The sequence below is a fragment of the Strigops habroptila genome, chromosome 2, assembly GCF_004027225.2.
Source record: "Strigops habroptila isolate Jane chromosome 2, bStrHab1.2.pri, whole genome shotgun sequence".
In the NCBI taxonomy this organism is placed as follows: domain Eukaryota; kingdom Metazoa; phylum Chordata; class Aves; order Psittaciformes; family Psittacidae; genus Strigops; species Strigops habroptila.
Window position 1 is genome coordinate 3,544,123 of NC_044278.2, and position 140,965 is coordinate 3,685,087.

General features: G+C 49.5%; 3 protein-coding genes across 3 annotated transcripts in view; 2 read left to right on the top strand and 1 right to left on the bottom strand.

The window, feature by feature from the left end:
• The first annotated feature begins 3,241 nt into the window (after positions 1–3,241).
• Positions 3,242–99,139, top strand: IGSF3 (immunoglobulin superfamily member 3). The gene is given in 11 exon segments (XM_030471925.1): positions 3,242–3,691; positions 31,849–32,126; positions 32,128–32,224; positions 65,122–65,532; positions 66,264–66,653; positions 68,312–68,713; positions 72,286–72,690; positions 90,404–90,814; positions 92,567–92,974; positions 94,934–95,365; positions 96,155–99,139. Coding segments are annotated over 11 exon segments (3,528 nt in total). The 5' UTR covers positions 3,242–3,648; the 3' UTR covers positions 96,406–99,139.
• Positions 99,140–99,408: 269 nt separating this feature from the next.
• Positions 99,409–108,076, bottom strand: ADPRH (ADP-ribosylarginine hydrolase). Its single transcript, XM_030471927.1, has 4 exons — positions 107,951–108,076; positions 107,014–107,360; positions 101,542–101,902; positions 99,409–100,834 (listed from the first exon to the last, which is right to left on the bottom strand). Exons 1-4 carry the CDS (start codon positions 108,022–108,024, stop codon positions 100,447–100,449), a joined length of 1,170 nt encoding a protein of 389 aa, XP_030327787.1. The 5' UTR covers positions 108,025–108,076; the 3' UTR covers positions 99,409–100,446.
• Positions 108,077–124,479: 16,403 nt separating this feature from the next.
• CD80 (CD80 molecule) overlaps positions 124,480–140,965 on the top strand; it is a 20,313-nt gene continuing 3,827 nt past the window's right edge. The window contains exons 1-4 of the mRNA XM_030472026.1: positions 124,480–124,634; positions 124,778–124,878; positions 136,597–136,944; positions 139,612–139,893. Coding sequence (XP_030327886.1) covers positions 124,480–124,634; positions 124,778–124,878; positions 136,597–136,944; positions 139,612–139,893 — 886 coding nt within the window. The remainder of the gene's footprint in view (positions 124,635–124,777; positions 124,879–136,596; positions 136,945–139,611; positions 139,894–140,965) is intronic.

Here is a 140,965-nt window from a genome sequence, read left to right on the forward strand (position 1 = left end):
CTTTTCTCTGAGGGCCAGACAATCATCTGACTTCACTCTTCGTCTGTGGTTCATGGGAAGCCTGTTCACATTGGGGATCAGCAGATTTGGAGTCTGGATGTTGACATCACTTTGATTTCCTAGGGCAAAGGATGTAGCTCTCACTCACAGCTGTTGTATTACAGCAGCCTCTGGCAGCCCAGAGGTTTGGGAGACATCTACCCTGGCCCTTGGCCGCACAGCAGCCGCCCAGCCTTGCCTCTTGCTCAGGCTCCAGGCACCCGTTGTTTGTGCTTCTCCTGCTGGAAAAAGCAAGGCCAACAGGAGTCACCGGTGACTTGGTATGAGCATGGAGCAGCTCAGCAAATGACAGCATAGGGAATCATTTTCTCTTTGCCCTGAAAGCAAGCTCCCACTGTCCAGCCTCTACCCGTGCCTGCTGAGGCGAGCAATGGGGAAGCAAGCCCGAGCACACTTCTGGCAGCGATGGAGCAACAAGAAAGACAATGGTGTGGGTTGCGACCTAATGTGTATATCATCAGCATTGCTTGAGTCACACCCTTCTGCCTCCAGCTATTGCAGCGATCCCAGTGCCAAAGAGCAACCGCATGGCCTGACCAAAATGATCCAGCTGCTGCTGAGGACGGCGCTGCTGAATGACTCAGTTTTGTGCTGGGAGGACAAGGCAGCCCAGATCTGTCTTCCTGGAAAGCTGCTTTGCAGTAACCATGTGCTTGAAAAGGTTTTGTCTTTGAGGTGACTGTGGTGTTCGTTCCTGTTCAACCATGTGAATAAGCCATGCAGACAGAGAGACATCCATTGGGAGCCAGAGCCCCACCTTGAGAGCTCAAAACGCTGGAGGCAAGCCCAAGGGAGGCCTGGCTGCCTCTTTAGGTTTAGAAAAGCCACCCTGCCCAAGCCTCAGTTTCCCCACTGATGCAGGCGTGAGGCCAATGTTTTCCCCAAAAGAGTGTTTGTGAAGTCCTCTGAAGAAGGGCGCTCTCATAAATGCCACACTATTTTTATTATTGGGGTCAGGAAGGAGAACATGCGTAAAGGTGATGAAGCTTTTGAAACACAGGTTCCCATTAATAGTCTTTAGGAGTTCTTATTATAATCTAATTTTACTGGAATTGGATTAATCTTATAATGCTATAATGTCATTTCCATGGTCTTTTTATATTTTTATTGTTATTATGCATTAATGCAATAGCCTGCCAGAGCTCTGAGAAGAGGGTGTGAGTTTAGTGAATTGCTGATAACATTTTTGCAGGGCATTTTTATTGCTCCTGTTTGACTCGTACACTGTAAAGTCACACAGTGCCTGGAAATAGCAGGAACACCCCCAAAGTCATCTTGAATTATGTTGTAACAGGCTCCACCGGTGAAAGCAATGTATTCAGAGCCAAGACACCAGGGGTCTGCTTCTGGCTTGTCCCTGACCTGTGCCAGGAGCTCACCTGAACCATGCCAGTGTTTTCCCCCCCCTCTTCAGCTGGAAGTGGAAATAATTTGCCCATATAAGAATGTAGTGAGTGGGTCTGTGGTCTATATCCCTGACCATCTAGAAAAGCTGTCTTGTATTGTCAAGCTTTAATGCTTCCTTTTTATTGAGATTATCCCGGAAAAAAAATGCTTTTTCCTGCCAGTGTCCTGTATTTCTTAATTTGTCTTTTGTTTTTATTTGCTAGTATTTATTTCTCTAGTTAAGCATCTTTTGAAGCGCTGAATTGTCTTTATCCTGCATCCATTTAAAGACGCTGAAAGTTTTTATTTCAAAGTAGCCCCATGGTGCTTGCTCTGAACATTCATGGGCTTGTCCATGAGGACTTGGAAAGGAGACTGCACGTGAACAATATTAAGCAAGCTGAGCAATCTTTCAGTGGATGACGTTTCAGCCCTCAAATCACCTAAGAGAAAAGGCAAATAGACTGGTATTTCCTATCAGCTCTTATCATCACCTCTGTTCCTTTTCCAAGTCTTACTTGAAGGTGGTCTTGATGTAATTAAAGCTTAAGGGCCAAAGCGTGAGTTTCATTTTCAGCACAAACACAATGCTAACCCTTTCTCTCCCATATGTCCTCTGGTTATTCTCCTCCAAAGCTCCTCCCATTCAAAGAGCATTGACAAAGATGCAAATTAAACCTCCTACTCTGCAAATGGCACAGCTTAACATTATTAGCCCGGAGAAAACAGAATCTGCTGGGTCACTTGGGAGCTGGTTACCAGCGCATCTGCCAGCCAGCCACATTGGGAGGCAAGTCCATATGGTGAGACAGCCAGTTTCTGACTTCTGCTGGCTTCAGCTTCTAAGGACTTGGCATCTTTTATTAGATGGCTTGGAACTGTGCTGGTTTCTGCCTTTCTGTGGAACAGGAGGGTTGGGGTTCCTGCATTTGATACCAAGGGAATGCACTAGGACTCCATGTGTGACACAAGGGTCTCCTACCAAGGCCCCTTGCAGAAGTGGAGCACTAGAAGAAAGTGCTATTGCTGTCACTCCTGGCCTCTTATGTTTGTGAGCAAACAAGCAACTGGGGGTTTTGTTTGCAAGGATATTGGAACATCTGCGCCATGGAGAAGGACTTTCTCATTCCTCTGTAATAACAGGTTATTACAAATACAAACAGCATAAACCCCAGTCCCCACTGTTGCATATTTATACATTCCAGTGTTTCCTGGATGCACTTTGAATGCATTTCTGCCGCGGACACGCTGTAGTGTTGGCTGCCTCGGCAGCATCCCAAGCGGCAGGCAGTGCCTGCACACGGGGAGGGCTCACATCTGGCAACCGGGCATTAACACCAGCCCTGGATTCGGGTTTCGGTAACAGCGCATCGCAGCGGGACGGTCACGACTTGGTTGAAACTTGCAAAGCCCGGCTGTTATTTTTTGTTTGCACGGGAACAAAGGAGAGCATTTATGCCATTTTCCCAAGAAGCCGGGTTTCCGAGGAGCGCCCGAGGACTCTCTTTTTCCCCTTAAAACAAAGGAACCCACTTTACCCCCGCGCTCTTTCCCGACCCCGGCTCCACCGCCCCACGCCACAGCCTGTCACAACCACGCTCCGCCACCCCTCTTCACTCCCCCCATCCCAGCGGAGCCGCCGGAGAAGGAGCATCCCCGACCCGCTACCCGCCTCCCTCGCCCGCCGCCCGGGGTAAGGGAGGGGGGAGCGGTCGGTGGCGGCGGGGCGGGCCGGGGGAGGAGTTAGTCGGCGCGGAGGAAGCGCCGGGCACCCCGCGGCGGCGGCAGCGCTGGGCGGGCGGTTGGCGGGGCAGGTGAGGGCGGCGGGCCGGGGGCGCAGCGCCCGCTTATTGTTATAACTTTTCGGGGTGGGGTCTTTTTGTTGTTTGCTCTGTGCGCACAACCCCCCCCTTTTATCCCCGTATTTATTGTTTTCCGGACGAGACGCGCTTTCTCCCCCTTCCCTCCCGCCTCTCCCCCGGGAAGCCGTCGGGCGCGGAGCGGCGGAGCGGGGAGGGGAGGCGCGGCGGCCGCCCCGCTGTGGGGGCGATGCCCCCGCCTGCCTTGGCGCCTCCCGTGCCGGCCCCGCCGCCTTCCCTTTGTGCCGCCGGGCCCGGCGCGACGCCTGCCCCGGGAGCCGGCGCCCCGCGGCGCCTCCGCGGCGGGAGGTAAGGGCGGCTGCCGCCCCGCGCCCCGGCAGCCATGCGGACCCTGCGGCCGCAGCTGGCCTCCCTCCTCCTGCTCGGTAAGTGGCGGGCGGCGGCGGGGATGGGATGGGACGGGACTGGACGGGACGGGGGTCCCCCGCGGTCGGGCGGGTGTCTTACCCCGCAGGGCTTCCGGGAGGGTCACCCATGCCGAAAATACCCAGCGCCTTCCCCCGGGAGTTGGTCACTGCCCGCGCTGTTCCTGCAGTCGGAGGGAGGAGGGGGAATGAATAAATGCATTCTATATAAATATATACATAAAAATAAATCGGTGTTTCCGCTCCACCTGCGATACCCCGGTGAACCATCCCCCGCGAGCCCCGGGGCGCGGTGCGGGCTCCGGCCGGAGCGGGTGGCCGGGCCGTGGGAGCGCGCGGGGCCGGGCAAGGGCGCCGCCACCGCTCCGGGCTCCGGCATCAACTTAGGACGCCGAGCGGCCACCGGGGCTGCTCCGTGCGGGGGTCAGGGACCGGCGGCTCGGAAGGGCACGGTGAGGGTAGGGAGTCCCGGTTCGGTCTTGAGCTGGCACAGTGAAGGCAGAGGCGATGCCTGGGGGTAAGGTAGGCTGCGGACACAAAGTCCTCGGCTCTCGAAGAGTACGTGGAAATGTCGAGGGAAGGCAGTCCTGCTGTCGTAAAATGCAGTTTTGATTGCTTTGTGCTGTCTCGCCGAACTCCTCCTGCAGTTCCTTCTCTTCTGCCTGCGTTTTGTACCCTGTGAACCGTTAAACGTGTGTCTTTGTCCCATCCCATAAGTGCCTGCCCAGGGGGGACTGCAGAGAGTTCTGTGAAGTCCTCTGGAGGGACCCTGCTGCTGGGTGAGAAGTGGCAAGTAGCAATGCAAGATCCCTTCCTAACAAATTTGTGAAAAGCAGAATACAAGGCAATTAAAATGCTTCTTAAAATCTCCTTGCGGCAGCCCGTGTGCCTGGTTTAGTATTAAGGAGTTGATAGAAACGTTTGTGGTACATACAATACAGCACCATCACACTGCTTTTCTGTCTGTGCATGTGCAGAGCAGCCTCGGAGTTGTTTTGATTTTGCGTTTTCATTGGTAAGGTTTTCTGCTGGCTATTGAGGGAGGAAGCAGCAAGGCTGCTGCTGTACTGTCTTGAGAATTGTCACATACCTTCTCTGCCAATTGGGAAGCAACATCTTCACTTGAATGCAGCGTGCTTCCACGTCTCTAATTTATGTGTGTGGTTTTTCATGCTCTCTATCTGTCTTTAGGAAAGAGAGAGAGAGAGATGACTCTTTGAAATGGTTTTGGAGAAGGTTTCAAACTTCCCTTAACCAGTAGCTTTCTTCCTTGGCTTCCCTCAAAAAAGCCATCTGAAAGCTAAGTTTATCCAGGGTGATTTGGCTCCATGAGTACAAGCAGTCTGTTGTAGCCCGCAAGATGGGTGTAGACGAATGGGAGTCGCTTGCTGCCTTGGCTTTGGTGTGCTCAATCTCTCCTGTTGAAGAAACAATTATATCGTTCTGGATTAAGTCTTCCTAATATGGAACGACATGAGCGAGCTGCCGGTTGCCTGCACGCTGCTACGAAGCTGATGCAGCAGCATAGCAGCAGAGGGCATCCATCGTCCTGCCGAAGGCTTCCCGCGGCGGTGCAGAAGTGGGACTCGCCAGGCCTGGCTGGACACCCTGTGTCAGTGCTAACCCCGCTGCCCTGACCAGCTGCCAAGGCCGCCCCGACTTGCTGCGTGCAGGAACTGGCTTTCTGGGTTTGCCCTAAAGCTGGCTCTGGCGGTGTGCCTTCACCCCCCCTGGGTTGGGGGTGAGCTGCGAGGTGTCTTCTGTCACTTGGAGAATTGGTATCCCCAAATCCCATGGACATTTCTAGTTCATAGAAGCATTGTGCTGGCCTCCTTGTGTTTAAACGTGGGTTGTTGTTAACAGTAGGAAGGTACCACGTGCATGTTTGGAGTTAGTTTTTCTATGGTTTTTCAGCTGGGGTTTCCTCAGACAGTTGCTCATTTGCCCAGCTGCTAGTGTTAGCAAAACCAGGGATGTGCGACCGTGCCTCAAAGCCTCAAGGGGCACAGAAGTGCTTGAGGTTGCTGTTTGTAAAACTGAGACATCGTTTCACTTGATGGGGAAGAGGCTGGAGTAAAAGGCCTTATTTTGTAACATAAATCTCTGACTGGCTAGAAGAGGACTGTTGCTTTCCAAACAAATAATGTTGGTGCTAGAATATATGCATAACTACGGGTTGAGCATGCAGAAAAAGAAATACAACTCAATTTTTCCTTATCCTTTTGCAAACTCATTAGAATCACTGAAAGAGGAATTGTGGTTGTGGAAAGAGCCAGTGGATGATTTAATATAATATATCAGGTATTAACTAGCTACAAGAATCCAAGTAACTGCAAAACCAGGGTTTGAAAACCCACATCTGGCATGTGGGTGTAACATTTGTAGATCTCTGCTGGTTTTTCCCCTCTTGCTGCAGTGTTTGTTACAGGGTTCTTTAAACAAGTGGCACTTCATCACAGCAAGTACAAAATGGGAAAATAGAGCAAGTGCTGTAAATAATCCTCATGCAGCGATGAGACCATTAATACTTGTGCCAGCCAGTGCTAATCCTATGTGTAGTTTCAAGATTTTACCTTCTTCTTTTGCAAGGATGCAAAGTATGATACATCCTCATATTTATAGTGTAATATATAGGAAACACAATAGGCTTCTGGGGACATGCTGAATTCAATTCATGTCAGTGACTAGTTTAATGAATAGGTTCTGCCTTTTGAGTCTCCTGCAGTCTCCAGTATACCACCTGTGAATGCAAATTTAACAGCTCTTTGTGTTCAAACATTGCATATGTATATATGTACATAAAACTCATTTACCCTCTTCCTCTCTCTATGCATAGTAATTGGTGATTTATTTGTGATTCCTAGAGGGCATAGGGCCTGCCGTAAGGTCTTGAAACTGCAGCTCACTTGTAAGTGGCATGTTGGAGTGAAATAATGATACAGAAGCGACCCTTGAAGAAAGAAGGGAATGATCTTGAAGGCCTGTCTCCCGGAGGGGAAGGGGTGCTGGCTGGGAAGCAGTTGACTGCTGCTCAAGTGTTTCGCTGTCAAGTGGTTCACTGTCGCAGCCTCCTGCTCTTCTACTGCCTGCGCGGGCACAGGCACTGACGGGGGTCCCTACGAGGCTGACACACAAGCCTAGGTGCTCTAGAGCTGAAGGCTGCTTGCAGGAGGGGTAAAGGCAAAGAGAACGACAGAGTGGGTAGTTGCAGACCTGGTCTTTGGGGTTGGTTTTGTTCACCAAAGCTAGCAGCCCAGGAATGTTGCTGGTGCCTCATCTGCTCCTCCATGCATTGTTAGCAACAGTGCCAGATCACGCTTTCTCCATCTGCGTCTGCCCAAGCCCTCCACTGCAAGCTTTGTTTTGCAAGCCATGGTGCCACCCTCAACCCCTGTGTTTGGTGCCTCTAGGTCACTGTGTGGTGCCGGACCTGGACTGATCCCAAGAGTGACAGGGTGGCCTGTGGCTCTGCTTCTTTTGGGGAAACATGTTGGATGGGGTAGGCCCTGGCTGCTGCCTCATTTCTGCATGCGGTTCAGCCGGCTCTCTGGGTTTCCTGAGTGCAGCCGTCGGTGCCAGGGCTGGCAGGCTCCACTCTTATGCATCCCCAAATGTAATTCTTCATGGGGAGACTCGCTCCCTGCGTCTTGGCCAGACTGCCTGACATCCTGAGGCTCCTGCAAATCCTGTTTATTTACACAGGAGGTTTTGGTTTATGCGAATTGTCGTCTTTTAGTTGACCTTCCGTCAAGTTAGATGTCTTTATTAAAGCAGTTTTTATTTGTAAATCGAATGTGTGCTTGGAACACTTTTACCAGACCCATTATATAAAGTAAAAGGCAGAATTCAACAGTGCTGCAGGCCGCAGGGAGGCGGGTGAAAGAAAGAGGGTCATAAGCAGGAAGCATTGCTTCTGTGTTGGGAGGCTTACTGAATTTTTTGGACCAGGAAACTGCTTTTTCTTTAAAACTTTTCAAGTTCTTCCTTTTGTCTTTCTTGGCTTCTTTCTTACCCCTACAAAATCAGTCATGGATTCAGCTATTGACCTAAAGGTTGTGCAGTCTAGTATGAAGCCAGAGATATTTTAGTTGGTTTAACTTGGATGAATCAGAGTGCTATAAGCTGAAAGAGTGCTCCTTATTGTCGATTGTTAGTGATCTGCAGACCCTGTCCAGAAACTTAGAGCTTTTCAAGCAGAATGGGATTTCGTCTTGTTGCTAGGGTTCTACTCTCATGAATTGAGTTGTCTGTTGATATCAAGAGACATTTAGGCCCTCCAGCCAGTGTCTGGAAAACTGCAGTATTGAGATTTGCCTCTGGCTTTCAAGTTGCTAAATACTCCTTAATGATAACCCACTAAATTGGTTTCGACTCCATTTTTATATTGGCATCTCTTTCCTAGACATATAAAATCCTCTTAAGGAATAGTTCTCTGGTTAAATGTTAGGAGACATTTAGCATCTGTTTCTTATCAACTATGGAGAGGCTAAAATGGAGCCTTTCCTGACAAAGTAGGGTTTGATCAAATTGCAAGGCAAAGAAATTGGGTACTGCAGCTGCCTTCAGTGAGTATTAGGATGTCTGCATGCCATATATGTTATTTCCATCTCTAAACCTGTTGCTCACCCTGTGTCTATCAGCACGCAAAGAACATGTTTCCAGTGATGTATGTTAGTAAGCTTTTTGTCATTAGGAGGTTTAATTAGCAAATGGCAATGAGACAAGAGGAAATCTTGCCTTTCTAGCGCTGCTGAAGTCACATTTAAGTAAAATAATTGAACATAAGCAAAAAACAAGAAGATCTCAGCTAAGTGATGGGAAGCTTTTCTCCAAAAGGGAGAGGCTGGTATCACTCAGACTTGCACTGTTGCTGCACAAACGCTTGCACAATGCTAAAAAGCAGGGCAGACTCCTGAAAGGACTGGTCCCAGTCTGGTTCTGGCTGCGTGGGGAGGGAAGGATGCAGGCCAGGATGTTCATGTGAGGAATGGGTTGAAGGACTTGCTTGGTTTGAAAACTTAATTTGGCAAAAACCAGAAAATACACAGAGGGATTGTGGGGGGCTCGTCTGACTTGAAAGTAGTTGTTTTTTGCATGGTCCTGCAGATGTTTATGGGTGTCCAAGGGAAGGGGGGCTGCTGGGGAGGCAGGTGGCTGGAGGGGACAGCGAATTGATTTGGCTGGGTTACCCTGGTTTGCTGTTCATGCACCAGGGCCTCGGTACCACGGGTCCGGAGTGTGTCACCAGTTGCTCAGCTCTACCAAACAAATGACACGAGTCCAGAGTTTGACTGCAGCCACTCTCTTAACTGCTGCTGGCTCCTGACAGAGGCTGCCTGCTCTGCCCTGCATAGTGTTCAGTCTGCAGCTTCTGGCTGAAGCCACTGCCTGCACCCTCCTGTGGCTCCTTCTTTCTGATTTTACCACTGCTGATAGTTCCTTAGTGGTTCCAGGTCTGTTTCCTCCTCTCGCTGGGTGCTGTGAAGTGGGGAAAAGATGAGCCAAGGGAAAGCACTAGGAGGAGAAGGAAGGTGAAGAACCTAACTGGTAAGATAGATAGGTGAGAACAGGCTCAGGAGGATGGATCTTACCGAATGCTGGGCCTTCCACAACACTCATAGGTTTTAAAGCGTCAAAGATTCAAGAGCACAGAAGAAGCGAGGATCATCTGTATTTGTTATCTTATTCCTGAGTGGTGTACTTACCACCCTCTTGGCTGACTTCTCCTTTCCTACCAAGGTATTGATTCCATTTGGGACTTGAAAAACCATCTAGCGCTTCTCCCTGTCTTTTCTGATCTTGACGGCTGTAAGCCATTGCCAGCCAGGAAGGGCTGAGGCTGCTGCTGAAGTGAGGGAGAGATCCCTGTGCAGTTCATGGCCTCAAAGCTGTCCCCATTGGGATAGCAGAAACGATTGGTATCCAGAGCGTATGCCATGGGGCAGCTGCCCAGCAATTAGCAAAGCTGAGCGTTACACTAATACCGGTTGTTTGGTTTGGAATTCTGGGTTTGGTTTTTCTGGCCCTTGCAAAACAGCTCATCAGGGTCTGACATGAGTGGAGGTGATTTTGACTGCTTAGTTTTGTTTTGCTTTAACTAGTGGCAGGAGTCTGGAATCGGTGTTGTTTGCCTGGTGTTCCCTACTCCACACACAAAAGCGAATAGCTTTGCTTCACAGCAAATACATTCCCTTCTGGAGTTGTCATGATTACAAGGAGAAGAGCAGGGAATGAATGGGTGATGCATCTGGGTTTTTGGAGGATTTTTTTTGTTTGTTTGTTTGTTTGTTTGTTTGCTTTCTTGGTGGTTGTTTTTCCCCTCCTGCTGCATCCCTGATCTGTCTGCCTGAGGCACATTGGCACTTCTATGGCTTTTGGGCTTTGTATGGAAGTTGGTAAGCTTGTTAAAGGGAGCTGGGAGCACAGGGTGAGATAGATGTGTTTTTCTATGGACTCTGTATTGCTAAATATGTGTTTGAGAAGAGCTCAGTATTGACCCACACTGCTGTGTGAAATGGATTGTTTCGGAAACCTTTAGAGAAATGGAGGCTTGAAGATGAGATACCAAGCTCAAAAAAGCAAGAGTTTTTGCTTGCCTCTCAGGGCAAGAAGGGCTCTGATCCCTTGTTACAGCATAGATATCAAGCTTTGGCTACTTAGATAAATTGTGATTTTTGACTTCTTGGATGAATCTTTCTGTTTCCATTCAACATCATCACCAGGGATGTAGGAACCTGCCCAGGTTCCTCCAAATCTCTCTGAAAGCAGAGCTGGACCTTGAGTAAGAGCTGCAGAAGGTGGCAGGTACTTGTTGCCAGAAGTCATCTAGAGGCTCTTTACTCCAGAAGACTGTACTGCTGGAATCTGGCACTTATTAACTCAAGTTACCCAGCACCTAGCATTTAGCCAAAGGGCTGTGGCTGGCTGCCAGGCTGAAATTACCAACCTGGGTGTCAAACCTTGTTGGTTCCTTCTTGCTGACTTAAAATAGGAGCTCCCAACGAGCATGTGTGCCAGCCCTTCTTCTAGTTATGATTCTTCTTACAGCTTTATAAAGTGTTCAAGGTAATTATAGTACTTACTAATATTTATTCCCTTCTAAGCAATTATCTGAATGCGTTTATGTCCGGTGTGCTTTCAAAGTACTCTGCCCCCTCTCACCATATCATTTTATCTCGGTGGCTCAGTGCTTTCTCACACAATCATAGAAAGTCTGAGGGCAGACATATTGGCTGTGCATGTATTTGACAGAGCATGTAAACATATTACTGTTTGGGGGGGCAGATAGGGAAATCCTAGGCAAAACTACAGCTCCATCCCTAGACTCTACTCCAATTAGCAAAAAGCAACAGTCTCTCCCTTTACTCCTTTCATTTTTTGTGGTCCTCAGCTTCTTCCGCCTCCTGAATACTCTGTCAAGCTTTGCTTTTCCTCTCCTGGAGGCTCTCGTATCCCGTGTTCCTGCTCTGCTGTCTAATCCCATTATAGAGGACGGATATTTGCTCTGTCTTGCAGGGGCCGACTGCTTAACCGCCCTGCCAGGTACTAAGGCGCTTTGTGATGAAGGGCATGGATACCAAGAGAAACTGGGCTGGCATTGTGCCATCTCCCAGCTTTCTGCTGGCTGCCTGTGGCCTGCAGACAGTATCTTAAGAGCTCCTGCTGAAGGGTTTGACCTTTATGCCTGCAGCGTTATCTGGCACCTACAGCAGGAGTCACAGCATGCAAATTCCAGTGCTTTTTTCTCACTGGTGATGTAATTGTAGGCAAGTTGCTCTGTCTCTGCTCTCGCCTTCTTGAAGTAGAGAGAGTGGTTTAAAAGGTATCATGGGTGGTGGTTTTTTTCTTTTTGGAGAAGTGCAGTGTTAGGGCTGAGGTTTTGCCTGCTGCCATTAAGCAAGCAGGCTGCTTTTTGCTTACATATGTTGGGAGCGTAGCGTGGGAGAGATTGTTATGCCCTGATTGATTTCACTCTTGGTGTTAGGAAAGGAAGAAAATTGATTTTTTACTTTGAGCTCTGTGGTGTTACTTACCTGCGCAAGCTCTCTTGCTTATCCTACATGAATGGGACCAGCCGCTCCTTGCCACCCCATTACATTCGTGAGGCATAACCCACGTGAATGTAACTTGGAACTGCTGTGATTCGTTCCAGCCATCAGTGTTACAGCGGCACAGTTAATCTATGGGTCACTGGCATGTAAGGAGCTGTTACATTTAATCAGCCCCATGCCATGAGCTAGCTGGCAGTTAAATCTAATCCAGAGTGTGTAGCTGCCAAATGCTTTAAGTCACCACGCACTTGCTCCTTTCTGCTGTAAATAAGGCAGACTTGAACAAGATCAGCTTCGGGTGCCCTGCCTGTGAGTGCGGATGAGAGATCAGCCTTGGGTGGCTGTGCTGCAGAGGGTTAGAGGTTGTCCAGAGTCTGAAGGGCTGCAAGGTGGATCTATAAATCTATCTGCTCATCTTTATGTGTACATATCAAAACACCTTCTTTTTTCTCACCTCACGTCGCTCTTTCTCCCACCTCCTTCCCCTTGCCTAGATGTAAGGAGCGGTGTGTTCAGAGGTGGCCTCACATGTACTGCTGTCATCATTAGGGTAGAGAGGAACCATGCCTGCATTCTTGCGTGTGTTTAAGTCTTTCCTGACATGCCTAGTTTTGTTTTGTTCTTTCCTTGCTTATACTGATCTTACACCCATCCACTCCTCTTGAGTTTTCACTTGTACCTGCGGTGTCCCTCTGCAGCTGCAGGTTAACCTCTTGCCCCTCCGTAGCAAGAGCTCTCCAATGATGTCCTTGAAATCAAGTACACGTCTAAAGGTGGGAGAGGTGAAGCTAAAATCTTGCAGCTTCCTCTGCCTTTGTGGGGCAAGTCATGGGAGATCATCCTGTTTAAATGGAATAACTTTGCAAAAGTAATGGATGAAGCCTGCCAGTTGCCATGCACACAGGCTTGCCCTTGGTTTACTTTGGCTTGGGTGCTCCCAGGGAGCTTGGCAGGGGACCCTTGCTGCCCTGCAGCCACCGTGTGAAGAAAGGACAGTGCTTACTGCAGCAGTTATTTGGCTACTGCAAATATTTAAAACAGATATTTACTGAGGCAGCTTGGCCCTGGTGCTCAGGCTGACTTTTTTTCCCAGCCTTTGCAGGTTAGAAAGTGGCAGCAAATGCGTGGTTGGTTTTTTAACTGGCAGAGGTGGTGAGGCCACCCGAGACACCCCTGAGGTGTTGGTGGGCAAGGAGTTAGTCTTGGAGAGGTCTGTCATCTCTTCTCAGAGGGTTGCCCATGCTGGGCTAGTGCTGCCCTACTTCTGGCTCTCATCTGGAGCACAAAGCTGCGTAGTTTAGTCTGTCCCTGTCTTCTGGCTGGCTTGTTTTGGGGAAGGATGTAGGGATGGATGAGAGGGCTGAGCATGAGGGAAGATTTACTGTGTATCAAACACCTAATAGCTGCTCTAGCAGATCCACTGGGATACGTTACTAAAAGCATCCTAATGATCTCAAGGTAATGGGTTTGAGCCTTGGAAACCTGTTTGCTGGGAAGGGCAGCCCAGGGCTTTATGCTCGGCTCCTGGAGGAGGAGGGCTGGGTTCCTGGCAGGGATTGGAGCAGGAGTTGGCTTTTTGGGGTGCTGGCAGGTACCCGTCCCTGTGTGAGAAGGAGCTGGAGGGGAGCCATGCGCAGGGCTTTGGCATGGCAAGGGAATGACTTGAGAGGCTTGGCCAAGCACCAACTACTGCTGTTACCTCAGAAATGTAGATTACCAGTGATTGCAGCTGTGTGGAGGCCAGCTAAGTCCCTGAAGAGATGTAAGCTGAGGAAAGGGTAATTTGCTTCGCAGACATCTGGGTGTTGGTGGAAGAGAGGGAGAAGCACAGGGTAACGTGATGGTAACTGAGACCAGCAGCCTCTAAGCCTGGCTGCTTGCAGCACATGAGGGAGAGGTGCTATGGGATGTGGCTCCCACCCCAGCTGCAGGAGCAGGACCTGGCTCTGCTGCTTCCATTTCTTCTCACCGCTGCTGTTCCTGAGATGGCAATATCTATCCTCCTCCTCTGGGAACTGGGGGTGGCCTGGAAAAGAGGTGGGCCGTTTCTCAGCTGCAAAGATGACAGGAGCAAGGGTTGGGTGAGAAGGGAGGGTTCATTAGGTCTAGAAGTTGCCAGTGGAGCCATGAAGACCCCCGAGATAGGTGGGGGTGATGAGGAAGGGGCAGAAATGAGGATGGATAGTTGTAATGCATGTACATGATCCTGAAAGTGCTGCGTTAGAGGTTCTCTGTCGTTACTGGGGTGATCAGCATCAGTTTCTACATCGTCCTCCGTATGTGGATGCGAGTCTTGAGTGTGGGTAGGGTGAAGCGAGGCTTCTGGGGAAGTGTGCTAGCAGGAGGCCAAAAATAAATGATCAAAAGCAAGAATTGAGAAATTAACAAAACTAAACGGATGTATACAGCTCTAAGAAAAGGGTGTCGTAGTTGAAAGCATATTTTTGAAAATCCATTTGCTTAGTCATCCTACAGATAACTTCGCTATTTTTACCTTCTTTGCTCTGATGACACTTTGCTGTCTATAATGGGTTTAGCATCCGCATTCTTTTCTAGTGTAAAGGGAAAATGTATCTGCTAATTTTGAGTTGGCATTGTAGAACTGCTATACCTCTTGGCTGTGAAATAATTAAAATACTGTTCTTAAAACTGCTTGAAAGGACTATAGCTGGCATTACTTCCCCTTCTAGCCCTTTTTTTGAACGCATCTCCCATGTCTGCAATCAAATTTGAATAGAGAATATATTCCCCTGCCATTTCAAATGTAGTAAGGAGTGTGCCCTCAACTCCCCCAGACAGAATAGTAGTGATGTTTGGGTTCAGCACAGTAATCTACTGGGAAATGAATGCAAGATCAAGGGCATTTGCAGATTTTTATCTCTTTGTGCTCGCAGGGGCTGTGGCATTGCTAGCAGGTTGCTCACAAATGGTGGCTTAGATTACCTCTCTTGCAGGCAGCAAGATTTGCATCTTGGCATTCCTGTTTGATCTGCAAGTAGTGATGAGAGCTGTATACTTGAATTCAGATTTTCTGAGTAGCAGTCTGCAGTCATTAGGGCAATGCTTAGACCCGAGGCTTTCTCCATGTTTTCATCCTGTTTCAGTAACTGTGTCTCTTGTTATCTTGTTCCTAAATATTTTCTCTTGTAAGAGGAGACTGTTTGTTGCAGTTGTTAAACCTCAAATGTCTTGAGTCTCCCTTAGGGAAGAGGAGGAAGAGTTCCTGAGGTTTCTGCTTAAGCGGAATATAGAAATACCTACGTGTCTTTCCCAAGTATACAGCCAGGAGCTATTACTGGTGCTGTCCTAACCAGCTGATGGATTCTGGCTGGTTCAGCCTGTGATTCCTCCCTCTTGCTCACTTGATGTGTTGAAGTGGTTTAGTAAGGGAGCTGGAGTTTCTGTTTTCTTTGGTATATAATGGTACGGGATGCCTCTGGTTGCCTTTGTCAGAGCAGTGTAGCTAGGAGGTGTCAAAGGAAATTATGGGTGTTTGTTCGGTCTCCTGGCTGGGTATAACCATGAGGATTTTAGTGAAATGTGCATTGAATAAACATTGGGTAAATCTCCTAGGATGAGCACTGCCTGGAAGCCGCGGTTGGGAGCTGTGCAGGATTTAAAACATTTGGATGTGAAGAGTTTTGTACCCTGTGTTTGGTTCCTATCGGTTCAGTGATTTATAGTGTTCCTCCTTATGCTCTCTTCAAAGCCAGCCGGCCACCCTTAGGAGAGGATTATCTGAGTAGAATTCTCTCTGATGTATTGCCATCAGAGCTCCTTCTTTCCTGCTCTTTTGCAGTGCTGGTGTGACCCATTGCCATGTAATGTGCTGGGATCAACCCCTGGCCTTGCTGGAGCCCCTCGGTCCTGCCTCAGGAGACAGTTTGGGTCCTGCTCGTGCAGCATGGCCGGGAGCTATGCTGGGAGTCACCCGGGCACCTCACGGACAGCTCTGTGCCCAGTGGACACAGCTTGGTGCCTTCCCCCTCGTGGCCTGGCCTGAGATGGAAAACTGAGGAGATGTGTGCCACGGTCCCCTTGGGCTTCCCTCCCTCCTCACAGGGAGACCCAGGGGATGCCATGGTGGCAAGCGCCAGGTTCCCTAGAGCCTGGTGGGGAGGAGGCACTTGGGGACACCTCCCCAGCCCAGCATGGCCATGGCTTTGGGCGCTGGGGGTGGCTTTTGTGTGCTTTGGGACATCTACCAGGAGCAGCCACGCACCAGCATTGCCCTGGCATTGCCTTGCGAGCCTGTGCAGGGCATTTAATTTTGCCTCCCTGTGTGGAGGTGGTATTTCGTAGCTGCTGCGGGTAGGTACTCACCAAGCCATGCTGGTGGGTGCTTAAATGCAATCTGTGTCAGCCCTCACATGCAGTCTGCTGCAGTAAACTGAGGAGGGGGATGGCATCAGCAGCTCTGTTGGGCTTGCTCTTCCCAGCTTCCTGGCCCTCCCTCTCTCCTTCCCTTCTCCCTGTCTTTGGTCTCCCGCTGGTCTCCTCCAGCTCTGTCGGTCCCCAACAGGTCCAGACCTGCGCATGTGGTGTTTTGGTGTCACTGCTGTATCTGTTCAGCTTCTATCAGTCAGTCGCTGTTAAGGCTTATAATCAGTCTAAAATCTCTGGAGTGCAGCTATTTACAGAAAAAAAACCCCCACCCTTCCAGACTTGCATCAAACAAGAGTTTTATTCTCATTAATTGAATTCCTGCAGAGTCTGATAACTTGGGCATGCTGAAATCAGATAAATAAAAAGCCTCCCTCCCTGGTAGCTATGTAAGCCTTTCCTTAACTCCCTGATCAGAGGGGACTAGGCTCTGCTAAGTAAGTAGCTGAAGATCAAAACTGCTGCACTGGGGAGCACAGGCAGGAGGACACTCAGTGTGGTGTATCGGCTGAGGAAGCGTTTACCTCCACCTTCCCTCCCCGCTTCCTTTTCTCAGTTGATTTTTTGTTTAGTGACAAATGCTGTTTAGTCACCCTCAGACACACTAATATCTGTGTAGAAACTGGGACTCTGCTTTCTTTCAGACCTCCTGGTAAACCTGCAGCCCTAGAAGGGGCAAGTCTGCTCTTGCTGAAGTTGGGGTGTATTGCCTTTGGAGCATCTCTTGGGTGCTGAGATGTGTTGCTCTGGGAGGCAGGAGGGCGTTTGGACTTGTGCCCAAGGTGTGGTGTTGCTGAGCTGATGCTGTAATCCTGAAAAAATCCAACTTGCAGCTTTTTCCACACTCCATACATCAAGTGAGACTGCGGTCATTGAGGTCATGTCCCCTTCTCCATTGCATCTCTAGTTCTTGTCTTGGTGCCAGCAGCTGGGGCCTCTCTCATTCAGCAAATGCTGTTGGTTAGTCCAGGATCCTTCTTCCCTGTGCCTAAATCACACATGCCATAGCGAGGTTCCTTGCTTGCCAGCCAGGCTTTTGCTTATCTTGGTTTTCAGCCAACACCTCTTTCCGGCTTCAGGGTCTTTCTGCTGTCCCCCTCCCCTGCCATCCCTGTTGCCACCTTTCTTCTTGCACCCTGGACTTGGATTTCCCTCCACCCCTCTCCTTTTGTCAATATTTGTGTCCCATATCTGTTTACACCTCTGGCACAGTGGCATCTGCCCGCACCCCCCCCCGGGACACTTTTTCCACCATCTCTCCCATCTCCCGGCCCCACCATCTGCTGTCTCTGCTCCTGCTGTCATGCAGCGGCGTGAAGCCGGCATGAGTCCCCTGACCGCACCGAGCTCCCTGTCTCTGGGAGCACTTGGCTCCTTTCCTCTGCTTTGTCCTCATAAACGCTTTAACTTCTCCTGCCTTCTTGAATGTCACTAATGGTACTGGTATCCCCTAGCCTGGATAGCCCCTTCTCCACTATCTGATTTGCTCCTTAAACCTTACCAACTTTACAAAGAGGACTGGCATGCAAATAAGATCTTGCCTTTACCTGGGGGTTTGCTCCATACTCCTCTTTTTCTCCATGCTTTTCACAAGGGTAGATTTTCTAACCCTTTTACTTGCTTTAAGGGTCCCAGCTCATTTTCCCTTGTCTCTGTCATTTGCTTTGATATGTGTAGCCTCTCAGCCTCAGCGCAAAGCTGCTTTATCCCCTCCTCCTTCAGCAGCTGCTCTATCCTCTGCAAGCCCCATGGGATACTCTGTCTGGAGCTCTTGCCTCCCAGCTCTCTGCCAGTTTAGTCTGTGTCTGTGATTTATTTTGCAAGGGTTTTCTTAATAGCCCCCACTGCTCTACATCTCGGTCGTGATCCAGTGTTACCTTCCTTGACTTAGAAATTGCCCTTGTGATAACCAGTTTTGGTCTCTTTCTAGAATGGTTTCCTGCAAGCCCTGTTGTCTTTGCCTCTCTGACAGAGCTTTTCCTACATCCTCATGAATATAGCCTGTCCAGCTTGAGGGTTTGCTTTTTTTGAGATGCTGACTCTTCCTGCAGTCCCTGCCACTTGGTAATTTTATCCACTAATAAAAATTGGACTGGCCTCTCTCTGCTGATGCTACAAGTTCATATTTCTGTTCAAATTAAAATCTTGACCTCTGTCTCTGGTACTTACTTATATGCATGTGCATGCACCTGAATCTCTGCTTAAGAAGCATAAGCTGCAGCACTTCCTATCCATCTCTGTCTCTGAAATTTGTTAAGGTTTCTTAATGCCTGCTTGTTCCACTGAACTCTCAAATTAGTTCCTTCTCTTCTGCCCTGCCAAATGCAAGATGCTTGTCTTCCCTTTAAAAACCCTTCTTAGCCTTATTCTACCTTGTCTTTTCTAGCGCTTCTTCCCTCTGTGTGGTTTTCCCAGCCTCTGCCTCTGGTTGGGTTTCCTCAGGCTGGGTTCTCAGAGAAAGATGGCTTATCTGATGGTGCTGCCTTGTCTGCCACCCCTTCCCGGATAACCTGACAGCCCTTTGGCCAATTTCACACGAATGTGATGGGAGTAGGGAGCTTGGAGACAAACGAGTTCCTGCAAGTCTTGTGAAGAGTACGAAGCTGAGTCGAGGGGGGGGTGGCAGGGGGCTGAAGGAGCCTATTCAAGTGCTCTAGCAGTGCCTCCAAATGACTGTGGCAGCTGTAGGAGAAGCTCCAGCTGAAGCTTGCAGTCAAATCATTAGTCTCAGAGACAGCCTCCTGCCTCCTTCCTGAAGGCATAGGAAGCTAGGCTTCATTAAGTCTCCTGCTCTTAGGGTTGTTTGTTAAAAATGGTGGCTTGGAGCAACGTCTATTCCTGTGTGTGACTGGGAGTAACCTGCAGCACTGCTTCACCTGATGTCTTGCCACAAGGCTTGTTAAAAACCTGCCATCCAAGTCTCCCAACAGAAAGAGACTGCAGCACTTCCTCACATCCTGCCTTGCTTTCTCCTGCTCCCCAGCCTCTCTTGACCCATCTGCTGCCTGTCTGAAGGTGCTGTTTCGCAGTACGGCTGAGCTGGTGATATATCCCAGCTGCTAATGAAAAGGGTTGTTTGCCCCTGTTCCTGAACACCAAAGAAAAAAGTGTGTGTGCAGTCTTAGTGGAAACAACTCTTTCCTTGGGTCATTCTTCTTTCAGCATATATGGGGGCCAAACGTGGGGAGAGGAGTGCATGTGTTGCTGGGAATAAAGCGGATGGGAAAGCAAGACTGATGCTTTTTTCCATGGCAGCTGGTACATACATCAGCTTAACTGCATTGTGAAACCACATTTCTAAACTGAATTTCCTGGGATGAAGGTGTTTCTGTCGCTGTTTTCTCTGTAGTGGAGCTGGCACAGTGAGGCTGCTCTGAGTAGGTGCTTGGTGCTGAGCTAAGGTAAGTCGGAGCTGACAGCAGCAGTGAATGCAATCCTGTCGGAGTGTCCTTCATGGAATTGTGGAAGTTGGAAGGGACCTCTGGAGGTCATCTGCTCCAAGCCCCCTGCTCAAGCAGGACTATTTAGAGCTTGTTGGTTAGGGTCATCTCCAGACAGCTTTTGAGTGTTTCCAGGGATGGAGATTCCGTAACCTCTTTGGGCATCCTCTATCAGCACTCAGTGTTTTCTTGTGCTTTCCAGCTGGTCGCTCCCCCCGGTACATGGGGTTGTTCCTCCTTACTCATTGGTAATAGTGCTGTGTTATGAATGTGTGTAAAGGGAATGATTGTCTCTTTCTTCTTCCCAGACTGGAAACAGTAGTAACGTAATGCTTCTGCATCTTTTTGTTTTCCATTCCAAATACCAGAAAGCACCTGTCCTCCCATTTGAAATGGGAGCCTTGGTAAGTTGGTGACAACTGCTGATAGGTTGACATGCTACAGAGACTAATAAATTACAGTGTAAGGAGACGAAGAGTTCTAACATCCTAATTAGCAATAAGAGGTAGCAGGTAGCTGAAGAATCTCCCTAGATCTGTCTCTCTTTTCAGGGTTGGTGTCTAATGAATCACAGAACTTTTGAGACGCAGCATCTTGCTGGTGTTTTGTGAACAGGGAATAAACCAGAAGAACTTGGGGAGGGCATGGAAACTGCCATTGAACAGCTGTGCTTTGTATTCTTGTGACCCTTTATGGTGGGGTGGGAAAATTGGTTTAGAGAAATGCATGCTTTTTGCCAATACGATTGACTTTGGGGATAACTGAATTTGCTGTTTACCTGAAAGCTCTTTCTGCTGAAGAAGAGGTACAAGATGGCAGCTTTGCCTTGCAAATTGGATGTTCTCTCATGCTAATGGCCATGGCTGAGGGGCACAAATGTTTCTTTCGCATGCCAGAAGGAAGCGGGAGAGATTGCTCGTGGCTGCATTCATTTCTAGATATTACACTTCATAACTTCTTGCAGTGCCATTTCTGCAGAACTGTGTGCTCAAAAGGAGGTGGGAGCAGGTACAGAGCCCATACTTAAGGATACAGCTGGAGTGCTGGAGGGACAGTGTGCTTTGGGAGGTAAGGAGGGATGCGTAGCAGGGCAGTTTGTCATCAGCTCGTCAAACCTGTCAATATCTAAGATTATTGTTAAGTGTCTCTCCTTAGAAAGCAAATGAGTTGGGGTTAAGCAGTTCATATCTGAGGCTGTTTGAGGGTGCTGTTTGAGGGTGCTGGAGGTTTGAAAAGGAGATGCTCTGGCCCAGCCCAGGACAAGCAAGCACGTAAAGGTCCCAGAGATAGTCAATGTGCTGAACTCCTAAATGTTATCCGTACTAAAGTAAGAGAAAACCTGGAGTCACTCAGAGCAAGGGGAGAGGAAGGAAGCCAAATAAGCAACTTCCAGGAGTATGGAAAGATGGGCCAAAACACTAGAGTTTCTCTTGGAGGTGAAGGGAGGCATCTGTGTGTGCTCCCTTCCTCCATTTGTTTCAAATGAAGAGAGCAAGAAGCTTTGCTTTTCTTAAGGAAAAACAAATTTGAGGGAAGGTAAGGAACCAGGCTCTTTGGGGAAGTATTTTGAGAGACCTCCTCATGAAAAAGAGGGAATTCCTTTAATGAAAGGCTGGGTAGTAAGTGCTGTTTCCTTTTGGCAAGGATGATGTGAAGGTGAGATTTGGGACTCTACACTCTTTCCTGGGAGAGTATTTTAAGCATCTGGGATGTTACGAGGTGAATTACAGCAATAACAGGAGCATTCAGTTGTTTAATATTGGGAGGGATTGCAGAGCACGCAGGAAAATGAAAGAAAGGAGTGACATTAAAACATTATTGACTGTGAAACAAAATGAAGTTTCTTGCTGTCTGAGAGCGAGCGATCGCACGGGGAATAACGTTTGACAGTTCTGAGAGTGACCCTGGCTGTTGAACATGTAGGACCTGAAGACTAAAGAACCGTAATAAAAAGAAATATAGAGGCTGCAGGGCATAATGAACTATGTCAGAAATTTCCTGCCTAGCTTCGTCGCTCGAACAATTTCATTTTCCCCACTGCTCTTGATAGGCTGGGAGCGCATACCAGCTAAAGAGTTCAGTAGTCTGAAATAAGTGTTGATGCTTTCATACTAGCACGACAATGCTGACTCTTTTAGAGGTCTGGGAGTGGTACTACAGATGCCAGGGTAAATTATGTGTCCTTATATGTATTTTAAGAGCTAAGAGAACAGAAGAAAAAACATACATAGGAATCTTGGGAGACTTCGCTTTTTGTGCAGGTCTACACTAAATCTCACAGTGAGCACCTGTGGTTACAGATTCAAAGCTCAGGCCGGGAAGGCAGTAATGAAGTCATCATTGCTTTTCATTGGAAAATATATAAGTAGGCATTGCCTTGGGCATTCCAGCAGGCCGCTATAAATGCTGCTGTGTATTGTGCTTAGCCAGACCTGGAACTGGCAGTAGTGATGTGAGTCGCTAGGGCATGCATTCAGAGGGCTGTAGGAAAGAAGAAACTCCTGAGGATAAGACACAAGGAGCAGTTTGAGTTAGAAGTAGTGCGTGGGTAAACCAACACTTCCTGCCTGCACATTCCCAATATAGGTATAATCTGCCAAGGAGCTTCTGCTTGCATGTTTTTCCCGTAATAAGAGTAATGATGGTATGGTATATGAAGAGCATACTGATCTGAGAGTTGAAAAAGGGCTGGGAAGGTTCTGTTCTGACCTTGGAGGAAGAGAAATAGTTGATCAAGTAGATTCACAGGATGGGCTCTACCTTAAGTGCAGAAAAGAGCCTATAGCACTACTGGAACTCTCTGCTGGTTTGTGGGGTTAGTCAAACTGGTATCCCCTTCAGGGAGTACAAAGATTGCAGATTATAAGGGACCTTTTTCTCAGCAGCTTTGCAGGAAAATAGTCAAACTGTAAGAAGCAGTAGGTGTGTTACACAAATATAGTCGTTTGCCATTACGAATCTGAACCAGCACTACAGTCAGCTCAGTCTTTCCTTCATACATTAGCATATATTGTTATTCACCTTTTACATCAGATATACCTTGATCCACCAGCTTCTTCAAAGACTGTGTGAAGTAAAGAGGCTGAGCATCATGAGGTTCCGAGCTCAGGGAGCTGTGTGCAGCTGCCCTGGCATCCTCCTTACTTTTGTTAATATGGGTCTCTGACCACAAGCGTGGCTGGCTTCTGGACTCTTGGCTCTGTAACTTTTCAAAGTAAAGCTGTACTAGATTAAAGAGGAGTTTCAGACTTTAGTGCAGCCAGGTAACTTTAAATCTACTTTCTGATGGGATGATTGAGAACAGTAGAACTGTAAAAGCAGGGAGATCTTGTGTCGTGCATCCTCTGGGGCAGGTTCATTTCCACCTGCGATGTTCCTGAAGAAGGTAAAGGTCTGTCAGAGGGAACTGTAGTGCGAGAGGCTTCGGTCTCACAAAGCAGTCTCTCTGATGCCTCATGTTCCTTGCTTCTGGGAAGCTAAAAATACACCTAGCCCCCATGTCAAACCTGCATCTCTGCTGTTCAAGTACAAGCCTATTGTTTCTTGTCTTCTCAGTGTCCAACATAGCTAATGAATTATAACTTCCTCCTTCCACCATTTTTAGAAGTTTTAAAGATGGTAGTAATAGAGATGATCTGTGGCTCAAGAATACGCCATTCTACGGCAATGTTAAAACTGGCATATGTAACGTGCCTAATTGCAGACACAGAGAAGAAGCAGTTAGAGGAATGTGACATCCATATAGTATGAGGTTTGCTTAAAAAAAAAAATCACAAGGGCAGATCACATTTAACGCTGTGCGACTGTAGAATACCAATGCTGTACTGGGGAAAGTAAGGGAGTCGTCTGTCAATATAAGGACCAGATCTGAGAAGAACCCAAGAGTGAAAAATGGCTCTGATCTTGGCAAGGGGTTTGGATGTCTGACTGGATGCATAATTATAGCAGAGGTAGAAGACCTCTGTTGCAGTCAGAACTTGGGAAGCCAGTCACAGGCCACAACAATCTATGGTGATTAAAAGAAATGTCACCTCTTTCATATTTATTGAAAACATTTTCCTTAAGAGACAGTAAACATCTGCTGTGGAAGTGAGTGGCTGTGTGACGGAGCAGCTAGGAGAGATGAGTGAAGGCAGTTGTGTTGGAAGAACAAAGAGCTTCACTGGCTGCTCCTGTCTCGTTTGCCCGTGCTTTGATATTTCCCTGCTGATTGTGATATTTCCATACCAATTATTGTATAAATTGTTCCTGGCTGACCTGTCTACTTAGCCATCCTTAGTTGGCTCAGCAGTGGGAGGAATTTGAATGAGGAATGAGTAGCTTTTCGAATCGGTTCAGGAAGGACAGTTCATGTGCTGGGAGTGGTGGGATGGTGGCAGGAGTGGAAGAGGAGGAAGGATAGGGGATCAGACACTCTTGGTAGCACGATTTAAACATCAAAGCAAAGGGTGAAGAATAGGGACAGAGCTGTTCTGCAGGTGGCTCCAGCCAGCCTTTCAGAACGCTGAACTCTGTTGGCATGACAAAAAATACAACAAACAAAATACTGTATTTTCCCAGAATGAGGCTTTACAGTAATAAGGGGGGGGGGAAGGAGGATTACCACATGTTTTCTTCTGATAGCATGGTTGTTTTCCATCTGGCAGCAGGTTGCAGTGTACAGAGATTGTCCCTGCTGTGACTCATTTGTGCAAAAATTAGGCTTGAACCTGATTTTTATTTGTGCATTAACAGGAGACTTCACGCAATAGCAGGTGCGTGTTGCCAGAAGATAGTCTCTGTTTTGGTGTTGCCTCTTGGGACAGAGTCTCCCATAGAAATTACGTTAGTCTTCAGCTGATGAAAAGTAAGACAGCTGCTTGGGGAAGTGTTCTCGGTGGCTGGACAATGGTGAGCTTGGAAGAGCCTTCTGAAACAAAACACTGTTTTGTGCACATCAGTCCCTGCTTTTTCTCTGGACTCCGCAGCAGAGCTAAGTAACGGGCTGGTCTTGGCAAGAGCCATTTGTGCCTTCCCTGAGAGACAGAAGGAAGAAAGGAAGGGCCATCCCCTGGGAAGCATTATGCCCAAGGGAGACTGAGAAATTAAGCTGAATTGAGACGGAACGTGAGACGAGAGGATATTGACTGTCCTTAAACAACTCGCTGGAAGCAAAGGCCTGTGCAGGGCACAATGCTCCTGGTTTGGGGTAGGGGGATAGAAACACTGAAGAGGAGCAAGTTGCAGGGGAGCCCTGCTTGCTGGGGTACAGCTAGCTGTGTGCGCCCTGTTAGCTTGTGAAAGCAGCCAACGCGTGAACTCCTGCAGTTCAAAGGATGCTCTGACAGGCTGAGAGAGTTGTGCTGGTTCAGCCTGGAGAAGAGAAGGTTCCAGGGAGACCTTAGAGCAGCTCCAGTACCTAAAAAGGGCCTATAAGAAATCTGGAGAATGACTTTTTACCAGGGCATGCAATGGTAGGACAAGGGGGAATGGCTTTAAACTACAAGAGGGGAGATGTAGATTAGATATAAGGAAGAAATCCTTTACTATGAGTGTGGTGAGACACTGGCACAGGGTTCCCAGAGAAGCTGTGGCTGCCCCATCCCTGGCAGTGTTCAAGGCCAGATTGAATGGGGCTATGAGCAACCTGTGGAAGGTGTCCCTGCCGCTGGCAGGGGGTTGGAACTAGATGAGCTTAAAGGTCCCTTTCTTTGGTCCAACTTGGGTCTTTCTTGGGTCCAACCCAAATCATTCTGTGATTCTATGCTTCTGCCTGCCCTGCTGTTCCCTACTGCCCACTGCCTGTGAGCCACTGGCTGTGGCATTGCCCCACAGTGCTGCTGTCCTTGTTTGTGGTGGGTTATGAGTGTATGGGAGGCAGGGGGAAGCCGCAAATTAACATCACTGGCTAATAAAGCAACAGCACCCTTGGGCTGGATGAAAACCATTGCCTTGTTGTGGGCACAGTCTCCTTTCCTCGCCCCACGGTCAGAGCGGGGTGCAGGAATGCCTGCTGCCTCCTATGGCATTGGGCCAGGGCCGAAGGCGCTGAGCGCAGCCGGAGGAAGAGTGTGCTGGCACTTGCCTCACCTCAAACCGTGCCATGCTGTGAGCTGGAGAGCAAGGGCCAGCCGGGTGGCGAGCCTGGCTCCTGAGCGAGCCACGGACCTGCAGGAGGTCAGCAGTTGCCATGGCTTGTGATGCTCTTGGTGCTTGCACCTGCTCTTGGGTTGTGGATGCCCAGAGCGCATCTCAAGCTAGGAAGTAGACACTTTAGCGTAACTGCTCTTTAGCACTTGTGTCTGAATCGTCTTCATTACTGGAGACTTTCTGCCAGGTCCTGTGGTCTGCTGCAGATGCTAATTTGTCACAGCCAAATAGGATTTATGCACGCTCTCCTTCCCTTCCCTGCATATGGGTACTGGCTCCCGCTTCAGTTCTGGGGGTGTTTTGAAGGAATCAGTTCAGCTGGGCATGTTCAGAACAGAGAAAAAGCTGTAATGGTGTCTTTTTTCTTTTTTTAACCTTCTATTGTAGTATAGCCAATGCATATGTATGGCTGAAGAATATGGTCTGCCATGACACAGGTTATGTAGGGCATGAGGACAGCTGTACCGGTTCAGACCAAGTGTCCTCTACCTAGCTCAGTATCACGTCTCAAAAAGCTGTGGGCAGACAGCTGTGCAATTATAGGTTGCTCTGGGAGCCTCCCAAACCAGATTTGATCTATCTGTTTACTACTCCTCTTTCAGGGTCTTGTCCCACATGTTTTGACCCATGTAAACTTTACATATCCACAGCATCTGTCAGCAAGGACATCCCCAGGTCTGCTATGTGCAGCTGCAAGAACTGCCTTACTTGTAAAACTGAATCTGACCAGTTTTGGTTGATGGCCGTTAGGTTTTGAAATAGAAGAGATAGTAAATGGTCAATTCTTGTCCATCTTCTCCATGGCGTACATATTTGTGTAGACCGTTACCAGATCCTCTTAAAGTCACGGTTTTTCCAGGCCAGAGTCCTCACCTGCTCCATTACTTCTTACGTAGAAGTAATTCCCTTGTGTTCTGTCATTGTTCTTGCTCTTTTCCAACACTTTCTCAGGAGCACCTATAAATGAAACAAACACTAGTGGCAACAAAAGACCCCAAATATGTGCTGTGTATTTGTGCAAGGGACAGGGAGAGGGATCTCTTTGGAAATGTTTTCTGCCAAAAAAAGGGACAAAGTAATTTTTAAAGGAAACTTAGGATTAGTATTATCAGTTATTGACAAATGCCGCTTTAGAGCTAAGTGAAGGAAAACTGCTGCAGAGCAGCAGGGGTAGAAACATTCCCTAAGGCTGTGTAATCCATTTGGTGTTCAGCACTGTGAGCCCTGTGCTTCTGGAAGATACGGGAAAACAGACTTTTCTTAATTGCTCTCTGCTGATTAAAGACCCAGGATAATACTCCTTCTAAGAGTTCAAGTTTCTCTTTTAGATTAAAGGTCTACTGGCAGTGATTATTGATATCTGAGATACCTTGATGTGACTTGCTCTGGTGCTTCTGGGTGTGGTGCAGGCATAACTCACACCGTCAGAGATGGGAGAACGTTTGTGCAAGAGGTTCCTCGTCGTTCTGTCCCTGATTCTTATTTATTCTTTTGGTGTGTCAATGCTGTGGCAGAGTTTCTGTGTGCAGGGCCATCCCTTCTTTCATTACACTCACCTAAGCCATAAGTCTTGAATCAATGTTCTTTGATACAATTCTGCATGCCTATTTTTTCAGAACGACCTGAAGGTCCACCTCCTTCCCAAAGAGTTAGTGTCTGAAGTGTGGCATCTGCAAAGTATTTCAGATCGGGCACATGAAATGACCAGTCGTGTATGGAAAACCTGAGTTCTGAGGTCTCGTGTCTCCCCATGGAAAGGTCAGATCTTGCCACAGTCAGCTGATGTTGCTGGGAGCGTGTGGGTTTTGCAAAGACAAAAGAGTACTCAGAAGCTGAGCTACAGCACTTCTGGGTGAGATGCCTGGCTGGCAGGGATACTCAATGCTCCTTTCGTGCCTGTAGATTAAATGGAGAAGTACTGAAGTTCTGTCTGTGATGTGACAAGGGAGACACAAATGGCCAGGTGACTCTGACAGTGCATTTCTCCTTACAGAGCTGCTTCACATGACATTAACCTAGGCACTGGAGCCTGCTGGGCGGGCTGGCGAAGGGGAGGTGCAGGGACCAGGCATCTGCTGGTGCCTGGGTCCTGCATGGTCCTCTTGCTGCATGGCCCAGCAGCACCATCCCCTCTTGCCACTGCCACCTCCTCTTTCCCCCATGCACCTCCTGTCTCCCAAACGAGGCCTTTGAGGTAGATAAGCCAGCGGAAGCAATGAGAGCTGCCTTGCTCTTAGCTCAGAAGCCTGGGACAATAGCCCTCATCTGTAGGGGATAAAGATCGGGGAGCGCTTCCTCCTTATTGCAGGGGATTTTTTCCCTTTCGAAAAAAAACAACCCAACAGATGCACAAGCCTATCATTTCTTATTAATTTTAAAGTAGCTCTTTGCTTGCTACCTCCTCCGTATCGGCCCTTGCATTGTCAGTAAATTATATTGGATTTGCAATTAAAAGCCAGCTGTGCCAGTGCAGTACCAGCCAAATGCCACCATAACTGTCTCCTGGGTGTCCTAGGGGAGGTGTGGAGCACACAGCTCCTCCTCCAGTGAGCTCTTCACTCACTTTGAGAGGGAAAGATAAGAGTTGAAAATGGGATCTCAGGCACATTATTTTTGTTAATCAGAATGCTTGCTTGTTAAGAAATGCAGTTCTTTTATTGATACTGCGTGTTTGTGGGTACAGCAATTCCCAGAGCTTGAAAACTGCCAAATACCCTTCACTGTGAAAGTTAACTGTTTGAGGGGAAAACTTGTCGTGGTGGATGTTTGTCTCGGGCTGATTGTTTTTCTTCTTCCTTTTCTCAGTCAAAATGATTTAATGGAGAAGTATCTCTGCTTCTGCTGTGTGGGCTTTTATAAGTGTTGAAAAGCATTTGTGCCCATCTGTGTTGGAGCAGGAGTTTGCAGCCAGGCAGGGGGAAGAGCATTGTGGATGTGCTGCTCCCTGCCCCTCTGGAGATCCAGCCCATGTCTGGCCTTTCAGAGGCTGAACAGCAACTTGCTGCAAGTTGAAGCAAAACCCCGACTGCTTTGTCTTCCTTCCTCGCTGGAGCTGGGCAGGGCTTTATCTGGGCTGGCTTCTTTTGTCCCTCAGCTGCCTGGGCTCCTGGAGCCAGACAGGAAGCAAGGAGTTCTTTGGCTGTTGCCTCTCACTTTTGGATGGATCCGGAAGGTTCAGCAATCCAGCGCAAGAGGGAATAGGAGAGAAGGAAAGTGAGTCTCTTCTGAACTTGGAGCAGGGCTCCAGGCTGTAACATTACATACAGGCAAGGTCCCCTAGACCACCGGCAATGGAAGAAGGAAGCCCCGCATAGTGCTAGCCATGAGGGTGGTGGGATTTGACATCTACCAAAAGGCTGCATGCATCAGAGATCTGCGCTGTGGGTCCTCGAGGTTGTGATCTTGGCAGCGAGCTTTGGAAGGTCCAATACATGCCTCTGCTGAAATTACGATTTTCAACTGGATAATTGGAAAACTCCTCAAAGAATTCCTATGTAAAAGGCATTAAAAGCCTGCAAAACAAGGTTGTGTGCTCAGCCGAGAAATGCCTGAATGGGTGTTACGTACAACTTTAGATTCCTACTGCTGCATGCTTGCCTTGCGGTGCAATTTTAATTGTGCCATTGTATGCACGGTGTTTGTATGCTGTAGCAAGGCTACATGTGCATACAAGAACTGCATTACAAGCTCTATTTAGGTGTGCAATAAAGATCTTGCCCTTCCTGCTGCTTTAAAAACAATTCACTTCAAAGGCTGTAGTATTTGCTTTGTCCTTTGGCCTTTACTGGGTGAGAGAAAAGCCTGTCTGCACCTTAAATGTGTTGGTTGTTGTTGTGGTTTGAGCCCAGCCGGTAACTCAGAACCACGCAGCCGCTTGCTAACTCCTCCCCCTTTCTTCCCCCCCATCTCCCAGAGGGATGGGGAGGAGAATCAGAAGAATGTAACTCCCCTGGGCTGAGGTAAGAGCAGCCCAGTAACTAAGGTATAATACAAACCCACCACTGCTACCACCAATAACAATAACGATAAGAGAAAGAACAAGGGGAGAGAATACAATTGCTCACCACCCGCCGACTGATACCCAGCCCGCCCCGAGCAGCAATCTGGGCATTCTGGATAGCTCCCCCCAGTTTCTATACTGGGCATGACGTGCTGTGGGATGGAATACCCCTTTGGCTAGTTTGGGTCAGGTGTCCTGGCTCTGCTTCCTCCCGGCTTCCCGTGCCCCTCCTCACTCGCAGAGCATGAGGCTGAAAAGTCCTTGATCGGAGTAAACATTACTGAGCAACAGCTATAAACATCGGTGTGTTATCAGCGTTGTTCTCAGGCTAAAGTTGAAAACACAGCACTGCACCAGCTACTAAGAAGGAGAAAAATACAGCTGAACCCAGGACAGTTGTCTCTAGTAGTATCTTTCCCCAGGAAAAAGAGATTGGTACAGCAAACAGTGGGGGAGTGTTTGCCTCTGTTGTTCCTCTCCCTGTTTGTTTCGAACATGCTAGGTTTCCTCCCTTAAATCAGATTATTTCATAAAGAGTAAAAAGAAACATAATTTGGAGCAGCAGCAAGCTGAGCCCAAGTTAATAGTTTGAATTGCACTCCATCTGTTCAGCTGCATGGCCTGATGGATGTGCTGAGCCCATTTTTCACGATTTGTTTTAAGCTGGTAAGAACCATCTCTCCTGGCTCTGGTCCAGGCTGGCTGGGGAGAAAAACTTCCTATCTGGACATCCATGTCCAGAGTGGGGGATTGAGTCAGTAATTCCCGATGCCAGGCTACCTCTTCTACCTGCAAGTTGCTAGTTTTTGAAAGGTTAATTTTGTCTCTGGACTTGAACATTGTTGTCAAAAACTAAAGAGGGGGGAACCTCCATACAGACATCCCCCCCCCCCCCCCCCCCCCCCATGTGTGCAAGCACAGAGGAGGAAATTTGCAAACATGATTATGCAGGACACGCTTTAATCGGCTTATTGCTGTTTTATGATGGCAAGCAAGCAGTCACAGAAGCCAGGGTGATTGGCCTTGCCATGTGCGCATGCTGCTGGTAACTCAATAACCGATGACACCACCCGTGGTCTCCAGACCTCGAGCCTTTGATGTAGCAACAAACAAGATAGATTGCTGTAATTTATCTGGCCCCTGGAGGGCTGTGCTGGTAATGTGATGAGCCCAAGGGCCAGCCATCCCGTAATCTGTGCAAAAATACAGTGGATCGCAGTCGCCGTGTGCGGGTTGTCTTTGTTCTGTGCTGCGCGAGTTTGCGTGTGTACAATGGCTGGTACTGGTCTCGATTTCCAGCAGCCAGGGGCGGTAAGTGTTATTTGATATGCCGGTCCCTCCATTAACTTTAATTGGTTTGTTATATAGTAAATATACTCCTTTCAAATAGATTGAGGACGGCAGCGCTGGAAGCGTTATATTTCCCTGTATGCGTTTACAAGTGTAACTGAGCGACTGGGGAAGATGTGCTGGGTTTCGGGGGAAAAAAGAATTGGATTTTGGACCCAGCCAAGCCTCCAGTGGGTTTGCTGATGGAGGGCAAATGCTCATGGCGTTGCAGTCGGGTAGCCTGGAAACCCAAGGAGAAGGATGTGCGGCCTCCTGGCTTGCACGTGGGCCTCTCTCCTGCTAGAAGACAGCCTGGCTGGGCTGTGCCAAGAGAAGAGGGAGTCGCTGCTGGATTGGGGAGCCCCAGCAGCATCTCCCCAGCCACCCGTATGCACCAGGGTGCTGCAGAGCATCCGTGTGCCGCCACCAGTGCCCTTCTGCAGCAACCCCATTCCTGGGATCTCGGGGTCATAGGGTTGGAAAATCAGAGTAGTATTGAAAACAAAGCCTTGCCAGCTTGAGTTTCTGGTTTGCTGCCATGTGGTGGGGTATCTTTTGTTCCTGGATTCTTACTGCTACCAAAGAAGGATTTTATGTCACCTCAACTCTGCTTCTTTCAGAGGGGTACCTTAAAAAACATTCCCCTTGAATCAGCAAGGAAGTTGCAGCATAGCTGGGAGGGTGCTGGGCTAGAGCCCAATGTGCCAGCTTTATAACGGGGTATGAGGGCTTGCCTTGCTGAGCACAGCTGCCAAAGGGGTAGGACGGGTACATCCAGGAGGAAGCGCTGTTGGGAAGTAACGCTGGGCTCCTCCTTTCCCACAGGTATGGCCTTGGCCCAGCGGCAAGTGGCGGTGCAGGAAGGGCCCCTTTACCGCACGGAGGGGTCCCACATCACGCTGTGGTGCAAGGTGAGCGGCTACCAGGGCCCGTCGGAGCAGAACTTCCAGTGGTCCATCTACCTGCCCTCGGCCCCTGAGCGGGAGGTGCAGATCGTCAGCACCGTCGACCCGTCCTTCCCCTACGCCATCTACACCCAGCGCGTGCGCAGCCGCGGGATCTACGTGGAGCGGGTGCAGGGGGACGCCGTCCTGCGCACTATCCACCGACCTGCAGGACCGGGGACGCCGGCGAGTACCGAGTGCCAACGCCACACGACGAGAGGTACTCGGGAGCTACAGCGCCAAGATGAACCTCGTGGGTAAGCCGTCCTGATAGCAGCGTGGCTGGGGCAAGGGGGCATCTCCCAGCCAACATGCAGCACGAACCCATGAACCCCTCCATGTGAAGTGTAGTCCAGATAAGGTGTCAGCAAAAACACCAGTGAGAAGACTAAGCAGAGAGGCAGGCAGCATGGGTAGTGTGAGTTGCAGGAAATCACCATATAGAGGCACAGGAGATATCAAGCTTTTTGTAGTAATAAGGCCCTTGTAAAGAAGAGATGCCAGGCAGCATAGCTGGGGAGAGGAACATTTGAAGCTCTGGCTGAAAGCAAAAGGAATGTGGAAATGATTTATGTAGGAGAAAGCTGCCCCAGATGGCACAAGCTGCAGAGGAGAGAGCTGAGTGTGCCAAAAGGTAGTGAATAGTGGAGTGGGGAAGAGAGCAGATGTAACAAGCAGCATATAAAGGGAACAAGAGAGGTCACAGAATCAACTACATTGGAAAAGACCTTAAGGTCAACAAGTCCAACCATTACCCCAAGACTGCCAAGTCCACCACTAAACCGTGTCACTAAGGCCTCATCTACATGTTTTTGAACACTTCCATCTTCAGGCTCTTATCAGAGGATAATGCTGAACGCATCCTGAAAATACCACACCGATTGAATTGAGTTGTCTGTAGATGAAACGTGGGGGGAGTTGGTTTGGGGTTTGTTTGGTTGTTTTGTTGTGTTAAAAAATTGAAAACAGGTTCTTTAAAATCTGGAAGTAATTTCCACAGCAACCTCTCAGACTAAGCCGACTTGACCTTTTCAAGCTTCAGCTTGCTTTCTTGTGTCTCAAAATGGGATTGGATTTGAAGTCTCTAACTCAGCTAACAAAAGTCAAATAGATTCCATCAAACTCTTTGCTGAAGGACTCCTAAAGAACTCCTCTGCAAGCAGAGACCACCCCTCTAGCAAATTTAAGCCCACAGACAGCAGGCTTGCTTTCCTTGGAAGACTTCTGTGGGCCTGCAGGTTCTCTGTTTGGAAACCACTTTGGTATTATCCAGACTAGCTAGTCAGGGTGTTGGCTGTTCAGGCCCTGTTGACACAGGAAACCCATTGTGAAAGGAGTAAAGGTGTGAAGTTTAAATCCAATAGACCTCCTTTGGGTTGTGGCTTCTTGCCCTCAGCTTGCATGTACTTTGGCTTCTTCCCTTCAGAGGTGCAGCCCAGCCACTCTCCCAGGTGAAGCCCCGTGCTTGGGTGCATGTTCGTACTTGGGTGCCATCTGATGTCCGTGAGGAAGTTGGGGAGGTAGATGCCTGTATACCCTTTTCTGTTGGTGGGTTTGGTTTGTTTGTTTGTAGTTCTGTGATGTGCTTCAGGTGCCCGGGTTTGTGGTTGGCCCCTTTAGTTGAACAGGACTGAGTCAGCACTGCTGCTGTAAAAGTCACCTCAGGGAGTGAAAGCCCATTGAAAACCAACACCCAGTGGGGAAAAATGTGCCTGGGGGCAGGCTGGTTTGGGGCTCGGGTTGCTCTGCCAGTGAGCTGCACCCTGTGGGCTCTTGCAGGAAAGCTGTTGAAAACAAGTGAGAGTACCCGTGTTAGCTGCTGGTGGTGCACAGATGGGATGGGGGATGCGGGTTGAGCATAGCCAGTGTGAGTGATGGCTATAGGGCACTGGGAATGGAGAAGCCAGCACCCTCCTGGTTGATTTGGTGGCCGGCCCAGGGCTTGCTGCTTGGTTGCTTTTTCTCTGTCCTAACACTTGCACAAGTACAAGGCGTGTAAGATCTGGGATTCCGTAGACACCATGAATAGCGTTTTGAGGATATTGGCTTCAGGGCTTAATGTGCATCAGGGATGTTAAAGAAGATAGATCTAAAGTACTTTTAGTGGGATTAGTTAAATCACATATGCCCCTTCATGGATGCTTGCGGCTCACAATTTGGGGCCCTAATTTGGTTTAGCTTAATTCATTTCCGGAAATTCACTTCAGAAGTTGGCTTAAGGTCACTTGTGTTTTGAACGTGTGTATCTGTGTAGGTGTTTTCTGTGGTTTAACCAAACTCTTGACGGAAACTGACTTTTCCAGAGTGCCCCCTTGTGATGAGCTGTAGGACAACAAGCCCATTCATGTGAGCGGTGTTGACTTGAACCCTGTTGGACCTTGAAGTCCTGCTGGGGAAATGGGGCTCTTCTCTGCAGGCTGGGCAGAGCACGCAACCTTTTTATCCCCTGACATTTCAGCTCTCAGCTACAGGTCATGGGTTTTTCAGGCTGGCTTTGTTGGCTGTAGACAATAAGCGAGAAGAGGTACACAAGAGCTAAATGAGAGTTATTGTTCTCATTTTCTCAGAAACAGAAACAAAACTTTTTTTATTTTTTTTCTTTCATCCAGTTATGAATTTTTAATTGACTCATTAGATTGAATGGCTCTTTTTTGGCAACAAGCAAAAGCCTGCAGGGAGGCAGGTTTGTAAGCATCTCCACTCTCTCCGTTTATGTGTGAAATGGATGTGTTTGGAACAGTGTTGATTCTAGACTTGCTGCTCTGAGAAGCTTTGAGTTGTGTGTCCTGTGTTTAAGGGAAGAGATGAAGGAAAAGTTCTTCCTTCTCACCCAGGCAATACAACCACGTGTTAGGGGAGCTGGATGGGACACTGGTGCAGCAGCACATGGGGCTGCTATCTGCATCGGGACAGACTGGCAGCGAAGCAACCAGTATGTGCCTCTGCTCCTGTCATCTGGGCAGCATCAAGGGCTATACATCCAGATTTTTCAGCTGCTAAAACATGTCTCATCATCTTCAAAGATGTGCTGGTTGGGCTTGAAAGTACAGTTCTATCCACCTCACAAACAGCAAGCATGGCTAGTGTCTCCAATTGAGGTTCCTTTTTATTCACTGAGATTTTGGCCAGGAGCTAGTACCACTCCAAGGACCTGATGTCTCTGGCCTGGACTAAGAAGTGCTCCTCAGGCACTTCATGGGATTCTTATCTGGATTTAGGCATGCAGTGCAAGTGTTAATCTCTCTGAAGCTAGGAATGAGTCCAGTAACGTGGTTCAGAGGCCTTCTGCCATGGGAAGAAATGTGTATCAAGGCTTAAACTTTTTCATCAGTCTTCAATTTCCTTCAGTTGCTTCAAAAATTAGTCTTTCTATCTTACTACCCATATTCTCATCTCCTTCTGAGCTGTATCCTTGGGAAGGAGGAGTTATACCTGGGCTGCAAGATGTGTTAGGAGGAAGAATTTAGGACAACTCAGATGGAATTGCTTGTGCTGAGGGAGGTGGCAAAAGGGGAAAAAGTAATGGGTGCAGCCTTTCAGGATGTTGTAGAACTGTGGTTGATTATGAGAAAGGATTATCCCACATACAAAGTCTGCTGGCTGTGAGAAGTACATGGGCTGCTCATTGCTTTATGAAGAAGTTAAGGACAGCAAGGAATTTTCAGGTGAAAGAAAGCAGCATCCCGGTAACATAGCATCACCACTGGCAGGGCAGCAGTATTTTCCAGATTGTCATTGGAATTATTCCTCGTCTTAATAACACTTGAAATATGGACAAAGAGATCTCTGTGCAGTAATTTAGGTGGTGAAGCTGCAGGGATGCTGTGCAATCCGAGGTGCCGGTTTGTGCTTCTCAACTTACGTTAATGGGTAAATAAACTTGTGTTTGCTGTGGGGTAGAAGTGAGCTCGCAGCAGTTACTTCAGAGTTCGTGAGTCACTGCAAATTTGTACTCCACTATATCTCTGCAACGAGTTGTTAGTGTGCCTGTACCCTTACAGCCTGTACCTGATAACAGCAAAGAGGCCCAGGTATAACCTCTTCAGAAGCTTCAGGCTTTTATCTCGGTGTTATTTTATCTATGCTCCCACAAATGTTGAGCTCTTTTTCAGAGTACGTGATTTGATGGAAGAAATGAAGCTTTGAGGTTTTTCTTGAACAGGCAGTGACAGAGCAGGAGGAAAGGTTTCAAAGCACTTGAGGAGGTGGCAGCTCTTGTACTTTTTATTTTGTGGGAAACAGCTGTACAGCATCAATCCTAAACAAGTTAAAGCAAAGCAAATGAAAGGGTTTTGGATGGGGTGGGCTGAGGGAGGGACCACAACCTCCATGGTACCGCTGAGTGAGAAGGAGCAATTTCGGTGCAGAGTTGAGAAACAAGCAGCACTCGGGCTCCGCTGTCTTGGAGGAGGGCAGGAGCTGCTGTGGAGCTGGTAGTGCCTGCAGGGACGATCACTGACATCTCCTTCCTTCCTGCCAGGCTTAGGTGAAAGGGGGGCAGAGAGGATCTGCACTAGCGTGGTGGTATTCAGTGGCTCCCTTGTTCACCCTCTCAGCCTGGCCACACTTCTGCTCTCTGCTAGGTCTCACCCTGCCCAGGTAGGCTGGTGCCTTGATGTCTGCCCTGCTCCCCTGGGTCCTGTCTGGCTGTGATGGCTCCCAGGAGCTGGGTGTGTGTTCTTTTGGCTGGCAGCCCCATTGTGGTGAAGTTTTGACTTGGGAGCGGTGGTGGGTGAGGACACTGGTGGTATGAAGAGCCGGCTGCCTCTCTGCCTCATGTCAGAGCTGGCTGCAGCTCTGCTTGGAGGAGTCCTGTCTCCAAATGCTGAGCTGCCCGAGTCTGCAGATCAGAACTCAGCCCATGGGTAGTTTAACCATGTCTTTAAGATTGTGTCTGGTAGGAGTCCACTGTGGCATGTGACTGTGTGGCCAGCTGCAAGCCCATGGCAAGAAGGATAACTGTAGGGTGCATCTGAGAGGCTTTAGCAACACGGGAGGCGGAAGAAAGACTTAAGGTTGGTGCTGGAAGGGAGGGAGCTGCATAGGTCTCAGACGAGCATTGAAGAAAAGAAATCAGGTCTCTCTTGTTGACCTTGCAACCGAGAATCTCCAGAATGTTGGTGGAAAGCTAAAGGGCATGGAGCAGGCAAAAAAGACAAAAAAATGTGAAATTTATTAGCTTGTACCAGCTGTTGCTGCTTGTTACCAGCAGCTTCTCCTCTTCTTTGTGAAGTGCTGCCATATGTGATCTGCGTGTGCGCAGAGCAGAGCGGGGAAGTCATGTCACAGATTTGCCATGGGAGAGCACTGCCTGCTCCTGGGAACCTGGGGGGACCCAACGCAAGTGTAGTCACCTCTGCTCACGTGAGGAGCATGGACCTTGGTGGCTGCTGGTTTATTCCAGCTGTCAGATGGGCAGAAGGTGGCTTTGCTTGAGGGAGGTGTCAGAGAGAGGTGGTAGTCTTGCGGACAAGGATCTGCTGGTTTTGATAGAAGTCTTTGGGAGTCTTCTTTCTATGCTGCCATTTTCTCTTCCTCCTGAGAGACGAGGGGAAGTGTTTGTCACTGGACGTGTGTCCTGGGGGGACCAGGCTTTTTGCAGATGAGCAACAGCAGGCAGAAATGGAAGCGAGCAGTTCAGACTGCCCTGAGAGGGTTGCACAGGCTCCGTCTCTGGCGCATTTCAAGACCTAACAGGATCAAACCCTTAGCAGCATGGTCTGACCTTATAGTTGACCCTGCTTGACCTATAGTTGTGCTACAGACCTCATCCCCTCCCCGAGGTCCTTTCCATCCTGAATTGTCCTATGATCCCATAATGAATCGTATCGGGCTGCTGTGCAGTAGGAACCACTGTTGGGCAGCAGTTTGGAGAGAGGGTATTTAAGGAAAGGTATAAAACAGTATATAGTGGGGATGTCAGTGCTAAATAATGGCATAACATTGGTGATCTCAACCAGGTGAGAACAGCAAGGACCTATTGTACATCCCCAAATTCTTTTTTCTTTCTGGCACATTTTTTGTATTTCATATTTCTTTAGAGACATTGCAGGAGTTTATCTATTGCTGTCATCTGGTCTATGAAAGGAGAATTTGAGATCCTAGTGCAGATGTCCTAATCTCTCTGAGGCCATCACAGTGACTTTGCTACCTCAATGAAGCATGTGTATGCTTTATTTGGCCAAGCCATCAGTTAACCAAAGCGAGTTCCGGGATTGGTGGTGTTCAAATTCCTGCTTTATGAGTTACATTCATCTTTGCCTGTTTGGGCTGTGCTTGTTGCAGTAATTAGCTCCCCAGAGGAGTAAAATGTCCTTCACTTTCAAATTACCCTTTAGCTGACATTAAAAAAAAAATTAAAGAAAAAGTAAAATCAAATACCTTCTCCTAGGTGGTCCTTTGCAGCTAGACACTAGGGTATTTTGTTCTTAGTGTCCTTCTCTACATGCCTAAAGCTCTTTGTAGTAGCCTTGGAAGAGAAAATTTGACCTATGCTGCTCTGCTTTTTGTTTCTGTTCCTGCTGTGGATGGAAAGGGAGTGTTTGTCTGTTAATGGGGGAGGAATGAGGAGGGGTAAACATATTTCACCTCTGGCGGTTCCTATGGGTACAGCCTGAGAATTGCACCAGCAAACCCGAGTACCCCGTTTCTGATGCTACGGAGCAGTGGGGGGCTGCAGGCATTGGGTCCTACCATGCTGCCGACTCACTGCGTGTCCCTGGGTACGGCGCGCTCCGTCTCCCTCACCATATTCCAGCTGGTAAAATTAGCATACAAGCCTTTCATAAAATCTAAGCTAAATAACTGTGAAGTGCTTCGAGCTCCTCAGATAGCGGGAGTTAGAAACAAAGGCTTCTCTTTCAGCTCTGCCTGGTAATGATGCTGAATAGGATTCATCTCCAGTCCTGCTTATCCATTTCTGATGTCTTGGAAGTATCGCTGCTTAAGCTCACTCAGTTTTGCCCTTGCAGAAGCAGTGAGGCTAATCGGCACTGCCAGGCTGAGGAGGCTGGTGGTCTGGTGGTGCAGGCAACCCTGTGGCCAGCAGCTCCAGAGCTGGCACGAGGGGCTGCTTCCTTACAGCCTCCTGGGCACGGGTGTGCATGAAGCCAGTCCAGAGGCTCCATGCCTCTTCCAGATGTAACAGTCCTGATGGCAAGAGGAAGGCACCAAGACCTATTTGAATTTCCAGTCTTTGTCTCTTTTTTCGAATCTTGGCTTTAGTCATATATAATCTGGCAATGAATTGCATGGGCTTAGTTATTCCTTGTGCTCTCTAAAACACTTTTTTGTTGATACCATTCATGTTACAGCTGAAAGCTTATAACAGAAATCTCTGTATGTGTCCTCGCATTGCTAGACAAGGTTCACTCATTATTTTATGTATCTTTATCTCATCCCCGGTTAGTATATTTTCCTGCTAAACACTTCAAATTATGACAATTTTGTTGCAGTACACCATGTCCCATTCTTTCCGGTTGGAATTGCTTGCCTAATTTTTACTTATTGTTGCATTAAATGACATCGCTTCTGCACCTCTATCTGCACAGGAGATGTGGAACAAATTTTAGGCAGACCTGCCTGAAAAAATGGGTAATCCATTGTATCTACTCTCCCCCTTCTTTGCTGTTGAGTTTTTTCCCCTCCCTCGCCTTCGTGCCCTGTCCCTCAAAACCACAGGCTTCTTGGTGGTGTGACATGCTTTGTGGGGAAGGCTCTCCATTGTGGAAGTGTTTCTTTCTTTCCCCCCTCCTGTCCACCTACCCATTTCTCAAAGCCCTGGTGTTAGACACATTTGGGGCACATCACCATATTCCATATGTTTTTTTCCCTACATTGTCCCTTTTGAGGTAGAGGTACTTTTTTAAATTTAGCTAGCACGTGGAGGAGAATTACAATAAGAATACACGTCCCTTTTTATGCATGTCTGTACTCTTGTACCTCTGCATTGTAAGAAAAAATGTGTTCTAAAATGCATTTCTAAAAATGTAAATGAATGCAGCCACAGGCGATTGCACAGCCCTCTGCTCGCAGATCTAGGCTGGTCTTTAAAACGAGCCCTCTCGCTTCCAGGCTATCTATGTCCCTTACTTGTCAGGAAGGGAGGCGCAGGAGCCCAAATGCTGGCTTGCCTTCAGACTGTGAAGAGCTGCAGCGTTTTGCATGGGTAGGTTTCTGTGTAGCGCTGAACCTGAATAGCAAAATCAGTCCAGTCAGTTGAAATGATCTTTGAAGACTAAAGCAGTCTTTCCTGCAAAAGCCTCTTTTCTGAAGACTCGGAGTCTTGCCCTCTCGTCTGCTCCAGGCATGCTTGGCTCCACTCAGGCATGCGTGTCTCACGTTGATGGGACCGTGGCACTGGCTGTTCCACCAAGCCCTTTGCCTCTTCAGTGTTGGTGAGGCTGGAGGCTGCAAGGCTTGGGGTCCTCTGCTGCCCTGGAAGGAGCTGCTGCAAAAGCAACACTCAGCCCATGTGCCCCTTTCACTTGTTCTGATGACTCTTCCAATATACTCTGCCAGTTCCTGGTAAAATGAGGCATTTGGTCATCCTAAATGTCGTCTTGATTTATAGGATGCCTCTTAGAATATCTCTCTGAGAAGAGGTCAGTGCTGTAAGGCTGTTTGTATATATTGCCATCATGTCTGTGTGTTACGTGCTGATATGAGGTAAAGGATACAAAGGTTTTTAACTAGGATGGAAAAAATCTTTGGCCAGAGATCCCATTGCATTTGAAGACCAACTCTACCTCAAGTGTTCAGAAAACGTGTAGATGTGGCCTTGAGTGACATGGTTTAGTGCTGGGCTTGGCAGTCCTGAGGTAAAGGTTGGACTTGATGGCCTTAAGCTCTTTTCAACCTAATTGATTCTATGATTTTAAGTGGGCTACTCAGGACCCGAGGTTCAAATCTTGGGCTCTCCATCTTTTTCAGGAAAGTAAACCTGATGTGAGGGGACTCTTTCAGGTCAGGCTCTGCATGCTTATCATGGGAAGCAAAAGGTCATCTAGTGTTAGTAGATGTTTACTAGTTAGTAGTATTTCCACCCAGTGTGTTCTGGGCAGCTCCCATCCTCTTTTTTTTCCCCAGAATGATTACTCTCTCACTACATGCAGAGGAGAGAGAAGCTCTGGGAGATGCAAAGCAAGCCAGAGCACAAAAGGAGAGCCAGAAGGAGCTGGTCTTAGTTGGGCGAGCAGGTGGTGGAGCCAGCGGGCTGTAATGTGGGATGGGCAGAGCTTGGTACCTGCCTCCTGCGTGCTCAGCAGCTTGCCAGGGGTTGCCTCCGGCTGTATCGACCACCACGCTGGAGGGTGTTTGAGGGGCACCCATCTCTTCTGCCTCCCCCCTTGTGATGGGTACCAGCAGGGCTGAGGGGCCAGGACAGCCTGGTGGCTCCCTGGCATTGGACCTGCTCCTGGCCTTGCTGGCACAGCCTGCTGGCATTCCTGGCAGTGTTACCGGAATACCGGGTGGCAAGGGAGAGGCGTGAAGTGTGCAGGTTTCTCTGCTTCTGTGCCTCCAAACAGGCTCTCAGCATTAAATGGGGAAAGCGATAACTGTGAGCGCAGCTGGTAACATATGGCACCCGTCCCCTGCCTTAGCAATTGCTCAGTGAACTCTGAAAGTGGAATACGGTCCCCATGGCTCCAGCCAGCTGCAGCACTGAGAAATCCTGCAGTGGAGCGGCCCGTTACTCGATTCCTGGTGGAAACGTCACGTTCCATGTTGCCTGTTTTTCATGCTGCCTCTCTGGGGAGGTTTGTGCTACACTTACTCCTTCCTCCTCCTCTTATTTTTATTTTTTATTTTTTTATAATTCATTTCCCCTGGAGGATTGCTTTATTTGTTCTTTAGTTCCAGCCCCTTAGACTTGGCTGCTCTGCATTTCTGCCAGTCTGCTGCCCTGAGAGGCAGGGGCAGCTGTTTCTGCTGTTGATGCTGATGCTTTTCTCACGTTGCCTGTGGTGTTGCTGCACTAGGTGTGGTGGCGAATGGTTGAGTCCCCATGTAGTGCAGTGCCTGTTGCTGAGCCAGCCCGCTTCTGTGGCACAAAGCTCTGTGCTCGTTGTGGTGTGGGTGCGTGAAATTTTGCTGAAAAATGACAAAACAAGCAAAACGAAGTCAAAGTGGGGGCCAGTGCTCGGGCAAACCGCAGAGAAGCAACAAACCCAAAAGCTCCTAGCAGCATTACCAGTGGTACATCAGATCCTTTTTGTCCTATCAGATAGGATAGCGCAAAAGCTGAAAGGAAAGCCTACTACTTCTGTCTCACCCTCATGAGGGCTCAGAAGACTAAGTGAGACCCCTCTGATTCAGGCTCATTACCTGCTAATTTGGAGGTGTTACTAGTGAGCATCCTGGGGGAGAGATTTATTGTGGTTTAAAACATCAGAAGGTCTCTGCCCTGCTTCGGCTGCCTGCTGCGGGTGGGTGGGAAAGGGAGAGCAACGCTTTAGTGCTTCAGAGGTAGGCTTTTGGTCCCAAGGCAGCCTATCCCCTCACCTCCTCCAGCCAAAAGCCCTGGCAGGGCTGGCCTTTCCCACTCCCTCCAGCTCCTCCCAGGTAGTGCAGGGGTTTGCTTCACGTGCTGAGCAGGAAGCCTGACCTGCCCTGGGACAGAGGTGCCCCTCAGTAGGGAGAAGCTTGGAGGAGACATTTTCCATCTTGGTTCTGTGTCTGCCCTGTCGGTTTAGCTGTATAACAGTTTTACAATCTTTATCTGATATAGGTTTAAGAGGATTTCCCTAGGCGCAGTGGGATTATTATAAGTCGGAGTGCAGTCTCCAGCTGATACTCCTTCAGCAAGTATTTATTTTAAGTGGGTTTAACAGTATTTAATTTAAAATTTTTACTTTTTTTTTTTTTGCATGGGTTATAAGTAAATTGTTTACGCTATCAGAGAAGCAGAGCCTGGATAAAATGAAGGAATGTATTGCTGCTTTCCAGGCTGGGGATGGTGGAAAGAAAGCAGCAGCTGGAGGTGGGAAGGAAAGAAGATAAAATAGTAATGTTGAGGGAAATGTAACGTTATTCCAAGTGGCACTGATTAGTAATACTGCCAAACAGCTGTTTCTAAAAAGGAGATGTAATGGGAAGGAGAGCTGGAAGGAACATGAGAGTGATGCAGGCAGCGCTGGCTCATCGTTTGAGCAGGGGGTAGCTGCTATCAACCCTGTATCTGTCCCATGCGGTACCAGAGACTGTGCTGCTGCAGCCCCCTGGAGCTCAGGGGGCTGGGGTGTCCCATGTACCCTCCCAGCCCTCATGGGGTGGCACTTGGTCAGGTTTCCACTTGAAGTGTTCCCTCCATTTTAAGGTTTTCTGCCACCATCTGAAAAAGAGCAGCAGTGGCACCCCTTGCCATTGGGAAGGCTGCGTCTGCAGGGGAAAAGTCTCCTCTCGAGCCATGTGCAGGCTGTTTCTTTATCTTCTCCCTCCCTCCAGCAGGCTTTATTGATGGCAGAGGGCTGTGGGGCTGGATGTGTGTGTGCACAGCCTGAAGTCCTGCTGGGTTAGCAAGAGCTGCCTTCTGGCCACCTGCACCTGGACAGTGTCCATAGTCCTTTGAGTATTTCAGAGGATGCTAATGGGATGGGATTAGCCGCCCCACTTGCCCTTGCCATCAACAAGAGACATTTCTAGAGAGCCTACAAAGAAGGGCAAAGCCAGAACTAACTTGAACAAAGGTGCTTTTGAATGCGGAAGGAAGCGTGATTTTACCCTCTGGCCTTATGGAGGGAAGAGGTGGGGCTGCTCTGTTCCCCATTTGATATCTGAATGAGCCTCTGCCTTAAGGGATAGTTGTTGGCTGAGTTAGTACTAATGGGCTGGATGCCCTTCAGTGTCCCTGTTCTGTCCTGCTCTGCTTCTCTGACACTGTGTTTCAACATACTGTGCCCTTTGTTCCTTACTGGGTACTAGTTAAAATGGTAGCTTAGGGCTCTGCAAAGAAATGTGGTAGCTAGGGATGCCTGCCTTAGAGCAGTGCGTCATGGCAGGCAGGGCTTTCCAGACAGGGATGCCTCTGTGCTGGGCGTGATGTGCTCTGAGCACTTCACTTTCTCAGACCCTGTCATTCTTCATTTTTAAGCTGCCTGTTCAAGAGTCCAAGATTTTCATAAAGCTGTTCCTTACCAGAAGCATTTCCCAACTGTAACTCGTAATGCCAAACTTACTGAGGGCGAGAAGATTTAGAGAGACCAGTTTTTTATGGCATTATGCTGTTGCATGGAAACAAAGAGAAGAGATCCCAAAGCAGCAGGTTACTTATTAGAGGGCTCACGTTAGGCTCTTTTGAGCCTTGTCCTCTGAAGAGTTGCATCATCATGCCACAGATGACCGCAGGCGCTCCGGCAGTCTGGTGTCACCTTTGGAGCTCTCTCAGGTGTACTGATGCCACCTGTCCGCAGGTAGGACTCCTTCCAAAACTGCAGGTGATGGTTGCATGTGATGGATGGTCCACATGGCACCGCGGCTAGAAGGCGGGAGCGCTGGCACAGCAATGCTGACCAACAGGGAAGGAAAAGCTGGTGGGGAGGTGGGGTTGGCAGAGGCATGAGCCATTTGTTTGGAGAGACTTCGTGCCTTGGAGGAGCTCCCTGGCTGCAGGGGCAGCCGCTCTGGGACAGCACAGAGATGCGCTATGGCTACAGGGATGCTTCCCCTTTGCATGAAGGGTTCCTTCCTCCAAGCTGGGTCCTGAGGTACAGGGTAAGCCGAGCCAAAGATGGAGCCCTTTGGCTGTGGTGTGGTCAGGAGGAATCAAGGGGCTCCTGCTTTTGCTGGAGAAAGGGAAGGTTGTGGAAATCCCAGAGCTGGACTGGGCAATGCGAAGGGGAGCAAATGGAGGCGTGAAAGGCAGAGAGTGAGTGGGCTGAGAGAGACTGAAAGTGAGGGAGTTAAAAACAGGGAAAAGGTGGAAGGAAAAAAGAAAGAGATCTGAAAAGGGAGCAGGAAGGAAAGCAGGAAGTGCTTTCTTGGGAAGGCAAGAAAAGGAAGGAGTGTGGAAGTGGCAGGTGGAAGACTTTGGGTGAGAGTTTTTGTGTTGTGAAGAACAGCGTGGCGGGTGGCAGGGTGGAATCCTGGAGGCACTGGAGCAGGGAGAGCAGCACGTGGGGGTGACCGGTGGGTGAGGGACTGTGCCTGAAGCAGAGGGAGCATCCTTGCTGCGTCCTGCGATGGGAGGAGGCCCCAGGGCTGCCAGAGACATGGGTCCCGGCCTCTCCGACTGGTCCCCTTCTGCAGGAGCCCTGTGGGACTCTTCCCCTGCCCTTTCCATGCATGCTTCAAGTGCCCTAATGCTGTTTCAGACTCTTGACTACTGAGCAAGCAAAGGGGGTGTCAGTGCTGTCTTCCATCAGGGCTGTCGGGATGCAGTAATTACCTTTGTGCTGCCACCTCCTACCCTTTCTTCCTCTTCCCCTGTGACTGGGTAGTCAGAGGCAGTGATGATGCTTTGAGGAGCTCTTTTTAAAGTGACTTTGTGAGTCATAAGGGGTTGGAGAGCGGTGGGGAATGAGATGCTGGCGCCCAGCACTCTCAGATCGTTTCAACTCCCTTGCCTCTGTGGCCAGAGCAGCATGTGCTTCGTGCCCATCCTCAGAGACACTGGTTTCCTTAGATCTCATCTATTTTGACAGGCTCCTATTGAGGGTATGATGTGAATGGAGGGAAGAGGAGAGGAGGAACCAGGACACCAGAGGTGGGCTGGGCTGGGCAGCAGTGCAGTGGCTTTTGATCATCGTGTCCATTGGCTTAGCCAGAGCCTGTTGCTGTAGATAAGCACAGTGCTGGCTCGGGGTCCTGAGTGAGTGCTGAGCTGCTCTGTGGCAGCAGTTGGATGCGTTTCTGCAGACTGCCCTGTTGCAGACCATTGCTACGAGAAGATGGACTTATCATCTCCTGTGGTACGTTCAAGCCACAGGATGCTCTGGTGGAGTAACCGAAGCTGGATAACTGTGGACAGTTTGCACTAATAAGATGTTTTAGGTGACATGTGCCCCAGGGGCCTCCCCAGGACCCTCTGCTCCTTGGACCTCTCCCTGAAAGGCTCGGAGGTGCTTTCTATCACTGCTAAACTCTAATGAGTTAGAGACAGCCACCACAGCCGCAGTCCTATTACTGGTCCACTGAGCTGATGCCCAAGGGGCCACCCATCCTGTCCCTTATTTGCTGATTGAAGTTGTCAAGACCAAAATGCAGATCCTCCTGTTGTGCTAGGATGTAGCACTGCTGTTGAGTGTTCAGGGACGCTGTCTGGGGCAGCAGGACAGCTATCCTGACAGTGAAACCCCTGTACTGCAGCCAGAGCAGAGCCTGATTAAGCTTATGAAACCTGACAAGATCACAGCCCAAGGTGGTATCGCTGGAGGCTGCTTGACTGGGAACCGTGTTCCTGCTGCAGCAGGACGAGCGTTAGGGATGTGTCATTTGAAGCCTGTCACGATATACATCTAGCAGTTGAGTAGGAAGCATGTGAAAGTCTCTTGCAGTTATTAGGCTGCCAGAAGAGCCTCCTCCCAAAACACACACTGGCTGCTGCTGTCTGCAAATGCGGAGCAGCCTGTTGTTCTGCACCAGGTGATGCCCCATCTCAGCTTTTAATAAGTGGTCCCCTGGACAAGCATACACTGGCCAGGACACAGCCCCTCCATCTCTGCAGGCACAGCGGCCCCTCCAGCTTGGCTGCTGTGTGTGTCCCCCAGGATAACCAGGCTCGACGACCTGCAAAGGACATCCCTATAGCCCCGCTGCTCCATCAGTAGCCTGTGTCTCTTTGACCCCAAGCAAGGTTTGTCATTTGTCAAGGTATGGCAATTGGCACCCAGGGGCACTGCGTGCTGCCCTGCTGTAGGTCTGGCAGCCAGCAGAGCAGGGGCTGGTGCGTGGGGACCTGTGGCCTGCTCACCGTCAGCTAAAATAAACTCTAAAGCAGTGCATGCCATGGTATGACCTGGGTAGGAGCCTACCTGGCTCACCACTTCTGCTGTAATAGCTATTGCAGGGATCTTTGTGCTGCTTGTTGTGGATCTGCATAAAATCAGAGGCTTATATTTCCTAGCAATCAGTATTTCTCACCCAGGCACTGCCCGCATTCCTGCTGGTCAGATTTGGGTTCATCTGGGAGAGGCAGCAGCTTCTTAAACAGACCAGCTCTTATGCCTTTGTTTCGTTCAGTCCCACAGGGTTAATCTCCTTCTTGGCACCTGATTATTTGCCGCTGTGGGGAACACACATGGGCTTGCCGGATGTGTGTTTGGAATTCTGGCTTTAATCCCTGTGTGGGAGCTGTGGCCAGGTCCCAGGGGCAGGTTAATACTTGAGCCCCCGCGGGAACCCTCTCCCGAGCTGCTTCTCGCCTCTGCCTCTCCCTGTGGCTGCTGGTTCTGGAGTATCTCTGAGGGAGGTGCTGTAGTGAACAGACCACTTCCCAAACATTTATTAAGCATTCTGTGTTCCTTGGAGGCCAGTGAGCATCGATGTTGCCAGCTTAGCAGCAGGCCAGCTAAAAGACAGGGATTGGGGCTTGCAGGGCTGCTTCCCTATGCCTGCTCCTGCATGAGCTTCTCTCCTCCACCTCTGAAACATGCCAGGCACAACTGGCACAAACATCACTATACTGCACCGAGCCACCAGCTTCTCTCCCCCTCCTGCAACTCCAGCTCTTTGCCCAGCACTTGCAGGAAAGAGTCCCCAAAACTTTTCAGGCCAGTTCTCCATGTCGCTGCTGTCTCCTTCTCCTGGTAATGCCTGCAATTGCTCTTGCAGCATTCCTCTGCCACCTTATTGCACTGCTGCCTGGGCAGTGCTGTTCCCTTCCCCTCTTCCAGCACCCTTGCTGCTGTGGGTTAAGACCATTCCTAATAGAGCTCAGAGGATTCTCTGTCTGTACCCCTATGCATTACCCCTTTTCCTCCTTGTGGGAAGCAGGTCTGGTCTTCCTAGCTCCTGCTGCCCCTGTAAGTTATCCATTGTTTCTTTAGGATGCTCGGTGTCTTGTCTTTGTGATTTCCCCCTCCTCCAGGTGATTTTGTTGGTGTATAATTAGTTGGCACAGCACCGAGGCATGGATCCCTGGAGTGCTCCCTCACTGACATTAGCAGCAGACGGTGACTAAAACGGAGACACACTTGTATGTCTTGTACTCCTCACTGCTGTTGGGAGCTCAGAAGGGATCGCAGATGTGGAATAAACGGGAGCACTTTGAACAAGTGGCACTGTAATCCCTCCCTGCCCCCGCCCCTCTACCCCCCTTTTTGCAGACATTAGTTTGATTAAAATTGCATGAACCCACACACGGGTGTATTTTGTTTTGTTTATTTATTTCCTCCCAGCAAGAGGCTGGTTTGAGGTCTGCCCTGTGGGAAAGCCACGGAATTTGGGGTGATTTCAGTAACTTTCCCTCTGTGGAGCTTTCAGCTGGTTGCTGTGGGGCTGGTCCTACCAGCGGGACCTGCTTTTCCTGTGGGATGCTGAACATGAGCACCCTCTGACGTGCTTGCTGGTGGTGCCTGGGTGTGCGTCAGGCAGGCAGGCGCCCCTTCCAGCAACAACATCTGGAAGGGAGTGCTAGGCTTGCTCTAGCAAATCTTCACCCAAGGCTTTCCAGGTTACTGAGGTGGGTGTAAGCAGCTGGTTTAAAACCTAGGTGACCGTGTGGGAATTAAATCAAAGTATTGATAAAAATAGACACCTTTTGGGGTTTTTTTCAGCCAGGTTTGTGCACCTGGGTTGGCAAGAAGTGAAGACTTCACTGCCATTTGCAGCAGCCTTCTGTCTCTTCTAGAAACAGCAAGATGTAGAGATAGGACAAGGGGTTTGAACTTAAACAGGGGAAGTTCAGGTTGGATATAAAGAAGTAGTTCCTTACTGTGAGGGTGCTGAGGCGCTGGCACAGGGTGCCCAAAGAAGTGGTAAATGCTCCATCCCTGGCAGTGTTCAAGGCCAGATTGGGCAGAGCCTTGGGCGACATGGTCTAGTGTGAGGTGTCCCTGCCCATGGCAGGGGTTTGGAACTGGATGATCTTAAGGTCCTTTCCAGCCCAAACCGTTCTGTGATTCTATGGCATGGAGAGTAAGATTACTTTGTACCACAGTTCTATTCCATTCTGCAAACACTGTGTCAAAACTGTCATACTCCTTGGTGGGCATTTATAGCATGGGCTCTTACATACCTCATCCAGGGGCATGTGCGATTCAGTTGTTGCATGTTTTCTCCTGTTTTGGAAAAGGAAGATGCTATTTACTTCCTTTCAGGAGGGATTACTTTCAATGAAACATTTGCAAGGTACAGCATGACCCTCCAGCAAGGGCTCTGTTGTGTGCCAAATGTGGTTTTGTTGTCCCCATCCTTGCTGTACCTTCCTTGTGCCTCTGCATTTTTGGCCAGGAGGAGCAGCGAAAGGGGCTGGGAGCTCCTGCATGTCCTTATCCCAGGGCACCGTGTGGGTTTAAGCTTTCTTCTCAGACACCAGCGTGTGGCACAGGGCTCTGGGGAGTTGGGCCAGGGGGAGCTGGCATCCCAGGCACGGCTCTTCCAAAGGTGAAAATCTGGTGGGAGCTGTACCTTGCCAGCAGGAGACAGCTTCCTCTCCTCCTCCCTATCCCCAGGGGTAGAACGGTTGCTTGTACTCTTTGGAGCATAGCAAGGCTGCGTGCAATAGAAGTGCAAGACCCCGGTGAGTGCTCTGTGCAAGGGATTCAAAGCTGTGGTGGGTTCCTCCCATGCTAAGGCAAGAGGAGCCATCGCCTGGTATCCCCTGGCACTGAGGCTGGCCTTTAGTGACACCCCCATATATACCTGCCTTGGGGAGCAGTGCCAGTCCCTCTTCAGGCAGGTCTTGCTGCAGCACACAGTGTCCCGGATTTGATGGGATTTTGATGGGGGTGCGGCTGCTCGCCTGTGTTCACCATGGACTGGAAATTTTAGGCCAGCCAGAAGAGGTTAGCATAACAAAGTGGCAGGTGAAACGGAGGCATTGAATTTCAATAAACCAGCAACCGGGGAATGAAATCTCCTTGCTTATGAATTCAAGCTCCTGGCTCAGGCGTCCCTCTCACTTACCTTGGAGCAAATCTGCTGTAATGCATAGGAAACAGCTCAGCAACTGCAATCCTGGCTGCCGATGAGGTGGAGGCTGAGGTTTATTAAAGACCTGCAGAGCTCTATGAAAGGAAAAATGTTGTTAGCTTCTTGGACTTAGTCATTACAAGTCAAATATTCGAATAGGTAGGGGCAAGCATTTTGCTGAAATTGGATGATCTCTTTCATATTTATGCTTGGTTACGCTTACTCCGCATGTATTTGGATGCTTGGCCAGGGGCGAGAGAGAGGTAAGGGATGAAAGGGGCTTAGTATGGAGGGGGAAAGCATGAGCAAGGAGAGATTAGACCGGAGAAGAAAGCAAAGGAAACTACGGAAGGTTAAAAATAGTAACAACAATTATGCTGGGGGGGACAAAGAAGAGGCAGAAAAATAGTGCAGGGCCTTTGAAGAAAAAGGGTATAGACAATGAAGCCTCTTATGAAAATGTAAATGGCTGAGTGTGAAGATAAATGAGGAGCCTGCAAAGAAACAATGAAAATAATGAAAATAAAAAAAAAAAAAAAAAAGTGGAAGACAAAAAGGAGGGAAATATTTAGAAGGAAAATGACAGGTTTTCGCAGGTGTGTGCTGTTGAGCATGTCAGCAGAGACACTCCGTAATCTCCTCTAATAACGTGATGGGTGCTGGGGGCTTCGTAAAAACAACCAAAGCTCAAATTTTGCAATTATTTCCTCATTGAAGTGCAGTTTCCTGAGCGTGTAAAGCTGATGGTGTCCTCCTTCTGCGGGGCTCCCAGCTGCGGGTTATGGTCCAGCCTTTCCTTCCTGGAGCCTACACACCAGGAGCTGCTGCTGCCGACAGTAAGCTCAGTGTCTCCCAGGGCACCACAGTGTCTCCCAGGGCACCACTGGCTTTTGCTCTGGATGTGGGGAGGCTTTGGAGGGCTCTTTGTCATGGTTTGGTCTGTTTTGCTGTGTCCCCGTCGAGGTGGTTGGGGGTTTTGGGAAAGAGGGGATGTGGTGCCCTGCTTGCTAAGCAGGAGCCAACCTCCCATTGGGCTACTGGGAGAATTTGTAAGATGGTCACTCTTTTGTCACTGGTTAGGTCCTTGGCACCATGGGGAGTTTCTTGGCTTGGTGGGATGCAGCTCTGATAGATGAAGACGTCAGATGATGCTCTGGAGAGGTGTGATGTTGCTTGCATTTGTGGTTGGTCATGCCTAACACATAGGCAGGCAGATAGAAGAGTATGGTTGCTCCAAGCCTGCCTGGCATCTTTAGTGGTGACTGACTCCATGAGGAGCTGGGCACAGCAAAATGGGGAAAGGACTGAGTTCACTGACCTTGCCATTCCTCCTCTCCTAGTGAAGGAGTTTCTTTATGGTGCACCTCACTCTCACCAGGGACGGCCTTGCTGCCATCCATGCTGTGCCCGCATGGATGGGGCTGCATGTCTCAGTCCCTCCATGGAGATAATGTTTTCAGGAGGGAGACAGTGCTGCATAGTTTAGTGGAAAGTCCTGTCACAAAAACCTATCTGGACAGTCTGTTAGTGCCCAGGATGAGACCATAGCAGTTGCTGTGAACATTAGAGGTGGAAAGCGAATAGATGACTCTTTTCCTTAAAGAAAAAAGGTTGAATCACAGGGACCTAAATGACCACAGCTTAAAATACAAAATAAAAAGGAAGTAGGAGACTGGTGGGGATGAAACTCGGCAAGCCAGTCATCACCGTTAGCCCCTGCCAGGCTGCACATCCATCCCCACCAGCCCCCACTGCTGTGCTCAGGATGAGCATGGTACATTGGTCAGGGATGCGACTGCCTTTTCCCCACTCTCAGCCTGTGTTTCCAGGGTGTAAACGTCTCATAGACCATGGGAAAGGGCTCCTGCATCAGACTTAACTGAAGCCAACGGAAGGCTGTGCTCTCAATATGCTCAGCATGGTGGTGTGCACCTCAGCAGCTCTGTGGGTAAAGGAGAAGCATTTGTCAGCCTTCTAGGAATTTAATCTTCACATTTTTCTCATACTGGTTTTGGGCACTCTTGGGGGTTGAATTTGCATTGGCGGCATGAAAGGAATTGGCTTTTCACTTGCAACATGCGAGGTAGCGAGTTTTGCATTTAGCCTCTGTGTTTTTTCCACCTCACCTTATTTCCCCCTCACCCCTGAAGACACCCTTAAATTCTGTAAGTTATCGAAGTAAACTGCACAGATTAAAGTCCGCTGCAAGACTGTTTTAACAGGAAGTCTAACAGGCTGCGTTTAGTTTAACTGAAATCACTTTGCATGGATTTTTCTGGCATAAACCAGTCCTTAATAGATCCAGAATGTCTGAGGATGATTGAGTACTCAAATAAACTCGCAATGAATTTTAAGGGGAAATAGCTTTCTGTCTCTTTTATGTTGTTTTTTTTTCAGTGATGGATAGAATAATGAACATTTTTCTTAAACAAGGGTGTTTATTTTTCTCTTTTTTAAATCATTTCCCTGCTTATTTATTTGGGGGGAGTAGTGTGCAGTGTTGCTGTATAATTCGTTTTGCTGTAGAGTGGTGACATTTGGAAGAACCTGTCTGGAGAAGCAGTTTGGAGCCTCAGGTGTGAACAGCGAGTCTTCTCCCATCTCTGCCAATGAGCTGCAGGTAGCAAGTCTTTCCCAAGTAAGTTTTCTCTCAAGTGTGCCTTTTCATAGAAACAAGCCAGGACTCGCAGGCTATAAGGGGAGGGAGCTTCAGTCAGACTCTTATTGATTTACCACTCTCTCTTCTGTGCTGTCGTGATTCCACTAGTTCTTCAGTCACCCTTGAGTCTGCCAGGGCACAGGAGACCTGAATACCTAATGTGCTCAAGCAAGGGTTTTGGAAGAAAAACAGAATAATTAAGTGGAAAAAAAATCCTTCTTGCCATTTTAATGTAACAGAAAAAGGAACAGGCTAAAGCCCTTCCTTTTTGAAGGTCGCGTTTACAGGAATTTAGCTGTGATATGAAATACGAGAGCCTTTAAAACTGTCCCACTGTCTAGGTTACAGAGAAGAAAACACTGGTAGGCAAGGAGGGAGTGAGGACGTGTCCTGACTATGCCGCAGAACAAGGCTCCCGAGTCTACCTTCGGTGGGTTTTTTGTTTGAGTGAATGAGTGGGTCCCCTGTTTTAGAAGGGATGGCATGCTGATACTAGTATGCTGAGTTTGGAGAAGTTTTGTTTTGTAAAAGACAGAAGAATAAATATAAGCAGAGGAACTAGCGAAGCTTGGTTTCCTGTGGGTTTTGCTTCATGGTTGAATTCCTAGGTATAGGGCAATCATTGCGTTTCCTTGATTCGGGTATCCCCATGGTTGTCTTCTAGATGACTTCTTTGGTGTCTAAGGGTTGACTGGACATTGCATTGTTCCCTGCAAAGAAATACTAATGTGTGGTGGGTATCTCCTCTAGTTCTCCAGCTATTTCGTGAAACCTGTGATGCTTACTCTGAGACTGCTCTCCGTCTCTCAGTGTGTGCTTGAGATCTTTAGCCACTTTTGGAGCAATGGCCACTTGCTAAAGTTAGGTGGGAGACAGGCACAAACACCTGCACTGGCAGGTGATGTTGTCTCCTCTAGAAGCCTTGGTATCTGCACCAAGAGGTTAACCTGAGAATGCCTGCCACCCAACATAAAGATGGAAGAAGATGCTGTCCAAAGATCCTGCAGTGCTGAGAAGCCCATCCTGAAGACTCCTGTCTTTCAGCAGTCCTAAAAGCATTATCTTTGAGGGTTGCTCCCTTATTTTCCTTTCATAGGAGGCCGGGCCATTTTGAGATTCTCTTTTCTTGTAACTGCTGAGAAGAGCTTCCCTTTCTCTTTTTCTGCTCAAGAGTCTTTTCAGGCTGCTGTGGGTTGGTGGTATTTCCATCATGCTGTGCTTTCCTCAATCTGCTGAGCAGACAGCAACCAGCAGAGTATCTGCTGCTGTTCCTGGGTATGCCTCTCTCAGTGTCTCAGCCAGTTAAACTCCAGAACCTGCCTCTGCTGGGGACATTCCTGGGAAGCAGCAGTAGCACAGGTGAAATGCTTCACGCTGGTCATTTTGCCATTTACCTACAGGGTAGTGAAGAGCAGCTGGGAAGAGCCTTTTGCACTCAGATGCAATGGTGAAACAGGCACTGGCTGGGAAAGCTGGAGCTGCCTGGAGACCTGGGGACAGCAGTGTGTCAGCTGTGCTTGGCTCTCACGCAGAAACTTCACCAGCAGAATGCTGGAAGTGCTATAAATAAAATCCTGGATTCTGCTGGAGTCGGTGGTATTGATCCTGCACTGGAGACATCCTATTTCTAGTTTACTTCCTATTTACTTCTAGTAAACTTCCTATTTACTAGTTTATTTCATGACTTATTTTCTTCATTGTTTTGAGTAGGTTTTTTAATGCACTGCTTTGATACAGTATGTGCCTTTTAGTTAATGATAGGTGCACAAAAAACAACTTCTCATTATTTTAATGTGAGATTTATTTTATGAACACTTAGTTTTAACTGCCCACTGGCTCCTGCAAAGGATTTGGGGTATCATGTAAAACTTGGAGCACTGAGCCCTAGGAGACTTACCTGTATTTTGGAAGATTCAGGTGTTTCCGTTCCGACTATAACCATCAGTGGTGTGCATCAGTGCTGCTGACTATGAGCAAGTCATCTTCGTATGGGTCTGCTTGCCTTGTGAGGGTTACCTGGGGAGCAGGACAAGCAACCAGTGGCTATAAAGCTGGAGAAGGTGTCCATCTCTTTCTGAAATGAATGCTGCCACTCAGCATTTAGCGTGTGTCTTGGAAGACCATGTGGTGGTTTCTCTGTGGCTAACTCTGCTGTCAGTTCATTGAGGTTGCATGGAGCACTCACTGCTAGAGGAGAACAAGGCTTCCCCTGGGTAGTCATCACACCCCCTCCACATAAAACGCGTCCAAGGGCAATTCCAAAAACATGTGGAATACAATTTGTACAGCAGGCACTGTTAAGTGAATCCTTTCCCCCTGTCTGGATTAGGAGCTGCTGCCGTAGACATGATGAACAAAAGGATTTCTTCATGCACCTTGCCAAGGGAGTGCAGACCTTCATGGTGGAGAGCTGTCATTATTTCCATCAACTGATCCTTGTTCACAGCTCTTTCCACTGCCTCGACATGCCCTGTCACCTTCCTCATCTCCTTCAAATACAGCACGGTTTGTAGGGAGAAGTCATGTTCCCTTCTGTAGTTGTGTGTGTGCATGCTGCTCAAGCCTTCCAGACAGTGCCCTTTTCCAGGGAGAGCAACTTGATGGTGGCCATCTGTCATTGGGGTGATAACCAGAGAGGTGGAATGGGAGAAGGGGAGGAAAGGAAGGGCACTCTGTGCTTTGAAATGCTCAGATCGATTAATATAAAGATAAATACATTTATTAAAAGATTTCAATATAAAGATGCCAAGCACTCTCATGCAGAAAGTCAGCTGCATGGTTGTGTGTGCCAAACCAGCTTTTCCAAGCTAGCAGATGGCTACACTGGAGCAAGAGAACACCTATTTGCACTGTCTCAAAAGCTCTTCCAAGCACAGCATTTCTCCTCCTTTCTTATCCCCCCAAATCCCCCCCATCTGAACAGGAGGAAGCTTGGAGTATGAAGAGCTTAAAGGGGACAGGTGACCACAGTCACGTACACAACAGGCAGAATTGCAGTACAGCGGGGTAAAAAATTCATCAGGAAAACATCTGCAAAAGTGGCTGTTCCTGGTTTTCTCGCTGATACCTTGATCAGATGGCAGAAGTCTGTCAGTTGTTTGACTGAATTTCCATTATTTGTCTTAATTCTGCTTTCCACAGTCTCTAGTGCAGGAGGAGAGCAGGTGGCCCTCGTGGTTGGAGAACTTGGACTCCATCCTGCAGGAGCCAGAGCGTGCCTTTCATTCATCACAAGAGTGCCAGCTTCAGAGTAACAGTTCTGAGCTGCCAAAACCTTGTTGGAGGAAAGTAGCTTGGAAATATCAAAAAGAATGAACATCTTTCATTCCAGCTCCCAGAAATCCCTCCGCATCACGCTGACTTCTTGGCTCAGTAGATGGTTGTTGTCTAGCGAAGATGCATGTTTGTATAATACGTTATGAACAATTTCCATGCGTTAAACAGGACTGATTGAGGAAGAAAAAGATTTCAACTGTCTTAGTTTGTATGGGGGATTTTTCGTTCTTAGATTTCAAAACTTTTTCTCATCTACTTATCCACCCCTTGTCAGTAATCTGCATCTGAAGATGTGATTCTGGTCTCCTTCCCTGTCTGTGCATCAGGATGCCAGCATTTTCACTTTGTCTTCCCATAGTAACTTAAGACTCAGACATGGCCTGAACAGAAGGTTGGGCTGTAACAGAGAGTAAAGCCTAATTTCTGTGCTTCCTTCAGGGCTTTGCTTCTGAGGGCTGAAATGCTCCATTTTTGTGTGTTCAACAGGAAGGTGGATTTTGGAGGGGATGGACTCAGATTCTCAGTTTGTGAGTCTTTAGACTTCAGTTCAAATACTGCTGCTCACAAAAATTGTTTCCCAAGTGTGTCTTGGCTGTGTCATCTTGCCCCAGAGGCAAAAATAAATCATAGCTGCTGAATTTAAGGAGTGACTGGCTAGAAGGGTTTGTTGAAAGCTCTGGTCCTGGCCTTTGCAGCTCTAGGGACAGGTCAGATCCCCACAGGTAGATGGAAGAAAGGCGCTTGCAAGGTCTTAAAACCTTCATTATTGCATAAATGAAGGAAAAACAGCTCTCACGTGCATGCCTTGACCTCCTGTGTGATCTCTGCTGAGCTCTTGAAGCTGGGGCAGTAATCTCTGAAAGCAGCTCTTGCACTCTTATCTCCAGTGTTGCTCCTGGTCTTACTTGTATAGCTGAAGTAGATGAGAATCCTCCTTGAAAATTGATTTTTGAGAAGGGCAACTTACCTGACTATAAAGCACCACAAACACAATTGTAGTCTGGGGGAATATGGCCTGAGACGCGTTTTGATTGTTTTGAAACAGTACTACATGACCCTGCCTGTTACTGCCTGCCTGCCTAAGTGTGTAGAATGAAAGAAGGCTTGTAAAAAATTGAAGAAAAGGAGATTTTTTTTTTAAGCTTCCCATTTCTCTCATTTCTTAACTTCAGCTTCAGAGGTGTAAAACATTAAGACAGCATTGGATGCACAGCTTCAGAGGAGCCCAGGCTGCATCAGCTCCTTGGCTCTGTGTGTGCTAGGGTGAGTTGTTTTGCTTTCTGTGCTTGTCCTGCAGGCTTCAGGAAGCTGTGGCTTAGCAGGTTGCCCTGTGCCGGTTTAAGCCACAGCAAATACCCATGTTCCTGCTCTTAGCTCACAAGTGCTGTTAAGTAAAATGCATCAGCTTAACTCTCGGTAGAAGAGGTGCCTGCTGATGCGCTCTGCCCTCATGTTTGCACTGGCTTAGGCTTGCCTTAAGCTGCAGTAGCTCGCTGGTGGCGCTTGGGATCAGCAGGAGAGCTAAATCCTCACAAAGGTGAGATTGTAGAAGAGGGAGGGAGATGGAGAAGGAAGGATTTGCGAGCTGACTCACCTTGGCTTGCTGCCCGAGGTTATTGCCTCCAGAGGTGAGTGGTTGGTGTGGTGCATGGGGGTCTGCAGCCCACTGCTGCCCTCGCTGCTGTCTCCCCCGGGCTCTGTTTCAGAGTCCCATGGTTGGGGACCTGCCAGGGTGTGAGTGTCACCCTCAGCAGAGCTGCAGGAGCAGGGCAGTGCCACAGGGTGCCTGAATCTCATCTGGGTCTGCCCTGAAGTGCCAGCCTACTGAATGGGGTGTGCTGCGGGCACAGAGCCCACCAAGGAACCGTGTTTTGTCAGGGGCTGGGTAGCAGAGCAGGGACATCCAGGCTGTCACAAAGCATGTGTTCCCCCACTGCAGGGAAGGGAAAACCCCTATCCCTTTGGATGTCATCTCTGCCACTACCTCATGCCTTTTTTTACTCGCAGGCTAGTTCGCACACTCCTCCTTACAGAGAGCATCTGCCTCGCAGCGCAGGATGGCAAAAAACGAGTGTGTGTGCAAGGGAGGAAAGGTTTTCCTCTCTGCCGTGGCTGGGAGATGGATGCAGATGTGAGGCCCGTTCTCTGCCCCACCATGCACCAAGCTCACTGTGCTCTTTGAGCACCTCTGCATCCCCAGCATCTCTGCCCCTGTCGTCAGGGTTCGCTCAACCAGTGCTCCAGCTAATTTTTGCTTAATGAGCAAATGCTGACTCTCACTGCTGGGGGCTGCCTTGTCCTTTTACCACCCCTTTCTGGTTTCTCCTTTTTTTTTTTCTTTCCTTTTAATGAGGTCACTTGAACTTCTCCACCTAAATTAGCTGTCCTAATAACCAGATATTCGTTGGGGTGCCTTGGGACAGGGTGGGTGGAGAGAGGAGAAGGAGGTTGTTAGCAGGAGCCTGCTTTCCCCTGCTACCTGAAGCTGCTTTAGCTGAGGACAGAGGGGCAATGGGGAACAACAAAACAGGGTAGCAGGTATGAGTGTGCTCCCAGCACCCACCACACTGCATCCAAATCAGTCAAGGGAAGGGGACCAGAAATTTTGGAGAAGCATCTCTGAACAGCACCGTGCTGGCAGGGCTGGAGCCCCAGAGTAAAGCCCATGGGGAAGGGAAAGGAATGTCCTTTCTCCTGGAGCTGAAGCACTCGTGAGCAGTTGAGAAAGCTGTAGCTCTCCTGGGTCCATCGAGGACAAGCCAGAGCTGGGGCTGAGCATGGCTGCTCCCCTTCAACCTGGACACACAGGGAAGAGATTGCACGTGGGGCACGGGGCCCTGCTGCCAACTCCTCTGTGTGTGGGGGGGCTTGGTAGGGTGCAGGAGAGCATCACTGCCCCATGTGCCCGGAGCAGGCATGCTGGCTTGTGACCGCACCATCTGGCTAGCAGGTCCCATGCAGCTTAGGTGCATGGCTTTGGCCGGGAAGCTCCTCTTCCAAGGTGCATTGTGGAGCAGGAGCAGGCTGTGCAATGGGATCCTTTGCAAGGGGAGGAGCATAGGGATAGCCTTGACCGGGCACATGGGACGGGCTGGGAGCGTGACCAAGGGAGCCTGCAGCAAGGAAGAAGAAGTTCAAGCCCTGAGCTGGAAAGCTGGCCTGATTTCCAGTGTTTGCATCTTCTGTTTGATTATCTTTTCCCCTTTTTTTTTCTACATGAGTTAGTTTTGGTTTTTCCTGTGCCCTTTCTCACTGGCTGCTTGAACTCACCCTGTTGCTTTGAGAGATGCATTTATATTGGCATAATCATTCCAGCCAGTCGTTAATGTACCAACAAGGATACTATTGTAATTGGAGGATTTATTACTGCTGCTGTGAAACAACTGCCATGCCTCCTTGCTTAACTCTTTGGCTCCCCTCTTGCCTTCTGCCAGCAGCTGAATCAGTAACAAACTGTGCTTTTAAAAAGCTGCAAACTGGAGTTGTGTTATTTTTCCATTTTTGTTTTATTTTCCTGTTCTTACCCCAGAATGCTGCAGTGTTACAATTGCAAGGGACTTGAGTGCTTCACCACGCGTTTCTCAATTGTGCACCAACTGAAAGTGACTTCATAGTTCAACTTCTCATTTAAAATAAGGCTTAAATGTTTGCACGAGGATTAAAAGTGTCCTCTGACTGCTTTTCTTTAGACCGCGGCCCAAGTTCTGCTCAGCCCTTCAGGAGCTTGAAGTTAATTCAGTAGTTCATAAAAGCGTATGACTTCTTTTTTAATTGACTTCAACAGTTACTAGTCATTTATCTGCCTTTCATTTAAATCTGCCTTTAACCATCCTCATTTCTCAGGGCAGGTAGGCTTTACTGAAGGAGAGTAACCCCCAGACCAACCAGATTATTAGCACTTCCCTTACGTTTTCCCTGTGGTACGTGTTGGCAGGTAAGAAAGAGAAGAGGGAATTTTGCACAGAGACCCCACACCCTCAGTGAAAGTACACCTTGGGGTGATAGATTGGCATCCTCAAGTTCTGGTCTCGGGTGGGACTTTGGGCAGTGGGGGAAACTTAGGAGCAACAGGAGCAAAGCTTTCCTCTGCCTGCCCCAGACCACCTGCAGTTTTATAGTTGTGACTTAAACATAAGGCAAGCAAAGGATGCTACCCGCAGCATGATCTGCTCAGTTTTGTCCCCTGGCAAAGGTGATATTTGAGGGTCTTCATCAGTTTTGCAGCATAACACAGTGTGTGTTCTCCTCCACGCCGAAGGCATTACGTAGAGTTCTGATTGACAAGGCACGGTGTCTGATGTGCTGCAGCAGGTATGGATCAGCATGTACAGCTAATTGCCAGGCACGAGGGTTTGGGAAGATTACATTGCTAATCCAGGTATCTTCCCTGTCTTATCGCCACCGCCTTCCCCCTGCCATGTGCATGCACGCATATTTGGATCCTGTAAGGAATGGAAATCAATAGTGGTGTTAGGGAGGGATATAAGGAGCGTGGCTCCCTGTGAGCTTGTGGTGGCTGGGAGGGAGCAGGTCCCTTCCATCCTTGTGTTCCCATCCACGTTGCCTCTCGTGGTGCTTTTCAGTGCTTGCCAGTGCTCACCTCTGGACTGGTGGCACTGGCACTGCGGTTTCTCTTGAGCAGCTTGTTTCCGTCTTGCGTGCACGACCAGAGGGGTTGGGGAAGGAGATTCATGGCGCTGAACTGGGATCCCTGCGGGGCAGCAAGATGTCACAGGGCAGATGGAAACATAACTCTTGCACTAATTCCCTGCAAAATCCAGAGTGGTATTTCTCGGTGAGAAGCAGCTCTCCAGGAGTTGCATGCTACGTGTATTTGTTCTTCCTAAATAGTTCACACTTGACACTTGGCAAGCTTAGCTCTCTGCAGGTAGCATGAAGTGGGCAGTTGGGGACACAGGGTAGCACCATACAGTGCCTCTAAAGTGTATCAGTGGGTAAAAGCTATAACGAAATGCAAGGGAAGAAGAGGTTGGTGGGTTTTGCTTGTCCTACAGCAGCCCAGAAATGATGCTGGGTAGCCTGCGTAAGTAAGTTGTTTTACTCCTGAAGAGCCTTCAGTGTAAGGGTACCGTGTTGCTAAGTGATTTTCACAGTGTTTTACCAGCTCAAGCTAGGGAGCCTCTGGCTGCCAGCCTGATGCTCCTTCTGCATCACTTAACAAGGAAACGGCATCTCATGCTGCCTTGCCTGGGAGTAGATGAAATTCTGGTAGCTCTTTGGTTTGTATCCAGCACATAAAAGCTTTCCCCTTGGAGGTGGTTGGGGTTTTGGATACCCAAGGATGAACCGGAGTCAGCCTGGGGAGAAGGGAGACCCCTTTGTCCACATGGGCAGAGTTCAGCATGGTGCTGGGAGCTGCTGGAAACAGAGCTGGTCCTGGGGCTTGGAGGAACGTTGAGGCATGCACCAAGTCCAGACCCGGGAACTCCAATCTCTGCTCCCTGCTTGTTTTCTGGGAGACTGTAAGCCAGTTCCTTGTCCTAGAGTTAGCCCTAATTAGTTCACTGAGTGCTCATCGATTGCATGTTATTGAGGTGGGTGTATTTGAGGTGCGTTTGACCAGAGCTGTGTGTGCAAGCTTCCTGTGGAAGGATACCCATGGGCACCACCCTGGCAAGGGGGGAGCATCTTCAGGCTCCCTCCTTCTCCTCATCCCAGCAGCAGGGCCCTGGGACTCTCCCTAGCTGGGTCCCAGACACCCTCTAGTGGCAGTATTTACATTCAGTATTCCAGGAGATTTCAAAAGGTGGCAGGGTTGGGAGCACCCTCTGCTTAGCAGCCCACCCACCACTGAGGACCTATCCCAGTGCCTTCTGCAGGAACCTGGGGCTTGGGGACCTAATAGGAAATGTTGAAAACGGGGGAGAAACAGGTAGAAGCTGGGTGAGAAAGAGCGGACCAGAGGACACGTCCTGCAGCATCCCTCTTGGCTCCGATTCAGGTGTGGCCTCACTACCCTTCATACAGTGATGACTCTCATGTAAGCTTAGCCGTGCTTTCAAGTAGAGCTCAGCTTGCAGAGAGCTCCAGAAATCCTGGTGCATCCTGCGACAGGCGGCTGCAGGATGCTTGGGGACAGCTTGGCAGCGTGATGTCTGGCAGCAGAGCCAGGGCTCCCGGGTGGACACTATGTAGAGAGTTAGTCATGTCCCAACACACAAACTGATGTCTTTGAAGCCTCAGCAGGGCAACTGGCTTGGGAGGAACTTCCCTTCTGATAACGCGCCTCCCCACGTGCAGTGTCGAGTACATGGGGATTAGTGAGCACCTTCAAAACATTTTCTGCTTGCTTTTCTCTGTGTGACTTCCAGTCCTGATCTAGCCTGATGGGCTAAGCCATGCCTGTAGCCCTCCTGTTGGCACAGGCCAGCCAGGTCTGTGCCTTGTGGTGGTGTGTGAGCCCCAGCAGACCTGCAGCCCCACTGTGGGAGTCCCCGGTGCTCCGCAACACTCAGAAGGAGATGCTCATTGAGTTTCTGAAATGAGCTGTGACCTGCTGCCACGTTTGGCTGCCTCTTGAGAACGGCGTTTTCCCCTTTCTCCTACCCACTTCTCCCCTCCCCAAACCTGGTACCCAAGGCGCATCTTGCAGTGCAACTGAAACAGTTGTTTGTGCATCGTTGGCCAAGCATGAGAGCAGTGGTGCGAAGCACAGAGCCTTACCACTGGCCTGGCCAGCTCTGGGCTCTTGCCTGTTCCTCTTGATGTCTAATCCTTTGGAAACTGGGCTCTCATTTAGCAAGCGGGTCTCTGGTCCTCATGGTTGAGAAGGTGAGAACAACCAAGTGTATGTCTGTGCCAGGCTGATGTAAGACCCAAAAGGTCTTGCCGATTCCTCTAACCGGGAGGATCCTCGTTGGCTTTTTTAACCAACGGAGCAGGAGGAATGCAGCACAGCGTGTCAGGTGTTACCACAGTTAAATTAGAGCCTTTAACAGCACGCCACCACCTCCTGATTTTCCTCCAGGAATGCATTTTGCAATAGCTTGCCCATGTGGTGTAAAAGATGCTAACCCTCCAGTCAGGTTCTGACCTGGAAACACAAAATCACAGTTCTAGCTGGTGAAATGGTGTCTGTGCCAGCCTCCAACCTCCTTGGGGAACGGCATGGTGAGTGCTTGCTTGAGGCCCAGCCTTTGGACAGGCTTCCTGGTGTTATTCCTGGGGAGCAGGCAGCTCCGTATCTGGCAAGCCGAGTGCCTGCTCCTTGCTCGAGCATGACCTGGTTTGTCCCACAGAGCCAGGCAGGCTCTTGGAGGTCAGCAGCAATTCACTCTCTGCCTTGTCCTTAGGCAGAGAGCGGCCATGCTACTGTGCAGGGCTGGGGGGGCACACAGGCAACCAGTGGAGTGTGCAGGGCTCTCAAATTGAGGGAAGGAGGATGAGCATGCTTTCTTCACTGATACCCACTTTCACCCCGTGAGCTGTTGTGCGGAGGCTGGTGCAGCAAGGGGCTCTGCCTTTGAAGCAGCTCATCAGGAAAGTCACTCCAGCAAGATGATGGTCAGGTTTAATATATTTAAATAAAGTAAGAAAAGTTATAAGAGCCCATGGCCAAAGGGCAAAGAGAAAGCTGTGTGACTCTGGAAATTATTCAGGAAGGTTTGAAATGAGAAATTCAAATGTTATCGTGCAGGCGGTAGGAACCGGCAAGGTTAGATGCTGCTGTCACCACTGGTTTGGGAGTCAGAGGGAAGGGGAAAGGGCAAAGAGAGGCAGGATCCTTTCCGTGGTCTGCCAGAGGTTGTTGCTGGTGAGCAGGGGATGGGAGCCCCAGCGAGGAAGATGAGAGGAAGGGAAGGAGGAGGAGACATAGTTACAGGGCACAAGCAATGGTCTGCGATGTCAATGACCTTACCAGGTACTTTCCCTGTCAGGGGCAGTAAATTCCCTGGGTACTGAACACGTGGTAAAAGCAAATGCTCCCATCCGGGCTGGACTTGGGAAGATTTCCCTCTCGTTTACGCCATCTCACGGGTTTTTTCTTTCTCCTCTTCTGGTTTTGACTTTTCTGCCATAAATAATCGTAGCAGTTGTCTTCACTGCAGCTCATTGCTTTCTGTAGCTGTGCCTGAATGAAACAGATGCAGCTTTCAGCAGCTCAGCTAATTTCGCCAAACCTTCCAGTGCTGTCAATGAAACTGAACTGAGATACGTTAATTATATTCCACTGGTATGCAGCGAAACTGTGGGCATTAACAGGCTTGCTAACACTGCCTTGTCTGCAGAACTGGGGAGAAGGTTTGCATTCTTCTTTCCATGTGATGTTTCTTGAGACAACGAAGTCTAGAAAGGCTTCTTTTTAAGAAAGTCTATCTTGTGGTGGTAGAACCTCATGCTAAAATTAAGATGCTTGCTAAAATCAAGCAAGGTTGTGGGGCTGCAATATTCTTTTCCATCCTGATTTTAACGGCTGTACTTCCTTTCCTCTGGTTAATCAATTGGAAAAGTAACCAGCAGTTTTATTACCAAGTGCCTTGACATGTCTGTGTCCTGAGCGGGCACTGGGCAGGCTGCAATTACTGCATTGCTGCCCTCAGAGGAGACACTTCTCTCCAAATGTTCAAACCCCTTTGTTTGGCCTGAGGGGGTGATTAAAACATGAAATGATACAAACAAAGGAGAGGGGAATTAGATCTCCTGACTCTCTTATGAGGGAAGATAAAAGGAACTATGTTTAGCTTGTCCCCACTAGTGACTGAGAGGTGAAGACCATGCCAGGGCTAAGGACTGACTGAAAGATGTGGGCAGGAGGGGGGTCATGAAGCATGCTGGGGGGCACACGGTGAAGCGGAGGTTGTCCATAGTGAAATGCCTTGATGGAAAGTATTAAACTGTGCTGCTCTGCAGCGTGATGGAAAACCCTGTGCAGTTACTGGGGCCACTGAGCAGGAATTTAAGCACAGCACTGGAGTATGCGCTGCAGCTCGTGGTCTTTCCCAGCCAAGGGTTTGCAGAATGATTCCCCTCTTTTGGGGGGCTGGATGCGAGCTAACAGGGCTTTGCCAATACTTAGCAATTAATTACAGCAGTAAAAAGAAGCCTCTCTCCCAGCTCTCTGGGCTTTAGACTCAGCATTTCAGCATTGTTAACTCTCATGCTGTGTTTCCCCGTCCCCCTTTGCTGCAGTGATTCCCGACTCGCTGCGAGTGACAGCGGTCTCACAGACACTGAACAAAGTGGAGCACGACTCCCTGGAGCTGAAGTGTGAGGTGTCTAAGAGCACAGCCCAGCACAGCCACGTCTCCATAGCCTGGTACCGGCAGCGAGGCAGCGAGGCGCCTGTGGAGGTCATCTCCCTCAGCCGTGACTTCGTCCTGCGGGCTGGCAGCGCCTATGCCCAGCGGCAAGCTACAGGGGACATTCGCTTGGACAAAGTTGGGGAGACCACCTCGAAGCTCACCATCTACAACCTCCATCCATCGGATCAGGGCGAGTTTTACTGCGAGGCAGCAGAGTGGATCCAGGACCCTGACAAGTCTTGGTACGCCATGACCCGCAAGCGTTCCCAGGGCGCCATCGTCAACGTGCAAGCCACCGGTCAGTGTCTTCTCTGCCTTTTCTCGCTCAGCTGGGTGGTGGGAGGAGGTGGAAAACGGGGCTGTGCCTTGTTAGGTGGCTGGGAATTGGGTGGCAGGCCTTGTCTCCTGATGTGGTCACTGAGCTGAGGCTGACACAGGAGCTAAAACATAGATTTTAAGTACCTGGTGCTAGCACAGGCAGTGAGAGTTTTGGTAAGTGGGGAGGAAAGAGTGACACAGCAGAAAATAAAACTAAAACTTTGAGCACATGCTTCTGTATTGCCCAAGGTCTATTTGCAAGTAAAAATCCTTCTCCTAGCCCACAGCACAGGTTCCTGCTAGGGATCTAAAGACACATCTGAGCTCTTTCTTCCTCTCTGATATCCCCAAAGGCCTTGCTTCTTGACCTGGGCCAAGCAGGGTCTGAGTAGAACTAGGCTTCAGGCCACATCCCACAGCACCACTGCATGCTGGTGTTGCAGCAGAGCTGCTCCCAGGAGTAAAGTCTGGAAGAAAGGGTTATGATTAGGGAAGCCTTGCAGCTCATAGCAGCAAGCTGCCTCTGCCACAGCATGGCCAGTCTGGGCTCCCACAACAAAAGCAAGCCCCTAACCCATTCACCTGCAGATGTACATGTCCAAGGGATGTTGACCAAGCAGGGAGTAGCAAGTTGTAAATACCTTGCAGAGGTGTGCTGGCTCTCTTGGTGGGCTTTGCCATGCTGACATGAGTTGGTTTGTCTCTCCCCAGATAAGGAGTTCAGTGTCCGGCTGGAGACAGAGAAGCGGACATACATCGTGGGTGAGCCAGTGGAGTTTCGGTGCATCCTGGAGGCGCAGAATGTCCCTGACCGCTACTTCTCCATCTCCTGGGCTTTCAACAGCTCCCTCATTGCCAGCCTGGGACCCAACGCCGTGCCGGTGCTCAACAATGAGTTTGCCCAGCGCGAGGCCCTGGGCCAGCTCAAGGTAGCCAAAGAAAGCGACAACGTTTTTGTGCTGAAGATCTACCGCCTCCGCCTTGAGGACAGTGGCAAGTACAACTGCAGGGTCACTGAGCGGGAGAAGACCGTCACAGGGGACTTCATCGACAAGGAGAGCAAGCGGCCAAAGAACATCCCCATCACTGTCCTGCCGCTCAGTAAGTAGAGACTTGCCCATCCCCTCCTGAGGCCATTGCTCTACTGAGCAGCTACGTGGTGAAGCCGTGATGTGCCCAGACTTCAGCAGTGGGGAAGAGGGAGGATAAGAGTTTGCATGCTGTGGAAGCTTGGAATCCCAACTGGCAAGATACTTTATTTTTTTGATGGGAAGGGCATGCTAGAGAAGGAGGGATATGTGTTGGGTTCGTAGGTGGCGAAACATGTCCCCACCTTGGTAATGACTTCCTTGAGCTGAAGGTATGTGTGACAGCCTCTGACTTGCTCCTCACACTCTCTCCTTGCCTTGCTCTGCAGAGAGCTGGGTGCTGTAAAGTACTCGACAGTCATTATGGGGAGACCAACTTGGCTTTGGTTTATCCTAAGAGCTGCTAGATTCCTTCAGGCTGTTCAGTGGCTATTGTTCAACTGTCTTGCAAGGCAACTGTACTGCGAGAAACCAGGGTTCATGTGATCCTCAGCCCTGGTTTGCTCTTCAGCATGGAGCTCTGTTGTGGTCACTGTGTGTCTGCCAACCCTCGTGAAAACAGCCCTGCCAGAGGCTTGCCTGAATGCCTTTTGTGTTTGTCAGACCAACACGAGAAATACCAAAATAACAGGGTAAGAGGAGAGGGTCACTGACTCACTCCTTGTTTTGCTCTCTGAAACTCGGGTAGCTGTGGCATGATGAACCATGCATGTGTTGCCAAGGCTCCCCTGGTAGTGTGGTTTGACCAAGCAGAGGATTTTGTGCAGTGTTTATCTCCTATCTCTTAGGTTTCTAGGGAAATGCAGCCCTTTCCTCTAGCTTTTTTTCCCCTCCTCATTTTTCTGAAACAAATTCTATTTCTTTTCTCTCCTACCAATATTTGGTCTCATTTGTTTGGCTTTGAAAATTACTCTAGCTAGAAATGTTGCACTGGACGGATGTTTAAAATGTAAGAGTTCTAGGCACAGCCACTTTTCAGGCAGATTTCATTCTTGCCATTTGATTAATCGCCAGCTCTAGGAACAAATGTGATGATTTTTCAAGGGTGCTAAGTGTCCATAACTCCGACAGGAGACGGTAGGAGTAACCAGCACTCAGTATCTCTGAAAAACCAGACGTAAAGCCTCACATTTTGGGAAGCTCAGGATATGAGGGTTTTTTGATGTTACCAGACATTGATAGCTACCTCTAGCGTCACTAGCGATGGGAGTTAGGGAGAGCTTCTCCCAGAAAGGGTTGTAGGAATGGACATGGCAAGATGGCGATCATGCTGATGTGAACTGAAAAGCCCAGGGAGCTGGAAGCTTTTTTTGGCAGAGCCGTTTGCATGTGGTCCATGTTGTAGCAACACACATTTCAAGTTCTGCTGAGATCCCATCCTGAACCTGCGACCAGAAGATGCGTCAATGTCTCATGAGCCGTAGGCAGAGAGATTTCTCCCAGCTTTGACCTACACCTGCTTTGAGTGTGCCAGTCACCAGGAGCAGCTTGCTGCCCACAGGCTGGTTTTGGATGTGGTCACACGTGAGGTTAAGACGTGCCTGGACCCAAACCCGTGGGCAGTTTCCTGCACCTGGTAGAAAGCCTCTCTGGCTGGCAGCGTCCTTCTTGCAGTCCGAGAAGTGGCGAGTGTGTATCATCTCCCCTGTGTATATGCGTTTCTCTCCTTAGAGACCAGCATCTCCTTGGAGATTATCAACAACGCCAGCAATGTCTTGGAGGGGGAGAGCCTGCGCTTTGGCTGCAACGTGCGCTCGGGCTTCGGGCCCCAAAGCCGCCTCTCTGTTGCCTGGCACTTGGTGGACAAGCTGAACCGGCGCAGTGAAATTGTGCGTCTGGATCGGGAGGGCACACTGCAGCCAGGCCCCTCGTACAGCGAGCGTAGCAGCTATGGGGGCATCCAGGTGGAGCAGGTCCGGCCCGGATCCTTCACCCTGGAGATCTTCAACAGCATCAAGGCAGACGAGGGCCACTACGAGTGCCGGGTGGCCGAGTGGACGCAGACGCTGGATGGGGAATGGCAGATTGTTGGGGAGCGGCACACGGGCACCCCGGTGTCCATCACTGCTCTGGGTGAGTACTTGAGGCGCGGGGGGCCAGGGGGCCGTGCTCCCTGTGTGCCCGGCACCCCCCAGGAGGTCACCTGCGAATAACTGGGGCTGCTCTCAGCACTATGGCGTTTGCTTGCCCGCACAATGGAGGTACCCAGCAGCTCCCAGCAGGTTGGTGCAAAATGCCTGCATGCTCTGTTGCATCCGGGGGCAAAGTCTAAGGGGTGGCTGTGGCAGGAGCAAAGCAGGGGATGGCTAGGGACAGGGGCAGTGCTTCCAGTGTCCTTCCAAGGAGAGAGGCTGCTGTACCCACAGCATTGAAGCCAAGCTATGGGCAGTGCAGTGGTGGTGCTCCATTGGCAGCCTGTGGGCATCAAAGCCTCCTTGCATGCCCTGGGTGAACCTTATCTCTGCTCACCAGACCAGGAGAGCAAAAAGCTGGGGCATCTGTCCAGCCACCAGAAATGACGAGCATCTCTGACAGCATCAGAAGCCTGATGAAGACATGGGCCAGGAATTGTCCTCACTGCCTCTGCGAGGAGGTGCTGAGCTCCTGGCCTGGAACCACAACGTTGTCCATGACCAAGCTGAACTCAGGACCTGGAGTCTTTTATAGCTGGTACTCTGCTCTGCTCCTCCATTTCAAACACAGTGAAACCACATCAGCTTAGGAGAGGGCAGGTAGAGCATTAGGGATTTTGGATGGATTGTGAGTTACTTTAGTCCTGCTCAGGCCTTGCTATGTTAAGTCCAGGACTGGTTCTCAAAGTGCTCTGCAGGAGGCTGAAGAAGGGATGACTACTCCTATGAGGCCGCTGATTGCAGAATGGCAGGGCTATAAACAATTGGGGAGCTCTATTGAAAGGTCGAGATAGGAATTTTGGGTTGGTTTTTTTTAATTTTGGTTGTTCTCTGCAGTATTAATCTTAAGCTTTGGCAAGATGTGTGAGAGACCAGACTTCAAATTGTCTCTTATTCTGATCAAGATCTTGCTGTTTTCCTCCTTTCCTGCCCTTCACTTTTGACCTTGTTGCAGAGGCTGTTCTGTCTGCAGCTAGAAATCTTCCCTATATAATTTCCAAAAGCAGGTAGGGATGTTAGTTTCTATAGAACTAAAGGCAGATTCTCACCTTGTTTCAACAGCATCTTCCTCATGAGGTCAGCAGCATTTGGCCTCCTGTAAATCAACGTATCAGCCTTTCTCTTTACTCTGCTCTTTGCAGAAGTGATGAGATTAAGTGTTGAGATTTTAAAATGTATCACTTTTACTCTTGTTAAAATATAAGATGCTCGGAATTGCCCTGCAGTTCCAGAACATGAGATGGAAAGGTATTTGCCCATCCTCCTCTGCTCCTTGTCACAGAGAAATCGCTGGCTGTTGGGCACATATTGTCAAGTCCTAAGGAATTCCTAGGTCCTCTTCTTATAACTAGCAAAGCTGAAGTAGATCATGAAAATTTAATGGAGAAAATACTGAATATTGTTTTGTTGCTGCTGAATCTGGTATTTTTTGCTCATCGGAATGTTTTTGAAGTATCCTGAGAAGCTCAAATGGAAGGTGCTAAGAAGGAGCAAGAGAGGTTTACAGCTATAGAAATTGCTAGTAAAAAAAATGCAGTAAATTTAGTGACACTCACATTTCAAGTTAAGGTCTAATCGTTTGCTGGTCTGCCAGGATAAGAAACTCTTTAGCTGAACCAGCACAGATGATGTTCAGACCTATAAATCTGTCTACAGGGTAGCTCAGTAGCCAGAAGAGAGATGTGCTGTTGGAAGAGACCAGATGTTCCTGAACTTCTAAGGATCTTCAGTGCCGAGTAGGGACTTCAGTCCCTGGATGTCATGGGAAGGAGGAGGCAGGTGGGGAGCAGCAGGGGCAGGCTGCTGTGTTCTTGTAGGGAGGTCTTGCAGAAAATCTGCCCCCTTCTATGCATGGCTCCCCTTATTTTGTACCAAGTCCCGAAGGAAGAAGGGCCTTTGTGTGTTAGCCTAAGTGCCATGAGCATGTTGGTTGAGTCGAGGACCTGGGAAACATACCTGGCTTTCACACAGCAGTCAAGACCAGTCCCTTCATGAAGCTTCCTTGCCCAGGCCAACTGGAGATTACACATTACAATGTCAGCTGGTCTTGGTGAAATGAAGTTGGCTTTCTAGGGCCAATGCTGGCTCGGTAGTGCTCCGAGCTGGGCCCAGTAACACGCTTGCTGGGGCCAGAGGGCTGCTGCAGGGTCTGAAGGTAAGGGCTTGCATGGGGATGAGATTCAGCAATCCTGAGAGGACAGAGCCTGGGGTCTTGCTCTCCTCCCCTGGGTAATCACTGAACGTTTTGCAAGAGGCTTTAATCCCAAAGACTGACCTGTTTTCTCAGTAATCACACATCCTGGAGCTCTGTCACAGCGGTGCCGTGGGGCTGCAGAGGCACTTGCTGGAAGCGTGCAGATATGGTGGTGTTCATGCCACGGCCAGTGCGGCCTGCGACAGCAGCTCTGTGGGTTGCGGTGAGCTCCTAGCTCACCTCTCAAGCTGTAATGTCAAGCCGGTGGCAGGCTGAAGCTCCATGCTGATCCAGAAGATGTTCCTGTTTCTGCTGGGCACTGACTGGGGTCTCCCCCAGCAGCAGTGGCTGGGACAGTCAGCACTGCAGGGGAAGGAAGAATAGCTGCCAGCCAGTGTGGGACACCCCACAGAGCCTTCCGGGAAGGGAGGGCTTCTTGGGGATGTTGCTGGTAGAAAACAAGGTCCCTTCTAAATCTGCTGGCCACACTGAAGTTATGGGAAGAGAAGAAAATATTTCTCTCTGCAGCTCAGAACAAATAAGCAATGGAAGTACTCTGACCCAAAATGTAAGCCACTCAACTGGGAATATGTTATCTTCAAGTTACTGATAGAATGCTGGTTTTAAACTCCCCTAAACAAACAAACTGCTGGTCAGAATGTATTGATCAGTTTGCAGAGTGGTAGACGTGAGGATAACTGCATAAAGCCGTCCTGGAGCTGTGATCTGGAAGAGAACAAAAGCTATGCTGTGTGAAGAACAGGAGCAACCAGCTTCTCTTTTAGTTGCCTCCATCCTGGGGTTTTGTAACCACTGCCACCACTCCAGAGCATGGACAAAGGCTGCTTCTTGCTTTACTCATCATCACCTGCAGCAACCAACTACAGACCTGGGGTGGGGGACAGGATGGGGATCCCCTGCCCAAGAGGTGGATGTGAATCGTGGGTCTGCTACAGGTCAGAATGGTGCTGGGTGCCTGCTCTGCCTGGTGCTGCTCCCTTGCCGCTGCGCTGCTGTGTTTCGGTACGGGGCTTTGGCAGCCTGCAAAGGCTGGTGCTCACCTCTGGGTCTCAGGGGATCCACTCCTCTGAGTGGAGATCAAGCTGCACGCAGGCAGTCACCACTATGCAACAGGCACTTAAGTGTGTTTTTGCCGCTGCTTTTTGTGCCCACTTTGCAGTTGCAAATGAGAAGCCAATACAATGCAAGTGACTGATTATTCCAGGCCCACAACTGGATGACCACGCTGTAGCTTTCGCATGCTAACAGCAGGGCCTAGTTAAGCAGGTGTCTCAAAGCCCTTTTCTCTCTTCCTGCAGAGGCCGGCTTTGCTGTCACAGCTATCTCCCGCACCCCTGGTGTGACCTACAATGAGTCCTTTGACCTCCAGTGCATCATCAAGCCCCACTACCCGTCGTGGGTACCGGTGTCGGTGACGTGGCGTTTCCAGCCTGCGGGCAGCACCGAGTTTCATGACCTGGTCACCTTCACGCGCGACGGCGGGGTCCAGTGGGGTGACAGGTACATGGGTTTCCGGACCCGCACTGCCATCGAGAAGGCCGAGTCCAGCAACAACGTGCGCCTGAGCATCAGCAGGGCGAGCGACACGGAAGCCGGCAAGTACCAGTGTGTGGCTGAGCTCTGGAGGAAGAACTACAACAGCAGCTGGACGCGACTGGCGGACAGGACCTCCAACCTGCTGGAAATCAGGGTCCTGCGGCCAGGTGAGTGGCAAGAGCGCATGAGAGGGGCTGGGGGTATGTGCTTGTGCTGCCGTGGTCTTCCTGGAGTGAGGACTGCTCTCATGGCTGTCATTGACATGTCACACCGGTATGTGGCTCGGGTAGAACTGCTCTGCTCTTCAGTTGTGGATATGTTGGAGCTCCCTTGTCCACCTCTGGGGAAGTGGGTCCTCTCTTTGCTCCTCGTGTACTGTTCATGGGGTTTCCTTTTGGGAAGCAGTGTTCAAGGTCAGGCTGGACAGAGGCTTGGGTGACATGGTCTAGGGTGAGGTGTCTCTGCCCGTGGCAGGGGGTTGGAACTGGATGATCTTAAGGTCCTTTCCAACCCAAACCATTCTGTGATTCTATGATTGAAGCTCATGGGCTGTTCCTCTGAAACAGAGGTGGCTTTCAGGTTGCCACCTCCATTCATCAGAGCTGACTAACCTGGGAAAGAGGGCAAGGAACAGGGCAAACAGGCTGAAAGAAGAGAGGCATGCTCCCACCGAAGCCTGCATGTGCACATGCACCATAGGTGAGGTGCTGCAGCTCTTGTCTAGGAACTCGCTACATCTCTCTCTCTGCTGAAGGCATCTTCAAAAGCGTCTAGTGATCAAAGAGCCTGACTTTCATCCCCACCAGAAACTGTGCTTTTCCCAGGTGGAAGTCACGAAGGCCATGGGTGCCCACACAGAGTTTACAGCAGCTAGGTGACAGACACCTGGCTTGGCAGGGAGAGTCAGGTAACCCGCTAGGTGCTTATGCTCTCTATACAGCCAGTGGAGAGAGTTAGGTGCCTTCTGTAGGCATTGTCACTAATATTTTGGTCATGCCTTCTATTGTCCATGAAAAGTGCAAAGATACGTGGTCAGGGCAGCTCTGGGCCATCACTGCGCTGAATGGTTTACTGCTGTCTTGGCCTTACAGCTGGAGTTGATGTTTGGAGTGAGACTTTTAACACCTGCAAGAGTCTTGGCTCAGGTCCTTGCAGCATGGCAGTCCTCCCTTCATGTTCCTGTGCAGAGGGACTCCTTCCTAGGGTCTGTCTTCTGGCTTGAGCTTCGTGTTTTCCCCGTCAGTGGCCCTTTTCATACTCTCTCCACCTTCCCCAACCCTTATCATGTCTTTCAAAAGACAGGGCATGCTGTGAGCTCCAGGCACCTCATGAGCTCTCCATCATCTTTTTTCCCCTCTCTTCTTCCTTGCCCTCATCTCCAGGTTAATCTCCTCCATTTATCTTGATTATCCTGCCTTGTAATACAAGTTTTATTGCTCACAAGGTCAGGTTCATGGTGTTCATCATTTTAGCTTATTCTCCTAGGAAATAGCATTGACTGGCTATGGTCCCTGGAGTCATATGCTTCTTCATCGCACATCTCTGTGCATGCATATGTGTCTGAGAGGGAGGGAGAAATCCGTGTTAACAGCTTCCAGAAGAGAACCTCCATGTCACAGCTCATGGTGGTGAGGGGGACATTTAAAGGACATATAAACCATGATCTGGCAGCCGGTTTGTCTTTACCAGAGCAGTAACCATCAAGTCGTGCTTCAACAGAACAAGTTATCTAGCTCTCCATGGTTTTTACCTTTCCGTGTCTCCCTGCTGTTCAACAAACTACTGCTACACAAATCTTAGCTGTCAGTCCAATGAGCCTTGCATAATGTTTGTGGTTTTATGGTTTACAAGGAGGGATGGAAGAGAAGTTAAGGACGCTTAAGAGTGTCTCCAGCAGCATGGTTGCACTCCCACTGTTCTGTTTCCATGTCCCAGGCAGCCTCTGAGAGCTGAGGCTGATGTTCTCCATGAATGCAATGCCGGCAGTTGTACCAGCAGCTGCTGTGGTTCTTTCTGGTTTTGCAGGCTGCAGAGGGTCATGTCATGTCGCGTCTTCACTGGATCTTTGGCTGAATAACCTCCAGAGACGATCCAGGGTGATGTGGAAGGCACCTTCCTTGGACACCTCTGAATGAATGTCCTAGAGCCCCCCTAGTCAGACCTGTGCTGATGAAGCAGGTGCTGGTTTTTAGATTAATATCCAGGGCTTCTGCAAAAAGGGTCATTCAACACCTCCGAACTATTGAATACCCGAGAGTGCTGCCAGTCTAATTCTGTGTCTCTGTAGTCACCTTAATCTGAGATAACTTTAGGTTGCTATCGGGTGTCTTAGTCCTCGCTTTCTCCTTTCCCTTGCCACTGCCTATGGATTCCTGCCTTGTCCCATGTGCCAGTGAGTTTGGGGTGAACTATCTCTGCTACCAGTCCACTAATGGACACTGCAAAGAAGGTTTGTATGGAGGTCTTATGGTAAATTGAGCCAGTGTGTGTTTCCAGATTGTAAGTTAATGTTGGGATTCTAGTTTCCTTTTAAACCCCTGCTCCCTCTTTGTCAGAATGACCTTTCTATTTGACAGGTTCCAGGTGCAGATGTGCCAATCAATGTATGTCAGCCTTTAAAGTGTGTTCAGGTGAGAAAGGTAAAATAGTGGCTGCCTGATTGCTTCATTAATCTCTTTGCTCTGTGAAGTCCCACATCCTCAAAGGACAGGGGCTTGGAGCTTCTCCTGGTGTATCGGTTTGCTGTTTCAGTGCTCAGGCCCTCTCTCCTTGGCACTCTTGCAGTGGGTAGTATTTGTAGATGTCATCCTTGCTGAGTGGTAACTGAAGGGGTGGCAGCGCTGGTTTTTAGTTGCATGTATTAATGTGGCTGCACCTACGGCTCTGTCATGGCCAACAGATAATGTTGAGGAGACATCAGAAGCTTGAAACACTCCAGTCCTGTCCTACTCCCAGGAAGACATGAGCAGTATTTGACAAATGAAAAACACAGCTCCTGAAGGAAGGAGTGAATAAGGCAGGCAACGGCAGCATTAACCCAGTTCTGAATACAAGGTCTGTAGATGGGATGGCACAAGTGTCCTGCATGGCGTCTGGAGCCAGATTTGGCCTTTGAATGTGGCGTTCCTGGCCCCTTGGGCATGAAGCTGTTAGGAGGACTAGCAGTGTGAGGAAGAGTCTTATAAAAGGTGCTGGCTCTATGTATGAGAGCTTATAGAGAATTTGGGTATCATGAGAGCACGGCATTCATCACTTGCTGGTATGTGAAAGCTCACCAGCAGCAGTAGAAGGATCTGAAGCTCCCTTTCACGGCCTGCTCCTTGATGTCGTGTAAGCCTGCACACCTTGGGTTGCACAGTAAAGGGAGGTTTGTGCACAGGTAGGGGCACCCAGTCCCAGATAGCTCGTGTATGCCTTGCAGGGAGAGGGACCTCACTGCTGTGGGGTGAGTGCTGGGTTTTAGCTTCTGTAGGCTGGGGCAGAAATCCAGGCTGGTGCAGGGTCTGTTACGCAGGGTTGTAGACCAGTCAGGCCAGATCACCTGTGGCAGGCTCTGTTCTGGCTCTTCCTTGGATTGTGCTTCCTTTCAGGGATGGAGCGGCTGAGGCAGGAGGTGCTGTCTGGGGGTGATGGGCATCTGTGTGGTCTGCAGGACTTGGGCAAGGGCAGAAGACATGATGGGCACTGTGCTGCGATCTGGGCAGGCTAGAGTGTCTGGATAGGATTCTTTTGGCAAGGAGTAGATTTGTGCTGGTGTATTGAATTGCTATTGCCCTTGTACACATTGCCCTCGCACTACCTTTCCCCTGCAGCACAAGTGAGGGGGTGATTTGGCAGAGCTTTGAGAGCACCTGGGGTCTGAGCTCTAGGGAGTCTCTGGCAACAGCAGGTGAAAGAAAAGCAGGGCTTTCACACAAGCAGGAGGTTGTAGCAACCTCCTCACCCCTTTCGTCCTCAGGCACAGACCTCTTCAACCCAACCTGCAGGGCACCCACCTCCCCATTACTCTCTGCTCTTCCTACTCCTCTATCCTTGCGTCATCCCTCAGCCAGTTCCTTCAGGACTAATCCTGGAGCAGGTGCACAGGGAGAAGCTGCAATTGTCTCTATAAATCTGCCCTCTTGCTGCTGGGTTTTTGACAGTAATGAACGTGGAGGAGGGAGGGATGGGGAGGGGTGGTGGGGGATGATAACCAGGCAGACACTGGGGTCCTGGGCTCCTTGCTGATTTTTTGCGAGCTGGGCTATGGCAGATTGATTGACCTGTGAGCCAACGAGCAAACAAGGCAGTCAGGCTCTTCATTAGAGCATTAATTAGCTTCCAGGGGCTCTCCAGGGGCTGCTTCTTAAAGTTTGGTTTATTAGGAGCTGTCAGATTGAAACTATCGTCTTGGAGAAGCTGGGAGATGCTTGTGCCTGAACCGTATTTTGAGGGTGGGGTAAGCCAGAGTTGTGCTTCCCCTTAAACCCAGCGCTTGGGTGGGTACACAGTGCTCTGCTGCCCTTCTGCTATCCATGAGAAATCAGCACTGACAGCAGTTTGGCTGCACTGGGCCAGTGGTGGCCAGTGAAACCTAAGGAGTGGAGGGGAGAGGACCCTTAGTTGTTTGTCCAAGACCCCATCTCCGGCAGCTGCAGAGAAGCTGCTCAGTATCCTGCTTGTCTTCTCTGAAGACTCAGTGAGTGGCCAAGCAGGGGATGGTTGTGATTGCACAGGGTGGGGATGAGGCAGAGAATTGGAAAAACAGGCTGCTGTATGGCATGCTTAATGCTGGGGGGTGGAGGGCTGACAACGATTGCCAAGACATTTGTTGAGTGTAGGGAGAGGTTTTCCCTAACAAATGAAAGTCAGATATTGCTGTTAATGCCTTTCTTCAGTCTCATTTCTTGATAATGTCTGCATGTGAGGAATCCTCTTGTGGATGGATGTGAAAGATGCCTTTGCTATGATGAGTGGCCAGTGTGGTACTGACCACACTCTTAAATGGAGGCTCAAACAAGTGTTTTCAAAGTCCACAAAGTGCCCACTTTAAAACCTGGCACTTTTTGCTGCTGGTAGCATCCGGCAATGAAGTTGAACAAGGAAACCTAATGAGCTGGAAACTTCTTTACAGAAGTCAAGTCTGGAAACTTAAGTTTGCTGCTTGCTTGATCCCAACGTGTTTTTTCTCTGTAGGATAGCACTGCTTCCCTGCTTTACAGCACCTGCTCCATCTGACAGTTGTGCTCTTGCTTGAGTGATGAAGGAGGTCAAGAAGTGCTCAGGAGAGACAGGAGGCTGTTCATCAGCAGCTGCCACTGCGGCGCAGAGCAGGCTCCTCTCCCCTGGGTGCTCAGGGACTTGCTCCTTCCCCTTCACCGCCAGCGGGGTCAGACCTGCTGTTTTGACTCAGAGCTGCTGCTCTTTCCTCTTGGCTTCCAGCACACTGTACCGACAAAATGAAGGGGTTCAGTGTTACGTGACCCAGGGCTGCTCCCTTGCCTAAACCTGCATTAGAGACCTAGCTGGAGCCCTTTTTGAGGTAGCACAGGTGAGTTTGCTGTTTCTACCTCATACCCCTGGTGGTCTCCTACCCCTGCATGTTTTCTTGGGGAGCTCTATCCCCCCACTTGTTCTCTGGGACAGCTTCCCCACTTAGACTTGCGGCTGCCTCTTGGGCATAGTTATTTGTCCCATGCTGGCACCCTGGGATGCCTTTTCTCCACACTTAGTCATTACACCCTGCTCCAAACATCCTTGTCCCCCATCTTTTCCCTGTACCATCACTGTCACACATACCTGAGAGCCACCTCTTGCTGCCTCTGTAGTGCATAAACTCATGTCTGGGCACTGGTTTGTAAATACAGATTTGAGGTGGGGTTTCTCCTGTGGGCACACATCCATATGAAGATGCTCTCCCTGCCCCACTCCAAGCAAGATGTTTCCTGGCTGGCTTTGTCAAGCCAGCTGTGGAATTGGAGAGGTGCTCTGCTGTATCATTCAGCCAGGAGACCTGGCCCAGTGAAGGTCACACGTTGGTGTGAGCTTACATTGGTGTCACTAGAGCCAAAGCACCCAGAGCAAATGCCATCTTGATCCCACAAAAAGACTGCCATGTCAAAATGAGCCCATTGGTGTGGGGAGGCAGCTTGTGCTGGATGCGCTGCAGCATTCCCAAACCTGTGCTGGGCATGCTGGCCTTGGCCTTGCTGGGTCAGAGGTTGTGATTCACCTCCCCTTGCCTTTGGTTTCCCATCTGGGAGCAGTGGTATTTGGCTCCTCTGCAGGTTTGCCTGTGAAATATTTCTGTCCGAGACATGTGTGTTGAGCTGATTGCAGTCAGGGAGGCTGAGAGGGAGCTGGACTGCTTCCTCCAGGCCCAAACTGTGCAGGGGCCACAAGCGCCCATTTACAGAAAAGGAGGGCATTGATCTAGGAAGCTGGGAACTAGTAACAAAAAAAAACAACAAAAAAAGGAGGAAGAGGACAATTAAAAGCAAGGGCTTCCTCTAAAATCTGACATCCCCACCAAGAAGCGCCTTACAGTTCTGCAGGGAGCTAACGAGGAATCACACACCTCACCAAATGAACAACCAGCTGATGCACCAGTAAGTGAGGATCACTGCTGGTGTCTCCAGGAAAAAGCGATGGATCATAGTAGGAGAGGACTCTACTTTGAAAGGCACAGAGGCACCCATCTATTGGCCTGACCCAGTCTGAAGGGAGGTGTGTTGCCTGCCAGGGGCTCAGATCAGGGATGTTGCTGAGGGGCTGCCTGCTCCAGTAAGTCCTACTATTACCCACTTCTTGTGGTCTGTGTGGGTGCTGGTGATATTGACAGCAGTAGCCTGGGAAGCATTAAGAAGGACTACAGAGCCCTTGGAAAGGCGGGCAGGGGCTCTGGGGCTCAGATAGTCTTTTCATCTATCCTCCACGTCAAAGGGGAGGCCTTGAAAAGGCCAGGTGCATTTGGCAGGTTAATAAATGGTTAGAAAGGTGGTGCCATAGTCAGAGGTTTGGTTACTTAAAACATGGGACTCAATTTGGGAGGCCAGGTCTGCTGGAGGCTGGTGGGGCCAGTCTGGCAAAGAAGGGGAAGAGCTGTTTTGGTAGGAGACTTGCCAGGCTGGGCAAGGCAGCTTCAGACTAGATGTGTTGGGGTGGGGGGGCATTGATCCATCCCAACACTCCCAGTGAGTTGGTAGCACCTGTAATAAATGTTTGGAGCGATGCAGAGGTATTTCACCTGCTCCAGCCATTGAGTCAGCTTCATTTGGAGCTCGGCTCAGATGCCTCTGTACAAACAAACACCCATAGTGTGGGAAATAAACAAGAGGAATTAGTTGTGTGCATGGCTACAGGTATATCATAACGAGTTGTGTCCCTCAGAGATCGGTGTTGGGACCGATCTTGTTCAACATCTTTGTCAGCGACATGGACAGTGGGATTGAGGCGCCCTCAGCAAGTTTGCCGACGACACCAAGCTGTGTGGTTCGGATGATATGCTGGAGGGAAGGGATGCCATCCAGAGGGACCTTGACACGCTTGTGAGGTGGGCAATGCCAACCTCATGAAGTTTAACCAAGCCAAGTGCAAGGTCCTGCACCTGGGTCGGGGCAATCCCAGGCACTGCTACAAGTTGGGTGGAGAAATGATTCAGAGCAGCCTGAGGAGAAGGACTTAGGGGTGTTGGTTGATGAGAAGCTTAACACGAGCCGGCTTCAGTGTGTGCTCGCAGCTCAGAAACCAACTGTGTGCTGGGCTGCATCAAAAGGAGCGTGACCAGCAGGTCAAAGGAGGTGATCATGCCCCTCTACTCTGCTCTCGTGAGACCTCACTTGGAGTACTGTGTACAGTTCTGGTGTCCTCAACATCAGAAGGAGCTGTTGGAACAAGTCCAGAGGAGGGCCATGAGGATGATAAGAGGGCTGGAGCACCTCCTGTATGAAGACAGGCTGAGAGAGTTGGGGCTGTTCAGCCTGGAGAAGAGAAGCCGCTTGGACACCTCAGAGCAGCTTCCAGCGTCTCAAGGGGGCTACAAGGATGCTGGGGACGGACTCTTCATCAGGGACTGTAGCGATAGGACAAGGGGTAACGGGTTCAAACTTAAGCAGGGGAAGTTCAGGTTAGGTATAAGGAAGAAGTTCTTTACTGTGAGGGTGCTGAGGCACTGGAACAGGTTGCCCAAGGAAGTTGTGAATGCTCCATCCCTGGTGGTGTTCAAGACCAGGTTGGACAGAGAGTTAGGTGACATGGTTTAGTGTGTGGTGTCCCTGCCCATGGCAGGGGGATTGGAACTAGATGATCTTCAGGTCCTTTCCAACCTAAACCATTCTATGGTTCTATAGTGCAGGCAGTCTTACTTTTCAGCCCTCTAACAAGACTGACAGTGCCAGGACACCTGGGCTGTATTCAGGATATGCTGCTCTGTTCAAATTAACTGTCTTCATGCTTGCTTTTTTAGGAGCAATCTTTTCACTTCAGTTTCAAAGCACGCTCTGCCTCTCTCCTTAATATCTCCTGAGTGGTTTTCAACTCCCGTTTGCAGCATGCATACACAGAACCACGGTGTCAGCCTGTTCACAGTCTGTGCACATGCAACTTCTTTGATGTCGTCTTGAATGTCTTCTCAACACAGACTTTAGCTTCTCATTGATTCACTCTTTGCTTTCTTTCGACTATAATACTCTGCAGTGAACAGTACTTAGACGTTGTCCAGCTCTAAAACTTTCTGCATCCCTGATGTCCTTGAAGACTTCAGAAGCAGTCTCAGCAGGGACAGTCCTTGGGGAAGAGGGAGCACTGGTGATGAGTGGGTTTCCAGCTAGGCGTTGACCACTGCTCTCTGCAGGGTGAGAGGCCTCAGGGTCAGCAGGCTCAGTGCTGCAGCAGTATGATTTTTCTCTTGCTGCATTCTCAGCCCTCCAGTCAGAATAGTACCCAGACAGGTATCCCGCCCAGCATGCCCGAGCAGCAGCTTTGGCTCTCTGTCCTTATGCCTGGAACCTTATGCTTCCATATTGCGTTGGATGCTTCCCTGGGATGAGAAACTACGTATTTCCCATCAGTCCTTTGCACAGCCAGGCTATGTCCCGTTCTGAGAAGAATGGTGCTGAACAGCCAGGCAGAGAGATGGCCCAGCCCAAATTACTCCAAGTCCCCTTCTTCTTGCCTTCGTGAGCATTGGTTTGACCCATGGTCTGGGGGTGGGATGCAATAGCGCTGCTTTTCAACGCAGCAGTGACCTGCATAGCCAGGTGGTGCAGCAATGCCAACATAAAGGGAGCAAATTTCAGTAAAATAAATCCAGCCATTTCTTCTCATGGTGATTTTATCTCGTGACATTAATAACTCTGTGTCAGCAGAATAAACAATTTTTATCTGAATGCTTTTCCAGAAGATAGGTTTCGTAAAGGGCTGAGTATTGTGGGGTTTCTACCTGTTCTGACATTGATCAAAGACTAAATTCCTGGGTTCACTGAAGCTGAGATCTGCTTCCTCAGAGCAAAATGGCAGGCTCCAGACTGTTGAACCTATGGTTCAGGGTCTTTTTATTTTAACGTGTATACTAGAAGTTGGCTCCCTGGGCCATCTTACTTGCTTAAATAGGAATTTGGGATGCTGTTAAAGAAAACTCTTACATTTTCCCTGTCTCTCATAACAGTGGAGCAGGGAGTGCAGAGTGATGGATCTGTAGCCCATCCCGCTGTAATACTTTCTTGGTCCTTAAGAAGTTCAAGAAGACAAATTTCTTAAGCAGCGACAGATGGCTCATTTCACTTGGTTGTTCTTCCACACAGGAGCTGAATTTGCTGATTATGGAGGCGGCAGCATCATGAGCATTTAGAGTGCAGGTAGAGCTGGTCTAGTGAATTGGTTTCACAGAAGGAAGTGATGCTCATCCCTGACACATGCTGCTGGCTGCATGGCCCTGACCCATTCCATGTGCCAGCATTGATCCCCCTGTGCGCCAGCTCAGTTTACTAAACCTGCAGAAAATTAACCTGGTGGAAGGGGATAGTTACAGGTGAGTAGAGTGCTTTGGATGGATTCAGTCGTGGCCTCCTCAGGGATCTTTATCTTCGCACAGAGGGCAGCACTGAAAACCTGGGCTCAGCAGGGCTGGTGCGGGCAGTGTCCAAAACACCTCATGATCCTGCCTGAGGGCTGTCTGGAGAGCTTGCTCTCTGGATGGCAAGAAAATGGCATTTGCTATCACCCTCAGCGTCTCATCTCTCTCTGCCTTGCAGCCAGCTTGTCAGCGGTAGCTGCTGGAAATGCCCAAGTCAAATACAGCACGTGCAGAAGTCAGCCATGCGCTACAGGGTGCAGTTGTACTCTTAGCATGCACCTACACAAACTTCTCAAATACGTTTCTGGCACCCTGCTAGGAGTTTGTGTGTGGTGCTGCTGTGTGTGTTAGAACTTGCTCTTCAGGTACATTTAATTACTTTTTTTCCCGTAATTGACAGAGCATTCCTTTGTTTGAAATCTTTTTGATGAGGACTTGATTAAATTTCTCAGTATGTTACTTTTTTTCTTTCTTCATCCTTGTTGGCTGTGACTTGGTACTGAATTTGTCTGCCAGTGATCCTATCTCCATATTTTAATTTACAAGTGATCAGTGAGCTGTGTATTGTTTTCTGACAGCAGGCACAACTCATGCTGGGAATCTTTTATTCCTCCCTCCCCTGCTCTCTCTCCTGCAGAACTTTTACATTCATTTCATTGGCAGGAAGCTTTCTTGGGTTTAGTTTTGTGGGGCATTTTGCTTTGGGGTAGATTTGTTTCTTGCTGTTCTTTAGAGAGACATGTTTTCTGTTTCTTGAGGAAATTCTTGCTTTTCCCAGGCTGGCGGCACATCACAGTTGGAAATCTCTGGCTTATCCATGGCCAGACCTCAGAGGCTGTGAACTTTCCAGCTTTCTCCATCCCTGCAGCTATACACATGGCCTTTTCCATATATGCTCAAGATGTATGGCTTCTGGGCTTTGAAGAGACTTTCTGGGTCACATATGCATGCCTCCCCGAGGCCGCACTCGGTTACCTGTTAGTTTGTTAGCTGCTCTGCAGACTCCAGCATGGCATGGCTGGTAATGCCATGGCTGAGCAGATGTCCTTGTCACTGCCTGCATGCAGTCTTCATACCACAGCATGAGGCATGTTGTGGTGGACTTAACCTGCTACCTTTGTGTTTGGTAGGTCAGCCGTCGTGACCGTGCTGCTTTTGGGGAAGGGGGGGCACTAGGCTGCTTGTCAGTAGGTTTGGATGATGTGATGCTCACCTTCTATAGGGCTGAAGCCAACAAGAGTAGAGCAGAGGAGGCAGGTCCACTGCAGGGTTTGAGGGGAGGTATCTGTTCTGTTTTGCCACAGCATCCTGTGGTAGCATTTTGAGCACATCTTGCTGCAGCAGCAGGCTGTGAGGCTGCGGAACGCCTGTGTCTGATGGGCTATGGACTTTGCAGCAACTTGCTGAACATACTGAAATGCAGGTCACTTGGTTTATTCCTGGCCTCTTTCTGTCCCTGAGAGGAGGTGAGTCACACCAGCTCCTAGGCTTGCTCCTGGGGCTGGGAGCACCCACCAGTCCATGCTGCAAGAAACACTATTTGCAGCATCATACAAAGAACAGTAAATGTGGGGAGAAGTGTCATGTAGCTGATGTTTAGCAAAGCATGAGCAGTACTTGCAGGCAGGCTAAAGCTTCTCAAATCCCAGGGAAGTGGGGTAGCATTTGGGTGGCTCCTGGGGTGATGCCAAGGGTGGGTGAAGGCATGCCAGCTCTTTCCCGCTCTGCACAGGGTCTCTGCACTGGCACAGCGCTCTGTATCGGAAAGGAGGAGCGTGCAGAAGTGAGGATTTAGCTTTACACAATTAGTAGGCTATAGAGGGATTGCAGGAAGACCTGCAAGAGGTGGGAGAGCTCCAGCTGTGGATCTCTCTTGCTGCTGCAGACAGACATATATTTTGCTTTTTTTTCTCTTTTTTGCATGTCCAGCCTAGAGCAGCATATTTGCAACCAGGACCTGAGCAGTTTAGGGGCTATAGAAACTCTTCACATTGCTCCGAAACCAGCACTGCTGAAGGTGAAGATGGTAGGTTAGTGTTCAAAGGCTCTTTCGTCTGCCTGCCTGGGAGGGGGCAGCAGCTGAGCCTTCCTGAGGAAAGGGTTAACACTGTCTCTGCTTCCCATGGAGCTGCTCTCTCAGTAATTCAATCATGTCAGCCTGTTTGCAGGCAATAATTCATTGTTATAGGAACACTACAGTAAAGTGACAAGTTAATAATGGCAGTAATAATGGCAGGCAAAGTCTAATGCTATTTCCCTTTCCCCTGCTCCTGTTGCACCAGCAGCCTCCCATGTTGGCTAATGCAGTTTGCAACCTTGCTAATCCAGTTTCAGGAGGAATTGTGTTCTGTTAAAAAGAGAATAGCATGGAGCTGTGCTGCCATGTTCCTGTCATCTCGGAGGAGGCTGCCCTGGTGCTGGAAGACTCTGTCTTTACTTTGCAGTGATTTCTATGCCAAATGAGCAAGGTCCTCCTAGGAGCATCTCATCTTGTTCCCTTCTATGAATGCCTTTCTTCTGGTGCCTCTCTTCTGAAAGGGCTCATACATCTTTCCCTTTTGAACATGGTTTGCTTTCAGCTAACCTGGTACCCTGCGTCACCCACCCCTTGCCACACTGAGTCAGAAGGCTGGCGTGTACTTGCTTGACTCTCGTTGCCCCAGTTCTCCACGGTCATTAACATGGGTGTCCTTGCAACATGTCTGGAGGTGGAGGAGGCTCTTCAGCCCTGCCTTGTGGAAGAGAGAAGAGCTGGCAGAGCGTTAGTGCATGTCTAAGCCTGTGGCAGGGCAGTGACCTGCACACAGGTCTCTTGAATCCCAAGTGAACATCACCCAGCAGGAATTTGGGCACTAAGTGCTTTTTGGGCCTTAGCAAGGGAAATGATGAGGCACCTCTGGGTTGTGACTGCAGGCTGAGGAGTCAGCTGAGTTTGCACCAAAAGCCCAGCCAGTGACCTTCAGGATACTGGAGAGATAGAGGTTTCTTGCAGGAAGTCACCTTGGGGCCATGCTCCTGGAAATGAGTCACTCCTCATCAGCCTGATAAACCCCGTGTCTGGTGTTAAACTGGGGCTGGGTTCAGGTTGGGTTGGCCTTGTTTCTGCTTACACCCTCCCCATCATACACCTCAGCACAGTGAAATCCCAGCGGAGGCTTTGAAAAAAGTAGGACATTCCCCAGGAAAACTTTTTGCAACACTTCATTAGTTCTCTCCAGGCAAGAGCATCTTCTGGAGGAGCTTTCCCCGGAGGGCAGCAGCCTGCAAAGTGGGACACCACCTTCCTGCTGTGGTGACAGGGCTCCCCAGGGTTTCTGTGGGCTGCTGGTGGCCGTGCTTCTACATGCTCTTTCTGTGCCACGGCCGCTGGCTCATGTGGAGCTGGCTCCTTCCGCAGCTGGCATCCCCCTCCTTTGCTGCAGGGTTTTCTATGGGACTGTTTAGGGGGGAAAGCATCTTCAGCTGGGAACTGTCATTCCCAGGACTTGGTAACAGTGGCTCCCAGGTAGGAAGTAAACTCCCGGTGTTGTATTTTCTTGCTGTCTACAAGGAAAGATGGATGTAAGGGGTCTGAGATACAGCATCTTTTCATCACAGAACTTTAAGGTACAGATCACAAAGTGCTTTGGTAAAGGTAAGTGTTGTAACCCCTGGTCGATGATTAGGAAACAGAGGGCAGGGAGCCGGGTGGCTTCACCATTGCAGCGAGTCAGCAGAAAAGCTGTGAATCACGTCACTGCCTCTGATGACTGCTTTCCCTTCCCCCAATTATTTGTATAACTGTGCTTACCACAAGCCCAGCTTGAGGAGACAGATTGCCTGCTGGATGGTGTGTAGAAAACCCCTACCATATATACCAGCTTGCAGAGCACCTAGCCATGCGGTAGCCTGCTGTGGTTGTAAGATGTGTCTGACGTGGCCCCCAGCCCAGAGGTGCAAGCTTTGAAGACCAGAAGCTGCCACAGGTATCCTGAGACCGTGCGTGTCTTCTGATGTCTTCTGTCCTGTAGTGCCTGCAGGGCCCCTGCCCAAGCACCGCTGCAGAGTTCAGTGCCTGTACTTGTTCTTCACAGAGCCTGCATGGCTTCGCAGGGGCTGCGAGGCCAGGATAGCTTAAAAAAAGAGAAAATACGAGGATTGTAGCCATGACTTGTTGCCAGTGTAAATTGAAAGCCTTAATAGCGTACATAGGGCCAATTACAATACATCAAGGTACGATACCCTCTTTACCGGCACCCTCCAGGGAGCCAGGAGACGTTGTGGCAACAGGATTATGGTTGGCAGATGATGTGCACGATAACTTCACCTAGACACATGCACCTGTTTCCCTCACTAAGCAGATGTTTTGGAGGCTGTTAAGAGCAACATCAGTCTCTTGACAGTGCAGCAGAAGGTGCCACGTAGCTGTGCCTGTTCACATCACTGTGCCCACCACCTCCGCTGCTTGACAGAGGGCTGGAGCAGCCCTGCTCTGGCACACCAGAACCCCAGCCCCTGGGGCAGAACACATCAGCTCAGCATTTGAAGGCCAAGCCCTTTCCTGGCTCTCTGCCCAGGCAAATCCCAAAGCCAGGAGAGGGAGTTTCCCTGTGTCAGGAGGGCAAGGTTTGGCTGGCTCAGTGCCTGGGGTGTCAGTCTTGCAATCGCACTCATGCACCAGCAGCTACAATCATTTCCATGCCATGGCAGGCATCTTTAAACATGACCTGGCAAGTTGCATGGGGCACAGACAGACCCACCCTGTGCTAGAGTAGACTTACTACCAGGTTGGAAAGAGATGGACTCCCTGGTGTTGTGTTGTACCATTACCATCACCCTGGACCACCAACTTCAGGATTATTTCTCCCCTCCCCTTTTTAAATCATTTTTCCCAAATGCAAAACGAGCCTTTTGGGTTAGTTTGCATATCTGTGAATGGTGCCTGATGGTCCTTCCTGTGGGAAGGCAGAAGCACAAGCTGCCCCAGAAAGCTTCCCGTGTCTTAACCAGCCTGTGGCAGAGGATCTCTCCCCTCCGTGACCCTGCAAACCAGGCTGCAGCCCGAAGGTGAAGCTGCCCCAAGGTAACCTGTGTGCCACAGTGCTTCCAACTCAGCAGTTTTCAGCCTGTGGTCTGTAAAAGCTGTGTATTATTTCTACAGGGTCTGCAAAAGGTAATGAATAGGTAGGTATGCATTTACTATGAGGAGCCAGTGCCTGGGCAGGGAAGCATTTGGTGTTCACAGATTGGAAAAGACTGAGAACATCCCCTCTAATTCTGTGGGAGGAAACAAAACCTGCACTTGCATGTTCCGTGGTGTGCCTCTGTTAGGAAAATAAGTCATGTTAGATGAGAAGTGCATTGGCAGGGGTGTCATTACCTATCACAGATACCTCTAATCTAGGCGAAACTCCACACACAGTGTAGGAACCTCTGCAAGTGTGTGCAGTCTAGCAAAGGGAAGACCTGTAATTCCCTGCCAGGGCCTGCTGTCCAACTGGCAGCAAGCAGGAAAAGCGATCTTCTCATCAAGATTTGGGGGGTCTATGTGAATGCGTAGGCAAATTCCTGGATGCTGGCTGCATTGGCTGCCAAGAAGGGCTTGGAGAGCTGCGGGATTTAAGATTTCATTTTTGCCATAGCTAATAAGTTTTCTTCCCCATCACCCTCACCCCCACGATAAAAGACATCTTCCCAAGTGTTGAATGGAAGCAGGGACAGCTGCACAGAGCCCATCCAAGAGCACGCAGGGGTCTGTGGACAGCAAGAATTGCCATGATTATGGTGTGGGAACAAGCTTTCACTGCTTCAGTGAAATACATCTGTCATGTATGAGGTGCAGGTCTGTCGCCCCAAACAGCAGGCTTAAATTTGGTCCATGCCCATCCTCCTCGTTTTCATCTCCTGGAGTTGCCATGATGTGGGAAGAGCACTGGGAGGGATGCTTGCATCTCAGCTGCTCTGGTCTGTGCATACCCTGGCTTTGTCTCTGTGTGTGTGTGTTGATATTGAGCAACCCCACCACAGACAGCATGTGTATATACTGCATTTTAATAGATATAGAACTACTGACTTAACATACACGGTTGCTATAGTAACAGAGGTTTCCTTAGTAACGGTTGCAGAAAATAATCCAGTACCAATTAAAAATAAACTGTTTGGAAAGGGGGCTGGGAGAGAAAGGAAACTGCCGAGAATCACCTTCCCCTTTATTGGTTCATCTCCCAGGGACTTGGAAGATTGGTTAATGCTCGAAATAACCTTTCTTAACCAGTGGTGAGCTGAGAAGGTGGGATGAGTGTGGGTGCAGTGGCTAAGGCTGCTGTCCTGGGTGAAACAAAGGCGAAAGAGTGTGTCTGAGGTATGGCAGAAATACAACAGGGTGATGCTAAATTTCTCCATTAGGTTGAAGTCTTCAGAGTGGGAAAACAAGGGACTATTTCCCTTCTTCCCTCTGTCCACTGTCTGTGCGCCATACCCCTTACACAGCCATGGAGTCTTTATTAGCATACTGATTAAAGCCACGGGCAATCGAGTTAACAGGATGCCTATCTCAGATGCTGTCTTAGGGCAGAACATGTCGCTGTGGCAGGAGTTCCTCCCTCCCATTTGAAGTTGTTTGCCTGTGCCCGTCCTGTCGCTCGTCTCTATCACCCATCGCTTGTGCCGACAGGCATCCGAGACCCTGGGGCCCAAGGGAAGCTGGAAGCAAAGCAGGATGCAAAGTGAGGAGCCCATGTGTTGGTGAGAGAGAGGAGACAGCATTGCTTCCCCTCAAACAGAGGATGCACGGGACGGGTTTCCAGGGCACGGATGTGCACAGCTCCCCTGGCAGCCTGCGGTTGTTTGTCCCTGCGGTGCCACGCTTGTGTCGTGCCACTCGTGCCCAGGGCACTCGCTGGGTTAAGAGAGTCACCAGTTGTCAGCAGAATCCCTTCGCCTGGCAGCAGGACAGCATGCCCCCTCTCAGAGGGGAGCTGCCATGCGAGGGGAGGTGAAGGAGGAGAGGTGGTGTGTCTGGCCAGGAGCTGCTCCTCTCCTCTGGTCTGTAGCCAGCAGCGCTCCAGGGCAGGCCAAGCACAAGTGTCACAGGAGGGCGCTTCGTGTCCTCCCCTGCAGAGTGGAATGCCCTGGATCAAGGCTTGGGTGACAGGCACAGCCTGAGCACACACAGTGGAAGCTTCTTCTGCTCCTGCAGGGAGAGAGGAACTGGAAAACCAGTGTGGCTCTCTCCTTGCGGGGACGAGAGCCAGTGACACCGCCGTGTCATCCTCGACACTCTGTGGCTGCTTAGCTACCCATGTGGGAACTGAGTTGCCCTTGGGAAGCCAGGGTAGGTGACATGCCTGTGTCTTGTCCCTGTGCAGTCTGTGCTGGACCTGGAGCCAGATTTCCTGGCTGCTGGAGCAGAGCTTGCTCCCTGCTGATCCCTGCCAGTCTGGTGCTTGCTCTTCTTTTCTAGTTGTACCCATGTTTGGTCCCCTAGCTACTGCACGTCTGTTGGTCACCCATTGAAGACTACACCTATTAAGTATGGGTGTAGTCTTCTTGCTAGGTTTGGTGCCTTAGGCCACAGTGAATTAAGAAAGAGAGTCTTTTAAATGGCAAACTGTGAAAAAGCAGCCTCTTGCTCAGGGACATGGTGGGAGCATCTACAAGTAGAGCCGGCAGTGAAAGAAGAGAGAAGATTTGGTAGGAGAACATTGTCTTAAAGGTACAGGTAAGACCCAGGCAAGAGGAGCCATGCCTGTAGTTGGGGCAGGGCTCTGTGGTCCTCCCCAGAGCAGTTCAGTTTCTTTTCCATGTTAATGACCCACCTCTCCTCATCCTTCCCTGTTCTTCCCTTGCAGTGACCAAGCTGCAGGTGAGCAAGTCAAAGCGGAGCATCACTCTGGTGGAGAACCATCCCATCCCCCTCAACTGCTCAGTGAAGTCGCAGACCAGCCCCGACTCACACTTTGCTGTGCTGTGGTATGTCCACAAGCCCTCCGACGCCGACGGCAAGCTCATCCTGAAGACCACCCATAGCTCAGCCTTTGAGTATGGCACCTATGCAGAGGAGGAAGGGCTGCGGGGCCGGCTGCAGTTCGAGCGCTCGGCATCAGGAGGGCTCTTCAGCCTGACGGTGCAGCGGGCAGAGGTACGGGACAGCGGCAGCTACTACTGCCACGTGGAGGAGTGGCTGCTCAGCCCCAACCACGCCTGGTACAAGCTGGCAGAGGAGGTGTCGGGGCGGACGGAGGTCACCGTCAAGCAGCCAGGTACCATGTGGGGTCCTCTTGGCACTGGCTCTTGTGCACGGCTCATGAGCTTGACAAGCTTTTTCTGGGGCAACAGGGATGCTCTGCGCTTCTTTCTGCTACCGCCTTGTCACCCCCTCCTTGCATCTTCATGCCTGCATAATCCCTGCACAAAGAGGGATGTTTTCCCCCTTTGATGTGCCCCTCCTCCGTTTAGGCTGGGTTGGCATGCATGTGAGTGTCCCCACATCAAGGTTGTCCATCCTCCACAATCTAGAGGGCCACTGTATCCAGCCAGGTTTCTTTACCCTCAAGAGCATCATGTAGCACAAGTGTCGACTAGCGACCTACTGAGAGAGAACTGGTGTGTGCCTGCCTGGGAAAGCATTTTTATGCTTTGCACACAGTTTAATTTTACTCCGTGCCTGTATCCCGGCAGGCTCAGGGAGCCTTGTCTCTTTTCCCTCTGTGCTGTGCACGTGAGATGTTAGTAACGACTTTAAGGAGGTGGGGAGCTGGCTGCCAGGAAAGGAGAAATCTGCTCCGCTGGTGTTTTCCTTGGCAGTGGACATCACTGGTAAAGGTGGGCTGATGGAGGAGCATTTTTAGCTCCCACAAGTCCCCACAAAGCTGGCGATAGAGCCCTCATTTTGTGCTAAGTAAGGAGGCAGGGAGGTAAGCATCGTCTCTGAGAGCTGCTGAGGCAGAGCATCGGTTCTTTAGGAGGAAACCTCCCTTGTGCCCACTGGCTCCGGATGCCTGTTTCTGGGGTATAAAATCCCTCAGGCAGGAGAGACCCACCTGAATAGCAGGGCTGGACTAGGGTACTTACTGCATTTTCTCTGTCTGAATTTGGCTGGCTAGACACAAGCTCTGTGGATGAGGGTGTGAGAAGGATATCGAGTATGGTGCCCAGCACAGCTTGGCCTGCTCACGCAGGAAGCTCAGCAGGGCACAGCATGCTGCTCACTGCCAGTCCCAGCCCCTCGTTTCTGTGAGATGGCTGTGGGGTGGTCAGGAAGGGGGGATCTGTGATCTGTCCCCTCCTTTGCATCGCCTGCCTCTTTCTGGGAAGTCCAGTGTCCGTCACTGCAGCGGCTGTACCAGGGAAGTCCAAACTGTGCTCATGGAAAGAAGTCATGAAGGAGTTAGGAGTGACACATCATTTCCCATAAAAGTGCTGATTGCAGTCACCCGCCCTCCACCCTCCATGTATCAATGAAATTGTGGAGCGAAACCCACGGATATTCCCAAGGCAGCAAAACACCATGTCTGACTTTGCCCTCGTGACACTTCTCATTTTGCAGTGGTGGTTCCCTATAATGAGCCACCCACCCTCTGCCTTGTTTATTTCTGTTTTCCCACAGCAGGAGGGCTTACTGGTTGGGGTGTGACCAGGCTACTGCCCTGCAGCAGGAGGAGGGTGAGAAAAGACTGAGGTGTGACCTCCCTTCATAAGGTGTCTGCACTTAGAACCCCCCAGGTGTTACTGGGAGATTGTGGGTTTCCAGTTCCTGGTGCTGAACGGGACATTGTTGGTGGCTAGCCTGAGATTTTTCAGAAGACCCTAAAAACCACAAATCCTGTTTTCTCTTCCTCCTTTTCTGTTTTGTTTTGGGGGTTTTCCCCATTGATTTTTCTTTTTCCCCCTCCCTTTCCTCATTTCTTTCATCGCACCCCAGGATTATGGCCATGCAAGAAAGGCTTGTGGGGAGACAAACGGAGCCTTGCAGCCCTCAGTCACCTTGCATTTCTCATGGCCTTTTCCCACAGATAACCGCCTGCAGGTGAACCAGACCCACAAGAACATCACGGTGCTGGAGAACCAGTGGGTGACGCTGGAGTGCGCGGTCATCAACCGGACCAGCCCCTCGTCCCAGCTCTCAGTGGAGTGGTACGTCTGGCGGCCAGGTCACCCAGAGAAGGAGGTGGTGGCCCGGCTGAGCCGGCAGAGCATCCTGCGCTACGGGGACCTGGCAGCGCTGGGCGACCTGCGGAGCCGGCTGCACTTGGAGAGCCCGTCCCCGGGTCTCTACCTGCTCTCCATCCAAAACGCCACAGTGCGGGACAGCGGAGCCTATGACTGCCGCGTGGAGGAGTGGCTCCTCGACCCCAGCGACCGCTGGTACAAGCGGGCAGAGGACCTCTCCGGCCTCATCACTCTCACCGTCAAGCAGCCAGGTGAGGAGGATCTCATGCCAACAGCCTTGAGCAGCGCTCTGCCATCTTGGGTCAAACACAGGAGTCACCATCTGTTTTGAGACATATGACTCAAGATTAAATGTCTTAAAGGCTGTAGGTCAAATAACAGTTATGGTCCTTATTTGCTGGGTATTTTCCAGCATGTAAAGCAAGCACTCTGCAAGTTCTGCTGTGGTGCTTTATGCCTGCCCATTCCAGTGAGGTAACTCTGCAGTGGAGCTGGCAAAAGGGTAAGATTCTGGAAAGGTTTTAATGGTCATTCCTGGCAGAGATTTGTACTGCAGAGGAGGAGCTCACTCGGGACAGCACTCTTCTGCCAGATCCTTGCCTGGAAAACTTTGCTGGCCTAGATGGCGTGAGCAGAGGATAAGGCCTCCCCAGGTAATCCCTGTATCCTGAGTGCCCACCTGGTTGTAAGTGCAGCTCTTCATCCAGGCTGAGAATTGCCAGCCCTGATGGAGGGAGAACGAACGGCAGGGGAAATCCTTAAGGCTCATCTTGAATTGCGGAAGGATGTGGAGTGGGAAGAAGAGAGGGAGTTGAGGGTGCACTAATGCAAGATAATTTTTTCTGTAAAACTGCTTTGTTGTTGTTTGTTTTTCTTTCGTAGCAGCCAGTACTTAACAAAATGACTAAACTTGCTTGTGACTCATGTCTCATTAGTAAGGATCTCCATGCTCATTTTTCAGGACTATAATCGTGGGCAAAGAGGGGACAAAAGAACCTCTCGGCACCTTCAGACAGCAGTTCTGTTTCTGCTTAACGTGCAGAGGTGGGGAGGCTTTGTGTTGGTTTAGACAAGCCATTTCCTTCCCTCCTCCAGTTTTCCTCAGCAGTCCCATTTCTTTTCAGGAGTCTTCCCCAGGAAGCTGTGAACTGAAAACACTTGTGTTGCCTAGAGCCTGAAGGGCTCTGGCCTTAATGAAGATTCTCCTTATGGGACCGTTTAAAACGTGTTGGGCAGATGCTCTAATGAGAAGCCCTGTGGCTGATGAGAGCTGGGGGACAGCAGCCCCCTCCTGCAGGGACACCCAGGGGCTGCACAAGAGAGGGTTTGCCCAGTTATCTTCACTGAAGGAGAAAGGTCTCTACAGTGGGCTATCAGCTTGCCTTTCCTGCTCAGCTCCCACGTTGGAAAGGGCTTTTTAATCTTTAAATGAAAGCTTAGATCTGTACTGATTGTGATCCCTGGAGTATGTGTGTGTTCCCTGGCAAGATGACTGAACCAAATGTTAATTGCTCTTGAAGTCAGCGTTTAATCAACCCATCTTGGGTCTGGCCGCTTTATCTCGGTTAGGTAAAAACATCTCTTTAGCCATGCAGCAAGCACTAGAACAAGAATAATAAAGAAAAACAAGAGAGGGAGACTTTTAGAAGCGTCCCCGCTGCATCTGTGCTGGGGACATCTCCATGGAGATGTTACCTAAATAACTTCCCAAATTGCTGCAGAAAATCCTCCCCTCTTCTGTCATAGCGATTTTCAAGACCTTTGAGCACTCTCAAAGAAGTAAAAAGCAGGCATGGAGTGCAATGCTCTTTGCTGGGGAGGAGGAGGAGTACATTGCTCCTCAGCACAGGCACCAACTTCAGTGTTTCCTGGCATGTTCAAGTAGCACGTCTGGGTAAGCCGCAGCAGCTTTCTTCTCTCGCATGCACACCCGTTGGTTGGTGCCAGGGTCTGTGCGGGCAGGGCAGCAGTGCAGCGCTCGCAGCCCGCTCCTGTTTGACCCTGCACCAGGCGGTGTGCGGCGAGGTGAGGATGCTGCGCCTGTGGGGTTGACCACAGAGGTACCTGTGGGACCTGGCAGGCTGCGTCAAGCCTTTGGGTATTGCTTAGACTGCGCCCAGTGCATGCCAGAGATGTGACAGTCAGTCTGCACTGGGGCACGGTGGCTTTGATGATACTCAGCGCTCACCTCTCCCCTTTTCTCATCTCAGATCCCACCTTGCAGGTGGACACAGCCACTGCCAACCTCACGGTGCAGGAGAAGGAATCCTTCCCGCTGGACTGCAGCATCCTGTCCCGCTCCAGCCCAGAGTCCCATTTCGCAGTGACATGGTACAACATGCAGGCTAAAGAGGTGGGTGGCCACATGGAGGAGGACGAGGAAGAGGAGGAGGAGAGGGAAGCAGTGCTGACCGTGGGCCCCGATGCCATCTTCAGCGCCGAGGCCAGTCGCTGGGAGGGGCGCCTGCGCTTCCAGAGGCTCTCGGCGGTGCTTTTCCGGCTGACGGTGCTGCAGGCCAGTGGAGCCGACACGGGGAACTACTCCTGCCGCGTGGAGGAGTGGCTGGCGGACCCCAACGGCGTGTGGTACCGGCTGGCAGAGGAGGAGTCGGGCACGGTTGCTGTTCATGTGCAGGATGCAGGTGAGAAGAGGTGATGGCCCTCTTGGGGACATGGCCCTGGCATCTCCTTTGGTCTTTGTTTGGTCTTTGTCTTTGGTTCAACCAAGATAAAAAGGCCAAGGAGTGAATGGGACTGGGTCTCGCTTGCACCGGGGCAAGTCTGTGGTGCCAGTGCTTTTCCAACCAGGTCAATGACTTATAGCCCATCTTTTTCTTAGGTTAAGCACTGCGCTTAGCTCTGTGCTGGGGCTGCCTGCCCCACAACGCCACCTGGTGTGTCTGGAGTCAGTGGGGACAGACATTGCCCCCCACTGGGGTTTAACCCTTCCCTTTGGAAACACCCTGGAGTTTGGCTTGGCTGTGCACAAAGGTGCAGGCTGTTGCACAAAGGTTTCCTCCCAGCAACTCTTGAAGCCATTGGATGGTTTAGAGGCCCCAGAGATAACTGAGGTGCTGAGAGTTTTGTGGGCCCTTAAGGGACATACCCTGGGGTGCTGCCTCTGTGTACGACCACTGAGGGAATCAATGCTTTGCAAGGCTCCCCGCTTTGTAAGATATCATAAAATCTGCACCAGGGAGGACTCTTGTCTAGCACTCATTGAACTCATGGCAGGGGGATAAAGCCAAAACATGCCCTGCGATAACTTTCTTCTGCTGCTCTGTTCTGCAATATTGGTATTCCTCTCAGAGCCCCACCTTCTCCATTGACACAGATTAATGAGTATCTGGGTTTTTTTGTTTCTAAAGAAGTTCTTAGGCACTGTGTTGCAGAGAAGCCATGAAATGTGACAATCCTATGTCTCTTTCCAGGCTCCAGCCTGCAGTCTGTCATCTGCTCCAACGACGCCCTCTTCTACTTTGTGTTCTTCTACCCCTTCCCCATCTTCGGCATCTTGATCATCACCATCCTCCTGGTGCGGTTCAAGAGCCGGAACTCTAGCAAGAACTCTGAGGGCAAGAACGGGGTCCCCTTGCTGTGGATCAAAGAGCCTCACCTCAACTACTCTCCCACCTGCCTAGAGCCACCAGTCCTCAGCATCCACCCAGGAACCATAGATTAAACAGGCAGAGGCACCCAGGGGGACACGCAGAGAGAGCGAGAGAAGCAGAGACACACCGGGAGCCCTAAGGAACAGAGTGGGTTTTGTTGTTCTTGTTTCATTTGTTTCGGTGTCTGTGCTCCGACGCGGCGGCTGAGCTCTGTGGAGCACCCAGCCAGCAGGGACGGGAAGGTCCGAGGCTTCCTCCACTGCCTGTGGGGAACGCGCCGCCTCATCCTGACGGACGGAGGGTCCCTGCGCTTGATGTACATAGCAGATGTTCCTCTCGGATTAATTTTGTTCCCATCAGTTGCTGTCTTTTGGGCCGTTACTTTTTTTGTTGTCATTTCTTTTTTGGTCACTGAAAGAACTGTAGGCTTCCCCTGCCTTCCACACAGCGAGGAGTTCCAAAGGGGCATTTGGTCCTGGGGCGATCTCTTCGGAAGTAAATGTGTATGTTTTCCAAAACAGACTGGTTTTCCTCCTCAGACTTGGTGCCACGGTGAAGAAGGTCTTTTCTCAAGGTGTGCTGAGCTAGCTCCTCCTTCTTCTAAAATAGACAAAGCCAGGCCCACCTACGGAGGGGTTAGCTGAGCTATCAAGACATCCATCTCGAAGACTGGCTGTAGTCTCAGCATCTTCTTGCCTCCATCTGCTGTTCTCTCAGGAGGGAGCAATTCACCTTTTGGAGTGTTTCCAGGTCTTGGAGAGACCGAATATTCAGCACACTAGTGGTCAGGACAAAAGCAATTTAGTTTGTCTCCAGGAACTGAAGGGAGGGATGGAAGGAGGACACCTGAAAGCTCTGACTTTGTTGGTAGCAAAACAGGTCCTCATACACTCCAGCTTACCAGAGTTGTGCTCCTCCCTGGTGCCCATGCTGCAACCTCTGACGAGGTGGGTCCCCTCTGTGCCCCGGTCGCCTGGGGATGAGTGGCTGGATCCAGTCTCTGAAGACTTCAACATGACCAAAGTAATGACTCTAGGAAGGGGGAAGGGGGAAGCTCCACAGGTTGGCTTCACAGCCCCTGGATGGTTAAGCCAAGGAGCCCAGTTACAGCCATGCCATGCAGCGAGGACGTGCAATTAACCACCATGTGGCGTGAGTTTCCCTGTGGCTTGCACTACTTCCTGGTGTGAGCTTGGACAGGGCGAGGAGCCTGCACCACATTGGCACCCTGGGGGCTTCCCTGTCCCCTTGGGCTGAGAGAGATCTTCCCTGCGTGTGCACGTGCATCTGCCGTTTTGTGTTTCTGGGGCTTGAGGAGGAGAAACCATTTCTCCATCAGCTTCCCATCCTGGCAAAGTCATCTGCTCTTGTAGGCCGTCGCTGTGGCAGGAAATGCTGTTCTTTCTGTGAAAGATATGGCTCTCACGAACCAAACCAGGGCTCTCGCCACGTGGGACACCTGAGCTCCCGTGTACCCCTTAATGCCAAGTACCCCTGCCCTGTCCTGTGGGGGAATCCGCCGCCTCCCCTGTACGCCCCAAGTATTATGTCTGGCGGAAGAAAATGTTTGCCAAAAATGGCCTTTTGTTGTCTTCCTCGATGTCTTCCTGGCAAATCTGGCCACTTATCTTTTGCAGCATGGCTGAAGCCAACCGGGATGGATGGGCACAGCCACAAGACCCCCCACACCTCGTGTGTGAGAGGTGCCATACCCACAGCCGTTGCCCTCTTCAGGAGGGTCGGACTGCTCTTTGTGAAGAGGACCTCAGCAGATGCTCTGTAGCACTAGTTGGTTAGACCCTGATGCCTTGATGTTTCAGAGGTGGTGACGCCTCAGGTGGAAGATCCGCACCGCATATCCTCTCTTCCAGCTGGGAGAGGACCCATGTGGCTGTGGACTCTTCCATGCTAGGGCGTTTGAAGTCAGCCACCTCTGCTCTTCCACCAGAACGGCATTGGTTTCTTCTTTCACTGGGAAGCCCAAATTTCACTCGTCCCTCTGCAAAGTCTGCCTCCTCGAGACGTAACTGCTTGCTGACCCCAGCATATGCGTAATATCACACTCCTATATATATATACACATATCACACACCCGCACACTTGTCTTCCCTTTCTGGTTAAGACGTCTGCAAAGAGAGGAGTGGGATGAGAAGTGAATGGAAATGAAGAACCGAGGAGCAAACAGCAGCAGCCGCAGCCAGTGGGTATTGTTTTGTAAAGGTAGTGTCTCGTGCACGTGCTGCTCCGGGGCAGGAACTGCAACTCACTTCAGCTTTAAAGGAAGGGAGAAGAGCAAATGAAGTCAGCAGGAGCTGTTCTTCCCTGGGAGAGCACTGCGCTGCATCCGAGCCGTGCTCCTCATCGGCCTGTCTGCCCCGGAGCAGGGCTCTCCTGGAGGGCTGTCCCATGGCCCTGGCTGGATTGGGTCCCTTCCCAGCCCTGCGGTTCCTGCACTGAGCCCAGGCTTCCCTGGGCTTCCAGGTGGTCCCTGAATGTACCTTGCCGGTGACGTTTCTCCATTGCTCTGGCAGTATGTTGCCCAGTGTCAAACTTCTGTTTTTATAAGGCAGACTCTTCCTGTAACGAGTTTTAACATGAAGCTTTTCAAACCACTCTCTCTGCTGTAACTTTCTGTAACAAACCCGAGAAGAAAGAGAGATCCTCTATCCATGCATGATGTGGAAAAATGTTCGGGATTTTTTTAAAAAAAGCAAACGTTTAACAAAAACTTTGTACTATGTTGCACTAAAACATGTTTTATACAACACGCCGGAGAGCTGTAGTAAACTGTGTTGAAATTGTGAATCCTATTGCTGCTGGTTTTTATCAGATCTGGGCTTTCATTATGCCTTTTATGCACACTCCCTGCATAAAGGTGTGCTGAACACCCCCTTCAGGCAGCCTCTCCCTTTCCCACCGCCCATTCCCTGATGCATTAACTCTCCTCCCGCCCCGGTAGCACATCTCCTCTCTTGCAGGCTGGAGCTTGCAGACACCTTACACCCTCTGGCTCTTCATACTTCTCCCTCCCATCCCTTAATTCATCCTGTAACAGAATATAACATTTAACCAAGGCACGTCAGGTCTCTTTATTGAACGGGATACACCATTTTTTAAATTGCCTTGAAAACAGGAAGTACTTTGCTCTGTCATAGTCTGGATTTGAAGAAAAAACTTTTTCTTTTATAGAATTATCCATAGCAAACGTTAAGCAAATAATCTTTAGTAACCTTGATGTAAGCAGAAGAATATTGTTCACTACAGAAGCTGCTTAAGTTGACGTAACATGCAAACTTAATTTTCATTACCCCCTTTTACCTTGCTTAAGGGTTTGGTTAGTAGTCTTGAACTCCCACATTAACTGAAATAGGGAAGTAGTGCGATACATTCTTACCTGTACAGCAAAAGTGCTGTGAAATTGTGCAAAATGCAGTGCTGGCACAGCTGTAAGGCTGGGTTTGGGTTTTTTCCCCATATTCATTTAAAACAAAAGAATCTGCTAAAATAATTCTATGAGAAAGCTGCTGTCCCCAGGCACAACTGCCTGTTTGCCTGTTCCCCCCCTCCCCAACCAGGTTGTCTTGGGCTGCGTCTGCTATAGCCTCAGTGCTGAGGAGCTCAGTGCTAGATGGCAAGTGGTGTCCGCAGCACTCCCTGGTGACAGTACCAGGCAGGGACCTTGGGCTAGCTTAGGCTTGCCGGGAGGCATCTGCAGCCCATGCACACTCCCTGCACTCAGCTGTGTGTCCCTGACCCCCTCGGGCACGCTCCTATGGGCAGGACCCTGGTCTGGGGCAGCTTTTGCTGCTGGGGCATGGCTAGCGATGCTGCAGCGGGTGCCCCTGCTCCCCTTGAGGGCCAGGCGATGTGCAGCGCAGGAGGGATGTCTCCCATCAAACCACCTTGTAAGTGCTTCCCCCACCCACCATCTGCAAGCTGCTAGCCCAGAATGGCCCCCTATTGAAGCCAACACAAAAAAAGCAGATCTGGTTCTGGCTGATGCTCCTGTGCTTTAACCCAGCAGGTTTGCAGATGGGGTTTGCTAAACCTTGAGCGAGCAAGGGGTGGCCATGGGGTGAGCGCACCCCTGGGCGGCCCTGCTGCCCCCCCATCTAGGTGAGGCGGTACAAGCCCTTGGCCGCCTGCTCCAGGCGGTCCCTGTACTCCAGCTGGGCATAGAGGGAGTCATTGACGCCCTGGAAGCTGTGCATGGCGCCCCACCAGCAGGCCGCAATGGTGGCGGTGGAGTCGCTGTCACCACCATGGAAGAAGGCGCGGTGAGCCAGCTCTGCCCACGAGTCCCCCGCGCCCAGCAGCGCGTCGTAAGCAATCATGGGGGCATCGTGCCCGCTGCTGCCCCCCCAGCCGTTGTAGCTGAGGGAGGTGTAGAAGGAGTCTCTTTCTTCCACACCATACCTTGGGGGGAAGGTGGGTGGCGAGATCCCGTCTGATATGCCTCTCTCTGCCAGGTATTTTTCCCACTGCTCTTCAAAGTAATGCCTGCGAAACAGGATGGAGGGGCTGTAAAAGACATCCCATGGCAGAAGCATATACCTCAGCTCCCTGCTCGGCACCAGCTGAAAACGTGCCGCATCAAGAGCCCGGAGCAGTGGCTCGGCAAAATGGTAGGCGTCCCCCAGTTTGTCAAACTAGGGACATGATTTCCAGTAAGAGGCCCAGGGACATGTTTCAGTGAGTTAGATTTCCCCTCCCTCCAGCCACATGGGAGAAGGCAGCCCAGCACCTGCTGCTGTCGTGCTGCACGGGATTCAAAGGCTCAGAGTGAAAACTGAGTCATCCTTCCAGATTCAGAGTACCTCTGCCCTGCCTGCGTGTGCCCCTGCGCACAGAGCCCCACTGAATCTGCAACCAGATTTGGTTAAGACTTTCAAACTGAGCTCAGTCCTAAATGTGGTGCTCTTTTCCTGCTTCCCATCTTTCATCAGGTCACGGTTGCTTGAGATGACAAATCCAGCTACCTCATACTGAATCCAAAAAAATGTCACAACTACATGATCCAAACACAATGTTTTGTTTTAAATTAAGTTAGAGGTACTCTGAATCTATTCAGTCCCACAGCAGGCATGTGCTGCTCTGGGACTTTACCGTGCGTGATTACTGCAACTTAAGTATAAGCAGAGCTCGCCCTCTCATACATGAGGTTTATTTCAGTCTTAGCAAAGCCCGGTGCTGGAGGCGCAGCTCACCATTGCCCCATGTTCTCCTCCACGAAGAAGCCGGTGTCCCGCACGTAGGCTTTTGCCTTTGGCAGCACCTCCAGCAGCCGCTTCCCCCAGGCCGGGAGGGGCACGGCGTTCACCGCGAGGGCTGTGAAGAGGGCTGAAGCCAGGGACCCCAGGTAGCCGGTAGGATGGTGGTGGGTCATTCGGCCGCTCTCGATGCTGACTTGCACCAGGGTGTCCAGCTCACTGGCGTGGCAGAAACGCAGCCCGATGCACATGGCACGCATGGCGGCCCCGCAGCCTCCTGCACGGGGGCTGAACGGGATCCTCCAGCCATCCGGCCGCTCCGGGTCCAGCTTCAGCGCGTTCTCCTTACTCACGGTACCTGGACAGGAGGGACACAGCCCAAGAAAAGAAAGAGAAACATGCATCAGTAGGAGGCAGGGTCACATAGCTTGGGAACTGAGGGAAGACAGGCAAGGTAGTGGAGAAGGAGCATTACTCTGCATAAGGGCTTTGAGCTTCCCTTCAAAAACATCGTCTGCTCACATACGTATCCTGCCCTAAATTGCCAGTGCACCAGGCATATACCCAAGCAGATCTGGTAATTCCTGTTCATGAAAATAATTAGGGGGTAAGAAACAGCCCGCTGCTGATTTATTTACATTAATTTTATTTACATTTCATGTTGTTTATTTAATAACTTCTCTAGAAAATACTATATATTAATACATACTGTATATATAATACATAATAATACATACTATATATATTAGGTATATTATGTACACATACATCTAAATACCTAGATAGATATATATAAATAGAAACAGAAAGGAGGTTTGGAGTATCCCTGACCCGAGGCAGGGCTAAGTACCTCTGCTTTTTCAGTTGTTCAGCCTCTTTACTGGACCTTTTAAAGGCAGAGACCCCACAAGCTCCCAGGAATGTTTCCCATTGCATCACTGGTAGGCAATGTTTTCCCTCTCCCTTGCTGCAGTTTAAGTTTGTCAGAAAGTGATGCGTGTGTTACCTCTCACTGCAGCATGGTCTGCATGACTGGCTTTACTGTACTTCTCTTCAATAAGCTGAAGAACAACTGTGCTAGGTGAGACCAAAAGTTTGTCCAGCCAACTAGCTTGTCTTCAAACACGGTCACTAACAGATAACTATGGAAAGACTATAAAAAATGAGGCAAATACAACGTTCCCCCAAGAAGACCCTCCTGGCTTCCTGCAGACAGAGGAACACAAGCCTGCTTGAGTCAGAAGACGGAGCCAAAGTGGTGTGTTCAGCTCCTGAACTGGCCTCCTCAGCTTGAACCCATGCATGCCTTCAGACCGCTTCAACATCCCACAGTAACCAACGCCTTGATTTGGTTATGCAGAGCACTTCCTTTTGTTTTAAACTGCCATTTGACAATTTCTTTACATTCCCCCCCCCCCCAGTTCTTTAATTACAAGAAGTAACTTTTCATGCTCCATGCTATTCAGGATTGTACTTTGTCCCCCTTCCTCAGTTTTCTCCTGCTCTGAGCTCATATACCAATCCAATTTTGCCTCTCTTCTGGTGGGAAGCCAGCCGGCTTCCCCAGAAAAAGACTTTAAAACATGTTTTGAGACCCAAGCACAAATGCTTGTGTGCAAGGAAGAGGAAACAGGTTTGAAACATTAAATTATCTTTGTTTCTCTTCTACCTTGCCTTTTTCTCCTAGTCTTCTCTTCTGGCCAAATCTGAAATACTTCTTTTCCAGATTAAGGCTAAATGAAGGGCAGGTTTCAAGCAGCTTCATTTAACTTTTAATGTATTGGACAATGGCAAAAGTGGACTCAAAAAACTAGTCTTTGCCCAACCCCAACTTGCCCAGCCCTCTCTCAGATACATAGGGTAACGGCAGCGGTTGGCATGCTCTCACACCCAAAATTAGACCATTGCTCCTATACTCTGCTGGGACAGGTAGCTGATAAACTTGAGGGTGCTCTGTTACATTGAAAGTCAAACTAAACAAAACAGAGTAGCATGGAAGAAGCCTGGTCAAGAAACTTCACCTGACTCTACAATTCAATTAACTTTGGTGCAATTTGATCACCATGATCTGGGACCTTGCTCATCACAGGTAGGTACTGCAACAAGTACTCTACAGAGCTCTTCACTTCTGCACTTCCATGTATATGCTTGGCAGTAGGATTTGGTATATGGCAGCCTATTTGGCCTGCACATGGCATTTACAGCACCCTTGTAACTGACATACCTCCATATCGAAACACAGCTTTAAGATTGGCTTCTGAACATAGGCTAAAACAAATAATGGCTGGCTGCTGTCAGTAATAAGCTCACATGCTGCTCTGTCTTGAGCATCTTTCTTTTGCAACAGTGCTGTTTTATCACAGACTCACTAGATGAGCACAGGACAAAGCCCTCTCTGCAGAGGGAAGGGGTGGACCAGCTCCCCGTGAAGGGCTGTCTCAAACTGAGAAAGCCGCTTGGTCCTGTGGCTGTCGGACTGTTTGCCCTGCAGCCTCTCGACTGAAATCAGCTTTGAGAATGGAAACAGCCCGTGCGAGTCTCCCCCACAGGAAAAAGCAGGTCGCAGCCCACGATGTTGGGCCACTTCAGATCTCATGAATTCCCCATAGCATGACCCAGGCATGAACCAGACCTGTCATTTCACCAGCGTCATCCGTGCTTGCTGTGCTGGCACGCCAGCCTCTCGCCTGACGCTGCTGTCATCTGCCCTGCCCAGTAGATGAGACCTGCTGGTTTTGCAGTGCCACACAGCCAGCCAAGCCCTGGATCGGTCCAGATGGTTTTGAATCAGGAAATTATGTTCTAGAAATCCAGCAAATCCTGGTTAGGAATGCTTTGTGCTAACAATAAGAAGCTAAAGGTAACCTCAGGAGGGTGCTGATCTAAGGAAAGAAGAAATACAAGCAAAAAGCGGTGCGTGAAGAAAGACAACCTTAAGAAGTTGGACACTATTCCCGGAATAGGCTTCCACTCCACTCATTTAGACTCTTCATGAGCACAGACAGTAACAGTTGGTGGGGATCAAACAATACACGTAAAAAAGGTGAATTAAACCAACCACATAGTGGTAAGTAATTCCACACACTTGGACCAAAAGGCAGAGTTCTGAAGCAGGTGGTTTCCTGGAGAACTGTGGAGGCAGATGCAGTTGTACCATGAGAAAAGAAGCATGCCCATGCTTGTGTCAATTCATTGGCTTTGTTAGCTGCAAAGAACAATGAATCTGGGGCTGTGGCACACCACAAATAGCGATAACGGATACAGAGATTATCTTATCACTGAATTAAGACAATGAGCTCTCTCCTGGGGACCCTGCGTGGCTGTCTGGTGACTCATTATGTTGTGGGAATCCCTTTGTTACTTCAGGTTTTGGTTTTCAGGTCTGGACTCCCTTGTGTGGGTGAGCAATGTGACTTTCCCCCACCGTTCTGGGGAGTCTCATCTCTGTTGAGTGAAAGTTGCAGCAGCAACTTTCCATTCTCAGCCTTAAGGGCTACAATTCCCCAGCAAGTACTTGCTTTGGCCCCAGCAGCATCACCGTGGGTTATGTTCTCACTTAAAATCCATTTACTCTGAACTGCCAAAAGAAGTTATTGACATCCAACTTGTACCATTAGGATTGACCAGTATGGCATGGAGACTGCAGTCAGGTTTTCAGGACACGGATTAGGTATTCCCTTTGTAGTACGTCAGTGGGCATTAAACTGTGAAGTGTCAGGATTTATGCTCTCAGAGCTGAGTGCCTTTCCTGCGGCTGCAGCAGGAGCACTCCAGAATGCTGTTGAAAGAACATTCCCAGCAGATGTCCATTTTTGTCACATTATTTTCCCTAAGATTTTACAAGGTTAAGTGTTCATGGACCCACTAAAGAAGTTGCATTTCTTTCTTTAGCTAGAGAATCTGATCTTTCGTTGTCACTCCGATTAGTGTACGTACCAAATTCACTTTAAAATCCTTCACTTCCAAATGGGCACTGCTTTTGGGCATATTGCAGCTCGGTTACTCACAGAAGGACTGCAGCAGATGTGCTATTATCCTTGTCTGTTAATTACTAACATTTATGTTTTAGGTTCTCCTTTTCATCTCAGGTTTTAGTCTCGAAGCTGAGCTAGTGGAGGCAAAAACAGCTTCCAGGTGCTGTCTCTTTGCCAGCTGTGGTTAGTCCACCTTTGCAGACCTCAGCTGGGGGAACTAAAAGCAGCTCCTTTGCTAAGACAGCAGTGAGTTTCTCAGAAGTTTAACCTGCTGACTCCCGCTATCTTGGCAAGCATCATTTCCCCTTCCTAAATATTTTACTAATTAGGCCACTCCAACAACTGAAACTGTGTTAAAGAATACTGATAGTTTACTTCTTTACAGGAGGGTAGGAGGTTACTGTGGAAAGCTAAGCAGAATAAATTCCTGCTCAAGTTTCCAACCTGGTTTACCTTGGAAATGCACAGCTGTCGCACTGTGCTCAGTGGTCTTAAAACAGCAATGCAGGATTTGGCCTTTCCCATGTTTAATGTCAAGCCAGAACATTCTTAATATATTCTGGGCACTTCAAATAGGCCATTTCTTTTTGATGTATAAACTTTGCATAGGATTGAGAGTTTCCTGGATACTTCACACTGCCTGCACTCCTCAGATTGGAAGCCCAGCCTTAGTAGCTCCAATTTAACAGAAGCATCCAGAAAAGGCTGGGCCATGAACACAGAGATGGGGAAGAGCTGGGTTAGCAGACCTGGGTGAAATAAGAACTACAGGAATATGTAGTATATGGCTTGGCTACTGCAGCCTGTCAAGATGCCCTTCCTGAATGCTGCCGCACACTGCCAGTCCCTGCTGCCTGTGACCCAAACTTAGCACAACTGTGGCAAGAGCGGTAGTACAGAGTTCAGGCAATACAAATGTGGCCTGAATACCCTGCCGCAGAAATCAGGCGTGCAGAGGTAGCCAAAAGTAGACTTTGGGTTTAATAAACTTTATTCCAAGCAAGGATCTTTGTGCCTTTGAATATACTTTATGTGTAATTTATTACAAAAAGTTCTTTGTTAATTCTCTGTTTATATGTGTTGCTTTAGCATAGCATCGCAGGGTGTGCATTATACGTGGTTGAATTTGCCTTTTTCGTCCTCTGAGTGTAAGAAAAGACACATCCGTGGCGCAAAAGCCATCATGCTTCCCCTGAGTGCAAGGTCAGGCCTCAAACTTGCCTGTAAGAATGTTTTGTTGATGTAGGCAGAACACTATCTTTTTTTATCTAGTTCAGAGAAGCCCAAACCACTTCAGCTTGCCTTATTCTGTTCTCTCTAGTTCATCCTGAAACAGGTACTCAGTGTGGAAAACCCTTTGCCTTTTCATGAAATACAGTTAATGCTATAAACAGCCAAAAGCGGAGCCAGGGCCAGCCTCAGTTCCAAGCTGCAAGAAAAGGAGAGAAATTAGTGAGAGCACAGCCCTGCCCAGGCACCATTACAGCAGGCTTACCTGGAGCTCTGCCCTTCATATCATTCATGCACTCCTTGTAGTTCCTTGCAATCAGGGAATAGAGATGTGCTAAATTCGGGTTTTTCCCGGCAGCTACCAGGGCTTCGGCCGTGGCCAAGTGCATCACCGTATCATCACTGACTTTCCAACCTTGGATGCTCAAGTTGCCGATTCCCCCCATCTCCGCCAACTCCTTGTGGATGGCCGGGCCACTCCGCATGAACTCCCATTGCCCGTTCCTGTAGCCCAGCGTGTCACCAACTGCACTCAGCACCATCGACGCCACATAGTTTTCCATTGCCTCAGGACATGATTTTTGCCCCAGGACTGCTTTAATGCAGAAAACACTATGAAAAAAGAAGAGAGGGAGGTAGTATCTTGCCCAGTTGAGGATGAGCCTCCACTGCTAAGCTCCAGCAGGCTGGATACCCAGCCTAGCGCCTGCGCCTCCTTTGGAGGACAACTTCAAACCAGATGCTGCCCCAGGGACCTCTGGCCGCCTGGGTAGGTGCGTGGCAGCCCATGGCCATGGGCAGCTGGCCATGTTCTCCCTGGGATTGTGGCAGCAGCCCAGGATGACGCTGCTCGTCATAGCTGGGCCACTGACAAGCAAAGGCGAGCCTGCAGGAGGATGGGCAGGTTGTATGAGTGTACCCATGCCCACCGCGCTTCTGAGCGCAGGGGCAAGGAGGCGAGATCAGCTCCCAGCACCTTTCCTGCCCTCGGGACAACGTGAGGCTGAGCTCGGTCAGCTTTAGCCAGGCAGTAAGCAGCGGGTCCCCCGGCAAGCCTTGCCCTTGCCCCTCGATCCCAGCGGGTACTTCCAGCGATGTCCCCCCCCCCAACCCCGCTCCTCCCCAGGGCTCGCTGCGCCACACGGCGAGGCCCGAAGCAGGGAAGGCCGCCGGGGCCGCCCCCCGGCCGCAGCGGTACTTACAGCGCCACCCCGGCGAGCAGCGGCGGCCGGGGCCTGCCCCGCCGCGGGAGCTGCGGGCGGCTCCGCGGGAACATCCGCAGCGGCGGCGGGGGCTGAGGGTGCCCGTCCGAGGTGCCTCCGCCCGGCCCTCCCCTTCCGCGGCTGCCCGGGGCGGCGCGACCGGCCCGGCGGCGGAGGCTCCTCCTCGGCAGCCGCCGGGCCCGGGGTGCCGCTCCGCACGGCCAGGCTGTCCCCGGCGCGGGCGGAGGGTCCGGTGCCCGGGGCCGCAGAACTCGGGAGGGAGGCGGGTGTTTTCGGTTGTCTCTGCAATGGGCAGTGGTGCTGCTGTATCTCGAGGTGCCAGGTGATCCCATTGCCGTGCTTTATCCTTTGTTTTTAATGATGGTGGTGGTTAGGTGGCTGAGGGCGGCTAGTGAATGGGCAAGGAAGGGACAGCAGCAGGAAGCAGGAGCAAGAAGCAGGATTGAGGACGGCTGGGGTTGCGTTTTGCAGAGGCTGAACCTGCTCACCGAGCGGTGGTCACTTGACATGCTGCACAGCAGGTCTCCAGTTCACCCCAGAAGGTACCAACCAGTGCCTTTTCCATGAAGGGACACCCCCCTCCAGCCCCGCTTCCCCGTGCCTGTGAAAGAAAGCATTGGTAGTTTCTGAGCTGGAGCCCTGGGGGATTTCAGGGCAATCATAAATGTAGCGCTGGGCCAGAGCAGAGTCCCTGGGGAATTTGGGGGCAAGTGCGAGCCGGGGGGCTGGAGCGGGGCCCTGGGGGATTTCAGGTAGCTGAGAGTGCAGGGCTGCCCGGGAGCATCACCCGGGTGGCTGCCGTGGTTCGGTGTGCCGTGCACGGTCAGGCATCTGCTGCTGCTCTGCACTCTGCAGTGGAGTTTGAGAAGAAGCTGATAGAGATACTAGGAAGGAAGTGGGAAAAGAGGCAGCTGGTGTCTTGGCACTGCCAGCGGTGCTTGCTGGCGTTTTGTGCTTCTCCTCTTCATTTTGTTTTATATAGAGCAGCTCTGAATTTACTCAAGTTCGCGCAGTGCTTAAAAGCAAAGCGGGATTTTTCTCTCCTAAGGATTGGGCCTGTGAGAGGGAACACTCCCGCCCCCTGCTTTTGGCTGGCTATCTATGAGAAACGGCTTCTGCTGCAGCCTGAATAGCAGAGGAGCGGAGAGGAAAGTGGCAGGGTTCCCCAAATAGACAGGAAGACGGGAGAACGCCTCTGCATCAGCAAGAAATGCCTGCAGCACTGGCATCTTTGTATCCATCCTTGTTTCCTGGTTCCTGGGCTCTTTCAGCTTCCTAAGAACTGAAACCAAGATGCACAGTGCAGTTAAGTGACATCTGAGATACCACAGAAAAACATCAAGCGCTCCTTGCTGACAGACAGTGGACGATGACCCAGCAGCAAGAACCATCGGCAGGAGCCTGCAAACTTGGGGTGGGGATTGCAGCAGCCTTCAGTCTTGAGTGCACGCACTGATCCCAAAAGGATCTCCTTGCATGAGTCCCACAGCGGGTGAGGAGTTCACTCTCCATCAGGGAGTGCCTCCTCAACATTGACACGCTCCGTGGTGCTGTGAGGCGGGCACAACCAGCCCCCCTTTGCAAGGATGGCCTTCTGGTGCTGAGCCATGCAAAGAGTTAAAGACTCACCATGTGGCACCTTTCTGGGGGTTTTGTTGTATCTTTTTGTTTAATGATAATTTAGGCTGCGGTGGGCCAATGGCCAGGATATGCCTTCTGGAAAGTACCCCCTTGGAGCAGCTCGCTAACATGTCCCTGCCATGTGTTGGACAATGTGGTTAGCACTCAAATTCAGAATTTTCCTCTATATTCATCTGTAAAAAAAGGGTAATTCTTTCTGACTAAAACAAAAATGTGCCTTTCTAGGTAAGTCCAGGGTTGAGGGCTCCTATTTGGAGGGCTGTGAAGGCTGGCACTGCAGCACTGGAGCTACGTCGTGGTGTAGACCCAGTGGAACATTGCTTCGGAACTACATGAAGCCTTCAGGTCCAGAAGACTTGGGAGAAGGTGAACATTAAAAATGCACAATGCACCCTCTTAAACATGACAGTGCCCCTGTTCTAGATCCTACAGCTGTCCCCGAAATGGGACTGCAAGGTAACATCTGGAATTCTCATTTTTCACCTCTCCTGTTCATCTTCTCTTTGCCACCCAGGTTCAAAGGTGACTTTCTGCAGGATCTTTTGGGGCCCTCAGCCGTGTTCATTTGGGACCAGTGCCAACCTCTTGACAGTCTTTCATTCTTTTAATAGCACTTTCTTCTCTGTAATGACAACAGGCATTTTTTTTTGAGTGGGGAATATTTCTGGGCTTACCCTAATTCTCAGTCCCCAGGTGCATGTCTGTCTTTGCCAGTGGCCAGTAAATAACAATACACCATAAAAGGGGCATTCAAAACAGGGGCAGCAAGCACCACGTGAGGTCTGCCTGGGACCTGGCTGGCTTGCTGTGAGGAGCCTGGGCAGCGATTGCTGGTGAGGCAGCGGTGCATGGCCCCACATGAGCATGTGAGGGGAACATTCACCCTTGCAGGATGCTCGGGGCTGCTGCTCTCGCTCCGGCTGGGTGTTTGCAGCAGGGGATGGGCACCCAGCAGCAGTGGGTGCTGCTGGCTCTGTGCTTCCTTTGCCCTAGGCGCAGCAGGGGCTTGCTAACGTTGGTGGTGTGGTGATCCTCACTTCTTGCCTGCCTTCCAGTGTTAACACTGGACTTCGGCCCTCTTGTTCAAGAAACCAGACTTCATTGTAGAGATATCCACCTCTTTCTTTTTCAGGCTTGCCTCCTTCCACAAACTGTCGCAGAGCAGGTCCAGCTCACTGCCCGGGGTGAAAAGGAAACAGTGGAAAATCAGTGTGATCTGTTCATTGTGGCACCGAGCACTCTCCTCAGGATGCTTCCAAAAGCCCTCTGTAACACGGGTTTTAAAAGAAAAATTAAAAAATTGCAGCACACCCCCCTCCCCCCGAGTCTGTTTCAAATAGCCGTAATTCTGCAGGGGAGAAGCTAAGCAGGATAATTGCTTTACCACAGAGAGAGGCACTGCAATGCCAGCCTGGGACAACCAGCAAGGTCAGTGACACAGGGAACATCTGGGTGAGCTGAAGACTGTGATCACCTCTCCGCATACAGCCAAAGGAACTGCAAACTCATGTTTACTGCCCCTTTATCAGGTTTATAGCGAGCATGTTGGTAAACAGCAGTGTGAGGGGACAGGGACCTCTCGAGCCTGGGGACATGAGTGAAGCAAGCCCAGCTGTCTCCTGTGGACCTGGCGTTTGGCTCGAGCGGTGGATCTCGGTCCAGGGCTGGCAGGCCAGTTGCTCCTTGATGTAAATCAAGTGACATTTTCATTTTCAGTTGTGTGCCAGTGCTGGCACTGTGTTCCTCACCTGCAGGGTGACAGCCTGCTGTCTGTCTGGTGACCTGCGTTGCTGTCCCTTCTGCCACTTTCTTTCCATGAGCTGCTGACAGTTGCATCCATGTCCTTTCTGAGCATATCGGAGCAGGGGGACTGGGGCAGCCCATCAGAGAGGTGTCATGCCTGCCCATCAAGCCTGCCTTTCAACCACTGTCAGCCACCAGCAGGCTAAATTTGGAGGTTCTTGGCACTTGCCAATGAAGGTAAGCCCTAGCGGGATGTGGTGGGTTGAACGTGGCCAGATGCTTGGTGGCGGGAGGGGAGGAGGTTTCATCCTGGTATAGGTTTTAAAACAGTGATGCTCTTCCTGCATTGCAGAAGCAGCAATGTTTAAAGTGTTAAATGTGCTTTCTGCTTTGAGAGCAGGTTTCTCCTTTCTGTGTGAAAAGATACAGTCTGGGGAACATAATTGCAGTCCATGCTGTAGAAAATATATGTCAAGTACAAAGAATATGAAGAACAGCCCCAGGAGAGGGAGTTCATCCTTCTGGGTCAGGAAGCACAGCGCATCTTGCAGTCCCAGCCATAGCTCTGCTGAGGCTCCTGGTGTTGAAACAGCAGCAGATGTGGCCAAGCACATGTGGTTCACACAGGCAAGGTGTGCTTCCACACTACAGCAGAGGCAAATTAACTACTGGGTTCCTCCAAAAACTACTGCTCCTTCTCTTTCCCATCAGCTTTCCCTGATTCCAGCTGCATGCATCCACCTCCTGTTATGAGGGTCATCTGCCTGCAGCGTAATGCCCATTTGGCCCTCAATCCTGCCGAAATAGAGTTAGGCAAAGGTTAGAAGTAGTGTAAAAATAAGGGTGAGAAAGGAACCAGGCTGGGGAGTAGGGTCTCCTCTTTCTTCTGCCAGCAAGCTGCAAGTGTGTTCAAGCTGTCTAAGGAAATCACAGGTTGTGATGAGGCATGAGAGCTAAACTGAGGGACAAAGAGCTGGAGGCACTACCTGAGGTCTGGGGAAGCAGGTGGGAGGGCATGATGTTCAGAAAGTCCCATTAGCTTATTGGGGAGCACTTAAAGCACCAGGACCTGCCAGGCTGGAGGGTGACTTGCCTCAGCTCGAATGACTGAAACTGAGACTAAGCAAAATCCTAGGTATGATAGGTTAGGAAAAGCCCTGTGGTGGCCTTGAGTTATGTGATTGGGTGGTTATTTTCCAGCACAGGGGTTTCTCTGATGCTGGTTGTGACCTGAGCCTTCTCTCCTGTCTTTCTCTTCTGGTTGTTTCTTCACCAGCTCCCTCTAAAACTGCTGTTCCTGGGAATGACTCCTATTTCTGACCATATACCAAAAGGACAAAGGGGCATGAGAATTAGTGGGAAATTGCTTAGGGACAGCAAAACATGACATTTGAAAGGTTACTTCTTCATTCGATTCTTCATGAATTGGATTTCAGAGAATTGGGAAGTGCTCGTGTGTGACAGAAGAGGAACATATGAACAAGACCACTGAATGCTCTGTTTTATCCTTTAGTCTGTCAAGGCTTAAAAATATCTGGCTTCTTCCTTTCTGTTCTCCCGCACTTTGATGCAATTCAGTGGTGACTTTGCCTTGATGCTTGGAGAAGGCGTCCTGGAAGGAGGAGTGGGAAGGTGTTGCAAGCACATCAGCTGCTGGCCTCCCCTCTTCCAGCTTCACATTCACCCGTGCATGTACCCAAACTCGCAGGGGAATGAAGCCTTTGAAGGAGGACACCAAGGACACTGTTGTGCTGTGGTTAGTCCACTGGTGTGTTCCCACCATGGCCCTGGTCTGGCAGAAAGGTCAGGAAAGCTCTTGACAACAATCACTAGGCAAAGGAAGTTGCTAACTGTGAAACCCTCTTGTTCTTAAAACTGAGACAGCATTTGAGATCTGGGAGGAGATCTGTCACCTGCCAGGTAGGTGGCTGCACAAAGCTGCAAGACATTGTAAGATGATCTGGTTTGGGGAAAAAATAAACATATTTGATTGGCGATATATGTCAGATCACATGTTGTCAAAAGTCAGTTGAGAGTTAAGAAAATCACAACTCCAGGAGACAGAGAGAGGTGTTGGAATAAGGATGCTCCCCCTCTTGTAGGTCCCATATTGCTGCAATCCATACCCTGCCAATGGCAGCAGTTCTGCACCACCTCCAAGCACCACCTTCTGCTTGGAGCTCAGGAGAAAATAACACTTGCACTTTTGTTCTGTATTGAAGACCCCTTCCCTGTGCCCTAACCCAAACCTTCAGCAGCAGGAGCACAGGACAGCTTCTTGTTTGACATGGATGTGACAGGAGCATGAGCTCAGGGGTGAGGCTTCAAGTCAGAGCAGGCATTTGCTGGGTGTGGGGAATGTGTTGGTCTCTGGTCTGTCAAAGCCACCATCGTGCTGGAGTAGCTGGGGAGCTGTAAAAGACAGAGGAGTGTGAGGTCTTTTTGCATGCTGTTCAGTCATCTGCTTACACTGGGACTGGTGCTTGGGAAGTGGAATGTCGCTTGTCCCATCCTCAGTCTCCAGAGCCTTCTCATTGTTTTCCACTGAATATCCCTGACATGGAGCTGTTTTAATGTAACCTAGCCGTGTGTGGCTTAAGTTGTCTTGGCTGCGATAGGAAACCTGTGAGGCCATGCTTGGACTGACACAAATGTTCCAGCCGTAAACTGGTATGAGGAACCTGCAGGCGCCTTGTGCTGTTGCCAGGAGGAAGGAAACCAAAAGAGCTGATTGTACTCCTTGTTGAAAAGGGGGTGGTTGTTTCTGTGGGTGATAGTAGAGGAAAACGAGGGGCAACATAATCCTCAAGTTCAGGAACTGCCATGAGAAAACACGGTCCAATGGTAAGGATTCCTGCCAGCGGAGAGGAGGGTAGCAAAGGGCATTGCTGTCATTAAGAAACCAGGGCTGAAGAGGTATGTGAGCTGGGATCTCTCAGCAGCCAACTAGCCTGACTTCAGTAAATGGGAAATTATATAAAGTGCAAAATAGTTTACCAAGGCTATCTCATGCCAGGCTATCATAGTAGGCTTATTTTGATAAGATAATTGACTACATAGGCAGAGGACTTTAGAAAGAGAGTCCTTACAGTGCTACAGGCAAAGCCATTAAGCTGGAGAAACAGGGGATTAATGTGAGCGTTGTAAGGATTTACCTGAAGAAGGGATGTGAGGAGGTTGTGCCTCAAGGGAAGCAGGCAGGGTGGAAGGGGTTATTAATGATCCTCCTCAAAGGGGTGATCTTGTTTACCCAGCAGGAAAACAAGCTCTAATCAGTTTCGGTCAGAAACTGATTCGGTCAGGGCTAGTCACTGCAGAGATTGCACAGGCTACAGCACAAGAAAAGCTGATGGCACTGAGGACTGGAATAGGGAAAACAGGATGAAAGTCAGCAGCACAGCGTGCAAGCTTGCCCATGCAGAGAGTAGTCGTAAGACATTTTGCTCCCAGCTTGTCCTCTGCCATTCTGAGAAATTACAGAAGAAGGGGAGTTTTGATTGATTAATGGTGAGTTCTCACCATAGTGCAGCCAAGAAAAAGAAGGTGACCACAGATGAGATGTCCCTCCCCAGCTGGTTTAAAGGCACCTTTGGATGGCTATGGATGTGCAGTGAGCATGCAGGGGGGCTCTGGGCAGCCCTGGCAGGCTGACAGAGGGCAGGGCAGTGTGGGGAGAGACCAAGCCAGCATGGCCAGTGCCCAGAGGTGTGCAGGGGCTTGGCTGCTGGGTGAGAGAAGCGCTATGGCAGTGACAGCAGGGTGCTGATGCTGGAAAATGTATGGTGCCAGTGTCTTATCAGGGTGTGGGACAGCCGGTCTGAGCCTGTGCCTCTCCACAAGCCCACTGCAAAGCCACACTCACCCAACAGGGCTGGCAATGCCAGGTCTCCACTGCTCAAAGCGCCACCTTACCCTGGGGTAGGTCTTTTCTGTGGTAGCAGAGACAGGGCTGAGTGCTTGGAAGAGCTCTGACAGACATATTTGCTTCAGGTTTGCTGCGAAAGGGTGTCCTGGTGGTGCTTGCAACCTTTTAAACTTCCTCACCATGGTGCAGCCTTCTCCTGAAGGCTGCAAACTTCTGAGCACATTTAGATCTCAAGCTGCCCCTCAGTGTTTGCCGTCTCCCAGTTCTCATAAGTGGAAGACAAGATATATTGATGGAGGAGCTGAATTCAACAGGCAGCCGCACCTGAGCCTCACAGCAAGTGGATGGTGCCTCTGAAGGAAGGCACAACCAAGCAAAAGGTACCTATGCCCTAAAGTCCGAGGGTTTCCATCAAAAAAGTGATACCCATGTGAAGGGGGAAGTCCCATGGCTCGCACTTACAGAAAATCACTCTTAGGTTCAAAGGGGAAAGAAACAAACCAAAGCTGGACACCACATTTAGGTTTGAGGTTCAGATGTTTTCAGGTTTGGTTCTTGTTTCAGGTTTTGGGGGCTTTTGCTTTTGTTTGTTTTCTCCTGAACTCCCCCTCCCACCTTCAAATGTCAACCTGACAGGTTTCTGGAATTGAGTCCTTTTGAGCTTTGCTTCCTGAAAGCCCTGAATTTGCATTTCCCATGTTGCCATCTCATTTGTGCGTACACTAGAGTGAGCCATGCCTGTGGGTGCATCAGCAAGGACGGATACATTGCTGTGTCTAAATAAGCAAATCAGCCAAAAAATGTTGGTTTTGGCAAGAAAACCACTCCAACATGAGGAGTGGCCAGTCCGCAGATTGCCAGCACAACCTTGCTGCAGATGGAAGTTTTGGAGGCTTTTGGTACTGATATCTCTCCTGTGTACATGTACACTGAAGCCAGCTAGTGCTTTTTAACACACATGTGGGCATATTTTTTCAAAGGGTTGGAAAAAGAAGGGGCCCTGACAGCGCCCTTCTGACCATAGAATTTCTTGTTGCAATGCAGGAATAAGCCTGGTAAGGATATACAGGCACAACCTCAGCACAAGGCAAAAAAGCTTCTTGTTTTCTTATTTGTTAGTCCTAGAAATAGATGTTTCCTTTTTTCTTTTTCTCTCTTTTTTTTTAATTTTCTCTTTTCTTTTTGCTTGGTGGATTTTTTTAATAGATCACTCTAAACCACCTCTGGTGTATAAAATGTCATCCCAGCAGAGCTAATGCCCTTAAAATGAAGCCTAACCACAACCGAAGCAGAGGACAACAATGCCTAACAGCGCTGATTACAGGTAGTGCTTTCAGCTGTGCTTTTAACAGAGGTGGTAATTCTGCTCTTTGGGCGTGACTCCCATTGAAATCAGTGTTGCAGTTTATATACAAGTCTATATCACAATGATATTGATACCTACAAACACTGTGCTTGTCCATATGGGGAAATTGCAGGTAGGAAGCTGGGCTGCAAGATAGCAGCATGCTCATTGATTTTAATTAACTCCTCATTTACATGCTGTTAGTGGGCAGGGGGTGTGATTTCCCTTGATTCTCAAAGACAGGAGGGGTCCAAACACAATGGCTTCGGTGGCATTGTGTATGACAGTCTGAGCTGATTTCGTGCCCGGCTTTTGCCAACAGGGACCTGTTCCTTCTCTCTGCCCCCAGTTCACCAGATCTCACTGCTGACACTGGTGCTTGGGCTCACCTGACATCCCAGTAAATTGGTGCAACTCACAAAGATGGCCAAGAAAAGCAAGTTTATTTACTTTTTTTCTTTGCTGGGTTAATGTGTTGAACGAGATTCCAAGGGGGCACTGAGGGGTAAATGTTCCAGGGTGAGGTTTGTCCCTCTCTCTGATCAACCATATGGAAGTAATTCTTGGGAATTTTGCAAGCCTGCATCTTAGAAACCAAGCACCATGTGAATCAACTGTGGATTACTGAAATCAAAACAACATTCTGACAAGCAAAACCCATTTACAGGTTGACAGCCCTTAGTCGCATTGACAGATTCCTCAAGTGGCCAGGACGAATGCCCAACAGACCTCATGCAGAAGGCAGGTCTAAAGAGCTGCTTCTCAAACGTGCTACTTCATAGCTTGATTCATTCCTTTTACACATGCATTTTGACATCCACACTTCATCATGTTGACACATATGCTTAAACATTTACTTGCTTATGTTTGCACTGTTGTCAGTTTCTCATTGTCACTGTGGTTTTATGATTTGGCAGCTTGAACTTCCATGCACCTCTGCGAAACCTCCGGGACTGAAGTCCTCAGATCTCATCTCCATGTGCTCCACTGTGAAGCCAGCTCGGAGCCTTACGCTTTTTTCCCCATTGGATGCAAGGGCAGGCTCTGTTCCTCAGGTAAGAGCAATACCATCCTGTCTGGATAAGAACCAGATGGAAAATCATCTTCCCCATGATGCAGTCACTTGTGCCAAATAGCAAAATGCCTGATTAGGCAGGCTTTGCAGGGACCCGGCTGTCCTCAGCTGCACTCTGGCACTGCTGATGCCCGCCTGGAGCAGGGATCGCAGGTGCCCTGCCTGTGGGAGAAGCAAGGCTCCAGCAGCCTCCTGAGGCAGGAGAAGTGGGCAGGGAGTGTGCTGTAAACATGCACCCTGGTGCACTACACAGCAGCCCTCTGAGGTCAGGCAGGTTCCTTTTCAGTGCATGCTTATTGCTGCATTTAAATCTCTTCTGTGTAATAGCACAAAGAAGAGAAAATACAGCCCAGCATGTCCTGCCAGGTGCTGCGTTTCAGCGGTGTCTACCTGATCACTACCTGATCACAGTGCTGCTGCATGTGGTGCTGTGTTGTCCTTGCTGCAGAGAGGGTGGTCAGGACGAGGCCATCTCAGCCACAGTCATGCTTCTGTGCTGACAGTGCTGCTGTGCCCTACCAGCCTATGCTGCTTGTGAAAACAGGATCAACAGCCCCCTTATTAGCCAGCAGAAACCTACAATGCAACTGGGACAAATAGTAATGTACAGCACGGTATGGCCATATGCTGAAAAAGCTGAAAAGCCAAAATCACTGTCTTCTTCACAGCCTGATGCTGCCAGGGGCTGTGGCTCCCTGGCAGTGAGAGCTGGCACAGCCACTGCAGGCAACACAGCCTGATCTATTGAGGAGAACCAACGTATCTGCTGCTTGGTCTTTGCACACTGGTGTTAGAAACCATGGGAGAGCAGGTTCTCCTTTATGAGCAGGTGATCCACCTCTGCTGCAAGGGAAGAGCTTGCAGGAACTAGCGTGGGGAGTAGGGAATGGATGAGGGAGTGTGAGGGAGTGTGAGTGAATGAGGGAGTGAGAGTGAGGGAGTGCCAGCTTGCACACCATGAGGCAGAGACCTGTTCACTTTTTCCTGTGTGGACCATGAGAGCACACTGGGCTCTTCTGCATGGTGGTTACACAAACGGCGATGCCTCAAAACAACAAAGCACAGTGACTGAGTGGGTCCCATGCAGCAGTTTGTGTGAGGGTAATTGAAGAAGGTTAATCCCAGATTATTAAAGCAACTTTGTACTTGGCAAGAAACCCCGGTGCTTTGAGCAGTAAAAATCAAATATCCACTCAGTAATGTGGTCGAAGTTACACTTGCCAAACAATGTGGGTGCATTTTACATTTACTTGAATTAATTTCCCACATTTCCCCCTCTCTGTTTCTGAGTTCAAAGGATTTGTTTAACTTGATTTGTCACTCCTGACTTACCATGGCACCGCAGACATAGTACCTGTGCTTTCTAATGCACTGTGTCACCAACACACATGATCTGTCTGTGCATGGCCAGTGCAGCACCAGGCAGTGCTGCCTGCCCTAGGTGTTGCTGGACACTGGTCCCGGCTGGGCACTGTGCTTGTGCTGCTTGTTCGGTCCCCAGCACACTTTGATTGCAGTGACTCTCTGCCTAGGTCTTAGGACAGCCAAGTTTAGCTCTTCAGATTATTGAGGTAAGGAATCTGTGGATTTGACTTCTGACATCTGTGGAGTGATAATGGGAAACAGATTGTGTCTGCTAGCTTGGATGTTATCTGACTGCAAAGCTCTTAGCCCTCTGAAAGGCCTGCCACAGCATACAAACCACTCTCAAAGGCCAGAAGACCACTGATCTCTGGAGCATGCATCACACTGGACAGGCTGTAGAACAATGGTGCACCAAGCCCAGAGCACTGTATAGGGGCAAAGACTGGCTCTGAGCCCACCTCCCAGGTTTAAATTGGCTTTCACAAGGTCCAGTGATGAATTCCTTGGGCCTAGGGAGTGGAGGAGCACAGCACCTCGGGTATGATGCCAGGGGAGAGATCACCTGCAAACCTTGGCTGAACACAGGGAGAGAACTGAGCCCAGCATGGGGACACTGCCTGGGGTTTCCTCCTTCAGCTGGCCTGAGCACCAGTGCACATAGAACACCAAACCCTCTGTGAAGGCTCTAGGACATGAGAGGGACAGGCTCCCTGCTGTGCTCGGAGGTGTTGGTGCTGTCTGTCCTGCCATGATGAAATTAGATTGCACAAGTGAAAGCTGCCCTTGTTTCCTGAAAGTCCTTTTATTTTCTGTTCTGTAAACAAACCATACTTGAGCTCTAATCTGTGCTGAGATGAAGCATTTAACTTCTTCAAATCTTGCCAGCTTTACAGTCTGAAGGTTGGGGACAGCTAGGGGGAAAAACAAGAACAAGAAATCTCTTGAGCTGTGGGGTTGTTGTTATTTTCCTTTGTAAGATGAAAGTGTTTTTCTGTAACCTGAAACTGTTGGATTTTCCTCTTTCCCCACAAAGTTTTTTTTTCTTTTGTTACTGACATTGTGTCGGAGACAGTTTGTCTTTGTGAATGACTTAACTTCTCAGGCCTGGGATCCCTTTGGCAAGGCTGCCTTCTGCCCTTCTCTTATGTAAAAAAAAAGGTGCCATTTACTTCCACTGATGAACAGATGGGTGCCATCAGCTGAATTCAGTTCATTACTCCATATACCTTGTATTCCACATGCTGCTGTTGGAGCCATCACGTGCTGACAGGACAAGAGGAAATGGCCTCAAGTTGTGCCAGGGGAGGTTTAGATTGGATATCAGGAAAAATGTCTTTACTGGAAGAGTTGTGAAGCATTGGAGCGGGCTGCCTAGGGAAGTGGTGGAATCCTCATCCCTGCAGGTATTCAAAAGATGTGTAGATGTGGCACTCAAGGACCTGGGTTAGTGGTGGACTTGGCAGTGCTGGGTTAACAGTTGGACTTGGTGACCTGAAAGTTTTTTTCCAACCTAAGGTTCTATGACTCTATGGAAACACTTCCTAAAAAATGTTACTCTGCTTCGCAATGGGATCATTTCTCTGACAAAGATGTTTTTAGGGCCCTTGAGCAACCATTTTTTTGGTGATCTACATCTCTGGAAACACATCCTGGATGCTTCCTATTCAACCTGGACATTCCTGTATGAAAAGCATGAAGACATGCTTTTAGTTCAGATTAACAGAGATGGGAATGTCCGTTCACGTTAAGAACAATAAAAGGGATCCCAGTTCTGCAGGAGGGACTGTGGTTACGAATTCCCTCCAGACAGCAGGTGCTGTGTTTTGGTTGCAGTATTTACCCAGTTCTGCCCTTTCTGATATGTCTCTGAGATGTTCGTTTTTACCAATCACTAAAGGATCAAAATAATGATGTTTGGCTGTGCTGGAAGTGTGTTTCTGTAGTGATGGCTTTGCATTTGGAAAAAGTTGGTGATGTCAGTGCGTCCACCGGAAAAATCTAGCAGTGATGTATTTGAACAGCCTTCCATTTGAGTGCAAAGGATTTCTACCACAAGTGCTGATTAGTGAAATGAATTTCCTCTACATAGCACATAAACTGCGAAATTTCACTTGTCTTTTCTGCTTTTTTACTGATGCCTTTGTTGTGAAAGCAAAGGAAAAATGTGGTATTTGTGATGCTGTCACATCTTCCTCTTTTCCACAATGCTTATATTTAGCAGAATTTAAAGACCCTGCCTTATCAAACCCAAGCTTCCCTCTTGTGGTTTGAGCCCAGCTGGTAACTCAAACCACGCAGCCGCTCACTCACCCCCCTTTTTTCTCTCCCCGCTCCCGGAGGGATGGGGAGGAGAATGGAAAGAATGTAAACCCCAAGGGTTGAGATAAGAGCAGCCCAGTAACTAAGGTAAAATACTAACCCACTACTGCTGCCACCAATAATTACAATGAGAAGGGAAATAACAAGGGGAGAGAACACAATTGCTCGCCACCTGCTGACCAATACCCAGCTGAACTCAGGACACCTCTTCAGGCTGCAGTGCTTCTTCTACCTGTTTAAACCTGTTTCTGGAGCACATATAGGTGAAATGCTGAAGGCCTATTAAAAGCGCACAAGAAAGCTTATTCCTACGGGGATTTTGCTGTGAATCAGTGGGCTTGTATTACCTGATACAGTGCTCAAAGAAAGAAGTCTTTGCTGAACTGTGACTTCAATATGTATGAGTCCTCCAACTTCGTTAGTATCCTGAGGATGCGTAATACCTCTTCCCTTGAAGTAATGGTTTCCAAAAATCAAGGGTATGTGCTTAGGGAAGCTTTAAGTGATGGAAAAATTGTGACTTCTGCCCCTGATCAAAGCAGAACAAAGCACTTGACCACTACACTCTTTATTATTGTGGTGTCCTTGTAATCGGGGAGCTTTCCGAAGGAGAAGATACCAAGAGCCAGGATACCTAGAAAAAGAGAAGGAGCTCTGACCAAGAATAGCATCTCGAGTGAATTCAGCTGCCTAACTAAAATCTAGGCAGCCTTGATGAAGCAATCAGCTGCTCTGGTTTCCTCTGTGGATGAGAAGGGGTTATGATGCCTCCTTGCTACAGACTGGCAATTGATGAGCTCCATCTCTTTCCCTGGGACTGCTCATCTAAAAGCAGGGTTAAACCTTGAGGAAGAAATGCAGATGTGGATAGAACAGGCTGGAGTTTCGTTTTAGTTGTAATATGCTAATGGCAGAAATATATATTGAAAAAAAAAAGCAAGCATGAATTTAAATGAAAGTGAACAGCTATAACAGGGTTGCCAGTAACAGTAGCTCTATAATGATGCAGGATACATGATTAGACTAAGAGTAGAAAGTGCATGGGCCCATCCGACTTGCAGAGAGGCAGTACCTGCCTGAGATCCGGGACATTGACTTGGGGAAACAAGGTACGAGTGGCTATAGTAGTGATATTCTTTTCTTCTCTGAATGCAATGAAAACACTTGTATGTAAACACATGGTCCTAGTGTCATCTGCATTTGCAAACCATGCCAGTGGTCCTGTTAGAAAATGCATGGGTAGAGTACAAATGAGCAGGATTTAAATCAGAGCCCAAATCACAAAACATGTGGACTAGAAACCCAACCAGGGAGATATACATAGTCCCAGTTTGACTCAATAGCAAGCTATTCTCTGCCATTTCATATAGAATGAGTTTCTTCTGCACAGAAAAGATGTAACCTCTTCTTCTGGTGCTTGATTTCTTTATAGAATCCTACCTGGTTAATTACATCAAAATAAAACTCTGATTTATATTGCAACCCAATTACCCCGATTCACTCTTACATCAGTCCATTTGATCCATCTAATCCATCTAATTCAAGGGAGCTATACTGAAGAAAATATGGAGCAACATAGAGGCAAATAATTTCTGATAAAAAGGACGTATTTGCTTTAAATCAAAGTAATTTAAAGCAGCAAGCCAGAAATTTGCATTTAAATAAATTGGTTTAATCTTGGTGCAAAATTATTTGCACTTTGGGTTTTTTTCTTCTAAGAAAATCAGGTTTTCATTGGCGTGCAACCCTCTTGCTGCGATAATTACAGCTAAATGTAACGCCTTACACTATGCCAGGGTTTGTTTTGTTTTGCGGGAGAGTGTGCAGTATCTGTACAAATCTACATCACTTAGTGTGTATTTACTCCCTCAAGCTCTTATTTACTAAGCAGTTTGTTGTGCTGCCTAGCATTTGCTCCAGGCTGGTTTTTGTTTGGCCAGTCAGCTTCATGAGGGTTCTGCCCCTCCAGGCTTTAAAGATGTCCCATTCCTCTATCTTGTCCCATCTGAAGCCCAGGTGAGCTGTGGAGCGGGAGGAAAGGGCTGGTGCTGGGTGCCTCCTGGAGGAGGGGGGACCCGGAGCTGGGAAGGCAAGTTCTCCCTCTGTCACTCCTGCCAGGGCTGGTGGATGCTCTGCAGAGCCCAATTGGTTTGGGTGGTGCATCCGGCAGATGCTCCCTGTTTGGGCGCTTGGTTGTGACAGCCAACATGTGCAACTTAAGTTGTCTTAAATTTTCTTTATGTAACTGAGCTTGATGGATTACATTCAGCTGGGCCTGAAATGACAGTGTGGGGTTTTTTCTAATTTAAAATATAATTTTATAAGATTATTCATAGAATTATAGAACCATACACTGGTTTGGGTTGGAAGGGACTTTAAATATCATCTAGTTCCAACCCCCTGCCACAGGCAGGGACACCTTCCACTAGAGCAGGTTGCTCCAAGCCCCTGTGTCCAACCTGCCCTTGAACACTGCCAGGGATGGGGCAGCCACAGCTTCTCTGGGCACCCTGTGCCAGCGCCTCAGCACCCTCACAGGGAAGAGCTTCTGCCTAAGAGCTCATCTCAATCTCCCCTCTGGCAGGTTAAAGCCGTTCCCCTTGTCCTGTCACTAAATGCCCTTGTAAAAAGTCCCTCCCTCTGCTTCTCGTAGGCCCTTTTAGGCACTGGGAGCTGCTCTAATGTCTCCCCAGAGCCTTCTCTTCAGGCTGAACAAGCCCTGCTCTCTCAGCCTGTCTCCATAGCAGAGGTATTCCAGCCCTTGGATCATCTTCATGGCCTCCTGTAGACTCTCTTGAGCAGGTCCATGTCCCTCTTGTGCTGGTGGCCCCGGAGCTGCACACAGGACTGCAGGGAGGGTCTCAGAAGAGTAGAGGGGCAGGATCACGGGTGGCTTTTTGGGCTGCAAGTGCCACACTGTCAGCAAGTAGCATCAAGGTGTTTAACTTAGTTGCGTTTAAACTCCAACCGAGAAGCCCCACCGGTGCCAGCGCTGCCCGACGCTTACACTCAGCACCCACTGATCCCTTTCCTGCCCCTTTACCCCTCCTGCCCCTTTGCTGGAGGCATATCCAAACCGGCACCGAGGGCTCAAGGCGACACCCATGCCCTTACGCACGCCCATAAGGAAGCTGTGGGCGGGTGTGAGGTGACTTATGAGGCCCAGCACCCGCCTGCTCCTGGCCTTCCCCTCGTGCTGGTGGGGAGCGAGCACCTCGGTGGCCCCGCTGCAGGAGCCGCGCACCCATGGCCTGGCACTGAGCCTCCTCTCTGCCTCAGGGGCTGGCCTCGGGGGAGCCGCAGGTACCCGGTGAGGGAAGCGGGGAGGGCTGCGCTTGTGCTCGTGGTTTCTTGGGGCAGCAGCGGGCAGGAAGGAAAGGGAACGTGGTGGCAAGTGCTGTGGCTCCTCAGGCGCTGTTCCGATAACTGTGTGCCCCTCTCCTTCTGGCCCAGGAGCTGCAGGAAGATGGTGTGCCTGCCCGCCGCCCCACCGGCGCTGGCGTTGAGGAGGTGGCTGGAGACCGGGCTCTTCGTGCTGCTCTGCCTTAGTTTAGGTAAGCAGGAGTGGCCGGTGTGGGAGCGCAGGAGGGGTTGTGCTGGACCACAGCACCCGTGTATGGGTCGGCGGGGGATGGCAGCCCCCAGAACACCCGTTCTGGTGCCTTCTGCCAGGGCTGAGGCTGCGGCAGGGTTTGGGGTGGCTGGCTCTGCTAACCATGGCGACAAGCACGGAGCTTCCCGAGCCAGTCACGCTGGCTCTGGGTTCCCAGAGGGGCAAGGTGATCACCCATCCCAGCTGCGGTGAGAAAAGAGTGTTTTCGGGGTGGCTGATGTCTGTGGAGAGCATGTGGTGCAGCCCTTCGGGCTTTGGCTTTGGTGGTGGGGTGGTTTCTGCCGTGTTTTGGATGGATAAAAGCGAGCACGCGGTGGGGAAGACGGGACAGGGTGGCGGGTTGGAGGGCTCTCTGCTGCCCGGATAGCACAGGACACAGTGAGAGCTTTCCCCAACAACACAAGTCCCTGTCAGAGGACTTCAAGGGCTGTCCCCCATCCTTCTCTAAGGACCTGCTGCAAAGCTCATTGAAGTTCACAGGTCCCTCCTGACCTCAAGAGGCTTGGGATGAGTCCTCTTAGCTGTGTGAGGTGTTAACCTGGAAACCACACAAAACTCTCTTCTGAGCTGGGGTTTGTTGTGGGTGCAAAACAGGTTGTGCTTATCGGCAATTTTAGTGTTTCATTGCAGCTAATGATACTCTAGAGCAAACCTGGACTGAACGGAGGCTTTGATTAAAAACCAAGTGATGCAAAATTAGGAGTCTTTTCATGCCGATGTTTTGAAACTGGGAGATATTTGATGCTGAGTTTCATTTTGAGTTTCAGCCTCAGAATCTTAAAGCATAACTCAGAGATTTTAAGAAGGATTGAATCACAGAGCTCACTTGTAGAGAAAGCAACCACCTCAAACGCTGCTCATGAGATCTCTGCTCTCCTGTCTTCCCCTTCTCCTACCTCTGTGCTTGTGAAGCACGTATCGAGCACAGATGTATTTTGCCTGTACTACAATGGGCAAACAATTTATCATGTGCAGAACTGTTTCTCTCTCTGTATTTTATGAGCTTGTGGTATGTTATTAATGTAATTATAAGCGTGTGGTAATTCACCAGTCATCTAGTTTCTCTAAAAATAATGCCGATTCCAAGGCCAAAACCCATCAATACTTGGCTATACAGTCTGATGCATGCTAATGCCCAATATAGACATAGGAATTTGATAATAGAAAACTAGGTGTTCCTATAGTTATGCTTTTTTTCGATATGGTTTACTAAGGGAATGATGCCTTCTCCCTCTGTGTCTTAAGCCCCTGGTTGTAACTTTGAAATCCCTGGCCCAGTTTCAACCACATTTGACAGGAAGGCAGAGCTGGCAGAGATGCAGTGTCCTTGCCCGCGATGTGGAAGCTACTGGTTAGCCACAAGCAGCGCCCCAACAGCCAGAGGTTGTGCTGCCGCTCCTCAGAGGGGCACAAGAAAGGGCACAAGGGGCACAAGAAAGGGCACAAGGCAGCTGAGAGGGGCTGTAAGGATCATGGTGGCATCAAGGGCTTGGGAATGGGCTGGGAGGCATGGGAACACGTGCCTGGGCTGGGAAAAATAAGGCACAAATCCACAGGCCAGCGGGATTTGGTCATCCTCTTGCTGAGAAGACTTACTTCTCCAAATCTGATCAATTACAAAATTCTGGGGTTTAATTCTGCAAGAGGCGGAGGGGAAGCTGTTTTAAAAGCATTATATCAGCTTTTTGGGCATAATTGTTACATGCTTCCCACGCAATAAGTCAATGGAATTCCTGGTGCCTCAGGTTGCTTGGCAGACTGGTAAGAACAGCACAGCCAATGCACTTCCTTTCTCTCTCTGTATTCAGGCAGGCACACCCTGTCATTTTTCTCTCCAGAAAGAGGTATTCCTGCATTAGTGACCCTTGAAAATATATGGTACAGTACCCACAAACGAGTGGTTTTAAAAGCTTTACTGGGACTTGAAACTGATGCTTTCCCTTGGCGGCCCACAGGGACCACAAGGTTCGACTTCTGACCTTGCTGTGGCAAAACAGTGAAGCCGTGGGAGTCTGCCTCTCCCTAGCATTGCCCTTCTCACACATTGTTAAGCAGGTCACCAAAGCCAGCATTTACAGAACTGATGCCACGTGGGACCACTCATGTCCACATCAAGGCACAGCTGGCACCCAGAGCCTGTGGCTACATCTTTTATCCTTGGGTTTAGCTCGGGCATCCTGGTGCTTGCACAGCTCGGAGCTGCGCAGCTCCAAAAGGTCAGTTAGCACGCTAGGGTGCAAGCAGGTGCTCTCTGCATGCCCTGTGTGAGTAAAATGGGAATATAGGGAATGCCAGGCTGAATTTTCACATCACAGCAGTGGAAGGCATTCATGGGGGGCTTTATTAAAGAGGATTATTTGAAGATTGTATTTCATAGGAAATTGTGTATGCCCAAGCTATGTAGATACATGTGTTTCCCTTGAACCGAATTTTGCTGCTCTGGGGTTCACCTGAGGTGACCCACTGAAGTGCCAGTGTAATTTAGAGCTGGGATGTTGTCTGCTGCTGGAGACACTGATGTGCATGAACACCCTGCTATCTCAGCACAGTGCAAAAGTGGTAGAGCAGCCTTGATTACAGCACAAACTTATTTATTTACGGTCTGAACGAATTGCCGGTATCCCCATGGGGTTTTTTTCTCCTGCCGTTGCACCTTTACACCTTCCTAGAAACCCCAGGATCTTCTCAGTCCTGGTTTGTTATACTAGGAAAATGTTGCTAGAAGTCCCTCAGTATGACCTTTCCCTGCCCTGTGTGCAAACATAGGCACAAAGCAAGCCCAGCTTTGTGTCCATGGAGCATTCCTCTTAAGCTTCCCTGGAGTGTTTTCTTTTGACTGGGGACCACCTAGTTCTTAGTTTCTTCTCAATGGTGAAAAGTTTTGGGAAGTTTTGAGGAAAATCCCTGTAGCTTTTCTGAGTTATTGGAGAGTTGGGGTGGGGAGGGAATATCCACTTCCCTCCTCATTGCAAGCAAGCACTGTCTCATGAGTAACTCACTCTGGGAATCCCCTCCTGCATGTTTCTGCCAATAAAGTGCCCGGAGCGGAGCTGGGTTTCAGAGACGGACAAAGAAGATTGAGAATAAGAAAGATTCCTTGTTTTGTGGCCACCCCGCAACACTGAAGTGTCTGGCAATGAGCTTTAGGTGCTTCACACATGTAATTTCCATGTCCATTCTGGTATGGGTTCATGGGGGAGATGACGGAAGCTTTTCTGTACGTACCGGATTTGCCTACTTGGTCACTGGATGCAAATTGAGTTTCCATCTTATTGCTCTTGCTGCCGTCAGCTCATTTTTTACATTTCTTTTTCGGATGAGTTTCTGTCTCCTCCTGTTCCAGACATGCAGAAAATAAATGTCTATGGTTCAAAAACAAGAGCAGCGGAACTAAGGAACTCCTTTGTCTCTCTGTCTGTCCAGAGCGAAACCTGCTGTAAGAGCTTGTCTGGGGAAACAGGAACCCTACTAAAGGCTCCTGCTTTTGCTTATAGACTCTGTTTGCGGTTTTTCAAATGAAAAAAATTCTTTAGGAATAAAAAAAAGAAAAGAAAATTAGATATAGACCAGCTACATTCTTGCACAGTCAAAATACGGTTATACGCCTGCATGCCGAGTGTGTAAAGCTACCAGTCAAACATTCCTTTCACCTACATAGGTTTTTTCTCCCAGTTAGATCAGAATGAACCCAGGTAGCTCCAGCGAGCTCACATTACTCTGAAGGCAACAGCTTTTTTGCATTTCTTGGACCACTGAGACATTTGTATCCTTTTTGCAACTTGAATGTCAGACATTCCTGCACCTAAACATGCAAAGTTTGCTGCTGAAGATTCTATGCATTGCAGTAGGTTACCAACAGAAGTTGCCACCCTGTACACGCTCCCATCTTTCCTGCTCATTGCTGCCTCGGTTCTGAGTTACAAGCGTGGTTTAATGGGCGTAATTAATCTGACATAAATGAAGGCTGCCACTGACGGGGTTATTCCCTTGCCTCGCCAGTGATAAGTTGGTTTTCTGCAGGGGTCAGCTCCTCTCTTTAATGCCAGTTTGCTTTTATACCCAATGCTGTGTACCCTGGAGGGGGATGCAAACAGGCTGCACAGCTGATGGGGGCAAACAGGTCATTGCCACTAAAGGTGCAGTCCTGCTCCCCTCTGCTTCTGGCTATGCGAGCCTCCTCTTCTTTGCACTGGTTCTAGTATGTGTCTGATCCTTGGGTGATCCAATTTGCTTAGCAGAAAGTTTCTTTTTTTTCCCCTTATTTTACACCAATGTGGCATATTGAACCAGCCTCTGAAGAGCCCTGCAATGAAAGCAGTGGGAGCTCGTGGGGTTGAAAGGGAGCTCCCGAAAAGGGAGCCAGATCCCCTCTGCTCGTGTGGAGAAGGCATGAGATTAGCGCCAGTTTGTCTTCTGGCTGCACCCACACGTTGTGCCAGGCTGGAGGAGAGTTTCCATTCAGAGAAACTCTTCTTCCTTTTAAACATGTTTGTCCTACTATAAGCGCTGCGCACATGTAGACATGGTATTTTTCATGAGGTGGCAAGGCAAGTGTGCTAAATGCGGTGCAGTCTGCTTGCTTGGCAAAAGCGGGTCGGTTTTGTTTGTAAGTAGATGAACTTTATGTTTAATTGTAGCTGTTGTGTCCCCTTGGAGGGGCATCACCATCGGGAGCCTCAGGAGGTCATTTGAGAGTATGTAAATCTTTCCCAACACGGAAATGCCACAGGCTTTAGTTCTGCTTTTTCACTGTTATGCTTTTAAAATATCATTGGTCCCAGGGGACTCCCTGGCTGAAAATAAAAGTGCTGACTGCTGGCTAACGGTGGCACCTCTAGCTATACTGCGCTCAAATGCGTTCACCTTTTTGTGAGCCCAAAATGCTACCGTATCATAGAACAAGTTGTTAGAAAGACCATGGAGCAAGTCTCGGTGTGCACCACCACTCATGCCATGGCAGGGACCCCCAGGTGTAGTTTTAAATGCATGGCAGGCACGTATTTCCTCCCTGTGCCAAGGGAAGTGCATCAGTCTGAAGAGACTTTCAGACTCCGCTTCCTACCAGCTGAGGAGCCCCTTCCCTGAGCCACCCTGCCAGTGCCCACAGCGGCCCCTACGCAAGTCTCTCACTCCCTCTGTGACTTTTAGAGCTTTCAGTCATCTCTGGACTGCTTTGGTCTCATTTCCTTAGTCACCCTTCAGTTAATTACCATTCGCCATGCTGCACTTTTATACAGGGCTGTTTAATCTCTGCTCCAACCAGTCCTCCAGCTCCAGGGTTGTTCTTCAGGTTGTCACCTGTGAAGTGTTCCTGAGTTAGTGCCCGAGCAGGGACCAGGTTTTTATAACGATATAATGGCTGGCAGGCCTGTAGCGTTGTTTGCTGCACTGCTGAATGTTGCTGTGGCTGTGGGCAAGTCCTTTAGAAGCAAAAAGAAAAAATAGTAAAAATTATAGCTTTTCTAATTTTGAGTGGGCTTATGTGAGATTTTCCTGGTTATTGGACACTTTCACCTTCTGTTAATTTCAAGAGTGGGCTGGCTACTTAGGGAGCACAAAAGGCAGTGAGATTTAGCAAGCACTGAAGAAAACCATGGCCTTAAGCAGTGGGGAGGACCTCGACTTCAAAAGCTGAGCTGTGAGGACAGCAATATGCATGGCAGTGGTGCTGGAGGAATTAGGAAAATTATCTGAGAACATCTTCAGCTGGGAGATATATATAGAGGCAGTACAAAGTGATCCAGTCAGCGAGAGACAAAGTCTGCAGGGGGAAAAATTAACACATTTATTTTCGTCCTTGTGTGCGACAGATCTCCCCGGAAGGCCTGTCTTGCACAACCGCTACATCGAGTTTCTGCCCCCAAACTCGATATCGCAAGAGTGCTGAGCCAGTTGCAGGAATTTGATCTTGAAAGGAACTAATATATGCAAATCCTCTGAGGACATCCAGATTTAGTGTCTCCCTCTGCCCTTTTTTATTGTAGCAGGGTCACCCATGCCACAGGCTGGGAATAGAGAAATGCGGAAGTTCAGAAAGACTCTTCCCTCTGCTGCTTTTCCCAAGTCAAAGAAGTCCTTCTGTCCCCACTGTCCAGAAAAGCAAGCCCTCCTTCCTCTCCTCCCCAAGCAACATGATGGGAAGGGCTCCACAGCAAAGGGGAAGCTCTTAAGAGACGATATAGTCCCCATCCCACCCCCAAGAACTTTGGCATCTCATGTCCAGCTCCTTGCTTGGATCTGATCTCTTGGCTAGTGCTACGATGAGAAACCTGCTGACTGATTTGTGGAGAGTTGCGATCTTACTCATGTTGCAAGCAAAGCAGACTGGACATACCCAGGCAGTGGGCTTGTCCCACCTCGGGCAATGGTGACTCAGAAAGCGGTAAATCTTTATCTCGAGACGTACTGAAACATGGGCTGGAGCAAGAGGGAGTGATACCAGCTGGCTGGAGCTGCCCCAGCCCCTTTACCAAAGTGTTTCAGATTTCCTTTCATCTTCTCAGTTGCTAATTGCAGATCCTGGAGCTTTTTGTGGTGATGGAGTTTCCTTCCCTTTGAAGCCAGGCTTTTGACAGGGTTGTGACTGGGTAACGGCGCTTCCTTTCCTTCTCTATCTATCTGGCTTGATGATGAAAGCCTTGATGACTTTTGTGGCAAAAAGGCAATCAGAGTACGTGAAATCAGCTCTCTGGTGAGCAGTGATTAAGACTGGAGAGAGCAGAGCTTTTGGTCTGTAACCTGCAAAGGAAACTGCAGTCAGATGGAGGGCTTCAGCAGGAGTGCTCATGTCTAAGAAACCAGGCCCATATCAGACACAGGGTGTTGAGAGCACCCTGTGATCCACTCTAAAACGAGTGCTACCTGAAGTACAACTCCACTCATCAAAGTAGGCTCAGGGAGACAAATAAGATCGATAATTTAATTTGGCATCAATAGGGCCTCAAGCTGCTGGAAAAAAATGGTCTGAGTGCACAACCCCAAAGATGGGCTGTCTTTCTGTCTCTCGACAGAGGAAGGTGTCCTCTGGTTGTCGCATTGCTTCCTGACTTCAGGAATTTCTTCGCTACAGGCGCTGCATGTGAAACAAAAAAGCATTAAAATGAAATGAAGGTTGCTGAAGAAGTCAGGCACCAAAACACCATGTGGATGTTATAATCATTGCTAAATCAAGCAGTGTAGAGCTGGGCAAAGCAAGGTTACAGTTTTGTTTAGGAGGAATGTGGCAATGTGAAGATGGGAAGTGCATAAAGCCACGTCAGGGGAGCCGAGCCCTTGCTGTATTGCTCCAAGCAGGGCACCCTGAGGTTACAGCGCAGAAACAAACAGAGATGAACTTTTAGATCAACCTCTTCAAACCGCTTCCCTACTTCAGGCCTGCCATGACATCAGCATAAAGTAGGATTAATCCCGTCACTCAGTTGCTGCAGGCACGCTTGACTAGCGGGTGTGGGAAAGTGGAACCACTGCCGAATGAAGTGCATCACTGCTTTTCTTCCTTCTCTTCTGCTCCTCTCTCTCACTGCATTTGGGATGAGTAAGGGGACGCGACCTCCCAAGAGGTGACTGTGGCATGAGTGAAGCGATCTGGGTTTGCAGCTGCATCAGCAGGCCTGTGGCTTGTGAGAGGAATGCAAGGCTTGGGGTTGTGCAAAGGGAAAGAGCCGCTCCTCCGTTCTCTGCATGCTGAGACTTCCCTTTGCGTGCCTCTACTTGGTGGGCGCAGTCTGGGTAGAAGGTTAATACACAGGCACAGACTCCTGAAAGAGGACAGCTAGGAGGGCCTGCCAGCACTCCCTTTTCTCTGTTTCATCCCATCTTTCTCCTTGCGTGGGGTCATTACAGTGAAAAGCAAAGGAAGGCAGCGTTTTTGTGCACTGCTGAAATGATGTCCCCGCACAGAGGTTATCTAATAGGGTCTTTCTGTGATCAGTGTGTTCACAGGAGTCTGCCACAACACTGATTCAAATACAAAGCATTTCTTCATGTGTTCCAGTGTAGCACAGAACATTTGCTGAATTTTAACCCCATGGAAAGCCTTGGGAAAATCTGATTTCTCACTGGTAAAATCATCTGGGATAAAGAAAAGTCCAAGGGGGAGTGTCTAGTCCTTTAAAGACTCAGCTTTTCAAAATTTCTCAGATTTTCAACTGAATATCTGTCTTGGTTGGAAATCCCTGTAAAGTACTGTGTTGTCCTCAAAGGATGAATCCTACAAGTTTGGGGCAAATGTGCTATTCGCAGAAAATGAGGCTGCAGCACTACCCAGGGACTGTTGGGTGTGATTCCCACACCGACCCCAGGGGATGGCCCCCAGGAGAAAGCTGCAGCTCTGCCAGATGTGTTTTCCACAGCTGGCCCAGCCCCAGTTACCAGAAGTGCCCTTCCCTCATCACGCCACACTGTGCATCTTCTCCCAGAGCTGCACCAAGCCCCTTTCACCAGCCCTGGCAGAGCAGGAATCCCATGTGCATGGTTGTAGGCAAAGTTCAGTGATGCCAATAATTTAAGAGTAGAGAGACCAGCTGCTGTTGCAAAGATAAATAGGGAAACTTAGAGATAAAAACCAATACAAGGCTGTTTTGGCCCTCCTGGTTTTGGAGGGCCACCAACAATTTGCCTCAGAGCTTTTTGCAGGAAAGTCCATCTAAAAAGATGTGCAGATCCACCGGCTTTCTTGCTGCTTACACAGGGCAAAAGATCCAGCCCCACCAAGAAGGACCTTTCCCATCATGTGTGTTGCTTTGCGAGTTGTGTGCAAAGCCAGGTAACATGAGGTAAGACCAAAAAAAGGCAAAGCAGTTTAGAAGAGCAGAGAAATTGGGAACAGAGGGGAAAGAGAGTGGCTTTGGGGTTTTCAGGAATTATCTGAAGGTTTCCAGCAGTTCAATGCTGTTTCTCTAGAGCGTTTTGTGGTCTTTTACTGCCTTTTGCAGTCAAGTGTCTCTGCAGGACTTCCGTGTCAGAGGCAATCTGCTCTCCTGTACCTCCTGGCTTTATGTGTGGTAGGATAACCAAGCTTCTGTGGCTGGAGCATTTCTGAAACATGACTTAGGCGAGGAGTGAAGGGAATAGGAATACAGGCTCAACAGCTCTCCTGCTTGCTGACTCGGAGCAAACAAGAAAGGATGGTTTTCCTCTGCACTCATTTCTGTCCTAAGCAGCTCTGCTGTATGGGGCATCCGCAGCACAGGTGTAGTTGGAATGAAGCATGTTTTTCTGCCCGGGGAACAGAAAGTCAGCCCTTTAATCAGTTCAGTGTTGCCACTGTGATGGAGCAAAGTGTGTGCACGGCTGGGACTGGGTGGGCTTCAGGGGGATGCGAAAAGGAGGGATCTTTCTTTTCTAGAAAAGTCATTAAAAATGATTTCCACGGTGGGTACCTCCCCCACAGCCTGGTCACAGTGAGCATTGAGCACAGAAATGGGACAGAACTGAATTTTCATTTTTGCTTTGCAGTTCATCTTTAAAGTGAAAGGGGACTTTTGTGGGGCTGAATGACTCTTCATGGACTTTGGTTCCTTCAGGCTTGCAGCATTCAGGTTGCAGTTTCAAGGGTGTAGAGCCTTTTAAGGGTAGACGTGACATCAGCAGGAGTTTCCAGACCCTGCACATGTACTGCCAAGAAGGTTTTTGTTCTCCTTTTGGTTGCAAAGGAGACTCTTAGGGGCAAGGTGCGGAGAACCTCATGCAACTCATGATGCGATGTCACCCTAACATTTACTGTGTGCCTGCTCTTCCCCTAGTGCTGCAAAAGAAAACAGAAAATTGTCTTTATCAGGGTCCACAATCCCAAAGTTCGGACTGGCTGCTCTTGTGAGTCTCTCCAGCGACAGAGCTGAACTGTGAGAACAAGAAAAAATGTGGTTGAGGTTAAAAACACACACAATGCATGCAGATAGATACACAGGAGGAGGAACTTCAAAACTCAGCCGAAACTGAGCTGCTTTTAAGGTGAATGCTTTTTCACGCAGCATGTAATCAAACTGTGCAACTCGTCATCACAAGATGTTGTGGAAGCCAAAAAATATACGTGCATTCCTGATGGAGCAAAAACGCTTCCTCAAGGGGTAGGTCTAGCAGCAGCGATGAAACTGCTGATGCCAAGAAACCCTAACGTTCCTGGCTGCCAAAGGTTGGCAAGGTATGGCAGTTCTTATCCCATGTAGAGTGGAAGACCTAATTTTGCTATCATTTTGCTACCGGTTGCTGGCTGATAGAGGTCAGAGGGCTGAGTGGGCTCATGGTCTGCCTCAGTTTGGTTGCTCAGAGTCTTCAGTGCATTATAAGGGGAAGTACAGGACTTGGCGGCGGGGGAAATTGTTTCAATCTTTCCCTTTGGAAGACCAATGAAGTGGCCGAGCAGAGGGAAACCAGTTAAATGAGAAGTTTCAGGGAAGGAATTTGGGAATTTGAATCTTCTCTGTCCTGAGGCCAGCTATTTCCTTGTTTTTCTGCTTTCAGTCCATGGAGAGCAACAGATTGGTATCCCCCTTCCACTACTGGAGATGGGTGCTAAGGTAGTGAGGTTGAGGTAAGAAGGGCAAACGTAAAGCAACCCAACCTTTTGGACTAACAAAGCAGGGTGCACAGGGATAAGTCTCATCCTGAAGGTTGAACAAACCCAGGTGAAAACCCATCCATCTGCCCTGGCCTTGGTGAAGCACAGAACAGCATGTTAATACCGGGTCACTCTTCCAGCAACAGCAGGAGCTCCTTGCTAAGCTGCTCCCTCGTGTGTTAAGTCCGGCCCCTGCAAGCACCTACCCTCTGGAAAGAGGAAGTAGAGTGGGAAAACAGGGCTCATCTCTGGCATGGAGTGAATAGAAGTTGCAGTGTGAAGCAGGGAGATTACTGCTAGCGTGGTCAAAGTTGTACCTAATTTCTCCCTGCAAGCTGCTCAGCTTATTACAAGAGGCACATGCCTGTGTACTAGATTTGGCACCAACACGGTCACTGGGGAGGAGGTGGGGAATGCCTGTGCTGTTTTGCAAGTAATCCCAAGGGATGCCCATGGGCCTTTACAAATATAAGTTTGTTTTAGCTAGACTAGCCAAAACTGTTCATTTGCTAATACTAGAAGGCTGATGACAGTGTGGCTGTAAGCTTTGTTTCTCATTGTAGGGTTGCTTCTAGCTTCTGGGGTCTTGAAATATTTGGGATTTTTTCTTAAAAAAAAAAAAAAAGAACTCTTCCAAAAAAACCCCTGAAACCCCCACACTTACAGTCCACTTTGGCTCTGTTTGGCACGCAGGGAACCCACCGGAGGGTGACACAGATTTTCCAAACACTGCGGTCTGAAAAAGGAGAGCAGAGGATATAGCAGTTTGGAAATGTATGTTTTTATACTTTGACATGAATAATGACAAATCTTTAAGGTGTTTAAGGGGCCACCAAAATTTCTGTTCAGGCAGGTAACTCTCCTGCCTTTGCCTTCAGAACTCATTTGCTCAGGATCCTAAGTAGCACTGGAGCATCATGTAAAAGGCAATGCCAAGGGAGGCCTCCCCTCAGTGCACAGCTGAAGCTGTGAACAGCTCTGTGCGTGATGAGGTACATTAGCAAGTGCAGACAGAGCCGAAAGAGTTGAGCTTTCTGCAGCAGGACCTGGCACAAGGCTATAGCACTGCCTCACTGACTTTTCTTTGCCCCCCACCTACAGGCTATGCACTGGAGAAGAAAGTAGTCAAAAGCAAAGTGGGAGAAAAAGTTGGCCTGCCTTGTTGTCATGAAATTCCCAGCTCGGAAAGCCTAGAGAACTACCGGGTCTACTGGCAGAAGAACACTACAGAGGTAGTGCTTGCCTACGCAGCGGGGAAGAGGATCTCCGAGCACAACTCTGCCCGCTATGAGAACCGGACAGAGATAGACCCCAGGAACCTCACCCTGTGGATCTCCCCCATCCTGGACATCCTGGACAATGGCCCTTACTGGTGTGTAGTTCAACACCTCCGATTTTCACAGAACCCGGTGGTTGTGTGTAACGAGCCTGTCAACCTCTTTGTTACAGGTAGGTGGATTGCCTCCCGACACCTGAGGCTTTCTGGTGCCATCCCCAGGGCAAAGGACACTCCTTAAAGCATTAGTCATAGTGTAGCAGATAGACTTGCACCAAGAAGCCTCAGAGAGTGCCGGAAGGTGTGTTAACTATTTCCATTTTAGCAGCCTTCCTCCTTGCCTTTCCAAAGCTACCCCTGGTACAGAAAATCTGCCTTTCCCACCGCCAGCCCAGCATCCTCCCCTTGATGCCTCCCTCTTGGGAAAAGACCTTCCCGCTAGGACACCTTCCCAGGTATCACTGCTGGTGGGTGCCCTAGGCTGCCTCTGCTGTCTTTTGGGCAAAGTAGAGACCAAGCCCTTGGTGCATGGGAAGCATCCAAGCTGAAAGAGGAACGGGGTGGCATTGCTTCTCTGTGACCGCAGTAGCATCCCAGCCCTGCACCAACCCCCCTGGGAAGCCCAGGCTTTTGGGGGGCTGCACTGCAGCTTCACAACCTGAGGCTGAACTCAGCTGGAGATTTGAGGCTTTTTATCTTAAAGAAACAACCCAAGTTCCTTTGCTCAAAACGAATCTGAATCTTTTCTTGGAGGCTACAAAAAGTTCCATTGACATTATTTTCCATTTCCAGCACTGTTTTTGTAGCAGTTGGTTTCAACCAAAGGCAGAGGTATTGGTAACCTATGTAAATATATACATACATTTGAATACCTTTAGCCACAGAGAGTTCCAGGAATCTTCCAGATAAGTGAATGAGCATTCTCCAGCTGGAATGAGATTCATCAGGAAAATAAACGAGCTCCTGAGGCTTGGCCATTGCCTGCTTGCCTGAAGGCATTGTGGGCATATGTGCAAGGAGACAAATTTAGTGATCTTTCTGGGAACTGGTATGAAAAAAAGGGAAGTGTGCTGCCAGCAGCCTCTCTAGCTGTGAGGGCTGAGGAGGTAACCACATGAAAAATGTGAAACAACGGATCTCTTTTCCTCCCCACAAATACTCCAGTTTCTTTCCTTCCAGAAATCCCCTTGCTGTCTTAACAGGACCGTTGTAATAATTGTGGTAGACTTCTGCTCCCTTTCGTAAAGTGGGATCAGTTGTTGGGGGGTCCAGGAGTGGGACTAATGTGAGAAAGGCAGAAAGGTGTTACCCCCTGGTGCCCGATCAGGGAGCCTTAGTGAAGCTGGCTGGGGTGTTTGGATGGACTTACTTTAGAGATGACTGGACATCAATGCCATATTGCTCAACAGATAGTGGGCCTGGAAGGAAATCCAGGTCTCTCCTTGTCTGCCACTGGTCAGCTGTGCAGTGCTAAGCAAGTTACTCTTTCATTATCTTTTAATCATCATTAACCCTACTAGTTATTTGGTACCTGGTTATTTGGTAGCCTGGCCCATGGGTTTGTGGTCAGCAGAAGCCGTGGAAGATGCACTACAGCCACAAGGCCATCTGCCTTATGCAGATCCCAGCAGTCGTGGTCAAACGGTGAGGCAGGCAGGGAGCAGTTGCAGACAAAACATTAGCTGCTCCAACAAGGGTCATTTTGCAGTGTGCTGAGCAGCCTGCTGCAGTTCTCTGCCTGGTCTTGCCCCAGCTGGGGCTAGAGCCTGAGGGGTGTAGAGGCTACAGACCTATAGCATGCCAGGAAGGGAGGGAGAATTTTGTCCTTTTGGCAGCAGTTGTTGTGACTTAAGCCCAACAGAATGCCACATGCTGAGTTACTTTTTCTGACTGGTGCCTCTCTTGCTAAAGATGTGCTCCCACTGAGATTTTTCCAGTGTTACAGTTGCCTTAAGTAGTTCCTTTGCCACCCCTTCCCTCACCTTGGACTGTTTATGGCAACCTGTGGGCATCCTCCGTTGTACCAATGCAACTGTTTACAGTTGCAACAAGGTGAAGCAAATTGGCAAAAGGAAGCAGACTAAAATGGACACCACCTTTCTTCTCCTTCTTCACTCATATTAGTCCTCTCATCCATTTCACCATGCAGCCTTACAAACACAACACATTTGACCAGGCAGGAAGGCGTGGAACAAGCTATATGGGTGGGAAGCCTCTGAAAACTCTCTTTGGCAGAGACAAAAGTCCAGTGAGAACATGGTCTGAGAGGACCTGTGTACTGCTATGCATTTTTGCAACGACTCGGATGACTTGGTCTTGCTCTCAGCTGGGCCTTCTGGAGGGGCTCATTACATATAGAAAATGTAGTTCAGTCTCTTGCTGACCAGCTTGGCAGAGAGGAACAAGGGAAAGGGCTCACCTCCTTTCCCAGCAGAGATGGACCCTCTGGGAGCTTCTGCCTGGGAAGGGACTAATGAGGGAGGGAAAAGGAAATTGTCTACTGTTGCCTGTAATATGGATTTTTATTCAGTCCCATGTTTTTCCTACCTGTTTTATGATTCCTTCTGTTGTTGCATGAACTGCTGTATATAGAGAGAAATAGTGGCAATGAAGAAGTAGGGTCATGAGGTGTGTGTGCTGCCCAGGCGGGAGAAGAAGCAAAGGCCAAGGTCTTATCCAGGCAAGGCTGTGGGGAGAACACTAAGGCAAAAGAAAGGCCAAACAGGTTGCAATAGAGAAAGAATGCCCTGTGGGGGAGTGTTTGCTTTGGCTGCAGGTGATAAGAACTGCAGCCCTTGCTGTAATCTGTCGGAATGGTAACTAAATCTTTCTTGCTTCAGCTGACTTCAGTGAGCCGAACCTAACAGCAGAAGTATCCGCTGATTCTTGTGAATCAACTGAACTGGTGGTAATGTGTTCTTCTTATGGAGGTTTCCCCAAACCCAAACTCTCTGGAGCCCTCAACAACATGCCCGTGGTGTGGAACGCCAGCTGGGTGACCGAGTCCAGCCTCAGCCTATACAACGTCACTGGCAAACTGTCACTCAACGTGACCCAAGATGTCAACATCACTTGCTCCGTTGAATACAATGGCTTTACCAAGTCCGCCAGTTTGCTTCTGAGTAGGTTTTATTAACAGTTGGTGTTACAAACCCATTTTATTGAATCTGCTGAGTTGCCTCTCAGAGAAAGCAGTAAATTTTGTATATCTGTTCATGCAAGGGTGACCCAGTGATCCTGTTGGGGGACATAACTGTGAGCCAGCTGGGGGACACAGCTCTGGTGTTTGAATGGAGGCACTTGAGAAATGTGTGTGCCTTAAAAGCCACACATTGCATGGAAAAAGAATTTCCTCATTTAACAAACTGTCAGCTGGGGTTTAGGCAAAATTCTACTTTCACACACATACTTAATATGTGTATGAAAATTCCATCACTGTGCATGGCTTGAAAGTGATAACATAATAGATAAGTCTGTGCTTTGAAAAGCTTGAGGCACAAGTGGAAACAGCGTGAGGGAGGCAGCACATTACGGTCCAGATATTTTGCAGTAGAAGGGGTTTTGCAAGGAAATTCTTAAAGCCAAAAAGATTTTATTTTTTTTAATGTTGTTACCAAAAAAGTATTCTGAAATGTCTCTGGGCCTGATGTTTTCACTCTAAAGATAAGGGCACCTTCAAGGGAAGCTAGAGAAGCACTATTTTTCCTGGGGAATTGTACCTTGTTCATCAAGGTACCTTATTCATCAATGCTACTAAAATCAAAGGGGCTTATGAGGAGAGGTGCCGTTGAGCTTCAGAAAGAATGCCAGAAACTAGGGCTTTATGAATATTGGTTATTGCTGGATGTAGTGCATAATGTCCCTAGAGATGGTAATGGAAGAAGGTTGTGAATATCATACAACATAGAAAAGGAGAGCAACAAAAAAGAGTAGTAATAGTAATACACTGTTGTCACACATTCTCGGAGGAGGGTGCAATCACTAGTGACAACAGCAGTCACAAAACCCCCACTTTCTGATTTTTAAGAATGTGGAACCACTCCCATTTTCCCATTTTCTATGATGGAAATGGCCCTCCAAACAAATCTTTAATAAACATGGAGACAGGATAGAGCCTCTGGTAAATGCAGGAGGCAAACCATGGAGGGGAATATTGTACAGCAGATCAGGCTAGTGTCTTAGAAGTTGAATGGT

Excerpts from the sequence above, each read along its gene's own strand:
- ADPRH (XM_030471927.1), bottom strand. The coding sequence starts at position 108,024 with ATGTTCCCGCGGAGCCGCCCGCAGCTCCCGCGGCGGGGCAGGCCCCGG. Across the intron at positions 107,361-107,950 it reads CTGCTCGCCGGGGTGGCGCT|TGTTTTCTGCATTAAAGCAG; the intron begins GTAAGTACCGCT and ends CTTTTTTCATAG. Across the intron at positions 101,903-107,013 it reads TATGAAGGGCAGAGCTCCAG|GTACCGTGAGTAAGGAGAAC; the intron begins GTAAGCCTGCTG and ends CCTCCTGTCCAG.